General features: G+C 38.7%; 11 protein-coding genes across 28 annotated transcripts; 6 read left to right on the forward strand and 5 right to left on the reverse strand.

Annotated features, from left to right (window-relative positions):
- Positions 1-12,415: 12,415 nt before the first annotated feature.
- LOC129723998 (uncharacterized) lies at positions 12,416-13,522 on the forward strand. Of its 2 annotated transcripts, none has more exons than XM_055678563.1 (4): positions 12,416-12,580; positions 12,639-12,720; positions 12,821-12,874; positions 12,932-13,522. In XM_055678563.1, exons 1-4 carry the CDS (start codon positions 12,502-12,504, stop codon positions 13,263-13,265), a joined length of 549 nt encoding a protein of 182 aa, XP_055534538.1. In that variant the 5' UTR covers positions 12,416-12,501; the 3' UTR covers positions 13,266-13,522. The 2 variants fall into 2 exon arrangements, with proteins under 2 accessions (XP_055534538.1, XP_055534539.1); XM_055678564.1 differs by having other exon boundaries at positions 12,422-12,580; positions 12,642-12,720.
- Positions 13,523-13,809: 287 nt separating this feature from the next.
- LOC129724088 (uncharacterized) lies at positions 13,810-26,325 on the forward strand. 2 transcript variants are annotated; one of them, XM_055678709.1, is made up of 3 exons: positions 13,810-14,209; positions 14,277-14,451; positions 25,917-26,325. In XM_055678709.1, the coding sequence occupies exons 1-3, from the start codon at positions 14,004-14,006 to the stop codon at positions 25,953-25,955; spliced, it is 420 nt and encodes a 139-aa protein (XP_055534684.1). In that variant the 5' UTR covers positions 13,810-14,003; the 3' UTR covers positions 25,956-26,325. The 2 variants fall into 2 exon arrangements, with proteins under 2 accessions (XP_055534684.1, XP_055534683.1); XM_055678708.1 differs by having other exon boundaries at positions 13,812-14,209; positions 14,274-14,451.
- Positions 26,326-26,947: 622 nt separating this feature from the next.
- Positions 26,948-34,457, reverse strand: LOC129724087 (autotransporter adhesin BpaC-like). Its single transcript, XM_055678707.1, has 7 exons — positions 33,617-34,457; positions 33,464-33,556; positions 32,736-32,843; positions 32,547-32,672; positions 27,714-27,833; positions 27,480-27,659; positions 26,948-27,420 (listed from the first exon to the last, which is right to left on the reverse strand). Exons 1-7 carry the CDS (start codon positions 33,790-33,792, stop codon positions 27,084-27,086), a joined length of 1,140 nt encoding a protein of 379 aa, XP_055534682.1. The 5' UTR covers positions 33,793-34,457; the 3' UTR covers positions 26,948-27,083.
- A 10,157-nt stretch (positions 34,458-44,614) lies between these two features.
- On the reverse strand, positions 44,615-47,988 carry LOC129724270 (ADP-ribosylation factor GTPase-activating protein 2). 2 transcript variants are annotated; one of them, XM_055679003.1, is made up of 7 exons: positions 47,643-47,988; positions 47,394-47,585; positions 47,193-47,324; positions 46,813-46,965; positions 45,789-46,521; positions 45,474-45,728; positions 44,615-45,408 (listed from the first exon to the last, which is right to left on the reverse strand). In XM_055679003.1, exons 1-7 carry the CDS (start codon positions 47,712-47,714, stop codon positions 45,263-45,265), a joined length of 1,683 nt encoding a protein of 560 aa, XP_055534978.1. In that variant the 5' UTR covers positions 47,715-47,988; the 3' UTR covers positions 44,615-45,262. The 2 variants fall into 2 exon arrangements, with proteins under 2 accessions (XP_055534978.1, XP_055534977.1); XM_055679002.1 differs by having other exon boundaries at positions 46,813-46,968.
- A 5,806-nt stretch (positions 47,989-53,794) lies between these two features.
- On the forward strand, positions 53,795-54,979 carry LOC129724271 (CDAN1-interacting nuclease 1). Its single transcript, XM_055679004.1, has 2 exons — positions 53,795-54,664; positions 54,721-54,979. Exons 1-2 carry the CDS (start codon positions 53,964-53,966, stop codon positions 54,896-54,898), a joined length of 879 nt encoding a protein of 292 aa, XP_055534979.1. The 5' UTR covers positions 53,795-53,963; the 3' UTR covers positions 54,899-54,979.
- A 193-nt stretch (positions 54,980-55,172) lies between these two features.
- Positions 55,173-64,242, reverse strand: LOC129724448 (mediator of RNA polymerase II transcription subunit 20). 5 transcript variants are annotated; one of them, XM_055679376.1, is made up of 3 exons: positions 64,092-64,242; positions 63,826-63,988; positions 55,173-55,959 (listed from the first exon to the last, which is right to left on the reverse strand). In XM_055679376.1, exon 3 carries the CDS (start codon positions 55,890-55,892, stop codon positions 55,245-55,247), a length of 648 nt encoding a protein of 215 aa, XP_055535351.1. In that variant the 5' UTR covers positions 55,893-55,959; positions 63,826-63,988; positions 64,092-64,242; the 3' UTR covers positions 55,173-55,244. The 5 variants fall into 5 exon arrangements, 4 of the variants coding, with proteins under 4 accessions (XP_055535351.1, XP_055535350.1, XP_055535348.1 ...); XM_055679375.1 differs by lacking the exon at positions 64,092-64,242 and having other exon boundaries at positions 63,826-64,068; XM_055679373.1 differs by lacking the exons at positions 63,826-63,988; positions 64,092-64,242 and adding an exon at positions 63,565-63,816.
- Positions 61,268-62,854, forward strand: LOC129724447 (uncharacterized). Of its 7 annotated transcripts, none has more exons than XM_055679371.1 (3): positions 61,290-61,541; positions 61,619-61,887; positions 62,651-62,854. In XM_055679371.1, exons 2-3 carry the CDS (start codon positions 61,621-61,623, stop codon positions 62,801-62,803), a joined length of 420 nt encoding a protein of 139 aa, XP_055535346.1. In that variant the 5' UTR covers positions 61,290-61,541; positions 61,619-61,620; the 3' UTR covers positions 62,804-62,854. The 7 variants fall into 7 exon arrangements, 5 of the variants coding, with proteins under 5 accessions (XP_055535346.1, XP_055535345.1, XP_055535343.1 ...); XR_008727921.1 differs by having other exon boundaries at positions 61,306-61,541; positions 61,619-62,545; XM_055679370.1 differs by having other exon boundaries at positions 61,308-61,541; positions 61,593-62,221.
- Positions 64,243-65,678: 1,436 nt separating the features above from the next.
- LOC129720765 (serine-rich adhesin for platelets) lies at positions 65,679-107,345 on the forward strand. Of its 5 annotated transcripts, none has more exons than XM_055672473.1 (8): positions 65,679-65,858; positions 79,264-79,487; positions 84,411-84,628; positions 102,165-102,271; positions 102,338-104,806; positions 105,342-105,500; positions 105,673-105,801; positions 105,894-107,345. In XM_055672473.1, exons 2-8 carry the CDS (start codon positions 79,438-79,440, stop codon positions 106,218-106,220), a joined length of 3,459 nt encoding a protein of 1,152 aa, XP_055528448.1. In that variant the 5' UTR covers positions 65,679-65,858; positions 79,264-79,437; the 3' UTR covers positions 106,221-107,345. The 5 variants fall into 5 exon arrangements, with proteins under 5 accessions (XP_055528448.1, XP_055528451.1, XP_055528450.1 ...); XM_055672475.1 differs by having other exon boundaries at positions 65,720-65,740; XM_055672474.1 differs by lacking the exon at positions 65,679-65,858 and adding an exon at positions 65,867-65,986.
- Positions 107,346-109,543: 2,198 nt separating this feature from the next.
- On the reverse strand, positions 109,544-113,903 carry LOC129720766 (nucleobindin-2-like). Its single transcript, XM_055672478.1, has 6 exons — positions 113,763-113,903; positions 113,497-113,684; positions 111,519-111,623; positions 110,616-111,452; positions 110,505-110,552; positions 109,544-110,437 (listed from the first exon to the last, which is right to left on the reverse strand). Exons 2-6 carry the CDS (start codon positions 113,650-113,652, stop codon positions 109,925-109,927), a joined length of 1,659 nt encoding a protein of 552 aa, XP_055528453.1. The 5' UTR covers positions 113,653-113,684; positions 113,763-113,903; the 3' UTR covers positions 109,544-109,924.
- Positions 113,904-118,621: 4,718 nt separating this feature from the next.
- LOC129721716 (zinc finger protein 706-like) lies at positions 118,622-119,374 on the forward strand. The gene is made up of 2 exons (XM_055674613.1): positions 118,622-118,745; positions 118,841-119,374. The coding sequence occupies exon 2, from the start codon at positions 118,845-118,847 to the stop codon at positions 119,076-119,078; it is 234 nt and encodes a 77-aa protein (XP_055530588.1). The 5' UTR covers positions 118,622-118,745; positions 118,841-118,844; the 3' UTR covers positions 119,079-119,374.
- A 379-nt stretch (positions 119,375-119,753) lies between these two features.
- Positions 119,754-121,042, reverse strand: LOC129721715 (zinc finger protein 706-like). Its single transcript, XM_055674612.1, has 3 exons — positions 120,775-121,042; positions 120,469-120,616; positions 119,754-120,280 (listed from the first exon to the last, which is right to left on the reverse strand). Exons 2-3 carry the CDS (start codon positions 120,610-120,612, stop codon positions 120,191-120,193), a joined length of 234 nt encoding a protein of 77 aa, XP_055530587.1. The 5' UTR covers positions 120,613-120,616; positions 120,775-121,042; the 3' UTR covers positions 119,754-120,190.
- Between the last annotated feature and the right edge of the window lie 7,495 nt (positions 121,043-128,537).

A 128,537-nucleotide genomic window follows, 5' to 3' on the forward strand; every position in this document is an offset into this window, starting at 1 on the left:
GCACATGCATTTTACGCATGGCGATTTGGCAACTTTTCGCATTAGCTACATGGGTCTTCCCCAGGGCTCATGTTTAAGCCCCCTTCTTTACAACTTTTATGTAAATGACATCGACGAATGTCTGGCAAATTCATGCACGATAAGACAACTTGCAGACGACAGTGTAATCTCTGTTACAGGAGCCAAAGCTGCCGATTTGCAAGGACCATTGCAAGATACCTTGGACAATTTGTCTGCTTGGGCTTTACAGCTAGGTATCGAATTCTCTCCGGAGAAGACTGAGATAGTAGTTTTTTCTAGGAAGCATGAACCTGCTCAGCTTCAAACACAATTAATGGGTAAAACGATTTCTCAGGTTTTGGTACACAAATATCTTGGTGTCTGGTTCGACTCTAAAGGCACCTGGGGTTGTCACGTGAGGTATCTGATGAAAAAATGTCAACAAAGAGTGAATTTTCTTCGTACAATAACCGGACAATGGTGGGGAGCCCATCCAGGAGACCTTATAAGGCTTTACCAAACAACGATATTGTCTGTTATTGAATACGGGTGTTTCTGCTTCCGCTCCGCAGCAAACACACATTTGATCAAACTGGAGCGAATACAATATCGTTGTTTGCGTATCGCCTTAGGTTGCATGCAGTCGACCCATACGATGAGTTTGGAGGTTTTAGCTGGAGTACTACCATTGAAAAACCGCTTCTGGAGCCTGTCTTCTCGTATTCTAATCAAATGTGAGGTCTTGAACCGTCCCGTGATTGAAAATTTTGAAAGGTTAATCGAACTTAATTCTCAAACCCGTTTTATGACATTGTATTTCAATCACATGTCCCAAAATATTAACCCTTCTTCGAATATTCCAAATCGTGTCGACTTATCAAATACTTCTGATTCTACTGTGTTTTTCGATACATCCATGATAGAAGAAACTCGTGGAATCCCGGATCATTTACGCGTGCAGCAGATCCCTAAAATTTTTTCCAATAAATATCGAAACATCAACTGCGACAATATGTACTACACTGACGGATCACTTCTTGATGGGTCCACTGGCTTCGGTATCTTCAATAACAATTTAACCGTCTCCCATAAGCTCGATAATCCTGCTTCTGTTTACGTCGCAGAATTAGCTGCAATTCAGTACACCCTAGGGATTATCGAAAAAATGCCCACGGACCATTATTTCATCTTTACGGACAGTCTCAGTTCCATTGAGGCTCTCCGATCGATGAAAGATGTTAAGCACTCTCCGTATTTCCTGGGGAAAATACGGGAACATCTGAGTGCTTTATCCGAAAAATCTACTCAGATTACCTTAGCGTGGGTCCCTTCTCACTGCTCGATACCGGGTAATGAGAAAGCGGACTCTTTGGCTAAGGTGGGCGCAACAAACGGTGATATTTATGAAAGACCAATTGCCTTTAATGAATTTTTCGCACTTGTACGTCAGAATACGATCATCAGTTGGCAAAATGCTTGGACCAGAGGGGAATTGGGAAGGTGGTTACATTCCATAATCCCCAAAGTATCGACGAACCCGTGGTTCAAGGGGTTGGATGTAGGTCGGGATTTCATTTGCGTGATGTCCCGGCTTATGTCCAATCACTATAGATTTGACGCGCTCCTCCGTCGTGTTGGGCTCGGGGAAAGTGGTATCTGTGCCTGTGGTGAAGGTTATCACGACATAGAGCATGTGGTTTGGTCATGCCCTGTACACCGTGACGCCAGGTCTAAATTAATAGCTTCCCTGCAGGCCGAGGGTAGACAGCCGGCTGTTCCTGTTCGTGATGTCTTGGCGAGCCGTGACCTATCCTACATGTCCCTTATATACGTTTTCCTGAAATCCATCCACGCCCCAGTCTAGTCCCGTTCCCCTCCGTCTACACCCAACAAAACGACAAGAACACGTTTGAACCTTAAGCACAAAACCAGCAACCAGACCCCGCACAATAGAACCAGGACCCAAGGACTACGAGCCTCTGTCCCAACTCACGACATCGTGGCTCAGCAGAACGAATCCATACATGCCATTCGACGATTATCAGACGACCATTGAACAACAAAACACTAATTGGAAATCCCATGCTAGTTTTAAGTTAGACTTAATTTCAGCTCGTAGTCGGCAGCGAGGATAAAAAATTTGCTTTAGTTTTTAAGTCATCAGATATAATTGGCGCCGTTAAACATTAAATTGTATATGTGCCGTGTCAAATAAATGTTATGTGAAGAAAAAAAAAAAAAAAAAAAAAAAAAAAAACCGCTGCCGTTGAACGAACATTTTTGAAGACTACCAATAATCTCGATTATACTTGCTCAGGATTTTATAATTTTTTGAAGGCCCAACCGAATTTACTGAAAACTACATCTTAAGAAAAGTATAAATTCCGGTAAGAAGACGAAAAACCTATTGCAGGTTAGAAACAGGTTTTAATTTTTATTTGTATTTTTTGATCTCATCAGAATTTGAAGAAAGCATTTATCATTTGACATGAGTCTGGGTTTTATGAACTGACTATTCAACAGAGCTTTAAAAAAATGTTTAAACAGAGCAACAGAGTTTAAATAAAAATGTGTCGATTTTATTCATTTGGGAGTTGGTATGCTCAGAAATTAGCCGAGCAATTCTATCAAAGTTAGGGGAGCGTGGCCTTATGATGTCATCCGTAAATAACGAACTCAGATCAACATTCAATAAGAGCTTAGGCTTGCCGTTCGTGAAAACTATTATCAGATGTGCAGAAGTGGCGAGAATTGCTTTTGTTTGGGTCCTAGAAGTAGGCAGCTTTGATAATCCGGAGATGGAGAGAATCGGACATCAGTGGCAATTTCTGTTGGAATCTATAGGGAATCTTGAAAATAACCTATTAGAAAGTTGTACACATAATATGTAGTGTTTGACATCGGACCGGGTAGGGTCCGGTCCTAAGTCCGATCGGACCTGAACCTTCAAACTCCGAGAACGGACCTATCCGGACCAGGTAATGCTTCTAGACTCCGAAAAAATTCAGTTGAATAATATTAAAAAAAAATACATGATTCAAGTCACTTGCAGGCTGCTGCAAATGATCGATCCACATTGATTTTCAAAGTGGACTGCCTCAGGTGGATTTACTTGATATAAACACTAGTGCTGGGACTTTTACCCGGATATATTCGTGATCCGGTTATCCGAAGCTCGAATCACGGATGTGTAAACGAATACTATTCGGATGTCCGAATATCCGGATCAGTGCTGATAAAAGTCATTTTCCCCAGCGAAATTCTTCGAAAATTACAGTCAATCATTTTCAATTTTCACTTCCAATGATCGCAGCACTCTTTCAGATTCACTAGATTTTCGTCCTAGTAACGTGCTGTTATACTCAGATGAAATAGATCGCGCGCATCGTTCACGGTTACGGAATAAAATTTTACGACAAATCCAACCAAATGATCTTCACTTCAAAGCGAAAAAGAAAAACAAACAGTCCACTCAACCAAAATAAACCTCACCGAAACACTTTTTCACTGGCACTGACCGATGCCTTGACAATCTTCGTTAACTGATAAACTGATTTTGTTGTCTTGCTTTCATCGCATGAAATATAATGAGGTGTTTTAACAGTGCACTTCCATGCAAAAAGCGGGAAGGGAGAACTCTTGAAAGATTGTAAAAAAATAACGTTTATGGATGCTTTATTTCATTTTCACTCAAGAGTGTCAACAAATATCAACCCTGATCCGGATACGGATAATCGAATAGTCCGATATCCGGATATCCGGATTATTTTTTCTATCTTTTAAGCCCGTTTGAATGAAATGTAACGCGAAAAATGGCTTTATCCACAATCCCCCATCCCCTCGTAAGTAATTATTTACATAATTTCTCATTAAACTATGTTCGGATACAATATCCGGATATCCGGATATCCGACCATCCGAAAATCCGGATATCCTGTCGGATAATATCCGGATATCCGGTTGACCCGGATTTTGGATAAGTTCCAAGACAAATCGCCTAATTTCTGCGCTTAGTGGACGCCTGAAATCGTTTACTCACAAATGCGAAGGATAAAAATGATCCTGTCACTTTTCATCTTTGTGATCATTTTTATCCTTCAGTTCCGAAAACTGACCAGACCATGTTTCTCCTCCACAGGTTTTAAACGAGAACGATTCTGATCAGATCTATCATGAATGATTAAAATCAAATGCAATGCCTACGAGTACGAATAGTGAACAAAATATGGAAGTAGCACAAAAGAGCCATTCCATGTCAAATGACATACCGTCTAATATTGACCATTTTTATTATTGGCATTTAACTTTGCACACGCATTTGACTCAATTAACTGAGTAATTTCGAGAGTAAAAGAAATTTTTAGACTCGAGATCTTTTTAAAAAAAAATATTTTCAGCAAAAAAAAGCAACCAACCACTAGGGTTTGAATTCGGCTTACATTTTTCATGACAACTTCAAGTTATAATAAAACTTTCGGCGAAAAGTCCAGAATGATGAAATGTGAGACACATTTTTTCAAATTAAGTCTTAAAACATTTTCCTAATTCCCTGCGTTTTAAGAATAACTTTATTCCAATAATGCTAAAAAAATTTGCAATCAATTTAAGCTTAGAAAATTAGAAACTAAATAATCTATTTCCGTCCTTTGAGTTACTCAACTAATGCATGTTGCTAGAGTCCCGGTTGAGTAGTTTATACGAAAGGCGTACCTGCGCAGTCCTCATAATTTTGAACATTTTATGCACACTTGAGAATAATGCAGTGCAGAAAACATCTTTTTGACAGTTTCATAAGGGATTTGGTTAAGGATATTGTAATACCGAATTGACAAAAAAGAATAATCTTCACTACTTAACAAGTAGTTTTTAAAATATGCCACTAGTACTAACTCTCAGGTACTAACGGGTGTCCACTAAGAAATGAGAATGAAGAAAAATGGGTCAAAGAAGGAACAACAAAAGAGTTGTCTTCAAACTGATTTATTTCATATGAGAGCGTTTCCATGCCAAATGATCTGGAAATTCCCAAAAATTCTATCGACTATTTTTTATTTGAATGCAAATTTTCACGCGTATTTTGTTTAAAAAACTGCGTATTTCATAACTTATCATTTCAATGCAGAGATATTCTATGGAAAATGAAAAGAATAATACAGTTGAATCGCTTTATAGCGACATCGCAAGGGACCGTCGTTATAGAGAAATGTCGCAATAAAACGAATATTTTTTATTAATATAGAGCAGAAGGGATCATCGAAAACGTCGCTATAGAGAGATTTGTCTCTATGTAAATTGTCGTAATAGAGGGATTCTACTGTATTGTTTGTTCTTTTTCAATTAAGAAGTTTATGGTATACGTATCCAAAAATGTGACTGATGGATAAAAAATCCTATATCAGAAAAACGACTTGTATGATTGAAATGGTGTCTTCAGCAAAGTTGTAGATAGTAAAATTACGGTTCTAGAAAAAATATATGCAGTGCTAAACTTTTTTTCTGTGCCAAATTTGGTAATGTGTCACAAAACATTAAATATCTCAAAAAGTACCATTTTTAAAAATTTAATTTTTCACAGATTGAAGATGGCAATATTTATTACTGTCTGTCAAAATTTGGTAGTGGTAAAATGAAAAACAAAAAAGTTATGAACGTTTGAGTATTGTGACATTTTCACTTTGAACTTTTTTTGAGTGTTTTTTTTTTCTAGCTACACATTACAACGTTAAAAAATTATCTTTTAAAGCATGACACCAATCCAACGCGCTGTTTTTGTACTATAATCATTTTTTTTTATACTGGCCCTGTTCAAATTAGATATGCGTAACTCACTGGCGACCCCTATTGACTATCACAAAGTTGTTATTTTACAACCTTACCAACTCACGAGGTAATCAATTTAAACAGTACGTGTTTATTAGTGCTGGGACTATCCGGATTAAAATATCCGGATATCCGACCTCGGATATCCGACAAATATCCAAAATCCGGGTCAACCGGATATCCGGATAGTATCCGACAGGATATCCGGATTTTCGGATGGTCGGCAAGACTAATAAACACGTACTGTTTAAATTGGTTACCTCGTGAGTTGGTAAGGTTGTAAAATAACAACTTTGTGATAGTCAATAGGGGTCGCCAGTGAGTTACGCATATCTAATTTGAACAGGGCCAGTATGAAAACAATTGATTATAGTACAAAAACAGCGCGTTGGATTGGTATCATGCTTTAAAAGATAATTTTTTAACGTTGTAATGTGTAGCTAGGAAAAAAAACACTCAAAAAAAGTTCAAAGTGAAAATGTCACAATACTCAAACGTTCATAATTTTTTTGTTTTTCATTTGACCACTACCAAATTTTGACAGACAGTAATAAATATCGTCATCTTCAATCTGTGAAAAATTAAATTTTTAAAAAAAGTACTTTTTGAGATATTCAATGTTTTGTGACACTTTACCAAATTTGGCACAGAAAAAAAGTTTTGCACTGCATATATTTTTTTCTAGAACCGTAATTTTACTATCTACAACTTTGCTGAAGACACCATTTCAATCATACAAGTCGTTTTTCTGATATAGGATTTTTTATCCATCAGTCACATTTTTGGATACATATACCATAAACTTCTTAATTGAAAAAGAACAAAAAATACAGTAGAATTCCTCTATTACGACAATTTACATAGAGACAAATCTCTCTATAGCGACGTTCTCGATGATCCCTTCTGCTCTATATTAATAAAAAATATTCGTTTTATTGCGACGATTCTCTATAACGACGGTCCCTTGCGATGTCGCTATAAAGCGATTCAACTGTATTATTCTTTTCATTTTCCATAGAATATCTCTGCATTGAAATGATAAGTTATGAAATACGCAGTTTTTTAAACAAAATACGCGTGAAAATTTGCATTCAAATAAAAAATAGTCGATAGAATTTTTGGGAATTTCCAGATCATTTGGCATGGAAACGCTCTCATATGAAATAAATCAGTTTGAAGACAACTCTTTTGTTGTTCCTTCTTTGACCCATTTTTCTTCATTCTCATTTCTTAGTGGACACCCGTTAGTACCTGAGAGTTAGTACTAGTGGCATATTTCAAAAACTACTTGTTAAGTAGGGAAGATTATTCTTTTTTGTCAATTCGGTATTACAATATCCTTAACCAAACCCCTTACGAAACTGTCAAAAAGATGTTTTCTGCACTGCATTATTCTCAAGTGTGCATAAAATGTTCAAAATTATGAGGACTGCGCAGGTACGCCTTTCGTATAAACTACTCAACGTATAACTACTCAACCGGGACTCTAGCAACATGCATTAGTCATGGTCGCAACTACGGGGGGGCTAGGGGGGGCTTCAGCCCCTCTAGAGAGTGTTTAGCCCCCCCTAGAATTTCCCAGAGAATGATTGTATTCAATATTAATACATTCCATACTACTTATCAGAGCATCATAATCAACACAAATTGAGATGTCGTCATTCATTGGCTAAGAACTAGTTCTGCACCCAGGATCGTTTCTCAAACCTAGCTCTCTTACTCATCTTACCAGTCAGACAAGAGCTGTAGTAACTCAAGCTGTATCAAGAAGTTGTCGCCATTTTACTCGGTTTTGGGCTGTGTTTCACCAGTTCCTGCGCCCCTTACTTTCTGGTGCCGGTATGGTTTGCTGCTATTGCCATTCGCCAGGTGCACAATGGTGTTCTCTCCAAGCAGCGCTTGTAGCTAATGGTTCATGCGCTGTCGTCGTTATCCGTCGTCCGTTTGTACTCCACCGTAAATAGTTCAAAGCACCATCCGTTCGAAAACACCAAGAGGACTTCCGTAGAGGACTACCGGTTATACCAGGGTTTTGTAGTTTTTTGTATTGAAGTAGTCATGTCCGATCAGCACTGTAATTGGTGCGTACGTAGGTAATGTCTGAGAAGAACGGGCTGTCGGTGAGAACGTGGTCAATTGTTTTGCTGTACGTTGGTCGAGGAAAGAAGGGACTTTGGACTGCCAGCCCGTGGGAAGCTGCGAAGTTGGTGCATAGCTGGCCGTTGTCGTTCGTCACGGTGTACAGGCTGTGCGGGCCGATCACCGGCTTATATAAGTCTTTCCTTCCGTTAATGTCCCCAATGACGATCTTGATGTCTCTACGCGAGCAGCTATCGTAAAGTTTCTCCAGCTGTGCGTAGAACGTTCCTTTCTCTGCATCAGGTCTTCCTTCGTGAGGGCAGTGCACATTGGGAATAGTGTAGTTGTAGAACCAGCCTTTTATTCCCAACAAACTTAACCTGTCGCTGATTGCCTGCCACTTCATCACACGACTCTGCATCCTGCACAGCACTATAAAACCGCTACCAAGCTCATTGGTTGTGCCACCGCTTTGGTGGTACTGTGCCTTGCGGTCACAAATCCACCGTACCTTCTCTTCTTTCAGGCAAAGCTCCTGGAGCGCAACGATGTCGAAGTGGCGGGATTCTAGCTGATCCAGCAGAATCCAGTCGACATCCGGGGCGTTGAGCGATCTACTGTTACATGTACCGAGCTCCTAATCGTCGTCCTTATTTCGTCGGCTGGGTCATTGCCTATTGTTCCGGTTCGTTTTGAATTCTTGATTCTTCGTAGTATGTTTATTTTAGTATGCTGCCTTACTTGGGCTGCGATGCCTAGTCTCGCGACGGGGCTGCCGCCATAGGTGTAGCTGGCGAGACACCGCATTTCATAGTTCAGCCGTTCGATCCGGATCAGTCGCTGTTCGAGCCGCTCCTAGCCTGTGGCGTTCAGACAAGCTGCTCTCTAAGGAGAACAACTACCCCTTTACTGTCAGCATACGACCAAGTTCCCACCGGTTAACCGGTTTTCCCTTAGTTGCTCGTATCGCAGTCGGTACCACGTGGAGGTAGAAATAGGGCATTATGCCTTGAACCACACTGGGGTTTATTTTATTCCAGCTAGTACGGGTGTGCTGTTAAAAAGCACTGCCCAGCCATTTACCAAACCTGGCTCTCCTCAATATCAAATCAGTGTTGCTGGAAGAGGTTGGCGTTGGCGCTGTGTTCAAGATATTCAGTACATCTCTACATTCTATCCCGAAGTGATTTTTTCTGCTGTTACGACACTATTTTAAGCGTTATTAAATAAGCGTATTAAAACTCCTTTTCCTGTTTTTTAAAATGACATACATGAAAACTAGCTTCCCCTAAAAATTTTCCTTAGTTGCGCCCATGGCATTAGTTGAGTAACTCAAAGGACGGAAATAGATTATTTAATTTTCTAATTTTCTAAGCTTAAATTGATTGCAAATTTTTTTAGCATTATTGGAATAAAGTTATTCTTAAAACGCAGGGAATTAGGAAAATGTTCTAAGACTTAATTTGAAAAAATGTGTCTCACATTTCATCATTCTGGACTTTTCGCCGAAAGTTTTATTATAACTTGAAGTTGTCATGAAAAATGTAAGCCGAATTCAAACCCTAGTGGTTGGTTGCTTTTTTGAAGTAGAATACTTCTCTCAGGAAGTTCGGCTACATAGGGATGTGAAATGAAAATCTAAACCCGAAAAAAGTGAAAAATATGTCCAATTTCAAATGCTAATAAATCGGTTAGTATTCGATGGATTTCCTTCGTTCTTGCAGCAATAGATTGGAAAATCTTCTAAGATTCTTCCCAAAATAAGATAATTGTAATTTTATTATTCACACTATTGTACTATTGAAAATAGTCAAGCCTTGTCAAAACGAAAAATTCGACCTCTGATTGGTCGTTATATGCTTGCTTCCCAAGCACGATCGACAGGATCATATACCTTGCAATTGAAAACATGCTATTTGGCCTATATAAGAGCCTGTTTCAGCCGGAGCCGCTCATATTAGTTCTAGACAGCGACAACAGCAGTCGTCCTTCCTTAGCAGCAGCACTAGCCCTGTGGTTGGTCACCACGTCTCAGAAGCGCGGTTTTTCTCAGCGTGTGTCGCCAGACAGCCATTATTCCCCCCGTGTTGGGGCAGCATGAAGATTGCCATCAGGAAATCCAATTTTGGAAATCAAAATGCTTTTTTGAAGGCAAATAAACAAGTCATTGAAAGTTAATAATTTTTGTCAACGCAAGCAAGCATTCTGTGTTGCATCCTAGCAATTTAAATTTGTCGCACCCGTCTAATTTACTGAATGTGAAATAGCTTCCACAGTGCATGTTGTCCGTGTATCTTATTTCCCCCAATGTTAGGGCATCTCAATGGCTGTAATCAGCAACCGATTTTGAACCGCAAAATGCTTTTTTCAAGGCAAATAAAAAATAATTGAAAGTTAATAATTTTCTGGCATCAACCCAAGCAGACATTCTGTGCGGGATGCAATCAAATTCTGTTGTAGTTGTCTAATTTTCACTTTATTTAGTAAACCCCCCACTGTAGGGGTAGCGCAAAGGCTGCGATCAGCATAACCGACTTTGAATAATAAACTGCCCTGTTAGAACGCATTCACAAAAACAGTTAGTTCGACTATGCAGAGCTAATATGAAGTCGATTCAATCAATCAGCAGTAACAGAATTTCGTCGTCTCCCAGCTGCCAAGTTGCAACATGATGTAACACGCAACAGCGAGCAAACGAAATCGCTTGATGTCACAAACCGCAATAAGATACGGGTTAAAACCGTTGCGTGTGTGAGAGCACCATCGGTGTTTATTCGCTGGATACAAAAATCAAATGCGAATTGTGGAATATTTCGTCTAAAGAACATGGTAATCGGAAATGGTAAACCTGAACTGAAAGGCGTGGCTTATTACGTAGCACCCTTCGGCTATAAAAGAGTGTTTTTGGTAAAATCAGCTACATTAATTAGTCGGAAGGTAAGCTGGCTGGACCGTCCACAACGTCGACAGCAGTAGCAGCAGATATCAGCACTCAGCAGTAACAGACAATAGCAGCGGGTTGCGCCTGTGGCTGCCTTCAAATTAAACAAATCACTTGCCCTGTGGTTGGTCACCACGTCTCAGGCCTCTGCCAGGCTGAACGCCAACGCGAGCATTCGGGCGAGATTTTTGCCGTACATCAACCGGCACTTCCTCTAATGGAAAAGTTGGATCATTTTGTTCAGAAGAATATTACTGTCGGTAATATTACAGGGATGCGATTGCATTATATCCGATATGGAATTGAACAATTGTTCTTTTGAGGACAGATAAAACACTTAATTTGAAGAGGTATTAGCTTTGGGTACCAGTAGCAGTTTGGTAACAGCCTCAGCGGTAGGTGCAGCCGGTACTTCCCTAAGGTCGATGTTATAAGGAAGTAAATGGAAGCGGCACGGCGAAACAGTTCAGGTGTGCTTAGACGCGCGTCATTTTTCGTTGTTGATATTCCCCACATGAAACGACGTGCTTTCGGTAGATGCATTTGCCAACACTCACTCCAGTAAAGCTGTGTCTAATTTTCAATGTGAAAACACCATTCTATTGTGTTGGCCGTGCGCATTAGATCTCTGCCAGGCTAAACGCTAAAAGCGGCGCGAATCGATTCGCCCGACCGTAGGTTAATGTACAGCCGTAAGTAGAGCTGTGTAAAAGTATTCTACTTCAACCTTGCGGTCGTGGCTTTGCACACAACCCTCCTGTGATTTTTTTTGCTGAAAATATTTTTTTTTAAAAAGATCTCGAGTCTGTTTATGTGAAGAAAAAAAAAAATCTCGAGTCTGAAAATTTCTTTTACTCACGAAATTACTCAGTTAATTGAGTCAAATGCGTGTGCAAAGTTTAATGCCAATAATAAAAATGGTCAATATTAGACGTGTCATTTGACATGGAATGGCTCTTTTGTGCTACTTTCATATTTTGTTCACTATTCGTACTCGTAGGCATTGCATTTGATTTTAATCATTCATGATAGATCTGATCAGAATCGTTCTCGTTTAAAACCTGTGGAGGAGAAACATGGTCTGGTCAGTTTTCGGAACTGAAGGATAAAAATGATCCTGTCACTTTTCATCTTTGTGAAAAGTGACAGGATCATTTTTATCCTTCGCATTTGTGAGTAAACGATTTCAGGCGTCCACTAAGCGCAGAAATCAGGCGATTTGTCTTGGAACTTAGGAACCCAAATAGATTAAATATTTAATCCACTAAGTTGTCTTATAAGCTATTATGATAAAAGTAATTTTACTCTGGTATTTACCTACTTGCAACACAAGGAAATTACGTCTCTAGCAAATTTGGATTGTGCAGATCGTATGGGTTCACTGCACGTGATGAACGTCTATGAACATGAAACAGACGAAACAGACCTTTTTTTGTCGTTTATCAGACGACTCTCATTAATTTTTCAATAACAACCTTTAAAACCTGTTTTGTGGTTGCGTAGTTTCGGTGGTTTACTCAGGAAAGTTCGAAAACGAAGGTGAACAAACAAAATCCTTCCAGTTTACTGGTTCGTTTCGCAACCTAGCTTTAATTGAGCCGTGACAAGCTACAGAGTAGGACACATTTTTCGGTTACTAGTTGTTATTGCTTCAAGTGAAGATGCGGATTGACAACAAGTTGTTGATGATTTCTTTGATATTTTGTAGTTTCCTAGGTCTATTAACATGTGCAAGTATCGGTGAGGAAAAGAATCTACAATTATATTTGCAAAATGTATTGTACTTATTTATTTTCAGCAGGACAGGAGAACCTAAATCCACAATCAACATTGGTATCAAATCCGGAGTCCAAAATTACTCGACAAAGGAGACAATTCAAGTATGTAAATGCTGATTTTACAAATATATTTTTTTCAACTCGCAGCTTGAAATCAAAACTAGGCGTTAACTGTTGCAAATGTTATTTATTTTTCTTTCAGTTCGGGCGTGTCCGGGTCGAATGCTAATTCCAATGCCTTTTCTCAAAATATTGGGTAGGTAGAACATACGACGTCAAATCGTCTAGTAGATTACAATATTTCCATTTGCAGAGGTTCTGAATTCTCCAGTGCTAATGCCAATGCCAACGCGTTCAACGAAGGCTTTGGACAAAATGGTTTTGGTGGCAGCACCGCAAACGCTAATGCACAATCATTCGAAAGTGGGGGTCCACTTGGATCATTCGGAGCATCCTCGGCTAATTCTGCTTCAGAAGGTTTCAATATTGGGCCGAACGGATTTTCTGGTTCAGCATCATTCGCTGAGAGCCAAACGTATGAACTACCTGGAAATAGGGAGATTTCGGTATCTTTTTCGGAAGGATTTGGAGTAGGACCTGACGGACGCCCAACATTTTCCGAAGCAGAGGCGATTAGTGAGAGCTAGGGTCTTTTGGTTACTCAGACGCACCTTGAAGCTGACTGGATACTGTGTATATTATTGTCTATATTTTATGATATCACAAGATTTCTTTAGTAGTAATTTTCTAATCTGTTGAGAGAAATATACATTGCAAAGCTTTGATTCTTTTTTAAAGAAATAGTCACGTCAGATTTTTTGAAAAGCCCCTCACAGTCCGGTAGCCAATATTGTAAATAGTAACTTTCCCGAGAAATCTATAACCATATACGTATAAAAATAAACTGGCAAGATTTGCTTCTTTATATCTTTTATATCTAGAAAAAGTCGATTGCCCTACACAATGAAAGTTTAGCAATAATGAGCCCCAAAAAAAATCAATCAATTAAGTTTGTTTATAATTGTTTGTTTACATTTTAGATTAGGTTTATTCTCATTAGTTCTCCAGTCAATCGTTCACTCTCCGAATCATAGTTGTTAGAAAATGTGCTTGCAACCGCGCTTGCAACGCAGATTGCAATACATGGTCCCCTTCCTACTTTCTTTGTTAATCGAGCTCCGAGTAAGCTCTAGTAAACTCATACCATGGTATCAAGCCAGTGCTCTTCTTTACAGCACAGTCTCAAACAAAACTCAATTAATATACACAGCTATTTAATTTCACTCAGTCGAGCGTGAGCGATTAATCCAACCAGTTATCACCAGCACGCACTGTTTTATTTTATTGCGAAATACACGTGTATGTGTCCTAAATAGGCAGTGATAATGACGCGTTTACTAACCTGTGCAGCACTGATAATCATCGCCCTGGGGATCCTATCGGTGAACGGTCAGGAACAACAAAAACCCTATACAGCAGCTAACGAGACTAACGTGGAGGAAGTAGTCGTTGAAACGTCATTGTGGGTCCGGAATAAACCAGCCGCAGCCTCACGGCGTCAACAGTTGACGCGAGCGAAACGCGAGATCAGGTTTGAAACATATGCAAAAGCTCCACGGCCATGTGTTATGTAACTAACTTATGTTGTTTTCTAGCAGCCACTCAGCAAGCCACAGTGAGTCAAAATTGAAATCGAATGCTCTAAATCCTGTGGTGGGGCATCACAAGTCCTCCGTTGAACAGCCAAGTGGCTTCGTGCAGGCATTCTTCGCCAAAGACTTTCATAATGGAGGTGTCAAAGGCAATCAGCGCGCTTTTGATAAGCAGAAACTGGTATGTTTGATTAAAAACTGGTGCAACCTAAGGTAATAAGTAAAACAATAACAAAAAAGTAAATTTTAACATGATTGAAAAACAATCTTATGCTAATAATTTAACGGCTTTGAGTATGGTATATCAAGCCTTCTTCATTGAACTAAAAATCGCTTAGCGTCGGTTTCAGACAATTAATATTCAACTCGTTACAACATCCTATCAGACGTGAAACATCAGAGCCATGTTAATGCTTAGTTTCCTACTACGCAAGTTCCTACTTGGAAATTAGTAACGAACTAATTGCACACAACGATGCTTTGCAACAATAATGAGTTGTGAGTCAGTCAAATGATTCGTAGTAACGTCTTTAGATTGTTTGCACCACGAGCTCCTAGGTATTAGTTTCTGAGTTATACTTACGTGATAATGGAGCTTTGAGTGACCAGACTAAGCTAGATTGGTCAAATTAATTTGAAGTTTCGTAAATGACAAAAGTAAACAACAATTGAAACCAATTCAAATGCCACAACGAAATTTAATATGTTTTATTTGTAATAACTAGCTTTTCGCTTGGAACGTGTTGCAAAATCCGCAAAACGAATCTTTTTAACTCTGTTTTGAATCGATTCGAGCGAATTCGAAGCGTTTAAAATGTTATAGTTCGTGTTTTCAAGTAATAAAAATTCATAGAACCAATAAACATTTTCGAAAGGAAATAATCAACGTCTTGTGTTTAAAAAAGAATCAACAATTCAACAATTTCAAAGATTGATATCTTCTAAAAACTTGTCCCATTAATTTGTAATCCTTTCAATATCCACTCATGGAGGTTTGACTGTAAACTTTAATAATTGCAATGGTAGGATCATATGTACTGTTAAAACGCTTGGCAGCGTCGTTCACAACGAGTAATTTTCAACAGAAGTTTGATGCAGTATGCCAGCGGTTCTCAACCTGGGGTACGCGTACCCTTGGGGGTACTCGGAAGCCTTCAGGGGGTACGCGAAAGAAAAATCAGTAATGACGGATGAAGCAATTTATTTTATAATACTTCATTTGTTGTACAATCTTGCTCTTAGAACCTGACTGTAGCAATCAAACAAACGACGATAGTTGAATTTTAAATCAGAGCGTCTTGAGCTGCCCGACAGATCAGACGTATTTTCGGTTGCTTGTGGACTGGTCTTTGACTGCCTATAGCTTCGAAGTTTGTGTTTTGTCAGTGTGTCTTTTAAAGATTACCTGGAAGTTAACTTACATCAGTCTTTCTCAAGACTACCTATTTCTTTCTTTCTCAATACTTGCCATTTGATATTATTTTTGAACTTTTTTCGTATCACCTGAAATGGCAGGACGAAAAAAGAAACCACGCATCGCTACGGGGAGGAAAAGAGAGGCATCTCTTTCTGAAACTAGCTTATGCAGTGAAAATTTATATGATATTCTGCCTAAGCAAGAAGCCGGCGAAATTGAAATGTTCGTAAGTAAAACTATTCAAAGTGAAATTTCTGTAAAAAAGGAGAAAGTTCCACCTATTGTGGTAACTATTGCTTCCGAATTTAATATTTTTAAAAGAGAACTTTCTACGTTTCTCTCCGACGTCAAAGTTACTTATCAAATTGGCCGAAGAGGCGAATGCCGTTTATTGGCCCAAACATTGAAAGATTGGAATCGTCTTATTCAGTGTTTAACTGAAAAGATGTATAAATTTTTTACATATGATACGAAGAGCGCCAAGCCGTTCAAGGTCGTATTGAAAGGTCTCACCAACGATCAAACCGTTGATGAGATCAAAATTACTTTGACAGAATTACTTGGTATAGCCCCTACCCAAGTAATTCTGATGAAACAAAAATCACGAGGCGAAAACAGTTAGCGAACTGGAATTTCCCTTGTAAATTATTTAATTCATTTAAACCGCAGTGAGGTTAATAACTAAAAAATTTTTGAAAAAGCACATGCTTTATATAACGTGCGTGTAAAATGGGAATTATATCGAAAGTTTGGCGGAGGTGAAAAGCATATCACCCAATGCCGTGTTTGCCAACGTTATGGCCATGGTTCAAAGTTTTGTAACATGGACCAAAAATGCCTCATTTGTGGAGACTCTTCTCACAAAAAGGACACATGTCCTGTGAAAGAGAGTAAAAATTTTCGCTGTGCGAATTGTAACGGCAACCATATGTCGAATTTTTATCAATGCTCAGCCCGTTAGCAATTGTTAAGGCAAGGCAAGGTAAACAAAATTCAAAGCAAACGTCAAAACAAAGTTCTCCAAGCGTACCAGTGACGCATAGTTTACCTACTCCTTTGCATACCCGTTTAACTTATGCACAGGTTACAGGTAGTTCGAACATTATACCGCCTAGTGTTGGTAGTTCGAAAATGACCGTTAATATGGGTAAGCAAAACACGCTAGAAAATAATTGTACACATATTACTCCAGCTAATATTGCTGCCGAAAATATTTTTTCTAATGTCAACTGCCTGGGGCCTATTACGGCAGGTAAACTTTCTTTTTTGCAACAGGCAATGTTCGATCATATGAACGCCATGTTGCAGGCAAAATCAATGTTTGAAGCCATTCAAATAGGCACAAATTTTACTATTAAAATTGTTTCTAATTTAAAATTTAGCAATGATTTTAAATAAAACAATTATAATATTAAATTGGAATGCTCGCTCATTGAAGGCCAATGAGAATGAGCTTTTTAATTTTTTAACACTAAATAATGTGCATATTGCAATTATTACTGAAACATTTTTGAAACCTAACATAAAATTAAAATATGATCCCAATTACGTGGTTCATAGATATGATAGGATTCAGGGTTCCGGCGGTGGAGCTGCAATTGTTATTCATCGCCGAATCAAACATCGTGCTCTTCCCCATCTTGAGACGAAAGTTATTGAATCTTTGGGAATTGAAGTTCAAACTAAACTTGGGATTTAATTTAATGCCGCAGCATATTTACCATTTCAATGCACACGCGAGCACAAAAATTATTTTAAAGGTGATTTACAAAAACTCACCAGAAATCGTTCGAAATTTTTTATAATCGGCGATTTTAACGCTAAACATCGTTCATGGAATAATTCTCAAAGTAATTCCAATGGCAAAATTTTATTCAATGGTTGTTCTTCAGGGTACTATTCTATTTTGTCTCCGAATAGTCCTACATGCTTTTCTTCTGTAAGAAACCCTTCAACAATTGATTTGGTGCTTACAGATCAAAGTCATGTATGTAGTGATTTGATCACACATGCTGACTTTGATTCTGACCATCTTCCAATAACTTTTTCTTTATCACATGAATCAGTTTTAAACCCTATGACCTCTGTTTTTAATTATAACAAGGCTAATTGGGAAAGATACAAAACTCATATTGAGAGAAATTTCAATAATGAGCTTGATTTGCAAAACGAAGTGAATATTGATTCCGCTTTGGAAGCATTTAAATGTGCAATTGTTGATTCCAGGAACTATTCTGTTCCAAAGGCTCAAATGAAATTTGATTCACCAATAATTGACGAAAATCTTCAACTTCTAATTCGTTTGAAAAATGTCCGCAGACGTCGATATCAACGTTCTCGTGACCCTGTTTTTAAAACTATTTATAAAGATTTACAGAAAGAGATTAAACATAGATTTACTCTTCTGAGAAATCAAAATTTTGAAACTAAAGTTGAAAAATTGAAACCATATTCAAACCCCTTTTGGAAGCTGTCGAAGATTCTTAAGAAACCTTCAAAGCCTATTCCAGTTTTAAAAGATGGTGAACGTTTTCTTGTATCCAATGAACAAAAGGCTCAAAGACTTGCTCAGCAGTTTGAGAGTGTTCATAACTCAAATTTGAATTTTGTGAGTCCAATTGAAAATGAAGTCACACGTCAATTTGATTTAATTTCTTCCCAGAATTTTTTACCTGCAGAAATAATTGAAACTAACTTGAATGAGATTAAATCAATTATTAATAATTTCAAAAATATGAAAGCACCTGGTGACGATGGAATCTTTAATATACCAATCAAACATCTCCCTGAGAGCACAATGAAATTTTTAGTGAAAATTTTCAATTGCTGCTTCAAAATTGCATATTTTCCCAAATTATGGAAAAATGCAAAAATTACTCCAATTTCAAAACCGGATAAGAACCCAGCTGAAGTTTCAAGTTATCGACCAATCAGTTTGCTTTCTTCAATAAGTAAACTGTTTGAGAGAATTATTCTTAACAGAATGATGTCACACATTAACGAAAATTCAATTTTTGCAAATGAACAGTTGGGATTTCGCCATGGGCGCTCCACAACTCATCAATTGCTCAGAGTTACTAATATGATACGAGCTAACAAATCTGAAGGTTATTCCACTGGAGCTGCTCTTTTAGACATAGAAAAAGCATTCGACAGTGTTTGGCATAAAGGTTTGATTGCGAAATTGCAAACTTTAAATTTTCCAATTTTCCTAATCTAAATTTTAAAAAATTATCTTACTGATCGAACTCTGCAGGTTGTCTATCAGATCTCAAAATCTGATAGATTTCCTGTCAGAGCAGGTGTACCTCAAGGTTCAGTTTTGGGTCTAGTCCTGTACAACATATTCACATCAGATCTTCCTGATTTGCCTCCAGGATGCACAAAGTCATTGTTCTGCGATGACACAAGCATTTCCGTAAAAGGAAAAAGTCTTCGTGTCATATGCAGTCGATTGCAGAAAAGTTTAGATATTTTTTCTTCCTACTTGCAAAAGTGGAAAATCTCTCCCAATGCTTCTAAAACTCAAATGATAATTTTTCCGCATAAGCCTAAGGCTTCTTTCCTCAAGCCAAACAATAATCACGTTGTCAAGATGAATGGGGTTATTTTAAGTTGGTCCGACAAGGTTAAGTACTTGGGACTAGTTTATGATAAAAAGCTTATTTTCAAAGAGCACATTGAGAGTATACAAGCCAAGTGCATCAAATATATGAGATGTTTATATTCTCTCATTAACAGGAATTCTAAACATTGTTTAAAGAACAAACTTTTGAGCATGAGCATGAGCATGATTGACCGCCCGCGGTTGCTACTCCGTTATTGCCAGATCAGCTGTAATTACACAGAGAACCAATAGATGATGCTTGGGATTAACATTCATCCTCAATGTGTAAAAACTGGTGACCTTAAATTTTTATATTAGGCAATACCAGCGCCGGCCGCATCCGAATGCAGGTCAAAGAAGGAGTGTGTATAGGAATATGTTGACGTGATACTCGCTTTATTGGAAGCCGAGAACACCTCTGCACTTCCACGAGAAATCACTGGGATGTTGGAGAAAAGGGTAAGGTTTGCAGCAGATTTCGTTTTTGGTAAACGATGCGCTGAGTTCTAATACCGGGTTCATAATACCAAATATCGCGCGTACGAGTTCATTGTATCTTTTGCGGAAACCATAACGCGATCCGAACTCATTCCGGTTGATGATGTAACACCGCAAAAATAGAGCGCACGCAAGGATACCGGACCTATAACCTAATCAAGACAGACTCAAATATTCGACAATCTGTTCATGAAGTCATTATGCAACTACCGAAACGTATCTCTCATTGATTTATCTCAGCTGACTACACAATGTTACGAAGCAACCATATATGCATTAACCAAAACCAAGAAAAAAGTAAATATATAGGCCCTCAACACATACTGCAAGCGGTCAGCAAGAGAACTCCAAAAATGGCCTATTTGCTTGGCCATCGCCGTTTGAAACGAACGAAAAAAAAAGAAAAAGAAAAAAAAGGATGTGTGCGTTGACAGACGAGTCGCGTATGATCCTGATATTAATTGCGAATAATTGCGATATTTGGTGGCGATTAATTACGATGTTTTGTCGCGATTAATTATTTACGATATTTATCGAACGAACGGAACCTACTCCGAATCACTGCGTGCTGGAATAGAACCTACGGGTGGACAGTCTGCGAATGAATGGTTTGGTACACCTCGGAAGTCACAACACACCGAAAATCCATATTCGAGGAAAGCTCACCTGGGCCGAAAACTCGTTTACCCCGGAAAGTTATGCGCGACCGCTCTATTCCCTCTTACCGTCGCATACGCGGAGACACGGTATTTCGCGTTGATTACCACTTACTTCTTGAATAATGAAGCGAAGATACCTACTGAGTATGAAAAACTGGCAAAGTTTCATGCATTCATAGCTAGAAAATTTTAAAAAATGCAAATGTGCATATCTAACAAGACCGAGTACTAATTAGATTCAACAAAATGCCAAAATAATCGCAATCAAAATTGATTTGCCATGCTAACCGACAAGATTTCTACTTAATTAAATTAAAAATTGTCTATGTGTTTCAGTATTTACTCAAAAGCTAGAAAAAATCATAAAACAAGGGCATAAAACTGCTCAAAATGAAAGCAGAGAAAAAAACAAAAAAAAAACATTGGTTCCCTTTTGCCATGCAAATCAAACAAAAAACACAGGCAAAACGTCACCAACACCAACCCGGTGGCATCGGTCTTGTTTCCTGAAGCTGCCGTGAAAGACAGTGGCGCTAGTCTCATCTATGTTCTTGAAGGTTTGTTCACACAGCAGTGTAAGCGTGACGAGCAAAGCATAATATATGTTGTAGAGAGATATGCGGCTTGAATCAATTTAAATATTAAAAAATAGCTTGGCTTAGCTTTGTAAATTTGAAACACACAGGCATTGATACGCTTTCTCTTTTACACATACATTGAGATGGTATTCTTTAAGTCATCGCACTTTTGCCAGCTACCTGCAAGAAACACCGCCATTCGCAATCGGCAAGAGCAAACGTTGTGTACATTCTATAACAATGCAACGCATTCATTTTTTGTTTTATCAAGTAAACCTCTCGACGTTATGTGTAATAAACATATCATCCGAAAACAACACGTAAGTACACTGCCGCTGAACACCGACACTGTGTGCACGTATTTCTTCTTTCGATGAATCAGCTGTCAAATTGCATGTAAAATTGATCCAGTGATCCAGCTAATGCTGGCTTCACTTATGTTGTACGTAAACGTCAGTGATGCCACCGGGTTGACCAACACTAATACTTATCCTTTAATTCCCGCGTCCTCTCTGAACTATCATGCTAGTGCGAGAAAGTGCCGCACGCAAGAGCAACGGTCATCCTGCACTCGCACTTCTCTCGCTTTTCCTTGTTCACCTTGCACTTACTCACACACACACTTATGACAAGGCAAGGGCTAGCGGGAAACGTGCTCCGCCACCGAAAAAGAAATGCAGCTCTCACGAATTAGCCACAAAATTGTACGAATCTTTCACGGATTTCAGCATTGACGTCACTCTCACCGATAATACGAAACCGCCACATTTCGTATTACCTTTTACTCCACCCTTTGCACTTAAAATATAACGATTACGCGACGGGAAGGCTAAATAAAATACGTCAACATTATTGCACTATCCCCAACCGTACTCGACAATCCTCGGAACACTTCATCGCGATTCAAATCAAACACTCGGAATTCACACCGAAACAACAGCGGCCTTCATTCAATAAACGTAGACACATCACTTTTCCAGATAGAAAATATATAACTTATAAAAACTTGAAAAAACGATGAAGAATTCCGACGAGAAACATTTTCACGTCCGTTCTTGATCACAGCTTGCTTCGATCTTAAAGAACAAACTTTTGATTTACAAACAAATTTTTAGACCAGCAATGCTTTATGCTGTAAGGATTCAGAATAAAATTCTGAAAATGATTTTGAAGCGTCCTCCTTGGTATGGTACACTCGAATTACATAGACTAACTGGTGTTGAACCATTAGAAGCTATGTCAAATAAAATTATTAACAATTTTCGACAAAAATCGTTGCAATCCTCAATTGCTACGATAAGCTCTCTTTATAGCCAATAAGTTAGCAATTAAGTTAGTTGTAAGTTTACTTCCCCTTTTCTGACAAGTAGGTTTAAATCCCTACGAATGATAAGTTCTAATTGCGAAAGCAAACAAATCCTAACAATTAAAATTACAAATTTCTAACAGTGTTGAGAAGTCACCATTTGTGATTGGACACACATACTCATTATTTACCAATATTTATCATAAATACTTAAGCTACTAACAAATCCCCCCCTTTTCTTAAAAAAAAATCTGAATTTTAAATAAAAACTAGTCTACCACAACATGATCTACCACTACTCTCTCCCATTTTGCGAGAACATTCCAAGCCAGGGGGTACAACCGATATGAAAAAAATCGCCGAGGGGTACGCGGACAAAAAAGGTTGAGAACCGCTGCAGTATGATATTCATTATTTTTTCTACTCGGTAGTATCACGGTAGAAAAATCCTGAAAAGTTCAAAACTAGAAAAGAAAGCATTAATTGTCCAAAGATCTATCGCATACAATCGCCTGATCAGTTTTTGTTCGATTTCAAGCAGGATATTTGGGTCTAAAAGGTCAATCCAACTTATTCTGAGCTTAAACACCACAAATGATTTTTCATTTTTTTCAATTAGGTACAGCGTCTGAGACGACTTTATCAATTTCAGTATATGCGAAAGAATCACGTAAAAAAATCATGTCTTGATTGGGTCATTGAATAGCATTCATACATTCGAAATACACCCGAATTTGAAGTTGGATTACAAAAATTGAAACATGTCGAGCGAAAATATTCACAGGCAATCAACGTTTTTGCCTTTCTCCTAGAAAAGTATAGCATTCATTGGCAAAACCAAAGGTATAAAAGTGCTCCAAAGGGCCGAATGGTATATATCACTCGACTCAGCTAGACGAGCTGAGCATTTTCTGTGTGTGTATGTGTGTGTGTGTGTGTGTGTGCGTGTGTGTGTATGTATGTGCAACTTTTCAATCCCACTCGGATTTCTCATAGATGGCTGGACCGATTTTCATAAAATTAATCTCAAATGAAAGGTCTAGTAGCCCCATAAGACCCTATTGAATTTTACTGCAACCGGATTTTTAATTTGTATGTTATTTATCAAAATGTGAAAATCACGAGAGATCATTATCTCAGAAACTACACAACCGATTTTAACAAAATTGATTTTAAATGAACGGGCTACCTATAAACTTTTGACCTTTGGATTTTATAGAGATTGGACATGTGGTTCAAAAGTTATGAAAAAAAAACGTGTTCTGGAGACTATTCAATCTCACTCATGTTTCTCAAAAATAGCTTTTCATAAATCAGTATCATATGGAAGGTCTAGTTGCCCAATTGATTTTTTTTGCCATCGTACTATTACTTTGCCTGTTATGTTTAAAACTGTGACATCCGCCTGTGAAAAGAAACATATTCCGAAGACTACTTAAACTCACTCGCTTTTCTAAGAGATGGCTGAACCGATTTCCACAACATTAGTGCCAAATGAAAGGTCTAGCTACCTCACAACACCCTATTGAATTTTACTGTAATCGGACTGTAACTTCGTCTGTAATGTATCAAAATGTGAAAATCTCGAAACTTTATCGACTACCCTAAGACATTGCGACATCGCCTGATCAACCAGAGAAACTGTAGGAGTACCGAGCAACATAGTTCCAACCAATCACTGAGTGAACACCTGGAATACACTTACCGGTCAATAGCATACATTCCGTATCTCACCGATAAGATCAGTAAGTTCCTAAAAACGATTACAAAACAGTTAAGTTAGCCACACGAAAGACAAACATGGCCAAACAATATTATATACAAACAAAAGATAAAATAGCAAAAGACGACCACACCAATGTTATTTATAGTATTTCATGCAACGACTGCAGTTCACAATATATTGGCATGACTACAAATAAGTTAAAAACACGAATTAGCGGACACAGATCGAACATGAATGCACTGCAGAAACTTGTTGACACAGGCACCGACATAGAAGATCCACAATTCGCAACACTAAGTGAAAAGACAGCACTCTTGCACCACTGTATTAGAACCCAACACACATTTGATCTTAACAATGTTAAAAATACTCGACCAACACAGAAACACAACAGCACTACCGATTCTGGAAATATGCCACATAGCAACGAACAACAATACAGTTAACAAGAAAAGTGGTACAGACGGGTTAAGTTATATTTATGCAGGTGTGTTTAACACAGTAAAAAACAATAATAAACAACATAAAATTCATAGACGTCATGAAACTGACAATCATGCGCACTCAGACAATCTGATATAGATAAAATTTCGACAACACACTAGTAGAAGATTAACAATTGTGACCATAAATAAGGTTTTTCCGAGTACAAGGTTTTCTAGATTATTCAATGACAAAAATTATTTAAAATAGTTCCATTTTATGTGATAAACGCAAACAGACCACAGTTAATTATGTATTATATAAGTTACAAATGAAAACAAAACGAAAAGCTTTAGTAAGTACCAGACATTCGGAAAAGGTTTTAAAATAAGGAAAACACATCTCTGCTTTGTTTTTTGTAGACTTCTTGATAAAGACAAAATATATTGTCGAAACGTTGGATGAAAAGAGGCAGTACTTCGTTTAGTTCAGCTTAAAGACTGATGAGCCGAAAATCCAAGCAATAATCGAAACTTTATCATCGCAGAAACCACACAACCGATTTGAACAATGTTGTTATCAGATGAACGGACTAGTTAAGGGTTAACTGATGAATTTTATAATGATTGAACACGTGGTTCAAAACTTGTGACAAGAAAGTCACTGTAGCTATTTCTACAAGCATCGTAGCGCCTTACGGTCTTCAGAAGAGTTTTTCCCAGGAAAATTTCCTACAAATATCATGTATTGGTAATTTTTAAGAGCCAACTTGACATCTCTAGGAAATAAGTATTGAGAAAGTAAATTTTCGCATATAAAATCGAATGGAAACTTTAAAAACCGGGCGTTTCACCGATCGATCTGAAAAGTTCCACAGTTGTTATGGGACCCATAAGGAACACGAAAAGTGCATGGGAGCTAACATTTATTTTTTGTCCCACCCTAATGAGCATATAAGTGAAAATCATACAACTTATACAGATAAGTTCAGTTTTATTCTGCAAAAAATGCTTCAAACACAAAAAACGGGAATAGATTCTCTTGAGATTCCTTCAATTTCGTGAAAAACTAATTTTAATTCGTTGTTGTAGTAAATTATTGAATCTATTTTCGGTGTATTTTTTCCTTAACAAATAACCAGTTATCAACAACTTTGTCTTTGACGTTATCGGATTTTGAGTTTTCAAGTTATGATATTATCGACAATAAATTAGATTTTTTTTTTATTTTCAGCAGATTTGCGCATTTTAGCAGATTTGCATTTCACACAACAACAATAAGAAATATCCTTCTAAAATCAGCCTGCCTTCAAGATAGAAGCCAAGAAGCTCAACACACAAAAAAAGGAATTTTTTTTCGACTTGCCATGGCTTACATTTATCTACTAAATAAAATATTCAGTGCATTAATAAATCATTCCATTCTTCCACAGGTTAAGTCGACGAAACAGAGCAGCAACCACCTTGCATAACGATGAAGCAACTCTATGCGAGGTCCGGATATGTCATGCCGACCGAAGCCTAAAAGCCAACCCGTCAGCTAAACTTATGGGAAATTGGCGGTGTCCTTTGAACAACATTAATTCTACTTACAAGTGAAGACATTTCGCGAAGCCATAAAATATGTTCCCATAGGGGGAACAGCCAGCAGAAATACGAACCCATGTGAACTGCAACAAACTTCCAACGCCAGCTTCAAGTAATCTACGGCTTTTTTCGTATAATTTGTTACCATTGGTACTCTAAGTAGCACTAACGATATGTAGGGCTTTTTTTTGTTCTTTTCTTTGAAATGTGATACAACAGCAATATGTGAGCAATAAAATGATCATGACAAATGTATGTACACAAAGTGTGATAGATGCTGATCCGGCTGATTATTATGCAGAACAGGTAGGCTGCTGAGCCGCGGTGGTACTGCAAATCCTCTTCTACTGCCGGACGGCACAGCCATGACTTGGTCAAGTTCAATGAATATCTGCTATTGGAACAGTTTTTTATAGTGTGACTGAAGGTTGTAAAAAAACTTTTCAAAAGGGCCACTTGTCCTTATCGCTGTAACCCCTAAAGAATTAACACAAACAAATTCTTATGAGGTACCAGGCCAGTAACTGTGAAGATATGATCCATTGTTCTGAAATTTGAGGGAAAATAATCATTTGAAAAAATCAATGATTTGTGAGAATCCCTATTGTCAAGTCGAAAACTGAGTATTAACGTGTGACCTGGATTTTCCCGATTCCTTTACATCGTCGATAACAATTGAACGCAATAAGATTGTAATGAAAGAGTGCAATTGTGTCAGTTCATTGTTCAAAATCATCATGATCAAGGCCTTAAAAAGCAATGCCACAATGATGCAGTCTTGTTGCATTTGTATAGTCTAAACTATTTATCACTACGCTTCCCAAGAATTTATTCTTATCTTCACTATCCCATTTTTTTTTTTAATAAACAACAGGAATTTGATAAACCAGAAAAATCTTTTCCGATTCCAATCGATACATTTGATAATAAAATGATTTATTATTTCCTTCATCAGCTGACTATAAAATTAATTACGAATAAATACCTAATCTGTTAGGGCACTCATACACAAATTAACTGAACGTAAATGTACTACCATTTGCGAACGACGGGTTTCGACCAGCACCCGAGGTCGAATACCCACTAGAGTAGGATAACGTAATATCCTTGTAGTAGGGCACACGATAAGTCTGACTACCCGAGATGGCCGTGGATCCGGAGATACCACCCGCACCGACGGAGAGCGTTTGCGAATGCGACGCAGAATTGGACGCACCAAATGAACCGAGTGGACTCGTGCTCTGGAAGGAATTTGATTGCGCATTGGCTGCGCTACTCCCAAAACCGTTTGAGTTGAATCCGTGCGTAAAACTATTAGCATTCGCGTTGGAACTGGATGCACCGAATCCTCTGTAATTAAACGGTACTCTAGTTGATTATTTTCATAATGTGACTTGAGAAGTTTATACCCTATTTGCTGATTGATACTGTTAGCATTTGCATTGGCAGCGGAAGCTCCAAACCCGTCTGAGTTTATACTTGTTGTTTGTGCGTTCGCCGCTGAAGAGCTGATTCCCGCAGTTCCGAGACCCGACCCGAAGCCGTGATTGACAGAGTTGGCACCCGCGTTCGAAACCGAGAGTCCGAATCTACCAAAAAAACATGGATAAATTACTTTCATACAGCCTACATATAGTTTCTACCCAGGATATCCGGAGTTGATATTAGTTGACTGAGCATTAGCTGCCGAGGCCGTTTGACCGGTTTGGTCACCAGCTGAGTTCACTGAATTGGCGCTTGCTCCTGACGCGGAGATACTAGACCTGTAAAACAATTTATTGTTAGACCGAGCCGGTTTTGAATCTTATTAGTAGAGAAGCTGTGGTAGAATATTTCTCTTATAACTCGAAATGCTCGTTATGAAAATGATATGTAGTAAACGTACTCTGTACTAGTGCTCTGCCAGCAATGCAGTTCGACCCGAATCTAGGGTAACTGGTAGAACGACATACAGAATTACTGATCCAAATTTCTGTAATCGCCCTACACGCTATAACGTGTTTTGGTTCAGAAAAAAAACATTAGGAAGATTAACATTCAAGAGCATCTGAAAAGCAGCTGTTGGAGTAAAAGTGGACGCGCCAGTCATTACCATAACCGAACTGATGAAAACCGTAGAAAAAGCCACAAATCTGAATGCGAATTGAGATAAAAATCAGAAGGAAATAATGAAAGTTCAGGGAATCGAATCAGTGAATATTCGAGAATTTGATTTTGAGAGTTTACTCAACATGCCGAACAAAAATTTGATTTGGAATAGAAAATGCACAAAAAATATCGCGTGAAAACCGAGTTTACTGGCAAATCTGCAACCAAAAACGCACATATTCTGTAATCTGCGTAAAAAATTAGAAGGGCTGTGTGCGAAGCCACGACCACAAGGTTAACATAGAACTACCATATACCATTGGGGCCATCCACATACCACGTGGACAGATTTTTAACGATTTTGAGCCCCCCCCCCCCCCCCTTCCGCCTCCGTGGACAACTGCCCATATAAATTCTAAAAAAATTGTATGGACCGTGGACATTAACCACAACAACAAGCTCCAGGTAATCCAGAATTATTTTTGGCACTTTTTCGATTCAGATAATAATTAAGTTTTAATAAAAACATTTTTAAAAGTACTCATTTCAAATACAATTAGAATCACCTTTGTTACTTCTTGTTTTTTCAAAATCAAGCATGAACGCCATTTTGAGAAGTTTAAGCTTTTAATTGTAAATAGCTCTCAAAAAAAATTATTTTCGTTTGTTTTTATGAGCAATAAATATAGCCATATGACAACCTACATTCTAATAAGTTAGCGATTAGCGATTAGGGAAAGTTCCGTTAATGTGGGTTTAGCTATTATCGAGCTAAATTTTACAGTTAGCGGCTGATAAATTTTCAGTTAGTGGTGCCCACCACTGACGACGCACTTGCTTGAAGAGAGGAGCGAATCTTGTGTATCTGAGGAGCAAGTGAAAAAATCCCGCGTTTTTACACTAGAGTCATTCACTACTCTTGTTTCGCTCAGCTGTGCTGTATGTAGCAAATGTGTTAGATTTTCTGCGAGCGACAGAAGCACAGCACAAAACAGATAAAAAAGATAGTGCAAAAAATTGCTACACGCAGTGCTCATGCAGGACAAGAAGAAAACGGTGAATATATACTCTGCTCTTCTCACATATTGAGCAGAATCCTGAATGTAAGCATATCAAGTGAAGCCTGAATGAAAAATTACTCCAACGTCTGTCAGAATTACTATACAGTCGGGTGACCTATGTAAAATTTCAGCTCAATCACACATGATTTAAGGCTTCAAAATTTTTATGTTTTGACCCTTGAAAATTGACATTTCTAATCAAAAAGCGAGTTTAAAATAATTTTCATGTGGTTTGGTGAATAATTTTAATGTTTATTTGGGTGATTCATTTTGAAAAGCCTAAACATAAATACTTGGAGCGATATAAGACACCACTAAATCTCGTCCGACAGAGCTGAATTTTTGTAAAGGTCTTTATTTGGGCAAACAAACAAAACGTACATGATAGGTTTTTGAAATACGACATGACCATTTTTGCGGTTACCCTATTACACAGTTATAAAACTGCAGAGAACAAGCACCAGCTAGTTTTTCATTATTAAAAGCATCACAATAAAATGTTCCCCAGTAATAATATCCTCTTACATGTTACTAGGTGTTGGGTCGAAATTTTGTGCAAAAACAAAAAATAAACAAAGTTGCCTTGGGATCAATTAATATGCCTCAGCATGACTTTTTAAAAAAAATGTTCAGTCACAATGATACTCTAGCTTCAAGCGATACTGTTAAGAAGTTATATACCTTTTTGGTCGAAAAAAATGAGGGAAGTTTGAAATCTTTTTTAAGTGCATAGCACCATTTTTATTGCATCGAAGTGGTATTTTTCTAAAAGTACAGTTTATCAACAACAACAAAATACGTTTGATTTTGAGATATGCCAATTATTACTGGAGTAATGGACGTTTCCCCGAACCGCTTTTTTTCGCAAAGGCTTGCGGTGATCCTGATAGAGACTCAGCGGATCAACTTAAATAAAAAAACTCACATTATTTCATTAGTTTAGAAATGTGCCATATCCTTGAACGATCGCTGTTATGAGTATTTTGTTTTCAGTGCAAACGGGAACGTTTTTCCCAAAAAATGCACGTTTTGAGCGCTAAAAATTGCATGACATTTTTTTGCGGTAAAATGTAACTGTATGTTTCAAAAAGCGATCGTTCAAGGACCGGCGAATTTAATAACGAAAATTTAAAAAAAAAGATGAAGGAAATCGGTTCAGTAGTTTTCCCGCAATCAGGATCACGGCAAAGTCATTTTTCGAAAAACACTATTCCGAGATAATCGCGTGTAAAGTTTCAAGTTTAGCTTATGCGGCCGTGGCGAGGCGCGCTGCAAATCGCTCTAACTTTCTCCCCATTGCTCAGATCTTTATGAAAATTTGTGAAAATGTTCAAAAGATGTTGTATTTGAAGATAATGCAATAAAATTTTTTTCGGTTTTTTGAAAACTAAAAAGGTATATAACCCCTTAAATAAGAATACATTGTAGTATCTGCCAAATGGGTACTAACATTTCACTCATAGTTTCCGACAGTAAACACCAGAACAAACACCGCTTTCAAACAATACATTGGATTTTTTTAGGAACTAGAAGATAACATCGTTTGTTGTACGAATGAGTTAAGGCCTAAACACAATGCATACGTTGCGGTTGCGTTTGCGGCAATTTGACAGCTAGCCCATACATTTTCTGTCAAATTAACGTCAACGCAACGCTAACGTATCCAATGTGTTTGAGCCTTTATACCATCGATCAGGCGTTTCTTGTCAAGAACGACGCACACTGTTTCCAAACCTGCAGAAACGTGATTGAAATTATTTTGACGTAAAAAAAATATTTGAATGCCGTGAAAAAAGCAAAGCCTTGGTGCTACATTCCGTGTCGGAACTCGACCTTTTGTTTATTATACACAGACTTCGCAGCCAACTGTTAAGTGTACAGGACAATGCGCTACGATCCTACTGACACTAACAGTCACTCCCGAGCCGAGACTCAAACCTACGACGACTGGCTTGTTAGGCCAGCATCGTACCTCGAGACCAGCTGGGAGCGTCTGGGAGCTGGGAGTTTTAATGCCGTAGTGCAGCGGTTCTCAACCTGGGTTACGCGTACCCCTGGGGGTACTCGAAAGCCTCCATGGGGTACGCGAAAGAAAAATCAGTAATGGCGGACAAAGTAATTTTTCTTTATAATACTTTATTTTCTGTTCAATCTTGTTCCTAAAACATGACTGTAGCAATTAAACAAACCATAGTTAATTTTGAAACCTGAGCTAGATTACCACAACATGATCTACCACTATCTCTCTCTCACTCTGCGAGAAAATTCCAAGCCAGGGGGTACAATCGATATGCAAAATATCGCCAAGGGGTACGCGGAAAAAGAAAGGTTGAGAACCGCTACCGTAGTGCCTTCAAAAAGTCTATTGATTATTTTCCATGTTATAGAAGTTTCAACTTCGTGATTAATTCACTTTACAGTGCATTTAAGTGAAAATCGTCAATAACCAAAGAAATATGAGAGATAAAAATAAACTTTATTTGATGTGTTTGTTTGTTTCGTTATGGCAAACAACTTTATTGGACATTGAAAATTTGTAGAAAATCACTAGTAAATGTCATATTGGAAAAATTGATTTTTAGTGGCAATGTATAGAAAACTCCACAAAAGTCCGTTTAAATAGGCGCATAGAAGTATGGTTTCTTCGACAAAGTTGTTTCTATACAAAAAATGAAAAAGCGAAATTCGCTCTTCTAAATTAGGTGGGTGATTAGCAAAATTGCAACTTCTATAAAATGGGAATGATTAATGCATTTACTTTGCTGAAGGCACTCCCAGATAGTCTCGAGGTAAGATGCTGGCCTAACAAGCCAATAGTCGTAGGTTCGAGTCTCGGCTCGGGAGAAACTGTTAGTGTCAGTAGAATCGTAGCGCTAGCCCCGCAATTGTCCTGTACACTTAACAGTCGGCTGCGAAGTCTGTGCATAAATAAACAGAAGGTCAAGTTTCGAATTGGAATGTAGCACCAATGCTGTGCTTTTTTGCTGAAGGCACTACGGCTCCAAAATTATTTTTTGGGGGCAAAATACTAATTTGTGAGCTTTACCATGTGCATAGCATAGCCTGCTATGATAGTACAGAAATTAGCTACGTTTAAGTAAAATTTACTGTCGGAAAACGGTTTTTTTAAGATGAGTGCGCGGAAAAATGTGCTGCGTGGAATTACCCGCAGTCACTGTAATTACGTTCACGTTTTTGCAGCTGAAAACAATGTGCGACGGTCAGAACTAAAAAAACACTCAGAATATACGAAGTCATGAATTTGTTTATAAATTGTAACTAAGAATGTCTTGAGCAATAAACAGCTTATTATTATATTATAATTACCCTCCATATCCTCCGGTGAAACTTTGCGTGTTAGCTGCCGCTCCGGATGCGCTACCCGTAAATCCATTTTGTCCTCCTGATGTAGTTATCGAGTTTGCCCCAGCACTAGCGGCAGAACTTCCGAACCTGTGATGATGTGCAAGAGCGGCTTTTGAATGAATCTACAACTGCTTTGTACCAAAAGCTTACCCATTATGACCACCATTCACGCTTGCAGATTGAGCATTGGCCGCAGACGCAGATAGACCATGTTGATTCAAGGTTTGCGTACCGGCTCCGGTAGATGTGGCTGACAGTCTGTAAGTTGAATCGGGAGAAACAATATTTATGTTGTTTTTCAATAAAAAAGATTTTCCTAAGATGTTCCGGAAACAGTTTGTAACCGACCATCACCGATTGCGATTGGATCAATAACATATATGCAGTAGAGTAGGGCAAAGTGATCGACTTTGGTTCCATTCGGGACCCCAAACAATTCTAAATTTACCTAGTTTTGTCTCCGCTTGTCCCAATGCATTTCAAATTTGTATGGAAAACCCTACTTTTTTCATGGCCCTTGCAAGAGAGCTCTGCAGTGTTTTATCAATGCATTACATTACGTCATAGTAAAGTATTTTAGACGCTGAACAAATTCGCGAAAGAGCTAGGATGTCCCAAAAAAGTTATAGCTGTTCAAAAATGAGTACGTCGAACTAAATGCAGAAAATATTTTTTTCTACTAACACTACCTGAGTACCGGTTTCAGTAGGATTTCCATCAAATTCAACTGTGTCCTGTGACAAAATCAATCGACTTCCGATAAATTGAGGATTGTTTGGAGCCCCAAATAGAACAAAAAATTTTGGTTCTGGCTTTGTGCTACCAAGTTACTTTTTGCCTGTTTCTTTCTTAAAGGTATGTGTGAATTTTTACATTACCCATTTACTCCGCTGTTACCAATTAAATGCGGATTCTCCGGATGCAGTGTTGTGTTAGGTTTGACCGTTGTCCTTCTCCTCGATGATCTTCCTCTAAAAAACATTCAGATTTCACTATTGTCAGTTGCATAACAATGATATAACACTACAAACCCAAACAAGAAACCTGTTATGTCGCGTCCTAGATTAACAGCACCTTTAATAATCGCTAAATCAGTGTCGTCACTTTCAACATCATCCCTGGTGAATGATACTCTTGCACCTTGCACATAAACTTGTAGTAGCATATTAAAAACTAACACATACGTTAGCACAGATCTTTCCACCATTTTGACAAAGTATTCGATCAATTATCGAGTAAAACTCCTTTCACCACCTCAAAAACTTTTTTAAGCCCGTGTCGTGTTTAAGTGTCGATATGATTTTTTTTCCCTGGTTCTGCTCACATCAACGGATAAACAATAACTGCTGAAACAATTGGCGTACGCGTAGAATGCCGTTAATATTCTGTTCAGTCTCCACTAGTGTGGAAGTCCGTAATCGTGCACGCGTGACAATTGATCAATTAATTAAAACATCAACGCGGACTTCAGTGTCCGTCCGCTGTATCCCATTACGATACACGGTGTCCTTAACCGATGGCAAGCGGTACTTAATGTCTACCCCTGCACTGATTTGTACGATGTTGATAGTCATATTCTATCTATCGACTCAATGCAAATTAAGTTTCAATCGCTGGGAATTTCCGAAAGTTTACTGCCACGTCAGTGTTATACTTTATTGTTGATTCTAGGAAAGTTATAATCAAATTACAGCAAACTTTGAATTGAAATATTTCTTAGGTCATCAAAGCAACGTAATCGTAATAAATAAAAGAGACTCAAACTTAGAACAAAGATTATCTTGAATGGCTTCACAACACTTTTTCACTTTTTATTCACTTTCACTATTTATTTCTATCACTTTTTATTTTTCACTTTTCACTTGCAAATACGTATTTCGGCACTGACATAGTGCCTTCGTCAGTGCTTATTTGGACTGTGGAGAAAATAGCGAAACCCCAAGAATTTTATACCTAATTAGGTAAACGAATGGGACAAATTTTAACTCAGAGAACGTGAACAACTTGAGTTAGGTAGAGAACTGTGCGGCCTGGTGATCTATGCCTTGTCGGGGAGTTTTCGGTAGAAATTTAAAGAGCCAAGAGAAATGATTACCCTGATCTCTGTTAAGGAGGGTAGCTGGGTTTTGTTTGAAAATTTCTAAACTTTCTGCGACATCTAATTTCCAAGGGGATGTTACTGATCGAACTAGACTAATGTTGTCGGTAGTAATAGCGTGATCTTCATGAAATATATGTTCGGCTATTTTGGATCTGAAATGGTGAGTTATTCCTTTTTCTGAGTCTTTCTTAGCCTTTACAAGTTCTGAAGTATGTTCCTTAAACCGGATGTCTAAATTTCTTTTTGTTTGGCCAATGTAAACTTTATCACAATGTGGTCATGCAACTTTATAAACACCCGCCCTATGTAATTTGTCAATAGTGTCTTAGTAGACCCCAACTTTGTTTTAATTTGATTATTTCTACTACTGTAGATAATATCGATACCAAATTTTCTAAATTTTCTACGAAGTTGACGAGTAAAACTGACGTCATATTCAACCACTATTCTTTTCCGATCTTCTGTTAGCGGAGTGAGTGTTGTGTGAGATTTCCTATGTTGGATTCGTTTCTTTTTATCATAAATGGCTTGTATGGTTCTTCTATTATATCCATTTTGCTCACCAATATCAAAAATATATTCCATTTCGTTTTTCTTACCATCATTACTGAAAGGCAAAGATTCCATACGGTGGATCATATGGTAGAAAGAAGCCATTTTATGCTGGGAGGAATGGTTAGAAGTGTTAGGTATTACCCGCTTAGTATGTGTGGGTTTCCTAGAGATTTCGAATTCAAAGTGGTTGGAGTTTTTAACAACGACTACATCTAAAAATGGAAGCCTGTTGTTTTGTTCAATTTCCAAAGTGAACTGGATATTTTTATGAAGACCATTCAAAATTCCCAAAAAAACTTTCCAAGTCCCCCTGTTGTAAAATACAAAAAATATCATCAACATACCTCCACCAACGATCTGGTAAGCAGTCTTTTTCATTAAGTTTATTTTCCAAATGTGCCATAAAAAGCTCACATAAGAAAGGTGAAAGGGGATTCCTCATTGGTGCTCCTTTTGTTTGTTTGTAAAATTTCCCACGAAATGAAAAATAATTGTCTTCCATGCAAAGTCGAGTTAACTTCAAGTAACTGCGTACTTTAGTTTTCCAAGGGTTGTCACATTGTTGGGAGAGAAGCCAATCTTCCAATAGCACAGACTTACAGACAATCAAAGAATTACATAATAAACCTGTCTTCTACTTAAAAGCGGACAAGGGAAATAAAACACGGACAGTTGGTTGCGAAGTCTGTGTATGAAACACAGAATGTCAAGCTCCGAATCGGAATGTAGTATGAAGCTATTCTAAATTAAAACGTACTGAGTGATAGTTTAGATTTTATTTATAACCAACGTAAATAGAATAAAAATCAACTTTATAGTTTATAAACGTGTTAACGGGAATATTAGGTTGTCGAGCAACACTCGACTGCCAAATATAGGGGACAAATTATTATTCCATCTGAATGCCCGAGTTAACAACCAAAATAGACACTTCCACGAATGATTCATTCTCCCGGCAGCCTTGGTGTTGCAATCGAATCGATCCGGATATCAAATTATTTATAAGTAATGATCTTTTGTTTCGATGGTTTTACGACGTCGTGATGGCACTTTGATTTGCGTTGAGTTTCGAAGTTTCCTACTGTTGTACGCAGCATGATGGCTATTTTTGATATTCTACCAACGCTAGTGTATAAAACGCATCAATATAAAATTAAGAATATTCAATGGGTATATTCTGATTAGACCACCAACCTGACTGCATCAATAGATAAATATTTTTTTTGACATTAAGTGATCAAACAAAAATATCAGCACCTATATGCTTCACGAGAAACATATTTTGTTTAATAAACGTTCATCCAGTGTTGTTATAGTTTGCTCCAGGCCAAAGTGTCCCTTGCTGTTCGGTCCATGTCGTCTGCGGAGGCCACGCTGGTCGTCTTCCGCTTTATCGATTCACTTTGCTCGCTGCGCGTCTTGTCGCCCCATTATCACTTATCAAGAACCATTTTCAGCTGATGCAAATCGTGGTTTGAGACGGTACACAGTAACTTTCGGTCGAAGACCTTAAAGGCGCGTTGGTCCATGTTTCGTGGCCGAAGGACGTCGACAAATTTCTCTGCTGGTGTCGTTGTCAGCAGCCTCCAGTGGGACCAGGAACGTTTACCATCTCGATTTCATCACCACTAATCTGAATTCGTGGTGGGAACAATTCCGGACTACTTCGTGATTAGGGCGAAACTAGATAAGAAAACAAGGCAACGATTCGCCCTTATCACGAAGTAGTCCGGAATTACTATGGGAAGTATCACGTAAGTTGACGAGTTTTGGTAATCGCAAAGGGCACCAAAATTCACAGGAATGGTTTTGAAAGTCTTAATCTCTCTAAGGAAGCTATTTCGAGCTTTAGGACAGTTTTTTTTGGGTTTTGTCGACCAGTGTAATCTATCATCTATCTATCAAAGAGACTCCATCGCCGGAAGAAACGACAGCATTGGGAGCGTGTTCTTGCGGAGGCGAAAGGTTGCTTCTCCAGGCACGATGCGAGGAGCTTCTACAAGAAGGTCAACGGGATCAGGAATATCGAAACGTGTCAGCCCCTGTCGTGTGCAACGATAGGGAGGGGAACCTGATAACCGATAAAACAGAGGTGGCCAGGCGTTGGAAAGAACACTTCAGTGTGCTGTTGAACGGTGAGGGAAACAGTGGAGTCGAAAGGAGCAGGATAACTATTGAGAATGATGGTCAAGCTGTGGATCCACCATCCATGGACGAGGTGAAGAAAGCAGTGAAAGAGCTGAGAAACTGCAAGGCAGCCGGAAAGGACGGCATTCCCGCCGAACTCTTCAAAGTCGGGAGCGAACAGCTGTATCGTGCCATCCATCGGATCATGCTGAGAGTGTGGTCTGATGAAAAATTGCCCTCGGACTGGTTGGAGGGTCTCATATGCCCGATCTACAAAAAAAGGCCATCGCCTGGACTGTAGCAATTATCGGGGCATGACTCTTCTCAATACCGTGTACAAAATTCTCTCCCGCATCCTGTTCCACAGACTGAGGCCGTTGCAGGAGACCTTTGTTGGCGAGTACCAATGCGGTTTTCGAGGGGGACGCTCCACGACGGACCAAATGTTTACCTTGCGACAAATCCTCGATAAATTTCGAGAATACAACTTGCAGACGCACCATCTGTTCATAGACTTCAGGGCAGCGTACGATTCAGTCAAGAGAAATGTGTTATGGCAGATTATGATTGAACATGGCTTCCCAACAAAGCTGATTAGGGTGATACGTGCCACCCTTGAAGGTTCTACATCAAGCGTCAGGATTGCCGATGAGATATCGGACTCGTTCGTGACGTTAGATGGTTTGAAGCAGGGTGACGGGCTGTCGCACTTATTGTTCAACATCGCATTGGAAGGTGCTATACGGAGGGCTGGTGTGCAGAGAAGCGGCACCATCATTACGAAGTCGCACATGCTTCTCGGTTTTGCGGACGATATCGACATCATTGGTATCAACCGTAGAGCTGTGAAAGAGGCCTTCGGACCTCTCAGGAGGGAAGCTGCGAGATTAGGGCTTGTCATAAACTCTGCCAAAACGAAATACATGGTGGCTGGCAGAGTGCGTGGTAGTCCGTCGGAGGTTGGTGCTGCGGTGGTGCTAGATGGGGAAACATTTGAAGTAGTCGACGAATTTATTTACCTGGGAACATTAGTGACATGTGACAACGAGGTTAGCCGTGAGATAAAGAGGCGGATAGCAGCCGCAAACAGGGCCTTTTACGGACTACGTAACCAGCTAAGGTCCCGCAGTCTGCAAATCCGTACTAAACTTGCACTCTATAAAACACTGATTCTTCCGGTGGCTCTCTACAGCCATGAATCATGGACGCTGAAAGAGCCTGATCGGCGAGCTCTTGGTGTTTTTGAGCTTAGGATTTTGCGTTCAATCCTTGGCGGCAAACTAGAAAATGGTGTTTGACGCAGACACATGAACCATGAAGTGTACCAGGCATACAAATCGGCGGATATAGTCAAGCGGATAAAACACGGCAGGCTTCAGTGGGCTGGGCATGTAGCGAGAATGCCGGATGAGCGTCAAGCGAAGGCTATATTTAGTAGGAATCCCGATAGAAGTCGTCGACTTCGAGGTAGACCCCGCACTCGTTGGATGTGTGCTGTCGACGAGGATGCACGCGAAATAGGTGTTAGGGGCGATTGGAGGATAGCAGCCCAAGACCGAGGGAAATGGCGATGTATTCTGGATTCGGCACTGGATCGATAATCGGTCTGTCGCCTTAAAAGTAAAGTAAAGTAAGTAATCTATCATAACCAGTTGTCATAATTTCAATAAAGGAACATGTCATACAGATATTTAAGTTAAAGAAAGGTTATAGAAGGATTGTATTTGTTTTGTGTAAATTTTGTAAAGTTTTTTTAAAGTGTCACGAAATTTTTGGTATCGTTAGTCATTGGAAGTGAACTATTGTGAGGGCCCTCAAAGTGCGGGGTACCGGGGCCATGACCCCTCTGCCTTTAAAGTCGAGGAAAATATGGTGTGGGCACGTTGTATTTACAGCATTTCTGATGGACCGACCGTAACGGGAGCATTTGATTCGCGGTGGAGTTGGCATACTGGAATCCCGCCTAATATTGCTTCCCAAGTACCTTGTAGGCGGCGTTCAGCAGCGTGATTACACTTTAGTTGCAGCAATCCAGCTTGCCATCGTTTTTGTATTTGGGGCACACGGTACCCTCCATCCACTCCGGCACTACCTCCTCCTCCCAAATCATGGCAATATCCCAAAAAGCCAGTACTCAGTGGGTTCATCACTTCAACGTCGTCTTTTGCAATATCACCGTTAAGGTGCTCGTCGTAGTACTGCTTCCACCTTTCGTCTTTTGCAATATCACCGTTAAGGTGCTCGTCGTAGTACTGCTTCGACCTTTCAATCACCTCACACTTGTTCGTGAAAGGGTTGCCGTCCAGATCCCTGCACCTACACACGTCGGCTTGTGACACGCTACAGGCATCTGTTCAGCTTTTCGTAGAACTTTCGTGTGCTATTTGCACGGTATAGTTTCTGCATCTCCTCGAAATCTCGAACTTCCCATTGGCGCTTCTTCTTCCGAACGACCGAGTTTTGCCTGTTGTTCCGTGCGAGTCGATAGCGGTCCATATTCGCTTTCATTCTGTGTTGCTACATTCTTGCTCATGCTGCATTCTTCTCTTTCACTAACTGTTTACATTAATCACTAACTGTATTTCTGACGACCATACCGCGAGAGACTGCAGGTGACTAGGCGTTGGTTTCCTCCGCCTTCGCAAAGTTAGGCGGCATCCATAAATTATGTAACGCTCATAGGGGAGAGAGGGAGTATCATTGAGCGTTTGTTACATAGGGGAGGGGGGAGGTAAGATCAGCGTTACGTAACACAAAAACTTTGGAGAGACTCTCCAAAAACGAGAATTTTTACAAGGAAAATTCTTCTACAGCGTTACGTAATTTTCAGGGGGGTAGGTGTTGGCGTTACGATGCGTTACATATGGGAGGTGAGGGTCCAAAAATTAGGTTTTTGCGTTACGTAATTTATGGGTGTCGCCTTACGTGTTATGATGCCAAAGTCATCCGGGAAACCCAGAAGCTGAACCGAGCTTGTGAAAATCGAGCCCCACGGGTCGAAGCTCGCTCTCAAGAGAGATCTTGAACAGCAAACAGGATAGTCCATCACCTTATCTTAACCCTCGCGCGATTTAAACATGCGTCATGGTGGCCTTGATCAACTGCGTCAGCTTATCCGGGCATCGGTTGTCGTTCATGGCCTGCTATAGCTGTTCTCGATCGACTGTGTCACTGGCCGGCGTGATGCCAATGAAGATGTCGTTGATGACATTGTATTCGCAACATTTCTGTAAGATCTTGCGAATTGAAATGATCTGGTCCGTGGTAGCATGTGCTTCCATAAGGCCCGCTTGATGTTGGCCAACACACTTTTTGGTTAAACATCACAGACGACGAAATAAGATCTTCAAGAGTATTTTATCGGCGGCATTGATTAGCGAGATACTGCGGTAGTTGCGACACTCCAGCTTGTGGACTCTTTTTGTAGACAAGTTCCTCCATCCTCTCGTCTGGCAGCTTTTTCCCCCAAGTCCTGAAAATGACCCAGTTCAGTAAGCTTCTCACTATCAAATTCAAGGAGCTCGCACGGCAGTCTTCACCAAGTGGCTTTGTTGTTCTTCAGCTCCTTGATTTCACAACGAACTTCATGAACATCGAGGGTTGGTACTCGGTTATCTGCTGCTGGTGCTCCTACATCTGTTCCGCTTCTGCTTGCTGTATCGCCATTTAGAAGTCCATCGAAATACTCCTTCCACCTACCGACCACCTCGCTGGCATCCGTGTGAACACATGACCTCTGCCAGACACGGTAATCTTCTCATAGAACTTCTTTCGTCTGAAAATCATGGCTATGTCGTTCCGTGCCCGTTTGTACTTGGTCTTGTTCTTCCTCCTTGACTAGCCCAGATATATCGTCCAGGTTCGGCGCTACCTCGCATTTTCCTTCATACCAATCGGGTCTACTGATAGCTGCCTCCACTCCTAGTGTCACCGTTGCGGTCTACATGACAGCTGCTCGAATCCTGCGTCAGACGTCCTCGAGATGCGATGTGCAAGCTCTTCGCCGGAGGTGTACCGCTTCAAGCTGTTGCGCGTATTCCTTCACAGCCTGGAAGTCCCGGAGCTGCTTGATGTTGAGCTGCAAGGCTCGGTTATGTCGCTAGAAACAATTAGAACATTTGAACAGATTCCCAGCGCAATCAAAATTGAGGAGTCGGTTTTCAGATTCATTCTAAAAGCTGTGACATCAACGTTCTTAGAACCAAAAGTTACTTCTTTGACGATTGGCCGAGGAAACTACGGACCTTATTCTCACGATTCTAACAATTGCCAATTGTAATTCTGAGTCTTCCTAGTGAACGCGAAGATAAGGAATTGATAGAATAATTGAAGAGCTGAAAAACGGTGAGGCATCTAGTTCTGGCTAATTTTAGGCAAACCCATTAGTTATGTTCCCGAAGATAGAGACGGCTTAGTTGAAAGGATCCATGTTCTAATAAGTTTCGGGAATTCAAACCGCAGACTCTGTTAGATGTTATTAGTGTTGTTTTTTAGTGTTGCAAAATTAACCTCCGGTGGGTGCCAAATTTTCGAATCTCTCATACCTGTTAGGATAAGACCATGGGCGCAACTACGGGGGGGCTAGGGGGGCTTCAGCTCCCCTTAGAAAGTGTTTAGCCCCCCCTAGAGTTTTCCAGAGAATGATTGTATTCAATATAAATACATTCCATACTACTTTTCAGAGCATCAAAATCAACACAAATTGAGATGTCGCCATTCATTGGCTAAGAACTAGTTCTGCACCCAGGATCGATTCTCAAACCTAGCTCTCTTACTCATCTTACCAGTCAGACAAGAGCTGTAGTAACTCGTGCTGTATCAAGAAGTTGTCGCCATTTTACTCGGTTTTGGGCTGTGTTTCACCAGTTCCCCAGACGTCTCATCACTCGCAAGTCTCTTTCGATCTGGTCGAGTCATCATGCACGCTGCGCTTCTTACTTTTTGGTGCCGGTAGGGATTTCACAGGGTTGTCGTCCGGCATCCTTACGAAATGACCGGTCCACCTCAACCTATTGTCTTTCTCCAGGTGTGCAATGGGGTACTCTCCAAGCAGCGCTTGTAGCTTATGGTTCATGCGCTGTCGTCGTTATCCGTCGTCCGTTTGTACTCCATCGTAGATGATCCACAGCACCTTCCGTTCGAAAACACCAAGAGGACTTCTGTAGAGGACTAGCGGTTATATCAGGGTTTTGTAGTTTTTTGTATCGAAGTGGTCATGTCCGATCAGCACTGTGATTGGTGCGTACGTATGTAATGTCTGAGAAGAACGGGCCGTCGATGAGAACGTGGTCAATTGTTTTGCTGTACGTTGGTCGAGGAAAGAAGGGACTTTGGACTGCCAGCCCGCGGGGAGCTGCGAAGTTGGTGCATAGCTGGCCGTAGTTGTTCGTCACGGTGTGCAGGCTGTGCGGGCCGATCACCGGCTTATATAAGTCTTTCCTTCCGTTCATGTCCCCAATGACGATCTTGATGTCTCTACGCGAGCAGCTATCGTAAAGTTTCTCCAGCTGTGCGTAGAACGTTTCTTTCTCTGCATCAGGTCTCTCTTCGTGAGGACAGTGCAGACTGAGAATAGTGTAGTTGTAGAACCAACCTTTTATTCTAAACAAACACAACCTGCCACTTCATCACATGACTCTGCATCCTGCCCAGCACTACAAAACCGCTACCAAGCTCATTGTTTGTGCCACCGCTTTGGTGGTACTGTGCCTTGCGGTCACAAATCCACCGTACCTTCTCTCCTTTCAGGCAAAGCTCCTGGAGCGCAACGATGTCGAAGTGGCGGGATTCTAGCTGATCCAGCAGAATCCAGTCGACATCCGGGGCGTTGAGCGATCTACTGTTACATGTCCCGAGCTTTTAATCGTCGTCCTTATTTCGTCGGTTGGGTCATTCCCTTTTGTTCCGGTTCGTTTTGAATTCTTGATTCTTCGTAGTATGTTTATTTTAGCTGCCTTACTAGGGCTGCGATGCCTAGTCTCGTGACGGGGCTGCCGCCTTAAGTGTAGCTGGCGAGACACCCCATTTCATAGTTCAGCCGTTCGGTTCAGATCAGTCGCTGTTTAAGCCGCCCCTAGCCTGTGGGGTTCAGACAAGCTGCTCTCTAAGGAGAACAACTACCCCTTTCCTGTCAGCATACAACCAAGTTCCCACCGGTCAGGCATGTCTAAACCTACCACACCACCCGCGTGTGTGTTTCAAGCGATGCCACGGAGGGTATTCAGATTGCCCTTCAGTGCGTATACAAAACGAAAAACCCGCAGTGTTCTAGATAAAACAGCCCTTCAAAAGATTCGGCAAACACAAACCCGAGTGTTCTCAACTTCGTGAGCCCTCGAGAGCTCGCATGCCTACACGTGTTTTCTCAAACGCTTCATTTTTTTTCAAAAGTACATGTGAAAAAAATATTACAGGTGGTTGTAAGCGATGGCTAACATCCAACTATCCATTATTGTTACATTGTCAATCTCTTCGTGGCGACTAATGCTTGTGTGTTCCCCGAAACTGCAAGCCCTCGATTGCCTCATGTGCCGAAGTTAAAAATCCTCGGTTGGCGTGTTTACGAATGGCTCTCCAGTGTTTTGTCTTGAGCTCGCGACGAAGGGTAATACGAAATGCCCTGCGTGGTGTGTTTATTAGCAGATGGGCCACATGCGCATTGGAGTGCTGTGGTTTCCCCATGCCTGCCACCGGTTCACCGGTTTTCCCTTGGTTGCTCGTATCCCAGTCGGTAACACGTGGTGGTAGGAATAGGGCAACCACACTGGGGTCTATTTCATTCCAGCTAGTACGGGTATGCTGTTGAAAAGCACTGCCCAGCCGTTTACCAAACCTGGCTCTCCTCAATATCAAATCAGTGTTGCTGAAAGAGGTTGGTGTTGACGCTGTGTACAAGATATTCAGTACATCTTCGGAGATTCTATCCCGAAGTGATTTTTTCTGCTGTTGCGACAATTTTTTAAACGTTATTCAATAAGCATATTAAAACTCCTTTTTCTGTTTTTTAAAATTACATACCTGAAAACTAGCCCCCCCTAGAAATTTTCCTTGGTTGCGCCCATGGATAAGACAATATCAGTTTTAATAATTGGGGATTGATGTAGTCTAATTCATGTAGTGTAAGATTTTTTCAACTTTTGTGCATTAACTTTATATTATAATGTATTCCGCAAGTTAAAGGCGAATAGCAGCTACGAAGAGTCTTCCATTAATTCCATAACCACCATATTGGGATGGATAAAAACAATTTATAGACAAGTAGCTTTTATTTAGTGACTGGATAATTGTTCCAGTATTCTAGCTTATATTGATTACAGAATGTATCGACCCAGTATTGAACTCTATATTTTCAACGCAGGTGTTTTTAACAGGTGTATTTCTATTTTATATAATACGTCCTTTGTACAATGTTGGACTTTACATATATTTTTTATTAAACTCGCTTAGATAGGGCTCGACACAAAAAAAAATAATTCGGTGCAAATTCGATTTACTCAGGCGCTTTTCGTTTGATTTTGTTGTGCCCACGGTAATTGAAATAATGGTAGAAATTCGATTTCTCTCATATTTCTCTTGCTTGGTTATGGTAGTAATACATGCAAGAATTTACGATCGTTGATACAGATTATAATTGTAAAAAATCAGCCAATTATAGTTAACAACTCCACGATTTAGTTTTATCAAAATCATAAAACATCTATGAATTATTCGCACAATGCGATGATGAATTCAATCATAATTCACTAAAAGAAATGAATCTAAAGCAATTACTGTACATGTATTTGAACTGATACGATTCCATTTTTAACAATCATATGATAAGATCTAAGCTTTTCTAATATAATAATGCATAGTTTAAAATAAGTAGTTCTTTAAAAATGTATAAATAAAACCCCTAATAACCGTATTTATCTTGAATTGTAGACATCACGTCATTAGCCAACGTGCTTAATCGACCCGCAACCTTGGTAACGCTTTGCCGAACACTCTCCCTAACATCGTCCAGGTCTGGACCGTTATACTGTAGATTCGGTGCCCGATCTGAAAACAATACCAAATCCAGTTTAAGCAATCCACAATGGGTGCGGTACTTTGCTATTGCTTACTTCGTCCCACACTGGCTCCCCCGGTAGCACTTCCGTGTCCAAAATAATCCGCCGAAGATATACTACTAGAACCCTGGAATTTAGCTAGGTTGGTCGATCGCTCGAAAGAAGTACTATCATCTCCGAAGAATTGATCCGACGAGATTCCCTTGGCTGACCCAAACTTTTTCTGTGCCGTGTCGGAAAGCTCGTAGTCGTTACCGGAGCTGTTTCCAGACTTCTTACTGGTGGTGTTTCGGCTATACGTGGGTTGGTCTGACAAAAAACAAACATAATTAAAATAAAATTTGAGTGGTTTATAGTTACGATTCATACCACTGATGCTTGTATTCTTTGCAGTTGAAGTGGGAGAAAACATGGTCTGTATGTTGTGCTTTGTTTCAAAAGGCTCGATCGTTTCGAACCCCATAAGTGTGGCAAAGTCTTTTGGCGGCGAAGATGTTTTACTACTTGAAGCAGCATTGTTACTACTGCTACTGCCATACATTGAAGTCGCGTAATCATCGAAAAAATCGTTATTAGTGTCGAAACCTTTTCCCAGAGACGATCCATTTTTCGAAGTTGACTCTTGGCTTAGAGTTTTCATATCAGTAATGGCAGAATGTGAAACTCCAGAGCGCGAACCGAAACCCATACCTAGACGTTCCATTTGTTTTGCTTTATTCGGATCTATCGCTTTCAGCTTTTCTTCTTCTTTATGTTGCTTGATGGACAGGTCCTGATAGGCTAAACGAACACTGGCTAATGCTTGGGCTTGCTCTTCTTCGCTCACAGGTTTTTCTACGACTGGAACTGCTGCAGACATCTTCAATTTATCAGCCAAATTAGCTTTTTCTTCTATTTCTGCAAAATTGGTCTTAACACGCGTCGCTCCTAGTCCACCTTTCTTACCGCCAAGAGCACCTTTCTTCGGTTGAATCTTCCGTACTCCAATAGTTGACTTCGGAGGATCTGGCAGGACGGTTGAATTCAAAAAATCGACACTAGGTCCTTGCAAATCACCAGTAGTTTTTGATGCATCATTGCTCAGAGAGGCAAGTTTCGGGATCTGGAAATTATGATTGGATGAGAATGATTGTAAATTTCTCAAAGCTGAAAAATTATAAAAATTGAGCACACAAAACCCGTTTAACATTTTTTAGCAAGGAACAAACATTTCGATTTTTTTTATATTTATCGTTTCTGAACACGTTTCGTTTGTGTACTGTTCAATCATGTGATTTCAAAATGAAATTAAGACAAGTGAGATGTGTTTTCAATTGCACCAAACAAAACGTAACAAATAGGCTGACTTCTTTGCTTTAGTAAAATATATTGCTTTTTATTAAAATGTACTTACGTCATCCGTTTGAAGGACCTCCTGTTTCAGGTTGTTATTGTGACCATCCGTGGCCACAGCAGGAACTTCAAAGCTGGTACAATCGGTGAAGAAATCTATTTCATCGCTTGTATTGCTCTCAGCGTTCTGATCATGCGTGTTATCAATGTGAAGCTGCTGTGTATTTTATATTGATTGATGCAAATCGGGAAAATAAGCACACAAAAAAATGTGTAGGTACGTGTAATGCGTGTTTGTTAAAAACTTCTTTGCTCTCAGAAAAAAATGATACCTAATTCATATAAGTTTCATTTCAAATACGCTAAACAATTAAATTCGCAAACTTAACAGATCAACAAATCGGCAGAGCGCAACAAACTAGTAACATAAAGTGAACTTACCGTAGTACCATGGAGCTGCAGCGATTGCTGAGCAAGATTAGCAAGCTTATCCTTATATAGCTGAGCTGCACGAGAATTGTATTTTTGCTGTGCATCAGTGGTGTTGCAGTTATGCTGACGGAAGAACTGAGCCTAAAACGATTACACGAGAAGCCCACGTCACCAACTTTAACGATGATAAATTTTAACTATCAAACATACCGCCTTAGCATTGCCTCCTAACTGCATTTGGCGAATCTGTAACCAAGTCCAGTTTGTGTCCAGATTTGTCGACCTCACAAAGGTTAAATGAACACCAAGGCTCCTATGGACTGCTGAACAGTCAATGCAAATGAAAACTCCGTACGTCACCGATGACCAGGTGGGATTTTTTGATCCACAATCGAAGCATGTCTGGATATGTAAATGTCATGAAAAAGGTAATATGGCATGGGCCCCAAAAACACTTACTTTATTGGTTGGAATTGAGCGAAGTCTATTAAAAATGGCATCGATATCATTTTTTACAGGTGCTACGGCCATGGTTCGATATAATTAAATTCTCTCTCTCTACAACTCGCTGGGAACGTAGGCAACGTTATCTTTGTACCAGTTTGAGCCAACTATCAAACCGAAAATGCACTTGATTTTGAGTACAAATATATTTGTCTATACTAAATGTAGATTTAAACGTAAAACATTCACTAAATATCATCAATTTTATTCGCAATACGAAAAATATTTTTCTTTGCTCAATTATTTTTGACAGCAATTCCGACTACAATCACGACAATCACTTGAACCTCTGACGTGACACTTTTACACATCGTCAGCGCATTCACACACTGTTCCAACTTTCCCGGAACTGAGTAAAATATAACTCACAATCCACTAGTATCAGTTTAATTGAAACATAGTTGACGCTGCAGCGAAGATGTGTGGCATCTGAACATTAGTGCTACCAGGTAGAAGAAAGACGCTTCCCGCTAGAGATAGTCCGTGGACATATTGGCGCGGCTTGCGTTGCAAAGGCGATTCGCTTTGTCCTGGGTTAATGTACAGCTCTACTTAGGGCTGTACCAGGGCTGCGTAAATTAAACATATGAAACTGATTGATGAAGCCTGTATTACACTCTTTGTCCAATGGTCAAATATTTGACCTTCTGACATAACGGTCAAATTTATTTGACATCATGGTTGTTGTTCGCTCGTGTTTGCCCCATGTAAAAATTGGAGAGTGACAAACAATTATCTTTGACCAAATTTTTATCTGTCAAAAAGTGACAAATATTTGACGCTTGGTCAAAGAGTGTATCAGAGCCTTAAGTAATGTCAGTGTAATAATTCTTTCACACACTGACTACCGCCCGTAATCAAAAGTATCCATGAATATATGATAACCATTTCATTGTCTTGCCTATTTTGTTTTGATTTGCATTTTCACCACTGTCAACACACCTGGATCTACTGAGTTCATTCTCAATTATCGCTTGACAGCCACTCTAAGTGAAATTGAAAAATTCATATCTCTTGGCAGTGACGTGACATTTTCAACATAGAAGTTTTTCCATTGTTTTTCTTAGTCAAAAGGTTTATAAAGAGTAAGTTTAAAACATGATACTAGAAACATTTATTTTATTGAAACTTCAATTCCAATCTATGGTCCAGAAAATATTTTGGCTTCGGATCTTTGACGAATCACTTTCGGAGGCAAACTACGGTGATGAATTTGATCGCATTTTGATTGGCATGTATGGTGGATCGGTTAACATGGAACACAAGGCAGATGAAACAAATTTCCTGCAACAGATTCAATCGTTATGCTTAGAGCCAAGACAAACCCACAGCTACAATATTTGGGATCATTGGTTGCGACTGGACTGGTTGTGATTGGAAGCCTCCCAGCCTGCACTGTATACGCAGTTGCAATGGTTGTGCCATCCAACGTGCCCGTGAAAACAGGTTTAAGTGCGCTTGGTTTGGTTCTCTCGAACCATCGAACTGGCCTCGAAGAGGACACTTTACTGCCCATAATTCAAAAATTGGCTAATATGCCATTTTTACCAACACACTTCAATTTTTTTGCCGGGTCTCGGTAATTTATTGCCGAGAACGGCACCATTGAGTGCTCGGTTGAGAAAAAAATGACAGCTGTCACATTTTTTCGTAAATCTCGGTTAAACCTAACTGAATACTCGGATTTCGAAAATTTTGTGCCGAAATTTCAGTTTGGTGAACCAGGATTTACGAAAAAATGTGACAGCTGTCATATTTTTTACAACCGAGCACTCAGTGGTGCCGTTCTCGGCAATATATTACCGAGACCCGGCAATAAATTTTAAGTGTGAATATCCAGAAAACAGTTTCTCGTGATGGAACACACCCTGAACAAGGTCCCTACGAAAGCCGATTGTCAAAAAATGCATTTGGGAAGGCAGCAAACGAGAAACAATTTTGGCTAATATCCAAAATAATTGAGAAGTTGACTAATATCCAATATGAACCTGTGACATGTTCACGAACCAGTGTATTATTACTGTACTGTGTTTCTTCTAACTTTCGAAAGTGTGTTGTAGCTTGGTGGTTACTGGCGACAAGTGAGCGATCGTAAGGCCCTTGCATCAAATTTGACTTTTTCACGAAGAATATTTGATGCTACAAGAATTTATTTGTTGTGCTGCGAAACCCAATGATCAAAACGTGTGACTGTTTCCATCTATCATAAATCTTTACATTTAAAAAAAATGATATATGTTATATTGTTATACTGCTGCACGTAACAATTGTCTCGATGTCCTTTTCATCCTCACTTGTGCTTTCGTGTTGTTTTATTAAATTTAAAACCATTTTCATCATCAACGAGTACGATATAATTCACATCGTATGGATATTAGCCAAATTGCACACCGTTTTGTCAACTTATCTTTAGTCTATAATTGAAAAAACGGCTACTGTGTTAAAAATACGTGGCGGATGGAATTTTTCTACAGATTTCTCTGTTTCAACTCAACGGCAAGGTTCCAGCATATATGAAAGGTGATATACTCAATAAAGAAGTTGTCATAAACAGTCAAAATATGTTGTACCGACAAAAAACCTTCAAATGTGTTTTTCTCGATTTGATGCCTATGGCATATTAGCCAATTTTTGAATTATGGGCAGTTTAGTTAACATCCTATTGATAAATTTAAATGAGGATTTGTTCCAGCAGGCCATATCAACGGCTTACAATTGGGTTGTTTACTGCCGCATAACAGTCCTATGTAAAAGTCCTATTTTTTTCTTGTTTTTTTTTTGCGGATATTGGTCCTTTTTGTCATGCTCTACAAGAGTAGCCATTAAAATCGAGGTTGTGGGAATCAAACCTAACTTTTTTAATGGCTATTCTTGAAAAACATGCCAAAATGGACCCATTTTCGCAGAATTTACACAGGACTGGCAACTTTCACATAGGACTATTATGCGAATAGCGGCAGTTTAGCTATATCAGTTTTTTATATCATCTGAAAGATCTGCATTCTCCAAGAAAAACGTGATTACTTTATAAATCACGATTTAAAACTGCTCGAAATCGCTACATTGACCCATAAAATCGTTTACAATCTTACAGTAAAAATACCGTGTTTTTATTGTAACCATAAAAACACGGTATTTTTACTGTAAGCTTGTAAACGATTGTTGTCATTACCATGTTTTAACAACGTTTTTTGTTGTTGAATCTACCAACGACAATAATTTTACCATGAAAAACATTGTCAGTGACTTCTAAAGTGACTTCTAAAATTACCATGGTATCATGGTAAAAATGGCAAAAACGATGTTTTTTATTTTTCTCGACATTGATATTTAATGTAAAATTGATGTATCTACAATGAAAAACATAGTTAAATTATGGTATAGCTATGTACAATTACAGCATTTTTTAAGGTTTTTTAAATGTTTTTTTAATGTTATTTTTTTCGGGCCAGCGTGCTAAAATGCGCGTTCGTAATCTCTCTGCTTACGTCAGCTTCGTGATTTCTGCAGTTTTGGCAACATTAATGTTGCCAGATTAATTGTTTTTCTCGCGAAACACATAAAGAGTCAAACTTTCTCCATCATGTATCAAGCACGTAATTTGAAAATTAACATTTAGCACAGTATCCAAAAAATCACTACAATCACTTGACTGAAAACGTATTGATTGTTAACTTGTTCCTTAATGTTGTAAAGACACAGGAATGAACTCGATATCGATAGTGACAGAGTCTCAGTGCAATATTTTACGAATGAGTGCGAAGAAAAATGAAAGAGAAACAAATGAAAGATTGATTACTGTGCTATATCAAGAAAAAAGACTCTGTTCATTTTCCATGCACTATAACTTGTTGATGGTTGAATCACAGACTAACAAACATAACACTTCGAACAAATTTTCAATGAAATCATCGTTTGGATGATACCAGTACTTTACGATAGTAACACTAGCACCATCTGCTGCCATGTCCGCGCTTCGTCTCGTATTTCGACATCAGCGCTAGCGTACGTGCATGTGTCGAATTGCGAACTACAAAATATGTATGAGATTGCATGGCAGCGCCCCAAACAGCGTTATCGCGCGATGACTGTTATTCGATGGAGCTAGGTTCCAGTGTTACGTCTGTTAGTCTGCGATTGAATGTCATGTTGTTACTGGTAACGCATATTCAGTTATATGATAGTGAACTTTCGCAACTCTGGGCTGTACACTAACCCACGGTTAGGAGAATCGCCTTCCCAACGCAAGCCGCGCCAGGATGTCCTCGGCCATACTCAGAGAGAGAGAGAGAGAGAGAGAGAGAGAGAGAGAGAGAGAGAGAGATAAACGATGAAAAAACTGCCAACTCGGTAACCGGATTTTGTGGGATATAATAAAAACATCAATAATAAAAAATAATAAAAACATCACTGAACCAAGTAATCACCTACTTGTTTTTGGAAACATCACATAACTTTACTTATTTTATAATCTAATTCATGGCAGCAGGCGGTGATAGTGTTACTTACGTAAACCTAGGTTATCATCCGAACGATGGATTGATTGATAATTTGTTCAAAGTGTCATGTCTGTTAGTCTGTAGTGTAATATTACCGAAATCAGAGATGCTAGATGTTTTTGAAGAATGTCTGCAACTGCTCCACAAACTGGAAAAATCAGCTTGAAATCTGAAAAATAATCTAACCGTGATTCGATAAAATTTCACTCGGGAAAAAGCGACGAGAGGTCGCACAGTCTTTTTGCTTTTCGGGTTTGTATGAGGGCAATTCTTCACCACGAGCAGGTATGAATGGAATAAGCACAGACTAACAGACATAACACTTTGAACAAATTATCAATCAATCCATCGTTCGGATGATAACAGTAGTTTACGCAAGCAACACAACACTAGCACCACCTGCTGCCGTGTTCGCGTTGCGTCCTGTATTCCGACAACAGCGCTAGCGTACGTGCATGTGTCGAATTGGGAACTACGAAAAATATATGAGAATGCATGACAGCGCCTCAGACGGCGTTGTCACGCGACGACTGTTATTTTAATGAAAATTTGAAATGATCGTTTTTTGTGGCGATGGAGCTTGGTTCCAGTGTTACGTTTGTTAGCCTGTGGTATAAGTGAAATAAAATTTTCAGTGTGAAATGCGTCCTCTTCACCGCTAGATGTCAATACTTAAAATAAAGAGATTTGGTCTCGTTTTTAGTTCTTTGATTGCATATCTGTTTTCTGGTTTTAGTTCACAGCACAAAAACCAATATTCTTACGGTCAGATATTAATACTATAACACGTCAAATGCCAAAACACGTCAAAATACCGTGGATTCCATTAAAAATCGATATGGGTCGACATCCCGCATAATCAATAACCATAAACGGATGATAATCCATAAACGGATGATAATCCATAAACGGATGATAATCCATATCGTCCCCTTAATGCTACTACTAGATTACTCGAAAATTGACGTTTCGAGAAAAATGAGTTTGAAAATTTGACCTATTCTGGTGATGACGATTCAAATGCAATTATTAAAGGGTCAGATTTTATGAAACGCATCCATATCGTTTCAATCCCGTTATAGCAACTGAAAAATCAACAAAAAACCGAGTTATTTAGTTTTATTACAAAATACGCTTGTTTTTCGTTAAGATATCTAGTTTTTTAATTGATGAATAACTTTTTTTCTTGTAATCGTTTTTCAACGAGTTTTAGATATGTTACAGAGATCGACGCGATAAATATGATGGCATACTTCACTCAAAATCTACAAATTTCGAGTTATCTAGTTCTAGCATTAAGGGGGCGATATGATTTAACGATACAGTCGGGAATCCCGAACTAGTTGTTAGGCACATTTCATGGTTATTGTTTATGCGGGATATTAAAATGATCGGGTTTGTTTATTGATATTCATGTGTAAAGAGCATTTGGTATGAGTGTGGGATTTTTTTCAGCGTAGTCTTTCTTTCCACATCAGTGCCAACTATGTGTCGAACGTGGCTTCATGTTGAGCTTTACCCATTTTGCTGTTGTTTTCTACGTGCGTGTACTTATCATCAGCGATGACTGATGACGGAAACAAAGAACGCACGTTTATTGACTCCGTACAGAGGTAAACAAAAGTAAAACGGCACTGTTGGGTGCAAGCAAATTAAATAATCATGTCCCACAAGTGTTTTAAGTGTTTCTATAGTTTGATTTACGGTTTATTAAACTGTAGTTTGTTGTTCGATTAAGTAATTTTATTATAACTTTTATTTTCAACTATTTTTCAAAATGGTCATATTGACTTACGAGCAGTACAATGAAATTCAACAATTCATTCAAAAATTTCGCGGCCTATCTATTGACTGCAACAGGGAGCTGGTGAACAATTTTCCTCAACATAATCCGGATACACTGGGAAGCATATTGGCACGCGAAGTCCGCCAACGATTGAAACAATCGCACGCCAAAATAAGTGCTCGTGCCGATGGCCTACTGGCAGATTATAACAAGAAAGTAAAAACTACAGGATCACTGGACGTGCTTTTGAAAATGGCAGTATCATTACGGATTCCCCCGCTTTCGCTGTGCCGAATTATTCTTTTGAAAAGATTTCCTGATACAACAAAATCGGAAGTTTCGGAAATGATACGTAATCCGGATTTGATAAAGGATTCGTTATTGGGTGCCAACGTAGGCTATTGCATGTACAACGAAAACATGGAAGGTCCAATTACAGATACGATTCGCCGATGTATTGGGGAGGAGTATGAAGTCAAACTGAAACACATGGCTCGAGATGTCGGATTGGTGTTTTACGACGAAGGAGATTTGAGGAGAACTGGTTATGATAAGACGCCGGATCTCAAATTAGCGATCCCATGTCTTTACAAAGGGCGAGTGGTTAATTGGATCGAAAGTAAGGCGTCGTTCGGAGATATGGAGACACATCTAGGATACCTGCGGGATCAACTGGTTAGCTATGGGAACAGGTAAACTGATGCTAAAGTTTAAACAAAACTGACTCTTACAACTATCACTGTTTTAGATTTGGCAGCGGGATTGTTATCTATTGGTTTGGATACTTGGATATGATTGCAGATTGTGGAGAGAACGGAGATTACATTACAATTGTCGATAATTTTCCAGCGCCCGAAGAGTTGGAATTTCTGCGTTTCAATATACCTGATGTATATAAAAAACGACTGGAGCAGGCGAAAAGTTAGCGTTTGTGAGCTAACTATAATTGTGAAAAGATTTAAAGTTTATTTAAAATTTACAATTAAAAGCGCTCAAATATCATGAGAGTGTTGAAATTCTCGAATTTCTGAAAGAAACTAACATAATAGAACCTCCATATTGTTATAAATGGTACCATCTCGAAATCTAAGAAAGCATATTTAAAATTTGCTGAATACGTATTGCACATGGTCTGTATGGAAGGTATATAATACTAGCCACCTTGCCTTTCGATTTCTTTCGAGAAAAAAAGCATTAAGCTTAGTTCGGTTGGCTAAGTGCCGCCAAATGTTACATACATTTTATTAGGAAAATTACCTTCACGAAGTATTTTCATGATCTCGGTGGGACCGCAGATGTCTGCTTTCGATAGTTTGTGAAATGCTCCAAATACTGATTGATAGTGTCGATCGGCTGATAGATATCGTTAGCCTTTGTGTGGTTTGTATTCATATTTATCCGCTGGGTAAAATAAGCCGGAATGGAACTGGACACATTTGAACCGAGAAATCCTTGCAGAAACTCACGCATTAATTCCCAGCAACTTGCGGCAATTAAACATGGTCGATATTCCACTTCAACCAGCACACCCTTGAAGTTCTGGCTCATAGTAACACTTCCTAGTTTAATCAAAAAATCACCAAACTCGAACCGGGGGCCTTTCGATTCTATTTTCGTTTGCTTCTTTGAAGTGTACACCGGTGATATCCTTGCCATCAGCAAATCGAATAATCCATCTGTTACTAACGGAATTTGCTTCGTCCCTGTATCAAGGATAGAAAATACGGACGCTGGTTGCTCGGAGTTGTGCAAGATGTGGACGGTTTTTGTCGGAGGTATAGATGTGTAAGTTTCACAATCTACCAGGAAGTGTCCCACTTGTACGGCACCTAATGCTAGGACACGTTTCACGAGAAACTCGATGGTTTGGGCCCCAGACTTGTTCTCCACCGGATATGGTTGAAGTATGGTTACACCCATTGTTGTTGAATAAAAAGGTTCTATGGACTTGGAGACTCGAAGTCGGACGATGGCAAACCTTGGCTAACTGAAAATGATTTGTTTATATTCTAGTAGCTTTTTCAGTAAAAGAGTATAGGTAGATTACAGAAATACTCAGAAGCAGGGATTGGCGAACGACTCAAGAACCGTTTATTTGAACCGGTTTATGGTAAAAACTACACTCAGAATATTTGTCGCGTTATTGTTACGTGAAAGTTCCTGTAATGGCTCATTTTCTGTCATTTTGCACGATTTGTGTGACAAACATAACATCCACGTGAAAATCACATGCATACTATGCTCCTTCAGTTTAACCCTAAACTGAGTAACATCTACTCTGTTTTATATTTCTATGCTAAACTTCAGAAACTAAGTAACACTGATTGTTTGAACTGAGCAATATTTACTCAGATTCTCTCCATAGCCGTAGACAGAAAAAAAATACCCAAATATTCGTATTTTTGACGCAAATCAGTCCTTCTGTGTGGGAAGGTACTTTTAGGTTAAAGTGATTTACCTACTTTTGAGCAGAGTCTATGTTTAAGAATCCCGCAAAGATGAAACCAAAGGAACCAAATCAGTGTCAAACGAGGGTACCAATCGAGCAATGTAAATAAACAAGGTGATAATGTTAGGAGTGGATGAAAAGTGTTGTAATCGAGCGTAATAAAGAATATGTGTTTTTCCGAAGTTTTACTTACACATTTTAATCCAACATTAAACCTGTACACTGGTTCACTTAAATTGAACAAAACATCACCGGTGTAATCTTTCAAAACTGTGTACCTTGTGAAGAATTTCAAAAAATGATATTCGCTTATGCATGGTGAAAAACAAAACTGTATAGTTCTTGGCAACAAACGGCACAAAAACTGTGTTGCCGAAACGATAGATTTTCTCTTCGCGTGACTCTATATACCATAGACTCTGCTTTTGAGTACCTGCACGGAAGTCATCATTTAGGTATAATCGGATACCTTGAATCAACAATATCAATATCAAAAACTCCATTCAAGTTTTTACCCAAAATTAGGTCGTCGCGTTTTATCTAGCTGTTGCGTTGTTTTCACAAATTTTTATGCGTATTATTTACCTAAACCAGTGAAAACATTCAGGTTTACGTAAATTAACGATGTTTTTACGTGTGCACTTGGTAATATTTTCTTTGTGTGTATTTACTCATTTTTGCGTAATTTGACCGAATGTCAAAAATTTTCAAGTAGCACGCTCATTATTTGTTACTCTCAAGTGAGTTAGATATGACCCATTTTAGAAAAAAGTGGAGGTACCCTAATTTGAGTACTTTTACGGTTACTCACTTCTGAGTAAGGGCGTCATACGTCAAAAACTGATTAGAATCTACTCTGTTTATGCAAACCAGGAATTAACGAAAATGAGTACAAGTTACCCAGTTTGCCTAAATTTGGAAATTTGATGATTTCTGGTTTTTGTAAATCTTACTCAATAAATAAAATAAATTTAGGACAATCAAAATCATAGATTTATTTTTCATCGAAACATTATAAAAGTTTTAAATCATTCACGTGTCTTTATATAATGCGGCAACCAACCGGTTCACAGTTGCCCGTGAACTGTGGCTCATGTTTTTGTACAGTATCATCATCCGTCACCAAACACTGCGAAGGATTTAAATTGTATCGATTGCATGTATTGGGCACTGTACATCGATACAAATGTTTCCGTTCATTATCACGAATAAAAGCCCGACTTAAAACGGCATCGCAGGACACACAACATGCGGTTGTTTATTTTGAAGAGATGTTTTTTATGTTTTCAAATCCTCTGCAATAATAATGTTGGGCTGAAATTGTTATGGAATAATGTTACATGTTGTTTGTAATGTAATTGATTAGGAAATTTTGATTTGATGAAAGATCAAATACTTACTGCTAGCAAACGAATAAAAAGCGACAACAGTTGTTCTTCGGAAACAGATAATATCGCTGTTGAAAACTTTTGACATATACATATACTCAGGGGTGAGTAAACATCATGGATAATAACTCAAAACTGAGTAAACATGGTAATTATGAAAATTTGGGTAAATGTTACTCAATTATCCAATACCCGATAACTCACTTTTTGACATTTTGCATAAGAATACCAAACTGAGTAGATCCTAATCAAATTAGAGTTAAAATAAAGCAGCGTGAGTAAAAGCAGTATATATTCTGATATTTGACGTTTTATCGGTTATTTCTGAAGTGTTACTCAAAGTTGTAAATTGGTTCGAGCCCGAACCACTAACGGCGTCGAAGATTTTATAATGTACCTGGCATCTCTCGAGAAAGAGCAACCTCACATTGCTTGTATTGGAAGGCCTTTCGAAACAAGTTGAATGTTCGTTGTCGTTACCAGGTAGATTTCTTTCAATGTACCAGATTCTAATCAATGTTGGGAATCAGAATTCCAACAGATTTGCACATGATTACGGACTTCATGTCAAGTACCTTATATAAAAGATTAAACAACAATTCTCGAGCAACTGTTAACCGTATCGCTGCTGTTTTAAGAGAAGCCGCCAAGGCAGAAGATGTTGAAGTTGTTTGAAGTATGTTCGTTGGACTCCTTTTTATCACTTATGAATAAATAATTGATGATTTGCGTTTAATTGATGGTTTTTCATTTCAAATGATATCTGAAATAATTCCATTAAAAATATTTAATTTACAAAACTGAGTTACTTTCACGTAGTTTCGTTGGTTTGTGATTAAAAGCAACAGAGTAAAATTTGCTCAGTTTCTGACAGATAAACATGTTACCCAAAAGTGAGTAATAGCACAAATACTCTATTTAGAGTACGTCCACTTTAAACGAAACAGAGTGATATTTAACTCAGTTTAGGTTTAAATTAAATGAGCGTTCGAACCACTAACGGCGTCCAAGATATAAAAATGTAGCTGGCATCTCTCGAGAAAGAGCAACCTCACCTTGCTTGTATTGGAAGGACTTCCTAAACAGGTCCAATGTTCGTTGTCGTTACCAGGTAGATTTCCGTCAATGTACAGTCGCCGTTCGATAACCGCAAGATTTTTAACTGCTACGCTTTTTAACTGCAAGACCGATAACTGCAACAATTTGCAGTTATCGGACCGCAATCCGTCAAATCTGATGTCAAAGTCAGATTTGACATTGAAAGTGACAGATCTAGCGGGGGGATTCTAAATGCATTCGAAAATGAAAATTGTTGAATCTCTAGAAACCTTTCCAAAGGGCTCTTTCATTTCCCTTGATTTTTTTTTTCGATTTCGTTTACTTGTTTCTTCATTCTAGGTGGGAGATTATAGATCTCCACTATTAATCAATGAGGCAAAATCACCATGTTATGTGGTTCACTTTCCGTAATTATTATAAAAGAAAAAAAATATCCCTTGTGCATTGTTTGGCTAGCTTTCACTACTCAGCGAGGCAGTGCATAGTAGATCACAAACAATATTTTGTGACCTAGCGTTAAATAGACCATTTTACGAACTTACAGGTGTCACGGATCCTGCTGACATTGATGTTGCTTTTACTTGCGTTGTGTCAGCGGTTCCGAGCTTTCTGTCAAAATTTCATTCATGAATTGAGTCAGGGGCGACTCGTCCATAGGTGCAACCTGTGCATTGCACACGGGGACGCCAGGCAAAAAATATATTTCAGACGCAAATTTATATCAACATTTTAATGTTTTTCAGTTTCACTTTCAAATAGTAACGACTAGAATGACTTGCATGATTACGCGGACATGATTGTGATTACATCCTCCAATTGCGATTTTCAGAATGTGTAGTTAAACAGGCAGATTCAAAAGCCGCGAGTCGCCCCTGAATTGAGTTCAGAAACGTCTCGTAATATTGTCTATTGTAGTGATGAACTTTATCTTCGCCTACATATTGGTTATGAAAAGTAGCAATACATTATGATGCGGAAAAATGAATATCAAATTGATTAATCGAAAAGCTTGTCTATTTTAGTTTTCTGCTATTTTTTGCAACTATTCCATTAAAAAAGTACATATCGACATCATTGAAAACAAAAATGGTAGTGACGGACCCCCCACTAAATTTTGGCATGTGTCAAGTGTTGCAGTTATCGAACGGCATTCGATAACTGCAATGTAAACATGTTGCAGTTATCGAACGACGACTGTACCAGATTCAAATCAATGTTCGGAATCAAAATTCCAACAGATTTGCACATGATTATGGACTTCATGGCAAGTACCTTATATAAAAGATTAAACAACAGTTCCCGAGCAACTGTTAACCGTATCGCTGCTGTTTTAAAAGAAGCCTGTAAGGTAGAAGATGTTGAAGTTGTTCAAACTATGTTCATTGGACTACTTTTTCTCATTTATGAATAAACAATTGATGATTTGCGTTTAATTGATGATTTTCATTTCAAATGATATCTAAAATAATTACTTTGAAAATATTTAAATTACAAAAGTGGGTAACTAACTAACACTTAGTTTCGTTGATTTGTGATTAAAAGCAACAGAGTAAAATTACAGACGGTGTTATGAACAGATACGCAAAGAGTGAGGTCGAAAACTCCAAGTGAACCGTCAAATCGAGGCTCCAAGTGTGCAAAGTAAACAAACTCATGCGTGTTACTTTTCGTACAGAATATGTGTTGCGATCAGTTTAAATTCTGTGAATCACGTGCAATTATGGTTCCAACGAAAAATGTGTTCGTCATGCTCATGTTATGAGTGATGCATTGGAAATTATTAAAATTGTATGAACAAGCACTGAAACTCAGTAATATATCCTTACAAAGTTTCGAAATTTCATTACACTTTCTAGTGCGTATGAAAAGTCATGCGAAAATAAATGTGGTTGCCAGAATTGTTTAAAATAAAACATTAGCAAAGGGTTGCCATATTTACTGCTTTTCTCTTTGCGTATCTCTTTATTACACAGTCTCTAAGTAAAATTTGCTCTGTTTCTGACAGATAGATATGTTACCTGAAAGTGAGTAATAGCACAAATCTCGCTGAACATGTGAAAAGGGCCCATGTGCCATATGTAAACAAGCCACAATTTCACGTTTTTCAATGAATACAAGCTTATTCTACTCGTACAAATCAGATTTTTTGATAAAGAGTGAATTCTTTTATCAATAAATCTTATTGGTAAGAGCAGATTTCGCTTGTATTGATCAAAAAACGAGAAAATTTGGCTTGTTTACATATGGCGCATGGGCCCTTTTCACATGTTTGGCGAGAAATACTCTATTTAGAGTACGTCCACTTTTAACGAAACAGGGTGATATTTAACTCAGTTTAGAGTTTAATTGTATGAGCGTGTTAACCAGTGAAAACATTCAGATTTACGTATTGTCCCATTCTCTGAAACTTGTTCGCCGCACCAAAAAAGACGACTTTGAAATCAAACACCGCATCAGAGAATAAATACTTTACATCAGAGTTGTCAGATTTTTTGTTCACCGATATTGCATTTTACAGAGCAACATTAAATATATTCATTTGGTACTGGCAACCCTTGCTTTGAAGCGACGAGACAAACATTTGTCAACAACGACATCGACAGCAAAAAATTGTTTTGATCTCGATCTCAGTAGAATTTACGTATTGTAAATTCACTGAAACTGCTGGTAAAGGTGAGTTTAATACTTAAAATTTAATATTAATGGTTTCTTGTAGATTATCAGATTGCCGTTGTGTTTGTATACTGTAGTAATGAATCTGCAAGATAATAATTGTAAGCAGCAAGAAGCTCTAGAAGAGACCCCTGAAGCACACATCGATGTAGAATATTTAATCGAAGAAGACCCACCGAATAATTGTGACCAAGAAGAGGATCCTTTTGCTGTAAATGAAATTCCCGAACAGGTTCCAGATTACCCGAAAGCGTCGAATCTGAGCAAATATATTGAGGGATTTATTACCGATGATTCTACATGGGATACAGCCGGTTTACCCGAAGAAAGCGATGAAGAAGCAGAGGTAAAACGGTTCTGTTTCCAGGCCAATTATTTTGTGAAAAAGTACACCAGGCACAAGAACGGCGTGTGCATAAACGAGAAAACAAACGTTCCAGAGCAGATATCTGGCAACAGTCTGGCGGAGGTGCTCGAATGTATATGGAATGTTGTCGAACCACATTTATGTCGGGAAATCGACGTAAATAAAGTTGATGGAATTAAGGTTTCGTGGGCTGCGAAAGAAAAACCGGATATTCGCGACATTCACAATTCCGTTCATCTACGGGATGCAAAACGAAAAACCATGATTCGATTGAACCAGTTGGGAGAGGGGAAAATTATGCTACATTGTGAAGGTGATGAATGTGTATGCCTTTGCCTATTCGCAATCCATTAGTTCTGTTGCTATCTGGGAGGAAGTCAACAAAAGACTTCTACAACCCAGTGAAACGGACTGGGCTGGAGCACCCTGCAACGTAAACCTTGATGAGCTGATTCAGGAATTAAAAGAGAAGAATCCCCATTTGAGAAGCCACGACTCGGGCTGGATTCAGTGGGCCAACTGGATTCATGCATCCCCAGCTCATCTTCAGGCTGGTTTAGTGACACAGTTGCTCCCAGCTGAACTTAGGGGAATGTTTTCTTTTTTTCCGTCCTCTGAAGAAAGCCGACCAGAATCTGTACGTGAAGGTTTAGTAGTTGCACAAAACATTGTGGACAATCTTGCTCCGAACATCAAAGTATTGTGTGATAAAACGGAAGAGCTGATGAGTTTTGCTTTTCAGGTAAAACTGCTTGCACAAGGCTTAAACGAAAAACTGAACATGTGTCGAGACATGTTGAAAGGCATGCAGACCTGTATGGCGCCACGAGAGTCATCAGTTAGTCAAAGAGTAGCAGCAGAAGTTGGTGACGTAATGGATGTTGATCACGCTTAATCGTGATAAAGTTTGACAGAACATATCTTTAATTATAAAATCTGTATTTTATTTATTAATTATTATTACATCCGAAAGCGTTCAGTGGCTGATCGAGGCCAATATTTGGGTCAAAATTATTCCCCGAAATATACCCACACTCATGGAAAAGATGGGTACAGGAATAGTTTCTAAAATTCATGAATTTTTCGGTAATCGTTATTGAAAGCGACTTCTTACTGTTCTCGATATAGTTTCGCTTTAGATGCTTCTTACAAAGTCCGAAGATCACCTCTATTGGATTAAACATTGGACAATACGCCGGTAAGAAGATAGGTAGGATACCCATCGATCGAAGGTATATTATGATGTTCTTATCGCAATGTATCCTGGCACCATCCATAATCCATATGGAATTCAGCCCTGGATACGTATTTACTTTTCCACTCTCAAGTGCGAATTTTTGAATATATTTAAAGAACTTTTGTCGGGTAAAAGTTCCTTCAGTCCTGTAAGACTCAAATAACCCTGTTTGCCCAAGAAAACATAAATATGATTCTCGTGGGCGTCTTCTAAATTCACCGCGATAGATGACCTTTTTGCCTTTAATGCCATATCCGTAGTTCCGCAGAATGTCCCGCGAGTCAACGGAAACTTCATCAATGAAAACAATTTGATGAAGCTCCCATTTAAAGGTATCCAACTCTTCAATAAATTTGACAAGGGAAAATTAAATAATCATTGTTACAAAATAGTTTAGCAAATATTTGTTAACTTTTTACCTGTGGATATTTGCCTTCCTTATCTGGATGGCCCTTCTCTCGATCTTCTTCCAGGTCAATCCAGCTGTTCTTAAAATTCGAATAACCGAAGCAGCGCTGATCGACAAGTTGAAGTGCTGTTGGAATTGCTCTCGGGCTTCGTCAATAAAAATGACAGGTTCCTTATGGTACAAATCCAACAGCCACTGCCTTTGTGTGATTCCAAAACGTCGACAAACCTGCTTCCGGGTCTTTCATGAAATGTATCCGTCACGCTCATACTTGCGAATCCATTGGCAAACAATGGATTTGGACTTGCCGAATGTTTTTGCCAACGACGCACGGCTTATCCCGAGAAAATAATACGCGTAGAGACAGTGGTAGATCGTCTTAACACTTGCATGATTCTTTTGCACACGTTGCAAAATATTCGAAAGGCATTTTTCTTAACAAATAAAAAAAACCAATTTAGAAAAAGTAGATTCAATTGAAAATAAGAATTCTCGTAAGTCGTAACATGCAACAAAAAAAAACTTTGTTTTGCTTACAATATTTTGACAGCTTCATTAGGTATCGAGGCATGTGCGGCCTATGGTTGAAGCGCGGCCGTTCGTTTTCTCTGGCATAGGCCGCGTGCAATTTTGGGGAAATACCTCAATAAATTTACGTTGTTTTTGCGTGTTCGCTTAGTAATATTTTCTTTGTGTGTATATTACTAGGTTCAACCCACCCCTTTGGCATCACGCCATGTTTCAAGGGCTAACATCTCAACATATGCAAAAACGAGATAGCATATCACCGCTTCTTTTCATACATCTTCATCTTACTGCTGACAGCGGGCCAAGTATGATGACAGTTCTACAAGGTATGCTACATTTTTGTCTATCCACGCACACAAACAATTCTCGTTATGAAAAATTTCGCGTTTTGTATGGAACTCGGAACATTTTTGGAAATTTCTCGTTTTATGTTGTTTTATATTTGATTTTTTTGGTTGGAGAGTGAATCTTCAGTTGAAACACACTAGAAATTGATATTAATTTAGATTTAGTGTGAAAAATTGCGACAATATGTCGAAATAAAATATATAAAATGCTATATTTCTAATAGTTGGAGCATAATCTTAGTCATTGTCATAGCTCATGACTTTTGTTACTGTATGAAACATAAGCGACTCTATTAAGAAGCGCTATTAGAGTACAAGAAAATAACGAGAAGTGCAAAAAGGTTACCGGCAAATTGATGAAAAACAGCATATTTTACCTAAGCCGCAGCATGTTTATGTATTCCCCACAAATAAAACATGTTTCAACATCATTTCTATAATTTTTCAGGAAAGTATGTTTTATAAGTTTAGTTTAAAATGCAAAATCATTTCAAATTTAATACAAAATTGGAAAAAGTTCATAACGATCACTAATACTAATGCATCGACGTGAATAGCATACCTTGTGGAACTGTCATCATACTTGGGACAGCGGGCACAAATTAATTTGAGCCCAGGACATGAGTTCATTGTCATTCACTGTTACTCTGTATAGGGATGCCAAAGGCTCGCTTCAACCAGAGTCTATGTTTATAATATGGAGTCGCGCAAAGATGAAACCAAAGGAACCGAATCAGTGTCAAACGAGGGTACCAATTGAGCAATGTAAATAAACAAGGTGATAATGTTGGGAGTGGATGCAAAGTGTTGTAGTTAAGCGTGATAAAGAATATGTGTTTTTCCGAAGTTTTAACTACACATTTTAATCCAACATCAAACCGGTACACTGGTTCAGTTAAATTCAACAAAGCATCACCGGTGTAATCTTTCAAAACTGTGTACCTTGTGAAGAATTTCAAAAAATGATATTCGCTTATGCATGGTGGATAACAGAACTGTAAACTGCAACAAACGGCACAAAAACTGTGTTGCCGAAATGATAAGTTTTCTCTGTTTGCGCGACTCCATATACATACACATAGACTCTGGCTTCAACTTGGTAACAATAAAATTTGCGTGTAAATGTAGTACTTGAAGCCTATGGAGCTGTCATTTTGACAAGTAAAACAATAAAATACTCAGAGCTTTCGATCAGGAGCTTTCATCCTTCGTTTTTGCAATCCCAACCCAACGTAAAATTGACGAATATTGTCATCATCATTCTTTCATGTTTCTTTGCAGCAGCGACTGTGCTGCTAATCGCGTGTGGAAGTTAGTAGATTTTTGTTTTTTATTAGCTCCGAAATCTCGGTCTGTACATTCTGCTGCAATTTGTAGTGCATCGATCGGCTCCATACTGATGTCGAAAGTTGTTTGTATTAGAGAAAAGGTGAATAACCAGTGTTCTGGCTAAAAAAATTTACAGTAATGGTATTTTTGCTGCGTTGCTGCTGTTGAAAATGGAAGACAGAATCACTAATGGATGTCGTGTTGTTTTCTCTCGTTTTGCTCGAAGAAGTGAGTGAAGAAAAGGTTAAAAACCGCACCCAATTTTAAGTTGCGTTGAAAATAGTGAAAAGAGTATGCTTAAAAGTGCAGAAAAGTAGTGAGTGAAGAAATACTCAGCCTATTTAGCTTTGTTCTGTTCATTATCGAAAACATAGGAGGGGGCAAGAAATGGATGGGTCAGCCAATTTGCATGTGTCAAAATAGACGAAAAAAGCATTACTCACCGCTTATTTCCCCGGTGGTGCAGCAGTGAGTTAAGCTGGTTAAGCTCTATGTTGTGTGTGAAGCAATCGAAGCATTTCGGTTCCGAAAGTGCGATAGAGTGAGACCAATCAAGAGGCGTACGGCGAAGAAAAGTATCCAGAGACCGTCCAAGGCAGACGTAGTTTTCTTCTTTTTGTGTTTGTTACTTTTTTAGTTCTCGCTGTCTTTATATTCATGCCACGAACCGACTGTAGACTAGGGACCACCGCGCCGTTTTAGCATAGGCTACTGCGAAAGTTGCCCAGTTTTGGAATTTTGACGTTTTTCTTAGAACCTTTTATGGCGCAGCTCAGTTCATCGAAAAACTTGGTGGATATACTCAGCTGACTAGTGTTTTTAAATGATTTTTTTTTGAAGGTTTTGGATTAAACAACCAATTATCAAACATATGATGTCTTACCAGACTGCACTGTAAACCCAAATCAGTTCAGTTGTTGGTAAGAAAATCGAACGAGCTTAAAATGGAACAACGATGCACTAGGTATGCATTAGAGATGGTCGGGTTTGATGTTTTTCAAACCCGTACCCGACCCGAACCCGATTTTTTTTTCGTTCGAAACCCGAGCCCGACCCGAACCCGAAACTTGTTTTTCGTTCAAACCCGACCCAAACCCGAAAATTTTATTTGAAACCCGAACCCGAAATTGTGAAACCCGAACCCGAGATTTCATAGATTTTATAGTCGGGTTTCGGGTTTTCATACCCAAACCCGACCTGAACCCGACATTTTCAAACCCGAACACGACCCGAACCCGAAAATATTTTTTTCACAAAACCCGAACCCGACCCGTACCCGACACTTTCAAAAATTTCCAAACCCGAACCCGTCGGGTACGGGTCGGGTTCAAGTTTCGGATTTGAAAACCCGAAACCCGATCATCTCTAGCATGCATCTTTCACGGAACTGAACGCTGTTTTTATTAGGGCGAAATAATAGCTCTTTGGTGAAGAAAATATAAATAAATCTATATATTTATATTTTCTTCACCAAAGAGCTATTATTTCGCCCTAATAAAAACAGCGTTCAGTTCCGTGAAAGATGCATGCTAGAGATGATCGGGTTTCGGGTTTTCAAATCCGAAACCCGAACCCGACCCGTACCCGACGGGTTCGGGTTTGGAAATTCTTTCTTCAAGATACTTTAGGTTGGTTCAAGACCAGACAACCGATAAGATCATATAAAACTAATTCAGAAATGACTGTAATGCGTTTATCACGCTTTGTAACCGCTAGCTTACAGAGCACGCTTGGACAATTTTATTATAATTCAATATCAAAGGACTCTAATTTTAACATGGGTTTATTCTCAAGCTCCTTCACCTGAAAATTTCTCTCCGGATTGAAAAACTCTTCTGAATCTTCGAAAATTTCACCTACCCATATACCCAACTTGCTTGAAGCGATGATAAGTTCGACAAAGAAAATAAGAGAATAGCAAGTCTGAGGCAATACAAGCACTGTTACAGTAATCAATAAGTAGGTAACATTTCAAAAAAGAAAAAAAGGGAACAAAGAGGGAAAAACCTAATACCACAAAAAAATTAATTTAATGTCGCAAATTTAATTTAATGTCGCAGTGGTCCTTACAAAAAATGGTTTTGAGATAATTTGAGGTTTAACAAAGTCCATCGTCATATGTTCGAAACTCGTCTGGGAGAGACCCGTAGAGTCTCAATAGAATGAGTAGCACTACAGCCCCAAGATCAAGTCCCGAAGGAATGTGAACCTTCTTTTTCTTCGTATCCAGACCTAGAGGTGGCTCGTGCTGTCATATTTTTTTAATTTGATACAGGCTTCCGTGCCGGGACTGGAAGAAAATACGACGACTGGCTTGTTAGACAAGCTTCGTACCTTGTGACCAGCTAAGAATGTAGAATGTAGCACCTAGGCTTCTTTTTCACAGCCTAGTGTAATAATCATCAAGCTTCCACTGCCTCGGGTTCGATTTCAACCAGTGGCTTGCTTATAGAAAAGGAAGTTTCATGTATACGTACGAAGGGTAATTCTGCGTCCTACTAGCTTAAAGAAAGTAAGTTGCAATTCGCAGATCATCAGCATTATCAGCTGCGAAGGAGGATAAAAATCAAGATTCTTCCTGTAATAAAAGAGTAAAAAAAAAAAGACACCTATTTTGAGCATGCACCAAGAAAAAAAAATTGTTTTGTAAACCACTGACCGACTGTTTACTTTAATAACAAGACTTTATCGTACACTTAGGTTTGGTTCGCTACGCGAGAGTCCAATTGACTTTCTTTTGCCTGTGAGCTAAATGCATGTTTTTATTTGGCTATGCAATTACTACCGTAGTTTGGTGTTATTAATGATCATCATTACATTTTTGTTGATAAATATGTGATAAACATTGCATTTAGGTAGAATAATTATCAAAATATGACTGATAAATGTTTGTTTAGATAACAAATCCAGTGCAGGAATATTATAAAACACGCCAATCACAACAAACAATCAGTAGAATGTTCATTTTCGCCCCCATTTACGATTGGTATCGTAATGACGGTCGATGACAAGCCTTTGCCTTAGTAGATGGAAACTAGCAATACTCAGAGGGAGAGATATGCGAAAAGAGTGTTGTGAGCCAAACGAACATGTCAAAATTCGAGCCAACAAACAAGAAAGGTGACACATTGAAAGGTATTGCAATAAGGTTAAAAAGAAAATATTTTTTAACACGTTTTTCATGTTTTATTGCTAAAACATGAATTGAGAATGCTCGAAAGTTGCTTCATCACAGTGATTTTAACTGCTGGTTCACAAACCCTTTGTATGGTCTACAGAATAATGATGAAAGTATATAGAATTAAACATAAACATAAAATTTAATACCTTCACGGTTTTTGTGATGCACTTTATTATTCCCCAGGACTTCCACCGTCACCATCAGTTATACGAGCCGAATAAAAAAGTTAGTGAACATTGCGCTTTGGGAAGAGATCTGGCATCTCTGATATGTGAAACCTAGTTGCCAAATCAGCGTTTTTTTTCATCGCTTATCTCTCCCTCTGAGGATCTCTAATGGAAACCGCTGCTTTAAAAATAGCCGCAAACCAATCCGCTTCTTCGGGGCGGATGGCAAGCCGATTATTTTTCAGTGTTTCTCCTCTGGATAGCAGAGGGCCTAGTTTTTAGCACTCCCGAGACGGATGAGCACACGATGCACGGCTAATGCTGTCGTACACGGCCCATATCTAGTGTTGGCAATTTCCGGCTAAAGCGTAAGGGCTTCACTAACGCCTCTCGTCTACCGTATATAGGTGACTTTCGAATGGATTATATTGCATTGGGTTTTCGGTGCATGAATCGAATGTAATAGCGATTAAATTGGCTAACCTTAAAGAAAGGGTGTAGAAAGGGAAATTATCGCGTGATTTTTATTATTTTGATTAGTTGAAGAGTGGTGTCGTATATATGTGAGAGGAAGAAAAAGAAACAGTCAGCTGAATTAATAAATGTCTCGGTTAAAGCATTCGGGATAGGAGGTTTATTATGGTTGAAACAGAATAGTAAATTATATTAAAATTGGTCACGTTATTGATATTTCCCCAATTGATGTCGAAAAAGATTCTATGTATATCTGTTCTTCAACTTCAGATAACATTGAATGAAATTTGATTCACAAGATTGTGTTGGTAGTATCAACAAACACTGTTCGATTGATCATGAGGGTGCATGAATGCTTTAAACAATCCTCAAATGTCTCGGCAATAGCCAACATTATGGTGAAACGGGATTGTGGCCTTTTCCTATACAATTTTGAGGTTAGAGTTCTTTTTACTTCTGTATTTTGATCGTGAAAAATTCGGCTTCCACTAAATAAACAGCACTCAAATTGCTACTTCAGGCATGCAACAGTTGTGAAAACAATTATTCAAAGTTTCATGTACGTAGTCTTCATAAATCAAGAGAAAATTAGATTGCAAAATTCGAGTTGATCGCGACCACGTCCCGTTTCACCTTATCTTGCTTCGAGAAGTACCTACATAGCTTTTGCAGTTCGTAGTATGTATGCCAGTTTGCCTTTTGAAGTTAGCAACTTAGCCATTCGTGTACAAAAAGCTCAATTTTTTCCTGAATTCCACGAAACTCGCAATAAACTTCAAAGTTTTCCTTTTTCAACAAACACCTGATCAATCCAATCGGGAGTTGTGTCAATTTGTCTTAGTGACGATTGAGCGTGATCTTACTCTTATTAAAGGCTCTCAGGTTTATACCTACCATCAAGTAGCGATAAATGAAGCGATTTGACATTTCAATATTGACACAAGATAGACAACGAAGCAGAAGGAGATTCAAAGTGAATCGGATTTACTTCAATTGACCATGAGAGTTTATTGTGTCGTCGTCGCGTAACGAACTGCGATTGAAGGTGAAGTTGGCTTCTCGTCAACTCTACGATAGCGTTTCTGTGTACAAATAGAAGCAACAATTTGTCTCACAACACGTTGGTTGGCTTAAAATTGGAACTTTATCGTGTGAGAAACTTCAGCTGATCGAAAGTTAAAACAAATCACAACGGTTGTGTTCAGAGCAACGACCGCAAGGTTGGCGTACAACTATTTACTAACATTCAAATCATTCGTTTGGTTGTTTGGTTGATAAGATCATTTTCAAGATCGAAGTTTTTGTCTCTAACCAACGTTTTTATGTCATTTGAGATAAATAGTAAGAACTCGTTAGGGGGTTTATTCAATGTGCAGATTCTCAATTTAATCCGGGTTGCTACAGGCTGCTGCTGAATTATGTTCAACGGTCGCACCATCCCATAGTAAAATTATTTACTTGAGAAGAAGCAGGTTCTCATATAACCCAAAGAGTGCTATTTCTGAGAGATGTTGTAAAAGGCCACACCCATTCTGTAACTGGCTCCTCCTTTTTGTTACATTTTGTCTTCTTCAAGTTTCACTAGACGCAAAGTGCAGTGAATCGCATTTCATGTTGGCAACAGGTGGAAAATGATCGGTTGAGTATTCACACACATAGCAATATGATCCGTATCGAGTTGCAGTTTGCAACGATGAGAGTTTTTTTCTTTTCCTGATGAGTGAAAGCAGATAGAAGATGCAGCGCACTCTCAGTTACGCAACCGTTTGTGTGTGTTGTTTGTTGCTTGAAGTGTAGAGAATATTTTTAAAATTTTGTGCAACTGAGAAGTTGAAGTGCTACCGAATTTTTATTCCGCACATAAAAATACAGCATCACTGGGAATGGAACAAACACTATGCAGCGTAAACATGTTTGAACAGTTAGAGTGCATGTAGATTAAAATAATATTTCACGCTCAATTTTAGCACAAAACCTCTGGAGAAAATATTGAATCTTCAATCTTTGATTTATTTTGTCCTGAAAAGGACAATTTGTTATTTAATTATTAATCGGATATGATGTTGGTCGCATATCTGCGCTACCCCGAAAAAGGGGAATGAAGCACTCTGACAACACAACGAAAAGCTGGTTTCAAACTGAAAATTAGTAAGGCCAAGAGTGCATTCCGTGGTATGTATTGTTAAAAAATGAAGTAAAAATACATTTTTACAACCTTCGATAAAAATCGTAGAGAAATATCTTCAAAGTTGCTCAAACATCAACAAAAATCCACATTAATTTCAGCAAATAGTTGAAGAGGTTGTGTATAAGACACGACCTCAACACAGTGTGGTACAAAAGAGCGAAAAGTGAAACTTCATTACTCATCGTCTTTTGCATTCTTCCTAGCTTAATCATGTCTTTGAAACAATTGTTTGTATAAATGACCCGCAGAATTTCAGAATACTAAAATTTTTTGAGGCTTTCTATGATACAAATCGACTCTTTAGCGCTGAAACGGATTTTTTAGCATTAGAGGCTGATGTGGGACCTTTACTGTTTGGTTTCATTTCACAGTTGCGTCCATTTACGTTGCACTTTTTTGTGCTTAGTGCTGAACGTTTGAGGAAAACATCGTTGTGGTGGTGAGTACTCGTTCAACATGTTTGTTCAAGAATGTATTTGAAATGTATGTCAGGCTTGCAACCGTCAGCATAAAAAAGACGATTATCGCAGTGAAAAGTTGTTCCGTGACTATTTACAGGCCTGGTTTAGAGATAACGGAGTAGTTTATTCAGAAAAAAATGAGAACATGTAAAAATATGAAGCTTTGCTGAATGAACAAAATTCCCATTCAATTGAGTTCTCAGTTATAGAGTATTTTATATGGAAGTTACTAAAAATGTAGTTTTTGGTACTTGACTTTTGTTAGTTGCGTGTTACAAGAAAACGTTCTAAAGAAACGTATGGTCACACAAACCATACGTTTTAGTCGAAGACCACACATCTCCAGCACTTTTCCTTACAACGTTATAGCATATCCCTATCCCTAAAGCTTAGCTCAAATACTACAAACTGTTTTGGTTTACATTTGTCTCAATTCTTCGTAATCGTTCTTCTACACAATTAAACTAAATAATAAAAAGTAAGTACGGTTACCTAAATTTTGAATCTTTTTTTTTTTATCAATCAACTTTTTTTTGACACGGCACAATACAAGTTAATGTTTTACGGAGCCAATTATATCTAGAGTTTTACTTCATAAAGTATCTTAAAAACTAAAGACAAATCTAAACACAAACAAACTAAAGACATCCTCGCTGCCGACTACGAGTTGAAATTAAATCTAAGATTAAAACTAAAATTAAACGCTTTTTAAAACTGGTGATTTGTTGTTGGGGCGTCATGATGTTCTTCAAACAGCCAAAAACAATGAGCAGCTTATTTGTTATGTTCTGCTAAACCAAGACACGAACTGGAAAATGGACTTTCTCGGGCCTCTAGTTGCTGGTATCGTGCGGGGTCTAGTTGCTGGTTCTGGATCGGGGGTCCAAACGTGTACTTGCGGTTAAGTTGGATGTAGACGGAAAGGAGTGGGGCTAGACTGGTGCATGGATGGATTTCAGGAAAATGTATATGGAGGACATGTAGGGAAGGTCAAGGCTCGCCAAGACATCACGAACAGGAACAGCCGGCTGTCTACCCTCGGCCTGCAGGGAAGCTATTAATTTAGACCTGGCGCCACGGTGTTCAAGGCAAGACCAAACCACATGCTCTATGTCGTGATAACCTTCACCACAGGCACAGATACCACTTTCGCCGAGCCCAATACGATGGAGATGCGCGTCAAATCCATAGTGATTGGACATGAGCCGAGACATCATGCAAATGAAGTCTCGACCTACATCCAATCCCTTGAACCACGGGTTCGTCGATACCTTGGGGATAATGGCATGTAACCACCTTCCCAGTTCCCCCTTGGTCCAAGAATTTTGCCAACTGATGATCGTATTCTAACGTACAATTGCGAAAAATTCATTAAAGGCAACTGGTCTTTCATAAATTTAACCGTTTGCTGCGCCCACCGGTATCGAGCAGTGAGAAGGGACCCACGCTAAGGTAATCTGAAACGATTTTTCGGATAAAGAACTCAGATGTTTCCGTATTTTCCCCAGGAAATACGGAGGGTGCTTAACATCTTTCATCGATCGGAGAACCTCAATGGAACTGAGACTGTCCGTAAAGATGAAATAATGGTCCGTGGGCATTTTTTCGATAATCCCTAGGGTGTACTGAATTGCAGCCAATTCTGCGACGTAAACAGAAGCAGGATTAACGAGCTTATGGGAGACGGTTAAATTGTTATTGAAGATACCGAAGCCAGTGGACCCATCGAGAAGTGATCCGTCAGTGTAGAACATATTGTCGCAGTTGATGTTTCGATATTTATTGGAAAAAGTTTTGGGGATCTGCTGCACTCGTAAATGATCCGGGATTCCACGAGTTTCTTCTATCATGGATGTATCGAAAAACACAGTAGAATCAGAAGTATTTGATAAGTCGACACGATTTGGAATATTCGTAGAAGGGTTAATATCTTGGGACATGTGATTGAAATACAATGTCATTAAACGGGTTTGAGAATTAAGTTCGATTAACCTTTCAAAATTTTCAATCACAGGACGGTTCAAGACCTCACATTTGATAAGAATACGAGAAGACAGACTCCAGAAGCGGTTTTTCAAAGGTAGAACACCAGCTAAGACCTCGAAACAAATTTTGAATCTTGTTCAATATATTAATATTTTTTTGGTTAATTCGAGGGAAACTCAGCGGAGGCGGAGCCTCGTAGACTAGGAAATGACAAAGAAAATACTTATCGCAAAATCGGTCACAAGTATTCAAAACGTTCGTATATTCAGGTTTTAAGTTGTGTTGGGGAAGAAAAGCAGTGATTGGTTGTTTGATTTAGACTAAGACTGTGAGTTTCGCCTGATATTTGGCCTTGTTTTCAGCTCTGATTGGTCAACATATGCGCTCAACAAGGCTCTACATTTTTCAATACTATCTTTTAATCAAACTTTTCTGCATTTTGGTGGACGCATATCTAATTTTGCAATAGATTGCTGCAAGATTGAAGAAAATCCGTTAAAAACTGATTGAGTTTTAAGCATTTAAAAATGGACTATTTTCGTGACGCTCTCGATGTAGGGTAAGGGACGACTTAAGCAGTGGCGCCTATTTTAATCAGTCCAAATAAAAGGGCCTCAATCTCCTAAATTTTAATCAATATCGACAATTTTAATGATGCGAACCAAAGCTTTGATTAACTAGCTGTGTTACATAAAATTCCGTTTAACTCAGAAAAATCTTTAAAAAAACATCAAACGAAAAAAGTTTTTAGGCGCTATTTGAGTGCTGAAGAAAATCCCCTGCAAAACAAATGCAAACTGCTTAGAAGGTTTGAGGTGATTGGAATAGTGTCTCTCGGTAGGGAACTTTAATTGATTATTGTTAAAGTTTGCTAAATCGGTTTTAGAATCTGAGAACAAGTGCTGACAGAGAAAAAGATAGAGAGCAAATTGATATACTTATGTTTGTATTTCACCTTACAGATTTCAAGTTTTTTTTTTTTAAAGGGGGGATTTGTTAGTAGCGTATGTATTTATGATAAATATTAGTTAATAATGAGTATGTGTGTCCAATCACAAATGGTGACTTCTCAACACTGTTAGAAATTTGTAATTTTAATTGTCAGGATTTGTTTGCTTTCGCAATTAGGACTTATCATTCGTAGGGATTTAAACCTACTTGTCAGAAAAGGGGAAGTAAACTTACAACTAACTTAATTGCTAACTTATTGGCTATAAAGAGAGCTTATCGTAGCAATTGAGGATTGCAACGATTTTTGTCGAAAATTGTTAATAATTTTATTTGACATAGCTTCTAATGGTTCAACACCAGTAAGTCTATGTAATTCGAGTGTACTAAACCAAGGAGGACGTTTCAAAATCATTTTCAGAATTTTATTCTGAATCCTTTGGAGCGTTTTCTTCCTTGTTGAACAGCAACTTGACCAGATCGGTACAGCATAAAGCATTGCTGGTCTAAAAATTTGTTTGTAAATCAAAAGTTTGTTCTTTAAACAAAGTTTAGAATTCCTGTTAATGAGAGGATATAAACATCTCGTATATTTGATGCATTTGGCTTGTATACTCTCAATGTGCTCTTTGAAAATAAGTTTTTTATCATAAATTAGTCCCAAGTACTTAACCTTGTCAGACCAACTTAAATTAACCCCATTCATCTTGACAACGTGATTATTGTTTGGCTTGAGGAAAGAAGCCCTACACACCAAAATTTCTCTTTATGGTTCAGCAAATACATTGCTGAAAGTGTATCAGCAAACCATTTGTTTACTGAATCACAGCATTTTTTTCAGAAGTTTGCTGTAATTCAGTTCTACAATTTACTGAATTTCGTTCAGTAATTTTATTTTTGCTGTAAACCAGTATTTCATTGATAAATTCACTGGAAATCAGTAATCGATTCAGTGATTCGCGAAAATACAGCAAAACTATTTGCTGAACAAAAAACAGTAAATGAATGTTTGCTGGAATCCAGCGAAAGAATAGATATGTCAAAATATTTTACGTCAAGCTGTCATTAGTAAAACGCGCCAAATCGCTGTGCAGCTGGTACGGGATCATCGCTAAGCTCCTGATAGCGGATATGAAACTATAGCTAAGTCACTGTTGGACTAGATAAACTTAAAAGTTGACATGATAATCATATATCTCTAGTTCAACAGTAATTTGGCTATGATCCGATGGGCGTATGGAAGCTGGTGGCTGAGGGAAACATGGTTCCCTTGAACTAACTGGTTAACCAGTAAATTGATTTATGCTTTGCTGAATGTACAGCAAATTGTCATAGCTGACAACCAGCAAGTTGTATTTTGTTTTACTGAACATACAGCAAACGATCTGTCACTTTTATGCAATTGGGAAAAATTTTATGCAAAAATTTTTTGCAATAATCAGCAAATTTCATTTTGCTGAACAGTTTGCTGGAAACACAGCACATCAAAAATCAGCAAAATTTTGCTGGTTTCCAGCAATGAAAATTTGGTGTGTAGGCTCATGCAGAAAATTATCATTTGAGTTTTAGAAGCATTGGGAGAGATTTTCCACTTTTGCAAGTAGGAAGAAAAAATATCTAAACGTTTTTGCAATCGACTGCATATGACACGAAGACTTTTTCCTTTTACGGAAATGCTTGTGTCATCGCAGAACAATGACTTTGTGCATCCTGGAGGCAAATCAGGAAGATCTGAAGTGAATATGTTGTACAGGACTGGACCCAAGACTGAACCTTGAGGTACACCTGCTCTGACAGGAAATCTATCAGATTTTGAATTCTGATAGACAACCTGCAGAGTTCGATCAGTAAGATAATTTTTTAAAATTTTGATTAGGAAAATTGGAAAATTAAAAGTTTGCAATTTCGCAATCAAACCTTTATGCCAAACACTGTCGAATGCTTTTTCTATGTCTAAAAGAGCAGCTCCAGTGGAATAACCTTCAGATTTGTTAGCTCGTATCATATTAGTAACTCTGAGCAATTGATGAGTAGTGGAATGCCCATGGCGAAATCCAAACTGTTCATCTGCAAAAATTGAATTTTCGTTGATGTGTGACATCATTCTGTTAAGAATAATTCTCTCAAATAGTTTACTCATTGAAGAAAGCAAACTGATTGGTCGATAACTTGGAACTTCAGCTGGGTTCTTATCCGGTTTTAAAATTGGAGTAATTTTTGCATTTTTCCATAATTTGGGAAAATATGCATTTGAAAATTTTCACTAAAAATTCCATTGTGCTCTCAGGAAGATGTTTGATTAATATATTAAAGATTCCATCGTCACCAAGTGCTTTCATATTTTTGAAATTTTTAATAATTGATTAATCTCATTCAAGTTAGTGTCAATTATTTCTGCAGGTAAAAATTCTGGGAAGAAATTAAATCAAATTGACGTGTGACTTCATTTTCAATTGGACTCACAAAATTCAAATTTGAGTTATGAACACTCTCAAACTGCTGAGCAAGTCTTTGAGCCTTTTGTTCATTGGATACAAGAAAACGTTCACCATCTTTTAAAACTGGAATAGGCTTTGAAGGTTTCTTAAGAATCTTCGACAGCTTCCAAAAAGGTTTTGAATATGGTTTCTACGTCTACGTCTACGTTCTACGTCAAGAATATGGCTTAGAGTGAAAAGTGTTCAGTATAGTGATCATGTTCTGTTTTCACTGTTCATTGGGTGATCTTCTCCGATGGAATCGGATTCGTTCAGAGTTTCGATACAATAAAAGCATAAAACTTCATTTTAACACGATATTGTTATGCGAAAATGATTGGTACATTTTCTCATTAACACGTGTCGAGGAGACACTTTTTGTTAATTGGTGCATTCCAGTGAACAGCTTTGCTTTTGCTTCCTGAAGCACCGCTGAATTGGGTAATAAACTTTCTCCGTTTCTATGACAGAGACTTCTACTGCCTCTTCCTTTTTGATTGATTTCTTTTCGTTAGCTTTTAGAATATGGATGAAGCAAAGATATTTGCCATGAATCTCATTTCGCGTCATTCTTCGATACTAATATCAATATGGTTTACTTAAAATTTCCTTTTGAACCCTGAGTTTAAAAAAAGTAGTTCGGATACCTCCGTCAATCTTCCTGAACAAGACCACAGTGTCTGAGCTGCGTCTCACGAGAAACCCTTACATAATATGGATAATTTCTAGAGCGTGTTTTTTACACATGATCGTCGCCTAGATAAATTGCACCATAAAAGCTGTTCGTGGGTCTCTACGCCATACGGCAGTCTCACGGGAAACGGTAGAAGCCGAGTGTTGTGACGTGAGCCACGTTTAACGGAATGTGCCTCGTTTCAAACGAGCATAAAACCGCTCGATAGTAAGTAACCATCATCGGGGAGGGAAGATTGTTGAAGATTTCTAGGAATAACGTAATCGGTTGTCTTCTGCCCATTGTCGTGCTTAATTACGAATTCAATTTGAATGAGATTCCCAAAAGAACAGACCTGTTGAATTAAGTGGATAAGTGATTGTGACAATATTATTTGGTTGCAAACTGTAACATTGTCTAGAGTCATATTGATTATACAGGGTACCATGTGGAACTTAATACTCTGCATTCTCTGGAAGGCTTTCCTACGAGTATAATTAACATAAACGTATACAGTACGATCAAATTACCTCCAGTACATTTAGCCCACGTTGAGTGCTAACTACATATATCAGAGTTCAGTAGGAATAATTGCTAACCTCTCTAGTTATTATGCGAAGCAACCAACTCAAGTGTGGAGTTAAAGTGAATAACTTTCCGGTGATAAACGGAGTGCCTGCCTGACGCAGTTAATAAGAAAATTGGCAAAAGGAAAACGCTATAATTAATTTCGGACCAAAAAGGCGAAATGTATTAAATATCAATGATTGTAATAGAAGTTTTAGCATTTAATTGATTACGTTCGATGCGCTACAGTGCGGTGGTATCAATTAGTAGCAGTGTCAGCAGCAGCACGCCAAACACCTGCGAGTAGAAAATAATAGCGGAAAGAAGTGTTGGGAAGAATTTTTTTATAGCTTGCTCATTGATGTTTATTTTTACTTCTGCAGCTGAGTGAAAAGTGGAAACAATTCAATTAATCGACTCTAATGTAGTGGTGATAATTTGCCTCCGATCTAACCATTTTGACAGTATTGTAACGTGTTGGTACAACAACCAAAAGTGCAGAGAGCGAGAGAACCTCCTCCTCCCACTGCCGCCAATCGGCGGATACACCGCGAGCTATGGATATCATCGACGTACACGAAGTACTCGAAGATGACTCATTCATCGGGTAAGTTCGATTATGTTTGTTTATTCGCTCTTTCTGAATGCATTTGTTCCTATCTTTACCCCGTAGAAAGGCACTCTTAATTGTTGTGCTGCCTGAATACTTGATTAATATTTTATATCTATTTAAGTGGCATGGTTCGCTTTGTTTTGCCTAATTTTGGCTCTTTTTAAGTCCTGTAATTTTAACCAATAATTTTCATCACTCATAGCAATTGAACGATGTGATACAGTGCTTCGGAAGAGATAAATTGAAAAATCATTAAAAAAAGAAAAATCATTGTGTTTGTTTAATTTCCGTTTATCCTAAATCAAAATACAGCCAAAAAAGTTTATTATAGAAGAAATAGTAGTGCATATATTAAATAAACTTCGAGAAGCTCATTTTGAAAAATGCAAGCTCGATTTCAATTTGGAACTGAGCGATTTCGAACGAATAATTTGTGTTGAAGTTCGGAATAGCTCAGACATTAAAACATGTTGTGAACAAAAATCAGCATGTGGGTGTTCTGTAACACATACGATATACGAAACAGACATAAATGATGCATTTGCCGTCAAAATTGTTTAGAGTAGATAATTACACGCAGAAACGTAAATCCAAATTGCTTCTACAGAAAACTTGCTCCGCGGTTTTAAACAACCCGAGAAATTATCTTCGCGGAGATAGAAAAAAATATAGCTATGCAGGTAATTTAACGAACAAACAAAATAAGGAATGTCGATAACACATATTAGCTTAGGTAGCTTTGGTATACGGCTGGTTGTTGCACTCGGTGATTTTGACAAACTTGTAAATTTGCAAAATGAACCAACTGAATTATGCATGACATTCTCATTGTGCAATTTTTATGTTGAATTCGTTTATGCAGCGGTTTCACACCGTTTCTGAAGCTGAACACTGATCGTACAAACGAAGCTTCTCTTAGCTGTGGTTTTTTGTGTGGCATATGATAGTTCTTCTTTTTGTTGTTGGTATTTTAAAATTATACTGTTTGATTCGCGTGCTACACTTTTTCAAACAGTGCAAAAGCGTAGCACGGGATGTTCTATAGCAGCGGTTCTCAACCTGGGGTACGCGTACCCCTGGGGGTACTCGAAAGCCTTCAGGGGGTACGCGAAAGAAAAATCAGTAATGGCGGACAAAGCAATTTTTCTCTATAATACATCATTTGTTGATTAATCTAGCCCCTAAAACATGACTGTAGCAATCAAACAAGCTACAGTTTGATTTGGAACCTTAACTAGACTACCACAATATGATCTACCATTACTCTCTCCCACTCGGCAAGAACATTCCAAGCCAGGGGGTACACTCGATATGAAAAGTATCGCCAAGGGGTACGCGGACAAAAAAAGGTTGAGAACCGCTGTTCTACAGCAATATCAACATTAATTACAAACAATATTAACATTAAGAATGTCCTACGACGTGATTCAACATCCCACTAAAATTCACTTTTTTGACGTGGGACACGACTTACTTTAGTAGGGTGTCATGCTGTGGAAAGTGTAACGAAAAAAGGGCTCTCTTGAAATGCATATCATGTTTTTACCCCTTTTTTCAAACGTCAATATCCTGATCAAAACATAAAGGATGTCCCATACTTATGGTATAATAATGAGCATATTTTTGCTATGGTGAATTAGTGAAAAGTTGAATTGAAAATCGTTATTGTCGGTATAGTTTTGCAGCTTTCAACCAATCACAAGCTACGTAACTGTCTCAATAACCCTCCCTCCCTCATATGTACAATAATTAACGCCAACTCACTCTCCGCCCTCTTCATGTGTTACGTAATTTGTTTACGACGCCTCATTCTGAACTCAGTTGGAACCACTTTGAAGCATTTATGAAAGCTATAAGTGCATGATTCCAAGTTTAACTAAAAACGTCTATGAGCGTCCAAAAGAACGGAACAAACAAAACGAACAGAATTTGGTAAATAGCTGAAAAATATTACCAATGGAAAAAATAAACCAAAGCAGAAATAGACTTAATCTAACAGGAGGTGATTTTGAAAACAGCATTAACAAAAACAAAGCGGTGGAAGGTGGGTTTAAAAGTAGACAAGAGTAAGTGGTAAATTGATGAAAATATTTCATAACACTTATGTAAACTAAAATAGAATCTACTAAATTCAACTAAAACGCTCCTGAAGGCTAGACAGGGTGTCGAAAACCTGGAAATACCTGAAAAATCAGGGAATGTCAGGGAATTCATTTTTCGATCAGGGAAATCAGGGAATATCAGGGAAAACTGAGAAATATTCAGGGAAAATTTTTTTTAAACCGAGACGCGATTTTTTTAAGCGGCTCTTCAGCGCACAAACTGATTTTTTCAGTACAAAAGTTGAATTCGGGACATCTACTGTTGGGGTTCATATCCGAATGAACACTTTATTCACTGTGATTTCAGATTTGCGTTGTACTTTTTTGTGCCGAATGCTGAAAAATATCAGGGAAATTGCTGTTAAATTTCAGGTAAAATCAGGAAATTTTATTTTGAAAACTTTTTCACCACCCTGCTAGAAAAACTAGAAGCAGAATTATCGAAATTGCACCATGACGGCATGACATAACACTGGAAGCACTACACAGCATAAGGAAACAAACCATAAATGAATATGGCTCGTAACGCGGATTAAAAATATGAGAATAAAATAACGTCTCCAACTTCTACAAGACAGAACGACCAGAAAATTGCATGGTCAAATCTTAGCCAAAATGCCCGAAAAACAGACAACAATGAAAAGGCCACAACAGAAATTGATTCGAAATTTAAATAAAAAACGTTCGAAGGAGCAGGAAACTACCTCTAAAACCAAAAAAAAAAAAAACAACTAAAAAAGTTATCTCAAATTAGTATTTAATAACTTGAAAAAGCAACCATATATCAGTAAAAAACTAAACTGGAGAAAAAATTAGATCAAACTTAATTTAAAATGCATGAAAACTGTTGTAAACATGCTTTGTAACATCTGAAAACACTTCGAAAAACTTGAAAGAATAAAAAGAATAAGTTTTCAAATTTAGCTAAAAATGCTAATGGTGTAAAACCGATCAACGTAAAACACTTTAAAAAAGTAACCTCTGATAACGTGAGAAAACAAAAAAATATATATTATTTCACCTGAAAATCATAAAAGTTTCTCAACATGTGTTCAACAACAATGTGGACGGCCCCTAATACCGAAGCAAGCTGTTCCTGCGTTTGGCATGGATCCTCATCGATTCATCCAATTCAGTGTCTTCTAAAGTTTTTGGCCTTTCTTCATGCGAACACTTAGTATCCAAATACAGCAACTGTTCGCTAACTGGGCGACGAGCACTTCCCAGTTATTGAAATCAGCTCGCTAACTGGTTGGTCATCTCAACGCCGAGGGGGAGTTCGATGGATAACGCTGCTTCGCGACAACTTCATAAAAGGCTTTCGTTCTCAAGTTGATCACCAAATAGGGAAGCCACAACTACAAACTTATCTCTCAAATAAAGCTTTTAAACTTTAGTTTTATATAGCGAGTATATTTATCAGCTATATTATTGTTTTTGTATTTTAAATATGCTCGATTAGAAAAACTTTAATTTTTCAGTTTTCGTTCCCAGTCCACATGCCCCCCGTTCGTTTAGATATTTGACGTTTGTTGTTTTTTTAACTGGGAATCCTCCCAGTTAAAGAGCGCCCAGTTAAAAAGAAGCCCAGTTAAAGCGTGCCCAGTTAGCGAACAGTTGCTGTATCCATCTTTTAAAGCGACGGATTTATTTACGGTACAATGTTTCACTAAGAGCAGCTTTTCCGTAAACTTTTTTAACTCTCGATGCGCTCATGATGATTATTCGGCACAAAACTCAACTAAACATATATGACGCCACAAAAAATCATTAATGTGTCGAAACGGTTTGTTTACCATATGTCCCAGCATGGTTTATCACGTTTTACGTATGTCAACGTGATGCATCCTATTGATGAACAGTAAAAACTTAGTTGCGCATTTCTTTTAGCAAGACTTTCAAGCTGCCTAGAAATTTGTCATAAAATAATTTTGGACTGGTGAAGGCACGTTTTCGCAAACACGTAAAGCCAACCGATAAAAAATTGTAATTGCAAAAAATGTTGGCGCAAGTATCTATGAGGATTCCACAGAAAATTCTAATAAATTAAATAATATTTAGAAATAATAGTATAAAGAATAAAACATAGGCCTATAGTATTAATCTTTGTTTTATTAAATAGTAGACTTAAGATTAATACTATAGGCTTATCGTTTACTCTTGATTCTATTATTTCTAGCTAATGGTTATGAAAACCAAAGAGGATTGTGCTTTGAATTATATTTACTAGCACGTGTTCTTTTTAGTATTGAGTGAAGTTCAGAATATTTTCGTATTCAGTTTGTTCATCATCGTTACAATTAACCGCGCATCGTGTGCATTAATTTAACAGCTAGCAATGACATCATGTTGCTTCAAACCTGAAGAAAACAACATTTGTCGATACCCAATCTAGGAGAAGTTCTTTCTGGTCGCTAGCCTGTTCGTTGCGGCTGCAAGTGATAATAAGTTTCGTAATCGCAATAATCGCGCATGCGAAACAGGTTGAATTTGGCCACAACGTTAGCATAGTGGTGCAACATTGACGTGAAACCTTTCTTTTCGTACTGCTCTGCTACACAGTCCGTTTTACCACTCTTCTTCTTTGGCATACCAATCGATTTTGCTCGGTCGGTGTTTTGCGTGTAATGTAAATACCTATACATCCCGTACTAAATCCATTTTGAGGGACTTTCATTCTAGGTGCCTATACTTTTTTCTCTTGCTTTAGTTGTTCAATTCAAACAGCGCAGGTTTCTACCTACGAGTATACTCTACTGCCAGTATTGTGTGAAATTTTTCAAACATATTTTTCTATTGCGTTTTATTTCTTCAGCGATATGGAACAGCTGGACGATGAAGTGGTGGAGATTTTCAAACAATGGAAATCATGCGGTATACTCCCGTCATGCAGTGGTGCCATTCCAGCAGCCTCCGGCAGCAATAGGTTCGGTTTTGGTAACGCCAGTCATCACTCCAGCACAAGCGGCACTAACAATAGCAGTAGCATCAGCATTAGCAGTCGTAACAGTACTTTCAACAGCGACAGCAAAGGTACGTTCCATTTTTTTGCAGTGAATGATGAAAAAAAACCATAGTGGTCTAGCTTCAGTGGAAGATGCATCCGCCTCTATGTATCGTGGTTTCGACAGCATTTGAGTTTTTGCCCCAGTTTTCGATTTTAGACTTTGATTCTGCTTATTTTAGTCTTTGAGTCGCCCTTCAAATTTCGTTTCCTATATCAACGAACGAAGTCTCGAACTATTTTCAATACCTGATGTTTAGCATCCGAAATATCAAAGCAATTGACTTCGAAATGTCAGTTCACTACCGTGTCGAGTAGGCATCCTTTTACGGTGACCATTTGATCAGAAAAGAGCAATGATCGATCTTGAGTCTGTTGAGGTGATGGAATGTACACTTTTCCGGTTAGCGGTCATTTTTCAAGATTCCAATAGCCGCGTCAGAGACAGGTATGCGTGTGTCAAACAGTTCCTCAATGGAGAGTAAGCAATAAAATTAAATAAAAAAAAGTCTCGTCTGTTTTTATTTTGTTTCATTGCACCTTTTATTCGCTGACGCCACCGCCAGAGTTTTGTTCATCTCGACCACTTTTAATCGCTCCGTGGAAAGGAAGGACAACAACTACTTGCCTCAATGAATGTGGTTTGCGAAAGTGTGGTGGCGGATTTCTGTTTTACGAACAGCATTTTATATTGTCATGGTTTTGCAAAGGCGCGATTCCACTTTTTTACACATTAAGCAGCGTTTGGAAACAAAAACCTACCACAGTCTGCGATTTGTGTGCTTATTTGTACAGTTACTTGGCAATTCATTAACTGGAGGCTGTGCGTGTGCTTCGTTCGGGTCTCAGGTACGACAAACGAGAACCGCAGTCAGCGGAATAATATAGAACACGAACGTTGCGGATGTGCAATCATGCGTTTGGTTGAACTTGACTAACCGATATGGTAAAGCAATTTGTTTAAGTGAGCACAGCTGGATCTGTTCTACCTGTGCGGTTTCGGTGAACTTCATTCACTGACTTCTGGAGTACCACAGGGGAAATCGTCACACATCGCAAATTACCAACCTCCGTTGTCCAGTGAATACATTTAAGCGAGTAGATTTAGGTAAACAAAACAATAAATACTCCTGAGCCCTTCCTTCGATAAACTGAATTTTTTGTCGAAAGTAAGTCATTGGGCTAATGTAGAATTCAGTGCGAAAGAATTGCTTTTTCATGGCGAGTCTGAAAATTAATCCATTCTTAAGTCACATCATGAGAAGCTTCGTTGCTGCAAAGTTACAGGATCCGCTTTGACATGCGGGTGATTATGGGTTCGAATCTAAGTTTAGAATCAAGGCCATTCGATGTCACAAAACACAAGCATGGGTTTATTGTCAGGCTCCCCCAGAATTCTTTTCTTCACTATTCTGCACTCGTCCTGATGTTATACAATGGAATTATCCATGAATTTGATTTTATCTATAATAATTGGGAATATTCAGAACAATTAGGGGATTTTCGCTGTCCAAAATGAATTTTGACTTTATGATCTGAAGCTGGTTTGTAGAGATTTGAAACCTGATTGGTATAGTAGAAGTAGCTTTTGGAATACTTTCTATTGAAATCGGTTAAAAAGCACTCTGCATGAAGAATCATACCAGTTCGAGAGCGCCACGGAAATTATCCACTTTCAAACGTTTAAAACTCAGTCAGTTTCCAACCGATTTCCTCAATTCTTACACCAATCGATTGGGAAAACACCTCTATGATCCCGCCAAAACGCAGAAAATTGTTATTTAATTAGTCGAACTATTGTACTATTAAAAATTGTCAAATTGAAGTAGTTTTTGAATCACTTGAAACAAACGTAAAACTGCAGTGCGTCTTGAACTGTCCTACAGATCAGACGTTTTTTCGGTTGCTTGTGGACTGGTCTTTGACTGCCTATAGCTTCAAAGTTTGTGTTTTGTCAGTGTGTCTTTTAAAGACTACCTGAAAGTTATTTCCCATCAGTCTTTCTCAAGACTACCTACTTTTGAATTTAACATTTGTTTTAACTTTTTTCGTATCACCTGAAATGGCTGGGCGGAAAAAGAAACCTCGCATCGCTGCGGGGAGGAAAAGAGAGGCATCTCTTTCTGACACATCGAGTGTCTGTAGTGACAATCCTTTTGATATTTTGCCTGAGCAAGAAGCTGGTGAAATGGAAGTTACCAATAATGAAACTATACAAAATATAAAATCTTTAAAAAAGGAGAAAGTTCCACCTATTGTGGTAACTATTTCTTCTGAATTTAATATATTCAAAAAGGAACTTTCAACGTTTGTTTCTGACGTTAAAGTTACCTATCAAATTGGCCGTAGAGGTGAATGCCGCTTATTAGCCGACTCAGTAAAGGGTCGTGATCGTCTTGTTCAGTATTTAACTGACAAGATGTACAAATTTTTTACATATGACACCAAGAACGCCAAGCCGTTCAAGGTTGTCTTGAAAGGTCTCACCAACGATCAAACCGTTGATGAGATCAAACTTACTTTAACAGAATTACTTGGCATAGCCCCTACCCAAGTAATTCTAATGAAACAAAAATCACGAGGCGAAAACAGTCAGAGAACTGGAATTTCCCTTGTTAATTATTTAATTCATTTTAACCGCAATGAGGTTAACAACTTAAAATTTTTTGAAAAAGCACATGCTTTGTATAATGTGCGTGTAAAGTGGGAAATTTATAGGAAGTATGGCGGAGGTGAAAAGCATATCACCCAATGCCGTACTTGCCAACGTTATGGCCATGGTTCCAAATTCTGTAACATGGACCAAAAATGTCTTAATTGTGGAGACTCTTCTCACAAAAAGGACACATGTCCTGTGAAAGAGAGTAAAAATTTTCGCTGTGCGAATTGTAACGGCAACCATATGTCAAATTTTTATCAATGCCCAGTCCGTTTAGCAATTGTTAAGGCAAGGCAAGGTAAACAAAATTCAATTTCTCAATTAAAACCAACTTCAAAACAAAATTCTCCAAGCGTACCAGTGACGCATAGTTTACCTACTTCTTTGCATACCCGTTTAACTTATGCACAGGTTACAGGTAGTTCGAACATTATACCGCCTAGTGTTGGTAGTTCGAAAATGACCGTTAATATGGGTAAGCAAAACACGCTAGAAAATAATTGTACACCTATTACTCCAGCTAATATTGCTGCCGAAAATATTTTTTCTAATGTCAACTGCCTGGGGCCTATTACGGCAGGTAAACTTTCTTTTTTGCAACAGGCAATGTTCGATCTTATGAACGCCATGTTGCAGGCAAAATCAATGTTTGAAGCCATTCAAATAGGCACAAATTTTACTATTAAAATTGTTTCTAATTTAAAATTTAGCAATGATTTTAAATAAAACAATTAAAATATTAAATTGGAATGCTCGCTCATTGAAGGCCAATGAGAATGAGCTTTTTAATTTTTTAACAGTAAATAATGTGCATATTGCAATTATTACTGAAACATTTTTGAAACCTAACATAAAATTAAAATATGATCCCAATTACGTGGTTCATAGATATGATAGGATTCAGGGTTCCGGCGGTGGAGTTGCAATTGTTATTCATCGCCGAATCAAACATCGTGCTCTTCCCCATCTTGAGACGAAAGTTATTGAAACTTTGGGAATTGAAGTTCAAACTGAACTTGGGATTTTATTTATTGCCGCAGCATATTTACCATTTCAATGCACACGCGAGCTCAAAAATTATTTTAAAGGTGATTTACAAAAACTCACCAGAAATCGTTCGAAATTTTTCATAATCGGCGATTTTAACGCTAAACATCGTTCATGGAATAATTCTCAAAGTAATTCCAATGGTAAAATTTTATTCAATGATTGTTCTTCAGGATACTATTCTATTTTGTCTCCGAATAGTCCTACATGCTTTTCTTCTGTAAGAAACCCTTCAACAATTGATTTGGTGCTGACAGATCAAAGTCATGTATGTAGTGATTTGATCACACATGCTGACTTTGATTCTGACCATCTTCCAATAACTTTTTCTTTATCACATGAATCAGTTTTAAACCCTATGAGCTCTGTTTTTAATTATAACAAAGCTAATTGGGAAAGATACAAAAATTATATTGAGAGAAATTTCAATAATGAGCTTGATTTGCAAAACGAAGTGAATATTGATTCCGCTTTGGAAGCATTAAAATGTGCAATTGTTGATGCCAGGAATTATTCTGTTCCAAAGGCTCAAGTGAAATTTGATTCACCAATAATTGACGAAAATCTTCAACTTCTAATTCGTTTGAAAAATGTCCGCAGACGTCAATATCAACGTTCTCGTGACCCTGTTTTTAAAACTATTTATAAAGATTTACAGAAAGAGATTAAACATAGATTTACTCTTCTGAGAAATCAAAATTTTGAGACTAAAGTTGCAAAATTGAAACCATATTCAAAACCATTTTGGAAGCTGTCGAAGATTCTTAAGAAACCTTCAAAGCCTATTCCAGTTTTAAAAGATGGTGAACGTTTTCTTGTATCCAATGAACAAAAAGCTCAAAGACTTGCTCAGCAGTTTGAGAGTGTTCATAACTCAAATTTGAATTTTGTGAGTCCAATTGAAAATGAAGTCACACGTCAATTTGATTTAATTTCTTCCCAGAATTTTTTACCTGCAGAAATAATTGAAACTAACTTGAATGAGATTAAATCAATTATTAAAAATTTCAAAAATATGAAAGCACCTGGTGACGATGGAATCTTTAATATACTAATCAAAAATCTCCCTGAGAGCACAATGGATTTTTTAGTGAAAATTTTCAATTGCTGCTTCAAAATTGCATATTTTCCCAAATTATGGAAAAATGCAAAAATTACTCCCATTTTAAAACCGGATAAGAACCCAGCTGAAGTTTCAAGTTATCGACCAATCAGTTTGCTTTCTTCAATAAGTAAACTGTTTGAGAGAGTTATTCTTAACAGAATGATGTCACACATCAACGAAAATTCAATTTTTGCAAATGAACAGTTTGGATTTCGCCATGGGCATTCCACAACTCATCAATTGCTCAGAGTTACTAATATGATACGAGCTAACAAATCTGGAGGTTATTCCACTGGAGCTGCTCTTTTAGACATAGAAAAAGCATTCGACAGTGTTTGGCATAAAGGTTTGATTGCGAAATTGCAAACTTTTAATTTTCCAATTTTCCTAATCAAAATTTTAAAAAATTATCTTACTGATCGAACTCTGCAGGTTGTCTATCAGAATTCAAAATCTGATAGATTTCCTGTCAGAGCAGGTGTGCCTCAAGGTTCAGTCTTGGGTCCAGTCCTGTACAACATATTCACTTCAGATCTTCCTGATTTGCCTCCAGGATGCACAAAGTCATTGTTCTGCGATGACACAAGCATTTCCGTAAAAGGAAAAAGTCTTCGTGTCATATGCAGTCGATTGCAGAAAAGTTTAGATATTTTTTCTTCCTACTTGCAAAAGTGGAAAATTTCTCCCAATGCTTCTAAAACTCAAATGATAATTTTTCCGCATAAGCCTAGGGCTTCTTTCCTCAAGCCAAACAATAATCACGTTGTCAAGATGAATGGGGTTATTTTAAGTTGGTCCGACAAGGTTAAGTACTTGGGACTAATTTATGATAAAAAAACTTATTTTCAAAGAGCACATTGAGAGTATACAAGCCAAGTGCATCAAATATACGAGATGTTTATATCCTCTCATTAACAGGAATTCTAAACTTTGTTTAAAGAACAAACTTTTGATTTACAAACAAATTTTTAGACCAGCAATGCTTTATGCTGTACCGATCTGGTCAAGTTGCTGTTCAACAAGGAAGAAAACGCTCCAAAGGATTCAGAATAAAATTCTGAAAATGATTTTGAAGCGTCCTCCTTGGTTTGGTACACTCGAATTACATAAACTTACTGGTGTTGAACCATTAGAAGCTATGTCAAATAAAATTATTAACAATTTTCGACAAAAATCGTTGCAATCCTCAATTGCTACGATAAGCTCTCTTTATAGCCAATAAGTTAGCAATTAAGTTAGTTGTAAGTTTACTTCCCCTTTTCTGACAAGTAGGTTTAAATCCCTACGAATGATAAGTCCTAATTGCGAAAGCAAACAAATCCTAACAATTAAAATTACAAATTTCTAACAGTGTTGAGAAGTCACCATTTGTGATTGGACACACATACTCATTATTTACTAATATTTATCATAAATACTTAAGCTACTAACAAATCCCCCCTTAAAAAAAAAAAAAAAAAAAAAAAACGTAAAACTGCACATTGCATAATTTGTTTCGTAAGAAAAAATCGGTATTGCTTCAAGAACGTGTTTGTGGCTTTAAGAAGGGTCGATTGTAATTTGTACTTGTTCTCAAGCCGGATTGGCAGCAGATAACAGACATCCAGCATTATCAGTCCTGCAACAGCCTTTACGCTATTGCGTCTTAAAAAATGACGATTATAGTTTTACATCACAGCAGAATTTCGACCCTCATATCCGGCACGAGAGCGGGAACATTGGCATCATGTCACGATACATGCTATATTGGTGCGTTTGTGAGAGCTCTATCGGTTCGGCTCGGCTGGATGCCTACAAGAAATCATTTTTTGTACATCCATACTGTGAAACTGGGACAAACTGTGGGAACTTGAAATAAAGGCGGAGCAATGCAGAAGATAGCTTTGAAACAGAATGAAATGAGATTGTTTTTCGTACATTAGTATTTCAACATACGAAATAAAGTTTTACGCGAGTAGGGAAATGAGAGAACATGAAACAATGGCGTGGCCTATTTTATTATGCCAGTGCGGATGTCGTACGCGATATAACCATAGCGCATTTTTTGCGATTATTGAATGAAATTTGCAATTTCAAAAATCGGCCTTTTAAAAGGCTACTACATGAATTTGGTAGAGCACAATGAATGTTTTTTTCTATTAAACCACAACTGTGATTGGAAGCCGCTTCTCAAACAAGCGTCACCAAAGTGAAGTAAATACTCTGTAAGTCGAAAGTAAAGTAAAATAGCAACTGAAATTCACACCAAAGAAAAACACAATAATGTAAATTTTTTTTTTTCTTCATCTATAATTTATTTGACACGGCACAAATACAGTTTAATGTTTAACGGCGCCAATTATATCTGGTAGCTTACTCTCTAAAGTATCTTAATAACTAAAAGCAAATTTTTTATCCTCGCTGCCGACTACAAGCTGAAACTAAATCTAACTTAAAGCTAGAATGTTTTGCATTAAAAACACTGATTTGTTGTTTGATGGTTTTCCATCGCCATAGGTAAGCAGCATTTTGAATATATTCCGCTGCTGGGCCAAGATATTACGGACTGGCATATTGGGTTGTCTCCCTCGGGACCTGAGAGTATCGTGCGGGTCTAGTTGATGTTTCCGGATCCGGGGTCTTAACGTGTTCTTGTCGTTTGGTTGGATGTAGGCGGAAGGGAATAGGATTAAACTGGGGCGTGGATGGATTTCAGTAAAACGTATATAAGGGACATGTAGGATAGGTCACGGCTCGCCAAGACATCACGAACAGGAACAGCCGGCTGCCTACTTTCGGCCTGCGGGAACCTATTAATTTAGACCTGGCGTCACGGTGTACAGGGCATGACCAAACCCCATGCTCTATGTCGTGATAACCCTCACCACAGGCACAGATACCACTTTTCCCGAGCCCAACACGACGGAGATGCGCGTCAAATCTATAGTGATTGGACATAAGCCGGGACATCACGCAAATGAAATCCCGACCTACATCCAACCCCTTGAACCACGGGTTCGTCGATACTTTGGGGATTATGGAATGTAACCACCTTCCCAATTCCCCTCTGGTCCAAGCATTTTGCCAACTGATGATCGTATTCTGACGTACAAGTGCGAAAAATTCATTAAAAGCAATTGGTCTTTCATAAATATCACCGTTTGTTGCGCCCACCTTAGCCAAATAGTCCGCTTTCTCATTGCCCGGTATCGAGCAGTGAGAAGGGAACCACGCTAAGGTAATCTGAAACGATTTTTCGGATAAAGCACTCAGATGTTCCCGTATTTTCCCCAGGAAATACGGAGAGTGCTTAACATCTTTCATCGATCGGAGAGCCTCAATGGAACTGAGACTGTCCGTAACGATGAAATAATGGTCCGTGGACATTTTTTCGATAATCCCTAGGGTGTACTTAATTGCAGCCAATTCTGCGACGTAAACAGAAGCAGGATTATCGAGCTTATGGGAGACGGTTAAATTGTTATTGAAGATACCGAAGCCAGTGGACCCATCAAGAAGTGATCCGTCAGTGTAGTACATATTGTTGCAGTTGATGTTTCGATATTTATTGGAAAAAATTTTGGGGATCTGCTGCACGCGTAAATGATCCGGGATTCCACGAGTTTCTTCTATCATGGATGTATCGAAAAACACAGTAGAATCAGAAGTATTTGATAAGTCGACACGATTTGGAATATTCGAAGAAGGGTTAATATTTTGGGACATGTGATTGAAATACAATGTCATAAAACGGGTTTGAGAATTAAGTTCGATTAACCTTTCAAAATTTTCAATCACAGGACGGTTCAAAACCTCACATTTGATAAGAATATGAGAAGACAGGCTCCAGAAGCGGTTTTTCAATGGTAGTACTCCAGCTAAGACCTCCAAACTCATCGTATGGGTCGACTGCACGAACCTAAGGCGATACGCAAACAACGATATTGTATTCGCTCTAGTTTGATCAGATGTGTGTTTGCTGCGGAGCGGAAGCAGAAACACCCGTATTCAATAACAGACAATATCGTTGTTTGGTAAAGCCTTATAAGGTCTCCTGGATGGGCTCCCCACCATTGTCCGGTTATTGTACGAAGAAAATTCACTCTTTGTTGACATTTTTTCATCAGATACCTCACGTGACAACCCCAGGTGCCTTTAGAGTCGAACCAGACACCAAGATATTTGTGTACCAAAACCTGAGAAATCGTTTTACCCATTAATTGTGTTTGAAGCTGAGCAGGTTCATGCTTCCTAGAAAAAACTACTATCTCAGTCTTCTCCGGAGAGAATTCGATACCTAGCTGTAAAGCCCAAGCAGACAAATTGTCCAAGGTATCTTGCAATGGTCCTTGCAAATCGGCAGCTTTGGCTCCTGTAACAGAGATTACACTGTCGTCTGCAAGTTGTCTTATCGTGCATGAATTTGCCAGACATTCGTCGATGTCATTTACATAAAAGTTGTAAAGAAGGGGGCTTAAACATGAGCCCTGGGGAAGACCCATGTAGCTAATGCGAAAAGTTGCCAAATCGCCGTGCGTAAAATGCATGTGCTTTTCGGACAGCAAATTGTGCAAAAAATTGTTTAAAACTGGAGAAAATCCTTGTCGGTGAAGTTTGCCCGAAAGAATGGCAATAGAAACGGAATCAAAAGCCCCCTTAATGTCCAAGAACGCAGACGCCATTTGTTCTTTGCGAACATACGCCAGCTGAAAATCTGTTGAAAGCAGCGCAAGACAATCATTCGTCCCTTTGGCACGGCGGAAGCCAAATTGAGTATCCGATAGTAGGCCATTTGATTCGACCCAATGGTCTAAACGACGGAGTATCATTTTTTCCATCAATTTCCGGATACAGGATAGCATTGCAATCGGCCTATAAGAGTTGTGATCAGAAGCTGGTTTCCCTGGTTTTTGGATGGCGATCACCTTCACTTGCCTCCAATCCTGCGGTACAATGTTTTGCTCCAGGAACTTATTGAACAAGTTCAACAAGCGCCTCTTGGCATTGCCGGGTAGTTTCTTCAACAAGTTGAATTTGATTCTATCTAACCCAGGCGCGTTATTGTTACAGGACAGGAGGGCAACTGAAAATTCTGCCATCGTAAAAGGTGATTCTATCGCGTCGTGGACCGGATACGCATCACGAACAATATTTTGCTCAGGAACAGAGTCCGGACATACTTTCCTGGCAAAATCAAATATCCACCTACTTGAAGACTCCTCGCTTTCGTTGACCGTTACGCGATTCTGCATTCTTCGGGCTGTGTTCCGAAGAGTGCTCATCGATGTCTCCCTCGACGTCTCGTTCACGAACCGACGCCAATATCCGCGTGTCTTTGCTTTAGCCAAGCTTTTAAGCTTGGTATCAAGCTCCGAATACCGTAAATAGTCGCCAGGTATACCTCCCTTCTGGTAGGCCAAAAACGCGTCGGATCTTTGCGTGTACACATCGGAGCACTCTTGGTCCCACCACGGAGTGGGAGGCCGTTCTTTGATCGTTACGCCGGGATATTTCTTTGTTTGGGCTTGCAACGCGGCGTCGAGAATCAAGCCCGCGAGGAGGTTGTATTCTTCAAGTGGTGGATGATGTTGAATCGAATCGACCGCTTTTGAAATCATTTTCCGTATAACTTCCAATCGACATTCCGTGTGAGGTCATACGGAATGTCAACTGGTCGCATGCGAGTTGATCCGTTATTAATTGAAATAAGAATAGGCAAATGGTCGCTACCGTGAGGATCGAGGATTACCTTCCATGTGCAATCCAACCGTAGAGACGTCGAACATAAGGATAGATCCAAAGCGCTTGGGCGCGCTGGAGGTTTCGGGATACGTGTCATTTCGCCGTTGTTTAAAATAGTCATGTCGAAGTCATCGCAAAGGTTATAGATTAAAGAGGAGCGGTTATCATTGTAAGGGGAACCCCAAGCCACGTCATGAGAGTTGAAGTCTCCCAAAATCAAACGTGGCGAGGGAAGAAGTTCTATTAAATCAAAGAGCAGCCGTTGCCCAACCTGTGCTCTGGGAGGAATATATATTGAGGCAATACAAAGCTCTTTACCTTGTATTGTCATTTGACATGCGACAACTTCGATGCCTGGAATCGAGGGGAGGTTAATACGAGAGAAAGAATAGCACTTTTTAATCCCTAAAAGTACTCCTCCATATGGGGTGTCTCAATCAAGGCGAATAATATTAAAATCATGGAAGTTGAGATCAATACTTGAAGTAAGCCAAGTTTCACAAAGGGAAAATGCATCGCATTTGTTTTTATTTATCAAAACTTTAAACGAATCAATTTTTGGTAAAATACTTCTACAATTCCACTGTAAGACAGAGATAGAATCCTTCATATACGCAGTTGAATTAGGCATCGAAGGATACAATCGCTGCAAGGAGGGGCCATTGGGCAGTCAACTGCTTCAAAAATGATCTAACTGTTGGGAGAAATGCTGTAAGAAAAATTTTAATTGGATCGGGTACATGGAAAGTTTCAAAAATCCAGTCCACAATGTCAGAAAATTTCACTAATCCAGAGTTTGTTTCATCAACTGGATGGGCAAAAGGAACAACTGGGGTTTTAGATGTTCCTGGCAGTGCTGGGAACTCCTTCTGGGACTTTAAATTTGCAAGCCCAGGAGGAGTTTGCTTCGGTTTTTCCGCAGCACTGTTTGGTTTGCTTGTAACTTTCATTTCACTTTGAGAAATCTTAGGACCTTTTCTGGGAAGTTTAGGAGAGGAAATATTTTTCCTCTTTCTAGACTCCCCAGGATTGGCGTAAGATGTTCCCGCTGGTGAATCGTCAGAATCGGTTTCATCAGAGGACAACAGATCATAAGGGTTTGATGTAACGGGAGAAGTGGTAACGGTCTTCTTCAGCATCACAGCGTAAGAACGCTTCGAACGCTCTTTGAGAGACCTCTTTATTTTATCCCTGCGCTGCATGTACACCGCACATGTCGAGAGCTCATGCTGACTCTCCCCACAGTGAATGCATTTTTCAGCATTTTTACTGCAGGAATCATCCGCATGATTCTCCCCACACTTGCCACAACGTGCCTTATTGCAGCAGTAGGCGGCGGTGTGGCCTAACTGCTTACAATTCAGGCAGTTCATGACGCGAAGCACATATAATCGCACAGGGAGACGAACCCGGTGGATCGAGACGTGGCTTGGTAGCGCTGACCCGGCGAACGTAACTCGAAACGAGTCTGACGGAGTGTATACTGTTTTGCCACCGATGATCGATGCTGACCGCAATTGCTTGCAGTCGAGCACCTTTACATCGGGACAGGTTTCGTTCTTAAAGCACCCTTTGGCACTTTTCAGTATACACTCGACGGACAGACTCGAATCGGTTATGACACCGTCGATCTCCACGTCTCGTGCGGGCATGTAAACGCGATACTCGCGTGTGAAGAGCTCAGAGCAAGCTATATCGTTGGCCTCTTTCAGGTTACTGACCACGACACGGAGCTTGTTAGGCCGGACCTTGGAAATTTCGGTCACGCCCTTGTACTCCTTCGTCAGGTCTTTAGAAATCTGCAAGAGGTTCAACTGTTTCGATTTCGGTCCCGCCTTTGGCCGAAAATAGACAGTATAGCTGCCCTGGGCTCCGTCTGGGTAGAGCCTGAGGCGAGGGGGGACTGAAGAATGAACAGGGGAGGGGGTAACAGAAGGGTCAGGGTCAGAGGGGTTCGGGGATGGTGGCGCGAAGGCGAGGGATCTACATTCATCCCGCTAAGTCTAGCGCACTAGCGCCGACAAGAGCACGTACCTATTTACTTCTCCCTTCCAGTAAGGTTGGTTGTCCGATCGTTCGAAGTTGCAGCCGTTACAGCCAGCAGCACCAAACAGCCACCAGCAGCGAGCCAGGTGTGAGATCACTCCACACAGCGATACAACTCACTGTCAACTGATGGCTTCTTCTTTTTCCTCTTTTGTGTTCCACTGCTGTAGCACAATTCAGCCAGCAGCCAAATCGGCTTACGCACCAGCTGGTAGTCACGATGCGAAACAGTTGCACAAAGGCGCGACCTTGAACCCGGATTTATTTCACTCGACCAGGCAAACAATGCCAACACTTGTTCACACGTCTTTTGTTTTATATTCTATCGGAGCGATCACCGATCACACGTCCGATACTGATGCGTGTTCGGCACAGAATCAATGTAAATTATTTGAATTTGTAAAAACATGTAAGATACCACATCTGTTCAACTGAAGAACCAAAAATGAGACAAAATCTCTTTATTTTAAGTATCGACATCTAGCGGTGGAGAGAACGCATTTTACACTCGAAATTTTATTACGCTTATATTCCATTCATTCAACAAAAGGACTGTATGAGCTCTCGCCGCTTTTTCGCCGAGAGAATCCTTTGTTCTCCCTTGTACTGGTATAGCGAGGGTGCGTTTTCATGATAATCGTACAGTACCACCCCCGCATACGTGCAACGGTTTTTATGTAGATATATTTTTAATGAATTTCATTGATGCCCAAGTTGAAAACTGAACTTGACTAACGACAATCATTTTTTTACATTGTACCTAATGTCATAAGCAGTGCTGTGTATAGCGCGTCTGATATGCATTACTTGCAATGTTTGATAAAAAAACGGTCTGAGAAAAAAATATTGTCGTTGGTCAAGAAATTTAGTTTCCAAGTCCAACAAAAATATTCAAGTAAATCAACTAACAGGTTAAAATAGTTTCAACAGTCGCGAGGTGTACGATCCAAGAAAATTTGTTAAACAATGTTTGAATGGTTGAAAGGTTTTTAGTTCAATTTGTTCTATTGACGTTGATTGTGAATTGTTACTGAATTTCCGCTTTAAAAATCTCTTGAATGCGGTCCTGTCTTAACTTGATTTTGATAGATTCAACTATTCAAGATCACCTTTTTGCCCGGTTATTGAAGCAAAAAAAAATAATTTTTTGGTGCATGTTCAAACTATTGGAGCGAACTGTTCGAACGATGCACTGTAAAATCAATGTAGGATGGAACAGCAAAAAATGAGTACGAAAGCTTGGGCACCGATTTGCTGCAGAGTTTTGTTCGAAGTTGCATATCTGTTCTGTGAAGATACCCAACAATTTCATAAAAATACAGATAAACTTTAACAACAACAATTCAACTTCATTTTTGTTCTGGATACAGCAGTGCAATTTCACAAAAAACGGGCGACCAATTTAGTAGACCATTTTTGATTTGGCTGAAACTTTGCATTGATGTTTCTATGGGTGAAAGATGCCACTGGTTTAAATTTTTGGAACACGACTCATTTTCGAGAAGCTATTTAAAAATGCTACTTTGGGAAGGTTGATTAAAAATATTTTTAGAGCCAAAACGGTTTGTTTGATCGGTGTAATGTCTTCGGCAAAATTGTAGATAATAATTTCGTTTCTCAAAAAAAATATGCAGGCAAAGTTGTAGATAATAATTTTGTCCTTCGAAAAAAAAAATTGAAAAAAAAGGAAAATGTTTTTCAAAAAATATAACTTTTTTTCCTGATTTCTCCATGATCAGAGAGTCCTCAATGTTTAGGTAAACGTTTGTGGTTTCTATAAAAAAAACAGATTTTTGAAAAATAAGCTCTTTTAGATAATAAATTTCTAATTTTTCTTTTGAGCAAAATCATCTCAAATGACCTGAAAATACGCAGACATTTAATCGACAATTTTTAATTTCCCACGCATTTGGCCTAGGGTTTGCAATATTCCCGGGAATAGATTTCCCGGGAAACGGGAATGAAAAATCTCATTTCCCGGGAATTCCCGGGAACCGGGAATGGAAATAACTTCTTAGCAAAAATGAGATTGCGAATAATGTTTATCAATAAAAGGTATCAAACAATCGTTTACAATTTCATTATCAATTCGCATGAAAAACGGATTAAAAAACAAAACTTATTCAATTCACTCCAGAAATTCATGATCGATTTTTGTAGCAAATATTAGCAGAAGAGTAGGTTTCAGGGTTTTTATGCCGTCGGACAATCGCCTCAGATCCGGTGACAATTTTTGTTAAGCCCAAATAACGTAATTCCCTTTTGTAAAACTTTGCTTAAGATCGCTGAATCACCGCTGGTGTCTGATTTCTAGAATACTTCTAAATCACCGATTCCAGCTCTTGCTACATTCCATTAGAAACTGCAGAGTCCAATACTTTTAGTTTGTTGAAGTTATCTGAGTGTTTAGCAGGCAGGATTTGAATTCCTACGTAAATAATGTGAAATCGCGGCCACGACCCAAGTTACACTGACTGAGTTTTATTAATTTATTTATTTCTGGTCGCATTGATTTACGGGCTACAATTTTTTCATCAATTTACAGGTTTCAAATTTTTTTGTCAATAAACAAAGAAAAAATCAAGCAACTATCCGCTTAGTAGTAAACTCATTAGCAAAAAAGACATTAGACGAAGAAAATATTTCTTAATTTTTCGTTTACTGAATAAGACAAAATATATTTTTGACAAATAATTTAAGCAAATAATTTGATATCACACGGTAAGCAAAAATTGATCGTCATTTCAAGCAAATATATGCTTCGTATAATACACATTTTGAAGCTGCTTCACACTTCTACGACGTAAGTTTCGTGTTTTGATACGATATTTAGTTTTATTGCAATATTGTATGGAAAATTTTTCGAGGGACTCGGGAATCCCGGGATCCCGGGAATCAATATTTCTATTCCCGGGATCCGGGAATCCCGGGAAAAGGTAATTCTCGGGATTGCAAACCCTAATTTGGCCTAGCAAACTACGCGTTTGCATTGTAGTTTAGAAATCGTTGGCTGTATAGAAAAACTGTCTGAGAATGAGTAGTTGGGAATTAACAATGACTGATAGAAAAATATACACCTTTAAATTTTTTTTTTCGACTAAAAAAATTGAAAATAAACACTAAATTTAAATTTGAAAAACAGAGCTGATTTGTTTGTTTTTTTTTTAAGCAACTTGAAGGTATTGGGCAACTTTAAAAAAACGTCCAGGATGGAGAAATTAAAATTAAATTTTCTATGGAAGATTTTTTTTTTTTAAATTCTAATTTCAACATTTTTCAAAAATTTTTCTGTTCTAATGATTTTAAAAGATTCAGACAGTCATTTAAAATCAAAAAGCTGCTGATAGTTAAGTTTGTATATAATCGTGGGTAATCATTTTTCCTGGTTTCACAAGTGTCTCTATATTACATCGATCTGATGAAATCAACTGTTCGAAAGATTCACACGACACTCTTCAAGTTTATTTTAAAAACTGTTGATAAAAATAAGAACCAGCCGCATTTTTTTTGTCAATTTTCCACATCTTTCAAACGGCGGAACCTTTTTTCAAATCCAAATATTGGGCCGAGAACCTACAGCTGCTCACTCGCGACCTTCAAAAATTCGTCAGGGATGCGGTCCTTTTCAGCTGTTTTATGGCTTTTTGATTCTTACGAGCTTTCTTGACCTCACCCAATCCTAACGGTCCACAGCTTGTCCCGCAATAGGATCTGCCACTCGGAACCCACGCGTTCCCGTCGGCGGCTGCACTTCCTGGATGGCTGCGACTTTTACCTGCAATATTCACAGTTCTCTGGCTACGATGTCTACGGGTACCAGTTCAGGTAAAGCTCTTAGGTTTCTAGTAAGCAAAGCAAAGCCTTGGTGCTACAATTCCGATTCGGAACTTCGGTAACTCAGAAGAAACCCACGTTGAAAATAATATTAAGATAGGATGAAAAATATTCGTATCAAAATTCATGAAATACATTCCTTTTCCGTTTGTTGGACACTACAAATCGCTTACGAATGCAAGAAATAAGTCATAAGTTTATGATACGAATGATTGTACTTACAATTTACACTGCAAAGCCGATGACTATCAATACCAGTTTTCTGGAAATTTGCACAACTGCGGTTACTTAATTTTCTCGAGCACCTCACTTGGAAATCAAAGTTAGGCTTCATACCGCAACTTGCACTTTGAATCGCTTGTACCTTGCTACTATCAGCTGTAATATCAAAACAACATCCTATATATCGCAATAGAAAATATGAAAAAGGTCAGGGCGCCAGTAGAATAATCTGGCTTCGAGAGAACAATTTTCAGATCCTGCAAAAAAAAAAAAACACTCAAAAGAAAAAGGAATCTTGAAAAAAATATGATACAAATTATAACTTATTGATACAGCTATCGAAGAAATTTACACATTACAGGTTATTGGCCTATATTTTTTGTCACACTTAATGGCGTTGTGATCAGATCGCAAATATTAATAAAACAAAGAACTAAATACAAAATGTATACTACGAAACTGCACGACAACGAAAGTGCAATTAAGATTCACAGTGTTACACACTAGAAATTGTCACGGCAAATGACCAAGCTGTTCCTACGTAAACTAAATGGTAAAGTTCGTCTCCTTGTGGATTTCCTATACGGAATCAATCAGGCGTTGAAGACAAATTACTATTCTATTCATACCCCAGGAGAGTGTTCTGCCACGCACCTACACTTCTATTTTAAGCATAATCGACTCTGTCTTGTGAATTCTAGCGACTCGAGGATGCTAGTTGCTCAGCAAAATTAGTAGCAATTTGCACTCATTCTGATTTGTTCTATCTCAAACGTCTGTTTCTAGCGGAAGAATTATTACATAATGCCCTTTTACGGTTAGTAGAAAAAAATTTACCCCAGATCCACAATTATGTTCTCGGCAATGGAGCGCAATTTTCTAGAAACAATAAGCAGCAAGAATTAATTTTTTTTTCTATCTCTGATTATAGGTTCAAAGTACGTTGACACCCGGACATTTACCAGACCGAAGAAAAAATTAGATACAACGTTCGATTCGTCCAACACTCCTGAGGAGAGTCCTTCCGAAGTGCAACAGGTTTGTATTTCAAACACATTGAAAAGTTTTTCGTTATGGAGTTTATATTCTGTTTTTTTTTTACAGCTCAAAGTGTCCTCTCCCCTTTTAAATGTTCACATTGGTGGACCGGTCACGCCATCCAGCAACAATGGGCTAACGCACTCGAGTCACTTGATGCAGAAAAGTTGGCTCAATGATGTTTCCCCACCCGGTTCCATCATGTCATCAATGGATTTCTCCGGAAATGAAAAAATGGGCGGTAGTTTGATAACTAGTGGGGATTTCACTAACGTAAGCTGTTTATTGAATACCAACAGTACAAACAGTACAGCCGAAGGAATGCTCAACTCTCAGAGTAGCTTTGATGGGTACAAACTGTCCGATGTTATTAAGGATCGCAAGTTTCTGGAAAGTTTATCCTGCTTTGAAGATTCAACGCTAACGAAGGATAGTGCGATATCAAGGACTGATTTGAATGGAATTGAGGGAACTTTGTCCGAAGCAAGTACAATGCAGAACTCGTTGGAGAGCATTTCAAAAAGCGTAGAGGGTAGGCTGTCCGACGAAACTACTGAAAACAGTGAAAGAGTAGCTGAACTGGCGGCGACTTTGGAAGAACTTCCGAAAACACGAATGAGAACACAATTGAATAGCACCTTTGAGAGGCGACGAAATTTTGATACCTATCGGAAACCCAAATCGTGCCTAAATGGCACACACAACGCACTACCCAATGTAGATGATAGTGTGGAACAAAAGGCAGTTAACCGAACCTTTGATGCTGTACATGAAGGCCAACTATTGGATGCAACTTTCGGCGTGGAAAATAACTGCAACGGAACCTTCTCGCTCAATCGTACTGCTAAAGTAGATGGAGCGGAGAAACAACTCAATCGAACGTACGAGTATTGTGAAAAAACTTCTCCATCGGTTCCAGTATTGAATCAGACGTTTGAAAGGCCTACGAACCAAACGTTAACGGAACCTACTAGTCCCGAAGGCGCTGTTGACTTCAATAGCCACAATGAAACGCCAAATGGAACGTTCGAGTTACCAGCCGACAGGACAAAGCCTGTGGACACGACTACTATTGTTCAATCTACGCCTTTTGTGAATGTGTGTAGAGGGAATCGTACTAGCGATATTAGTAAATACGAGGTGAATGTATCTCCAATTGCTCCTCATACGGAACGCAGATCAGAAGTAGTCAGGCGAAGTCGAAACTTGAATGATGAAATGTCTGCAAGTCATTTGGAGACCGATGAATTTGATGTAGAATTTCGTAAACTTCCAATCACACCTAATTCTAACAAGACTGAAAGTAGCAATGGATCGCATCTTTTGGAAAGCGAAAAACGGATATCTCTGCAGCACTTTGAGGAGTTTGAAAAATCCATACTGGAGAGTGAACACAATGGCGTAGATTTTGACGAAATGTTAAACTCATTAACGGATGTTAAACGTTCAATGGATAGCGTCAAGCTACGACAATCGCTGGACAACATCAAAAAGCGCCATTCACGAATGAACTCTGAGAAGCAGTTAGAGGATTTGCGAAAACGAACAGAAATGATTGATTCTCTGTCTTCTCCGCTGGATAATAAGTTGGCAGACTCAATGGCGAAAAGTATGTCCTCTTCCAGCGGCAGTGAACGTTTATTAAATCGCAGAAGTAGATACAACGAGGACGTCCACCTAACGTTGTCGCCGCAGCAAAAAACTACTGACATTTCCGTACATGATCCAGAACAGCAGTCAACGAACGAAATGAAACCGGCAATTGATCCTCCCCTTACCGACAAAGAGGTAGGGGGTAGCGATAGCAAAAAGAATCGTGATCGTTTCAAAACGATACGCATTAACAAACGGCTTGCGGAGGGAATGGTAGTCGTACCGAGTCCCGAAGAAACAACTGAAGACTGCCAGTTTGAATCAGTGTCTCTTCCCTTGGAGGAAGAGTCACTTGAATCGCAGACAGCAACAGAACCGAGTGCCTTCAGCCGTGTAGACTTCAATTCTCCGAAAGAGATTCGGCATTCTACCACCATTGCGACGAATCCCTCCACCGTTAGTAGCAATATGGATCTACAACATAAGACTGAAGAAGCGTTGTTCAAGCGTCCACAAGGAATTGTAAAACCAGAAAGTAAAATCCGATCGCTATCCAAGCCTCGTCTTTACGGTGGCCCAGGAGGAGCTTTTGGAATTACCAGGAAAGACCTGTCACTTCCTTTGGCGACGAAATCAAGCTCTACAGATAATTTAGAGAACGACCGTCCCAATTATCAGCATGCACTGGGGTCCAATCAGCCGCGACTATCATTGGGTGGAAAGATGAGCCATGGAGTCGGCAGTGGTGGTGGTAAAAGTGGTATAGCAAGCTCGGTGCCGCAATCGAACCTCAAATCTCCCATGGGTACAAAATCGAAGTCATATCACAATCTGTACTACAACCAAAGTGGCCATGGAGGCTCGAATGGCAGTGTGAATCGAATCCCGACTCCACTAGGTTTGTCCGCACAAAAGACGTCGCACAATAATAGCAACACCGAGGTTAGTATCGTTTTTAAGTCTATCGCTTAAAGTTGGTTTACAGAAGCATGAAAGTCTGTCGTTGAGTTGTACAAGTTTATGAGATAACAATTTGGCATTCCATGCATGTGTGTGTTTTAGGTATTTTATTAAGATATACTTAGTCGTTTCATTCTACTATTATATGTATTACGAAATTTTTTTTATTTTCCCTAAGCAATTGGGGTAATGAAAATAATTTGTTTAACCACTGGAATTCTTGGAATTATATCTCCCCGATCCTCTTCGAATTGTGGTTTAGTTGGCTGTTGATCAAATCCACCAACCATTTAGATACTGGTGACAAATATTTCGATCACTGTAATTTTTCTCTCGATAATTTTCATGACAATGTGAACAACGAACGCTCATTCACGTATGCAGAATTCATTGCACTAGACCTAAACTTCATACCTCCGTCATTCTTGTCTGTTTGTCACCATCATGCCATTACGTTATATTACCTAATAAACTCATAATGTTTTTCAACTAACCGCCGTCAATGTTGTATTTGTAGCTGAAAAATAACCACTCTAGACTGCAATTGAACTTGCGAACTCCACGTGCCAGTTCCTTGGTACGACCCGTTACGACGGCCCTGCAAAAAGCTGCATCTGATACAGTCACCCGCAGCACCGAACTGAATTCCAGCAGTATTACAACAAACAACGCTACTGTACGTTACGATTATTTGTTAACATGTTTTGCCTTTTCCCATTTGTTCTAACTTTAGTTGCATTTAGTTTATTGCTTTTGTTTTTGGTGCTTGATATTTTATTAAATTTGCTTATCGAATTTTTTTTATCGTGGTCATCGTGATTCAATCTCTTCACATTTCATGTCCACAGCTATCAGGCGTGCAAATGCGGGCACCTAAGGGCAACGCCTCTCGATTAGGGCTGATTCGACCCTCTTCCGGTTATTTCAGCTACAGTTCCCAGAGAAAATATGTCGACTCGGACAGCGAGTCAATCAATGTAAGTATAAGTCCCATTTAGTCAAGTTCTAATGATTAAATGTGTCAAGTCTCTTTATATTGATGCCTTCCCCATTTATGTTTTTCCTGCAGAGTTTATCATCATCATCGGCTAGCTCTAGAGGGAGTTTGTATCGTGTAGATAGTCAAAGCATAGCCAATAATGTACAATCATATGCTACCAACAATAGCATTGAAGATATCAGCGGTAGCAACGGAATTCACAGCGGCAAGAGCCTCGGACCACCAAAGACTGGTAACCTAATCGAACCGAATCGAACGGGACCGCCGGTTAGTACGAGTAAACTGGCGTCAAACGGTACTACAACCAAGGCATCAGGCCTACGGCCACCGTCTAATCTGCGACCACCAACGGCACGCAGTGCTCTTCCGCGACCAACCAGTTATGTGAGGCGATAGACTTTGTCCGCATGGTTTTCTATCCTTCGATTTTCTTTTTACATCCGTGCTGCGTACCTATTTTAGAGTATCAACGTGCTCAGAAAGATTTGTTAACATGTCTATTGGCCAACTCCTTTAAAGAAGACGGAAGCAGGCTTACTAATCGCAAGGCTTTTTAGCTAATTATTCCTGTATTTCAATCGAAATGAAGGAAATATTTATGTGTGATATGTTGGCATCAGTTTTTGTTATATATTTTGTACATTCTGTAGTACGTGCTATCCCAAGCGACTTTCTCGCAACCGAATTACTTTGTATTATATAATCTTAACAGAGCTTACAAAAAAAATCTTACGAGAAAATTTTAACAAGAACTTCTGCACAAAACTATTTTAAATATTGTGTTTCCATTGTACATTATTAACTTTTGGTTGCAAAATACCTACGCCTTACTAGCTTTAAAATAACATTTCGAAGTTTGCCATTCGCTGTTCGTTCTGTTGCAGAACTTTATCGTTACAATGTTCTATTTGATGCGTACGTTGATATTTCTTTCATTGCATTTCGTGTTTTTCGTAATAAAATTTTAGTAATCTTAGTCCTTGTGGAAACAACAGTAATAGACGTCTCTTATACAAATGTCGCTCGTTAATGTCGATTCATTCTACTTATTAAGTTTGCTCGTAAGTCCCAGTTCTGAACGCATAAGTTTTGAAAATTTCATAATCATGAAATATTATCATCAAAACGATTGAAAGATTGATTAAAATAGAAAAGAAGCAATTCGAACTAGCTCATCGAAGAAATGCATAGTTGCGCAGTATCGAAATTAGAGCTCTCGAAGAAAACACGAATATACACATTTATGCTGCAACTTCTTTTTTTTTCTATGTTTACAGCGTAGTTGTAATAGTTTGAGCAATGTATCAAAAGCAGATTACGATTCAGTTTCGAATAAGTATACCTTTTTTAGTGCTATTACGTGAAGCTAATAATTTAATAAAACGATGGCCGACTTACTAACCACACAATATAGACAAACCCATCATAGCTATTTATCTACTCATCTGATTTTACTTTGATTTGTACATAAATATCTATCTGGAACGAGACAAATATATTTTATATTGTCAGTATAACAAATGGAAAAGGCTTTCACTCACTTCCAAGGGTATATGTGTGATAAACTCACATAGCAACAACATACTCATAGAATTATCAGGAACATGGCTGCGAAGTCGCTAACACTGCTGCAAAAGGTTGCATTCCTTAACACATTTGCTACTTCAAAGATTTGGTACATCTCATCTATCTTACCACCGACAAATATGCATGTTGCGAAACTGACCGCAGCGATGGGAAATTTTCTCTGGAGAGGCCTTCCCGCGCGTGTCCCAATAACACAGCTGTCACGTGACCATAAAGAAGGGGGGCTTAAACTACATCTGCCAGCGTTTAAATGTAAAGCGCTGCTGATTAATCGACACCTCCGCGAGCTTGAATACATGCCTTTTTATAAAGCGTTCATTGAAGGCACCCCGCGACTACAACTACCGGTGAACTGTCCGTGTCTGAAACAAATACGGCAACATATCGCTTTGCTTCCGCCGATAGTCCTGCAAAATTTGTCCACCGACGGTATACACCGACACTTTGTAGAGGGAACTGAAAAACCGAAAGTGGAACGGGAGGACTTAACAACAAACTGGCGCCTAATTTGGTCCAACATTTTGCAAAACCGTTGTTTAACATCGCAACAAAAAACTACACTATTTATGTTTGTAAACGGTAAAACAGAACACCGTCGCTTGATGCATATTATGCACCGTGTGGATAGTGAACAGTGTTTACACTGTCACACACCAATCGAAACGTTGGAGCATAAGCTAACGGAGTGCCCGCGGGTGATCAGCGCTTGGGCAACACTACAGCAGTTCATCGCAAGGTACTTACCTGGTCGACGGAGAGTAACGTATTCAGATATCGAAAAACCAACAATGACGAGAACATCAAAAATGGTGAAAACTAAAATCCTGAAGCTGGTATCCATTTATATAGACTATATTATAAGTGATAATAACGCAATAGATACAAATGATCTAAGGGCTACACTTGAAATGTATTTGTAAATAATAATTTAATAAACATGACTACATACCAAAAAAAAAAAAAAAGTTCCTGCATCGACTGATTGTTAAGATTTATGATACCGACATACATGATACCAACAACGGACCAGATCTTCACTTTGCGACAGATCCTCCAGAAGTGCCGGCAGTACAGAGGGCCTGCGCATCACCTATTCATCGATTTTAAAGCCGCTTCTGATACAATTGACCGGAAAGAGCTATGGAAGATCAGGAACGTGAGCGACTTTCCCTGCTACGATTGATGGAAACCAGTGCTATGTGAGGATTTCGTGTGGATATACCGGCTCATTTGAACCTCGCAGGGGACTTCAACAACGTGATGGCCTCTCTCGCCTGCGACGAGCGACGTTCAACATGCGCGGCACAATTTTCAACCGATCCAGCCAATTAATCTGCTCTGCCGATGACGCAAATATTGTCGGTTGATCATTTAAGGTGAGGACAGAGCAGAACACCAGACTAAAACAGGAGACAGAATAGGTTGGGCTGGCGGAACCGAGTACGACTGGACCCGCTTAGCCAGTACTGTAACAATTGACTCGAGGTAGTCAACGAGTTTGTCTACCTTAGCTTACTATTAATTCGGACAACGATACCTGTCGTGAGATCCGGAAACGTATTATCTACGGAAGTTCTGCCTACTATGGGCTTCAAAGCATTTACGGTCAAACAGACTTAGCCCTCGCACAAAACGTATCCTGCAGAAAACGCCTATGAGGCCAGTTGTTCTCGCGAGCAATGAGTGCTAATAACCATCTTTGGCGGCGTGCAGGAGACCGTTGTGTGGCGGTGGAGGATTAATCACGGGCTAGAGCAATTCGCTGGCGAGGTGGTCAAAGCTGGAGTATTCGTCCGTGCTGGGCAGGGCATGTTGCACGAATGCCGGACAACTACCCTGCAAATCTGGCGTCTGCTGGAAATCCGGTTCGTACACGACGAAGAGGATCGCAGCGAGCAAGTTGATTAGACCAACTTGCAAACTTAGGTAAGCATTAGCTGCCCGCGGGATTGTAGAAATGCGGCCAGGAACCGAGTTTCTTGGGGTTTTTCATTCATCAGGCTCTTAATGATGTTACGTCAAATGAAGTAAAGCAGTGAACTTCTAGTTCTAATAGTAACTCGGGTTACTTAGTAGAGAATCGAACAGAAATGACATTGCAGCAGGGGAATATCAGAAATAAGTAAACACAGTTTTGCAATTGAAATTTATTTAAAAAACAATAAACGCTAATCGTACACAAAAAAGTCAGATTTGTTCAATTTCAGATATTTTTTTCCAGTCTCAAAAGTCTTGTATATTCGTCTATTTTTACATGAATTGAAAAAGTCAAAGATGTCGGCATACATATTTTTTGTCGTTTCAAGATTAGTTACGAAATTTCAAATGCTAAGCATGTCAATCAAATGCAGTATTTAATAGATTTTTTTACAAAGTTATGTTTCGGTGCTATACATTTTATTCCCACACCACATTACACAGATTAGAAGTCTGCTGATAAATCTTTTATCACTGTTTGACAGTACTGCAAAAATTTTTTTGTTGCATCAATTTGTATACATCGAAAAACATATTTAGTGTTTGGCTGCCTGTACGGATGGCTGTTGCTGCTGCTGTTGTGGTACATTGGATTGAACAGTAGAACTGCCTGGGATATTATAATGTTGTTGCGGCGGCTGCTGCTGTTGACTTTGGGGAGCAGGTTGTTGCTGCTGTTTTTGCTGTTGGGGTGGTTGTTTTTGTGGAGGTTGATTGTTTACAACATTTTGCTGCACAGGTGGGTGCTGAACCTGCTGTTGTTGCTGGTATTGTGGTTGATGATTATACTGTTGTGCTGGAGGTTGTTGCTGTTGTTGATACTGTTGGGGAACATTTTGATAAACGTTCGACTGTTGTCCAGTTTGCTGATTTTGTGGGGGATAGTTTGGATCCTGGTGGTGTTGGTAAACTTGGTTAGGGTGAAGATTAACCTGTTGAGGATATCCTTGCTGTTGAGCTCCGTGGTATGCAGGAACCTGATTCGGATGGGCTTGTGGTGCATTATATTGTTGTTGAGGAATTGCGTTCGGATGAACTTGATATCCAGCCTACAAATTTGTATAAGATGAAAAGAAGTGATTAATAAACTCGAAGCATTGTAACTATTTCACTCACATTAGGTCCTGGATAATAACCGTTGGGCATATTTGGATGCGGCGGAAGCTAAATACGTAGAAGATAGTTAGACTTAATGTTTGCATGAATAATGTTAGTTAGAAAGTTTACCTTTCCTTCAGCAATCAGCCGCTGAATTTGTTCCTGGTTTCGTCGTTCATACTCCAAATACTCTTCGTGAGTAAATTGGGGCTGTTGGTCTACAGTATCCCATCCAGGATCTTTTTGGAACTCATCTCGTTTGGTTTGATCTAGAAACTCCTGATAACTAATTAAGCCATCCTTATTTACATCTGCTTCGCTGAACACGTGCTCACGCATGCGTTCCATTTCTTCGGCTCTCTCCTTCATGTCATCCTCGGGAGCTCCCGCTTGATACATCTTGTTCAGCTCATTGATGAACAGCACTTTTACCTCATTTTCGTCCCAATAACCATTACCGTCAAGATCATGAAGCATGAAAAATGCTTTTGGATCGAAGTCTTGCCCCTCCATATGATCTTGCTTTTCCCAAACTTCTTCCAGCTGTGCTTTGTTACCTGGATGATGAAGTTTCTCGTGACTGTTGTGCTTCTCTTGTTGCTTCTTCAAGTCTTCCTCGTATTTCTTACGATGTTCTTCATCCAGTTGCCTCATTGCTTCCTGTTTTTCAAATTCCTTCTGCAGTTCGTACTGTTTGAATTCTTCCCTGCGGCGGCGATCATTTTCCGATAAATCTTGGGATGTTTTTAGAATAAGTTTTTTCAAATCTTCAATCTCGAATGTGTGCTGGTTTTCGTGATCCAGATGTTCGGCAATTTTCATGTGTTCCCTATCGATCTCATTGGTCAGCTCAAATTGCTTCGTCGCCAGCTCTCGCAATCGCTGAAGCTCAACACGTTTCAGCTCGTCCAGTCGGGAACGAACGTTGTGATTAACGTACTCTAACTCCTGGGCAATTTTACCGGACTAAAAAGAGTTATTCAGTATAGGTATATCAGATAGTCCGTAGGATAGGATAAATGAAATTCTTACACGAATATCACTTTCAACCGCTTTGTCTAGCTTTTCTCTGAAGGCGGGATCACTTTCCAAAACCTTGACGACTTCTTGGAGGTATTTGTTGTATTCGATTACATTCTAAAAAATTGAAATAAATAATTTAATTTTAAAAACTAAAATAAATAAATCGCAACAGCGCCTTAAATGATTTAATCGAATATCACGATTCCATGAAACGTTGATTCTCCTTTAAAATTAAATACTGCCTAAGACCGCACTAACGAACATCTTAATGTAAAGGCAGAATTTAATATAAACTAAATAAACATATTTGTTTTTCACAGCACACGTTACAGAGCAACAGCATGCGTGTTACACTCTCGAGAGCAGTGGTTTCCAACCGGGGGCCGCGAAGCTCTTGGCAAATTTAACAGGTAGTTAATTTTTGAAGTAGAATACTTCTCTCAGGAAGTTCGGCTACATAGGGATGTGAAATGAAAATCTAAAACCGGAAAAAGTGAAAAATATGTCCAATTTCAAATGCTAATAAATCGGTTAGTATTCGATGGATTTCCTTCGTACTTGCAGCAATAGATTGGAAAATTTTCTAAGATTCTTCCCAAAAGAAGATAATTGTAATTTTATTTTTCACACTATTATACTATTGACAATAGTCAAGCCTTGTCAAAACGAAAAATTCGACCTCTGATTGGTCGTTATATGATTGCTTCCCAAGCACGGTCGACAGAATCATATATCTTGCAATATGAAACATGCTATTTGGCCTATAGAAGAGCCTGTTTCAGCCGAAGCCGCTCATAATAGTTCTAGACAACGACAACAGCAGTCGTCCTTCCTTAGCAGCAGCACTAGTAGTGCAGTGGATACCAGCGATGGCGGAAAGCGGCCACAGCTGTGGCGTAGCAATGGATAGCGCACTAGTTGCAGCGGATTCCAGCAACGATAGCAGCTGGGCCAGCTGATGCAGGGACAGTCGATACCAATGGCAGCATATAGCGGCCACAACTGTCGCATGGCTATGGATAGCGAACTACTTGCAGCGGATCTCAGCATCGATAGCGGGTGATGCAGTGAGGCACTTTAGTAAAATGCAGTCTCTGTGCGATAGTGGGCACTAGTAAATGCATTCAATGAAAAGTTGACTCATTTTGACAACACGTGAGCCGTCTAGTTTTGAGTGTTCAATCAGCTTTTCACTGTTTATTTTATCACAAGGAATACTTTGTTCGCACTGTCAGTGATAACGCAAAGATGTGATCGGCATCTTATCCGATACTAAAATGAACAACAAATTGTACTTTTCAGGATGAAATAAAAACTTGATTGAAGAGTTAATATTTTCTGAGTTAATTTACATTTTTAAATTTGTAAAAGTTATAAATTTTACTTCATCTTCGTGTCTCAAAACGTACTGAATTATCTTTTCCTTCAGTCATGAGCATGACATCCGAAAAAATTTCATCTCAAAATTTTAAAATTGTCAAGCCCCAACCATGACAAGCAACTTCTTATATTATTGAAAAAGGTCAATCCTTGTTGAAGCGCAAAATTCGATTGATCTGATTGGTAAACGTTTATTTACTAGAAAAAATGACTGACACGCAAGCAGCCGGGTTTTCTTTCTTGTATAAGTATTCTACTTCAACCTTGCGGACGTGGCTTTGCACACAACCCTCTTGTTATTTACCTTTTTTTCTAGATACCTCTTTGAAGGCGGATTTTCAACTCTTTTGCGTACTAGGACTAAAACGTGAAACAAACTGGACTTGCAGAACGATATGAGACTGAAAAACGCAGCCTCTTAAAGCAAAACTTCTGGGGGCCGCGAAGCTCTCTTAGCTTTGCATAGGGGGCCGCTAAGCTTTTGTGTTTAGCAAAAGGGGCCGCGGAGCCTAAAAGGTTGGGAACCACTGCTCTAGACTGAAGATAAATGTTCTTGTGGCTCTGTTTGTAAAAGCATAGCACGTCCAAAATAATTTTAGAAACCTACCTCCAGCTGTTCCACGTTGCTGTCCTTGTCTTGTTCATTATTCTTCTCGGTAGTTGCTTTCTGAGTCACCACCGGAAGAGCAAAAGTTCTGTCCAGTATAAAAATAATGAGCAGCAGCCATGGTCCGATGGAGCAGACCTTTCTACTCCTAGACATTTTGTGAATATACGTTCCTCACGCAGTAGATTCTGGTAGGAAACAAAAACAGATTTAATTGGAACATCTCAAGGTTGATTTAAGCATACATGCCACACTCTTATTATTACCTTTATAAAAAATTGAAACTTTCGTTGACATATATACTTTTTTAATTGGGTTTTAGATTGAATTTGTTCGCAAAGTGTGAAAAAACTATGCTTACAGGTGCTTTGTTTATGATATATGTCAAAATGCGACATTTCTTACGTGGTTTTTGAAAGCAAATCAGGGATGCCAGTAAACCAACATTGTTAGAGCCGTGGTATGTAGAGAATGGTGTTTCGCGTATTGGAAGTTTGCGCTGTTATCAAGTGGCCTGCAAAATTCGTTTTACCGCATGCTCATAATCTTTAGATCCATGACCGACATTAATTTTACCAGTCAGTGTCAGTGACTTCTAAATGTTTGGAAAAAATGCCCAAAAAATTGCTGTCAAGATACCTTTTTCATGGTGAAAATTGCCAAAACAATTTTATTGTTCTGTAAATTGTAAATATACAGTAGTCGTTCGATAACTGCAACATGTTTACATTTCAGTTATCGAATGCAGTTCGATAAATGCAACACTTGACACATGCCAAAATTTAGAGGGGGGACTGTCACTACCATTTTTGTTTTCAATGATGTCGAAATGAATTTTTTTAATGGAATAGTGGCAACAAATAGCAGAAAACTAAAATAGGAAAGCTTTTCGATTAATCAATTTGATATTCATATTTCCGCATCATAATTAATTGCGTTTTATTAACTACTTTACATAACCAATATGTACACACTTACATTTAATCACCGAATTCGTTTTTTTTTCACCGACTTTTCAACAGCTGAGCGCTCGGTAAAACGTTCGGTAATATAAACCCCTACCGACCGATCAGTAATCAAATTGTTGTTGCTTTCTGTCATTCTTACCGACCTGATATGTGAAAACGGCGAATGCAATTAGTTGCCAAAACCACCAATCAAATCTGTAAGTTGTGTAAGACAGTACCGAAAGATCTGTGATGTTTGTTTTTTGTTCACTTTTAATTATTTAAGAAAACCAGAAACATGACGTAAATTTATATTAATATTTTTATTCAGATGTTATTAAAAATTTTAACTATTGAACCCCAAAAAAATCAAAAATCGTCGTTCGCCGCACCGGATTTGCATGAGTAAAAATCAAACGTTTTATACTGCTGTGGACTTTGCATGAACTTCATGCCAGGTATGCTCATAGTTTCAAAGCCGAGAATCTTCCGGATGTGTCCATTTCCATTAACATGGCGGTGTAAACTATTTACGTAGAATGCAACAGATGCTCGGAAGTAGAAGCAAAAATTATGATGGTTTGATGCCTAAAATATTCACAAATTTAATCATCATATACTTTACGAAAAAATCTTCTTGCTAAAGTTGTTGGAAAACGTCCTCCTTTTTTTTCTTATGCAGGAACTTCAATGTTTAAACGAACCGAGAATGTGACTTGACAACCAGAAGGAGAACAACGAATAGAGAAAATTTGACAGCGCTATAGTTGGCCCGGTAGTTGTTTACCAATATTCGGTAAAAGTTTAATTTACCGAACAGTTCAGTAGAAAGTATAGCAGTATTCAGTAAAATTATTTGTTGAATACAGAAATTATGTACAGTTATATCAATTTTACAAACTACTCTGTATTTTCTCAACTTACCGATCGAAATTGTAATAATAATTACCGAGCTTTTATTATCTGATTGAGTGTGTAGGCGAGAATAAAATTCATCACTACAATAGACCATTTTACGATGCGTTTCTGAACTCAATTCATGAATGAAATTTTGACAGAAAGCTCGGAACCGCTGACATAACGCAAGTAAAAGCAACATCAATGTCACCAGGATTCGTGATACCTGTCAGTTCCTAAAATGGTCTATTTAACGCTAGGTCACAAAATATTGTTTGTGATCTACTATGCACTGCCTCGTTGAGTAGTGAAAGCTAGCCAAACAATGCACAAGGGATATTTTTTTCTTTTAATAATTACGAAAAGTGAACCACATAACATGGTGATTTTGCTTCATTGATTAATAGTAGAGATCTATAATCTCCTATCTAGAATGAAGAGAGAACAAGTAAACGAAATCGAGAAGAAAAAATCGAGAGAAATGAAAAAGTCCTTTTGAAATGTTTCTATAGATTCAACAATTTTCATTTTAGAATGCATTTTTTCAATGTCAAATATGACTTCGACATCAGATTTGACGGATTGCGGTCCGATACTGCAAAGTTGTTGCAGTTATCGGTCTTGCAGTTAAAGACTTGCAGTTATCGAACGGCGACTGTATTACAGTTTGGCAAAATCCAGCGAAATATTGCTTATTTCTAGCAAAAATAAATGAGAGTGTTTTTAGTAGGCCTTAGACGCGCCTATGTATGTGTTTTTTTTTGTGGCTCCATTTCAATTTCGAATCCACCGTGGTTCCAATATTGTGATTTCAGAGAAAAATTAGAATTTTGCGCTCCAACTGACAACCGTAACTAACAACCGAAAATGACAATCTCAGACAGCACCGATAAAAATGCGACTCAAGAACTCTCAATTTACTTCAATTGAAATTGAATAGCATTGACCTCAAGCCGCCTTGATTCCTTGCCCTCGACTATGCAGCAGAGCCGCATTGATATGGTTTTCAATCAGAATGTTCTACGAATAAACTAGTTATAATCCATTATTTGGTGTTGCTTAAACAGTATGCAATATAACATAGTTATTATTGACTGCCCAAAAAAAATTTACGATGTATTTTGCAGTGAGAACAGTAAATGCACAACGTTTTTGTTGTTGAATCTACCGCCGACAATAATTTTACCATGAAAAATATTGTGAGTGACTTCTAAATGTATGGGAAAAATGCGTGAAAAAATGCTGTTAAGATACATAACAACCCCCCCTTTTCATGGTAAATATGGCAAAAACAATGTTTTCTATTGTTTTGGACAATGATATTTAATGTAAAATTGATAAATTTACAATGAAAATCATAGTTAAATAATGGTAAATCTATGTACAATTACAGCAACATTCAAGGTTTTTATGATGTTATTTTTTTCGGGTGGTGAATGACCACCGGTTAAAACCTCAACAAAAAAAAAATGTGTCAATGAGATATACGGGAAAACAGACCTCTGAATTTTGTTCAGAGATTAAGAGGTACGGCTCAAAAGTTTCGTCTTCTGGAAAGAAGTCACTATTCCAAATTTCAGCACAATCGGACTTCGGGAAGTCGTGCGGGTAGAATTATACTTTTTTACCAATGAAAAAATGTTCGATAGCAAAAAAAATTTGTGATGCCAAATTTTTTAGAGATGCAATAAACGTTAAAATCTAGTGTTTTTTTTTTGTAAGATTTGGACCACTGCGACCATTATTTTGATCTTTTGTGTTAAAAAAAATTATATATTTTCCAGCTGGGAAACTCTATCAGCTTCAATTTATTTTTACCCGTGAGGACATTTTTCGAAAAACCGAAGCTTCTGAGCCCCCATGTTCATGTTCACTAACCGATCTAAAAATACGCGAAATGGTGTCCATCGCTGATGGCAATCAATCGTACATGCCTTTGATGATGAATACGATATTCTTTGCTCGATCAAGACCAACGAAAACATAAAAAAAAAACAAATAAAAAGACTCTAATTAACGAATGAGGTGTAGAGAATAAAACTTATTCGGATATTTTTGTATTTCAATCACTAACATTTTACTATCCACGTGTATCGAGTGCTATTCCTTACAGAATTTTTTTATCAGTATTTGAGATGTCTGTCAGTTGCGGGTGTTGCTTCTTCTTTTTCTTGAAAATACCCTGCATTCTAACTTTTTTGTGAGAGGACAATATTTTGCTTGACTCTTTAAGTTTCGAAACGAAAACGATCGCTATATCTATTAGTTGTTATCGTTTCATAAAGGTGCATAAAGAGTGGTTGATCGGGCTTTAATACCCATTCAGCATGACGAGGGGTTTAATTCGGAGGGTTTTTTTTGCGCACACAAACTTTTTTAGTTTACTTGTTAGTCTGTTCTCTGTGCTATCAATTAACGAAAATATCAAAAGTTCCAAAATAAACGCATCTTGCGCTTTCTATCCCGGACTATGCTGTCGCTGTCAAACCTCATCACACTTATAGCGAATTTCTTTATTCCACCAGCTCACCTCGTTTTGACCTGGAAGCGCACTAACTGCTGTCGAAATCCTTCTTTATTCGCTCGATTTTGACCCAGTTTTGACCTGCCGTGCTGCCCGAAGCGCACTGTAAAATTTGTCAGCTTCAACCCACCACCGCACGTGCTAAGTTCGTAAACAATTATTTGGCATCTCTTTCTTACTTGCGTCTTAAATGGCGACGACGTTTTATTATTCCTCGGCAGTTTTGCCCGCACACAGTGGAATAAAGAAATTCGCTATTAATTTATCTCGGTAAACTTCCCAACAGCTGACCAAGCTCGGCGAAGTTTTTAACAAATGTCAGCGAAACGTTTCGACGAACATTTAGCAAATATATCGAGCTACCGTAAACCAGCACGCATTGACATTTTGTTTGTCGAAGTTCTTGAAAATTCTACCGAAACTTGTAAATCAATTCGCTGAATTTATCAGCTATTGAGTTCTCGGCAAAAAAATCTAATTGTGATATATTTGCTGCGTACCCAACATCTCAAAGGTTCGCGGTTCTCCTGACAGCTAAGGAAAAAGTCCAGCAAAAATTCCATTTAACCTAAAGTGGTTGCAGGAACAACTCTTCATTCGCACATTAGGAAGAGATTGCATGTTGTCATCCCCTTGGTTTAGCATATAAGGCAGGACGAAGTATCGATAATTAATACGAAAAAGAATCTAAATAGTAATCGATATTGATTTTGATGGATGCGATGCGATCGATCTGCAAAAACGTTAATTTTTATTAAATCTGGCAGCTCTAGTCAATGGAATCATCAGCAAAGAAAAGCTAAGCTGTTCATGAAAGGTTTTTAATATTTCATACTGATTTTCGAATACTTAACATAGTCAAAATATATTTTGGTTTGCAAGTAAGTAACATTAGCTCCACAAGGTTTCAGAAAAAAACGATAGTTAAACCAGAAACGAGCGATAACCAACTAAAACTGATTTTTTTTATGCAAAGCATCATGGCTCGCGGACATCAAAAAATTCAATCGCAGCAGAAGGCTCAAGAGAAGGTCGCTAAAATGAAAAAGCAGCAGGGTCACGGGCTGAGCGACCAGATGAAAGCCGCACAAAAAGCTTTGGTGTTCTCCTGTGCTGTTTGTAAATCCCAAATGCCGGATCCAAAGACCTACAAACAGCATTTTGAGAATAAGCACCCGAAATCAGAACTTCCGGCTGAACTAAAGGAAATTTAACCGGGCCTCTTCGAAAAGCGTGGACCAGTCATGACGGCGGAGAGAGATACCAAGACCAACACATTGAAACAACAGTACCGAGACGATTCCACAGGATTTTTTCTGCTAGTTTTAGTTCCTTTAATGTTCAAGCCTCCTCCCTACTTCAATGTAGGTATTTGTATATAATTCCAGCCAAAGAAGAGCGGCAGCACAAGAACTCATTCGAATATAAATCGCTATCGTTTGGCCGGTTTCTTCCAGAGACATTCTGCATCGTGCGTATTAAATAAATTTTAGAGATTAATATCATTCCATTACTTATTTTGAAATAAGGTTCGAAATTTGACATGTAGGTAAATTCAGAGTATTCCCTAACAAGGGCCTATAATAGGGCTCTAGAACAGAAGATGAGTCGACTCGACTCGATCATATATTTCAAACAAGACTAGTTTTTTATCGAAGCTTCTGTAATACGACCATTACACCAGTATCTTTCTTTCGCAACAGTGAAATTCTTGCTCTGCGATGTATTTTTACTTAACTAATGGTTGAATTTCGAAAGCGCAGGTATTGCATAAAAACTAGGCTAAATTATAAGTGAGCAGGTAAATTTATATTATTTATATTTTTGCTGTCAATTTATTATACTGGAGTTTCCAAGTTAGGTAAAATTTTAAAATAAAAGACTGCACAAAAGCTTTTTCTTGATCTGTGTAGATTCTCTGGAAATTAACTTTGATTGTTTTATTGAACATAACACAGATGAGTAGGATGGTTGATTTTTCTATACATTATTAAAAACTTCAAACTGCGTTATTTTCTAGTTAGTTTTCTGATTTTATTGCCGAGAGCAAAACATTAGCACGAACATACTGTTTCACTGTATGGCATAATTACAGAACGGATGTTGTTGCGCGTAGTAGCTGCAGTATTATTTTCCCTTTAATATCATAAATTTTCACTGTTTGTAGCTCTTGAACGTACATTTTTCTCATTTATTGAGGACGCTTAAATTTAGCTCGGAGACTGGTAAATAGAATCTCCTGTTTGCATGTATTATTACAGGTTTGATATAAATAAAAAAGGGGATGCGTGCCTTTTTTATATCACCGCTCGTTTTTGAATTTCCGTTATACGTCTTTAAGATCAGCGGGAAGTTCCGATTTGGGATGCTTATTCTCGAAATGCTGTTTGTAAGTTTTTGGGTCAGGCATTTGGGACTGAAAAGAGAGATGCGATACTGTGAGTTTTTAGGATTTAGGTAACTATATACACCAATTTTTGAACAGTGATTAGAATATGTGGCCAAAGCATGATTTTTCATTGATCAAAACAGGTTGTAAAGCTTCTTCACTATAATCGCCATATCTCTCTGTAAAATTCAGTGGGTGAAAGTATGAAAAATTACCTTGCACACGGCGCATGAAAAAACGAGAGCCTTCTGTGCTGCCTTCATCTGATCGCTCAATCCGTGACCCTGTTGTTTTTTTAACTTCGCTGCCTTTTCTTGGGCTTTCTGTTGCGATTGTATTTTCTGGTGTCCGCGAGCCATTTGTCTGTAATTAAAATGTGTGCAGCCACAACACATGGATTGAAATCTTAGATTTTCTAGAAAAAGGTTACAGGAGTGTAAAACTTGCTAGCTTGCATTAAGCAAACATGAAAATATCCTGTTCCAGATATAAAGATAACATAAAATAATCATTTTTCTTACCGTAATGTAAAATATAGGTCTGTATGAAAAATAGTTAACTAAATTTGTTGTTAGAATTTGCCTCTGTTGTACCTGTACGAAATGTCTATTTACGAATGTGAGAAAATTTTTGACTTTCAAAATTGGCAGATCGATGCTTGTGGAAAATTCCGGCAGATGTCGCACATTCATAGATGCCAGATAATTTGTAAGCGATATATTTTTCAAACTTCCAAGTTGCTGCAGCTCAAAAACAGATTCAAATCGAGGACAGGCTTATTTTTACAAATACAGTCGTCGTTTGATAACTGCAACAAGTTTACATTAGAGATCCTCAGAGGGAGAGATGAGCGATGAAAAAAACCGCCAATTTGGCAACTAGGTTTCACATATCAGAGGTGCCAGATCTCTTCTCAAAGCGCAATTTCACTAACTTTTTTATTCGGCTCGTATAACTGATGGTGACGGTGGAAGTCCTGAGGAATAATAAAGTGCATCACAAAAACCGTGAAGGTGTTAAATTTTATGTTCATGTTTAATTTTAAATACTTTCATCATTATTCTGTAGACCATACAAAGGGTTTGTGAACCAGCAGTTGAAATCACTGTGATGAAGCAACTTTCGAGCATTCCAATTCATGTTTTAGCAATAAAACATGAAAAACGTGTTAAAAAATATTTTCTTTTTAACCTTATTGCAATACCTTTCAATGTGTAACCGTTCTTGCTCGTTTGGCTCGAACAAGGACATGTTCGTTTGGCTCACAACACTCTCTTCGCATATCTCTCCCTCTGAGTAATGCTAGTTTACATTGCAGTTATCGAACACTTGACACATGCCAAAATTTAGAGGGGGGTCCGTTACTACCATTTTTGTTTTCAAGGATTTCGATATGTATTTTGGCAAAAAATAGCAGAAAACTAAAATAGGCTAATAATCAATGAAGCAAAATCACCATGTTATGTGGTTCACTTTCCCTAATTATTATGAGAGAAAAAAATCCCTTGTGAATTATTTGGCTAGCTTTCACTCCTCAGCGAGGCAGTGCATAGTAGGTCACAAACAATATTTTGTGACCTAGCGTTAAATAGACCATTTTACGAACTGACAGGTGTCACGGATCCTGCTGACATTGATGTTGCTTTTACTTGCGTTATGTCAGCGGTTCCGAGCTTTCTGTCGAATTTTCATTCATGAATTGAGTTCAGAAACGTCTCGTAAAAGGTATATTGTAGTGATGAACTTTATCTTCGCCCACATATTGGTTATGTAAAATAGTTACTGTGGGAGATGAGACGATGTAACCGAATAACAAATAAAATCAACATACAAAAACGGTGTATATACATATATCATTGTTACCGAAAGAATTTCTAAGAGTGGAGCTAAATACTTGTAACATATGCACACACGGTTATTTATTACGTTGAATCCCTCCGCTTTCAATGTGATTTGCTCGCACTACATAAGCTACAGATACCGTGTGTATTGGTTTGTTTCTTTCCTAGTCCGCCAGCTGTGTGTGCGTGTGCTCAACGATCGATAATCTAAAGTTTTGATGCTAGAGAGAGAGAGAGAGGAAAATAGAGAATGTTCTCTTCCTTGGTTGCCAGAGTATGCGTGTGGAAATCAAAGATTCGTGAGACGTTAGAGATTCATTCGACGAGATTTACAGCGCGCGGACGTGATTGCTACGAACTCCAAGATGGACAGGAAAAAAAATCACCACAATGGCGCAGTCACTCCCCGGAGGTAAGTAAAACAATTTGAAAACATCAAGAAAAGTTTGCATCCGACGGAAGGGCGGATATGCACACTTGGCTTTCCGACGGAAGGGCGGATTTGCACACTTTGCTTTCCGACGGAAGGGCGGTAAGCAAAATTGAAATTAAAATAAATAAGAAAATGGCCGACGGAAGGGCGGCTGGTTAAAAAAAATGCATCCGACGGAAGGGCGGATTTGCATCATGCAATGATGATTGATTCAAGCGAAGAAAATGCAATTTCGGAAGAGCAAAGATTGAATTAGATAAAGCTGTCTAAAAATGAATTTGAAAACAAAAAAATGTTTTGTCTGTTTCAGTGACTCCCCGAACAAGAAAAAGAAGAAGAAGAACATGAACACGGGAGAGAAATCTCGTCAGAAAGCATTTACGCTTAAATCGTTAGCAAAGCAGCTGGAAGAAGAAAGAATCCAAACCACAACCTTGTTGGAAGAATTAGCGAAAGAACGAGCAGAAAAAGCGGAACTGCAGGCCAATGTTTCTGCATTGCAAACGGCCATTATTACTGCACAAAATGGCTGCCTTAGTATGAATGGAGCTACAACGAACTTTAGTGTGCGTCAAGCTGATCATACATCTAGCTCACAGTAATCTCAAACAGCCAACAACGCCGCAGAGAACGAAAGCTCGGATTTTGACGGAGGGCCAAAGCACTCTAGTACCCGCCGAGCGGATCCGGCTGTTATTTTGAAAGAATTCCAAGAGGCAAACAACGTTGTAGAAGACCGCAGCGTAGATTTCGTGGGAACGACAGAACACGCCAATACGCAACGGGTTGATCCGTCAGTGACCTTGCAGGAATCTCGATTCATTTCGTCCGTTAACCAGTTGTCCGTTTCGTCGCTAACGATTCCCGAATGCAAACCACTTGTGGATGAAGAAGAAATAACTCGACACTGTTACGAATTGTGGAAAGATCTCTTGTGTGACTCAATGAAGCTAGCTGGAATCCAGGATGAGGAAACAAAATTTGTCCTATTCCGGATCAAAGCTGGGTCACGCCTACTGGGGATTTATAACAACACAAAATCAACAGATGGGGCACCCGATCAGAAAACGCACCCTTTCTCGAATGCGTTGCACCGAATGAAATTATATTTTGCGTCAGGATCCGATATTATGTTGCAACGGCGAAAGCTTGCGTTGATGACGCAAAAATCGGAGGAATCAGACTTGACATTCGTGAATAGAGTGGCATCTACTGCTAGGCTTTGCGATTACACCGAAAATAAGGAGCTAGAGGAGATTATCGAATGCGTCGCCGGCCACGCAGCAAACCGCGAAGTACGTAAAGCCGCTTTACGTATTTTGAACCGCAGGGGAACCGTTATTGACTTGATGAATGCTGTAAAGGAAATAGAAACCATACAAATCAACGAAGACTACTTTAACCTGGTCGCTCCTATCAGAGCGGATTACCCAAAGAACCCGGTCATTCGGAATAGATTTCATCCATATAACGGTAGAGGAACAGCTTCTGCTTCTCGAAATCAACATCGTAATGCAGCAGGCAGTACACGATCCAATCTATCACACGAAGGAAAATGCTGGAGATGTAATAATCCGTACCACCTTCCCAATGATTGTCGAGCATTTGTTAACCAGGAGGTGTGCCGTAACTGCGGCCGAATCGGCCACTACAAACGGGCCTGTCGATTTCCAGATCAGTCAGCACCACCGAACAGTCGCAAGCAGGAGACAAAAGGAATGATAACAGAGAAGATAGCCACTGTCGTAGCAGACAAGGAAGAGCATGTTGCTGAACCATTCGAAATCGTAAGTGGTGCTCTAGAAATTTGATTTTGCTTAGGCAGCGAATGACATGGTTCTTGTTTTTTTTCTAATAAGTCGATGGTTCTTATAATTCTAATGTTATTTCATTATTTGTCTTTTGTATTCAGTCGATATATCGAAATTCTTTAGTCGCAAAACAAGTGATTTTACTGACGTAATGAAACGTGATTTGTTCGTCAAACTGTAAAAATTGCTGAAGATACCTAAATCATTATTTCCTTCATATGAAAAAAAAAAAATAAAAACAAAACAAAACGAAAAGTGCATGTTCTTAGCCAGAAAGTCGGTTTTCTCTCAATTATCTTCCTGTCGCACATATATCGAAATTTTTGTATCAGTAGCGCATATATTGATACCGAAAATTACGCCGTCTTTTCAAATAATACCACAAATGGTGATTCTAGTTTGATTGCCTTGGAGGGAACAAATCCTTGACTGACCACATATAACGGTATAACGGTAGAGGAACAGCTTCTGCTTCTCGAAATCAACATCGTAATGCAGCAGGCAGTACACGATCCAATCTATCACACGAAGGAAAATGCTGGAGATGTAATAATCCGTACCACCTTCCCAATGATTGTCGAGCATTTGTTAACCAGGAGGTGTGCCGTAACTGCGGCCGAATCGGCCACTACAAACGGGCCTGTCGATTTCCAGATCAGTCAGCACCACCGAACAGTCGCAAGCAGGAGACAAAAGGAATGATAACAGAGAAGATAGCCACTGTCGTAGCAGACAAGGAAGAGCATGTTGCTGAACCATTCGAAATCGTAAGTGGTGCTCTAGAAATTTGATTTTGCTTAGGCAGCGAATGACATGGTTCTTGTTTTTTTTCTAATAAGTCGATGGTTCTTATAATTCTAATGTTATTTCATTATTTGTCTTTTGTATTCAGTCGATATATCGAAATTCTTTAGTCGCAAAACAAGTGATTTTACTGACGTAATGAAACGAGATTTGTTCGTCAAACTGTAAAAATTGCTGAAGATACCTAAATCATTATTTCCTTCATATGAAAAAAAAAAATAAAAACAAAACAAAACGAAAAGTGCATGTTCTTAGCCAGAAAGTCGGTTTTCTCTCAATTATCTTCCTGTCGCACATATATCGAAATTTTTGTATCAGTAGCGCATATATTGATACCGAAAATTACGCCGTCTTTTCAAATAATACCACAAATGGTGATTCTAGTTTGATTGCCTTGGAGGGAACAAATCCTTGACTGACCACATGTGCATTTCTGAAACCAAAAAACAACAGGTTAAGTGACTAAATATAATCGCACCAAGTTAGGTCTGCGACAATTTTCACAGATGAAATCCGGAGCCTCCAAATCACGAGCAATTTCTGTGATCATTTTCACTCAAATACGCTTTTATTTAACGAAATAAACAAGCTTATTTCAAAAATACCGGAGCTTGATGACTACGAACGGTTATATTTTCTGCTGTTGACCGACAATGACAGCAAAACATAAAATAAAATGCTTTGACAGTTGAATCGATTAAATAGAAATAATCGAGTGAATCGATGAAAGGAAATCGCTTCAGATTGTCTGCCAACGAAACGTAACGGAGAGTTAAAGAATTTTGAATTCCTATTATTTATATTTGAGATGTATGGTAAATTTATGAAAAAAACCGATATGAATACTTATTTCGTTCAATTTTAAGCAAAACGTATGTTTAGGATTTCTGTCTTGAACTAGGGGCTAGACACCTTTATTTTTATGAAAAATATTTAGATAATATTACACGATATTGGTTGATATATTTTAATATATTATCGTTTATCTGTCAATTGACATCCTCCAACGATAATGTAACGCTTGATGTAACGGCAATGAGCTATGGTATAGATAGAGGGGTGCCCGAAAATGGAACGGTAAATAATTTTTAATATTCGAAACATTTCGCAATATATCGATAGTGTTTTACCCCTAGGTCTTTAACAATAAATTATTAATTTGTTCCGCGCTAACGCTAACATTTTTTGGTATTTAAGGTTTGGAATAAGTAAGTGTTTTACGATAAATAGGTACTTATATACTATTGAAATCAATCTGACGGAATAATCGGATAGCCTATATACTTAGAAATTTCTGTAGAATGGCGGTCCTATTTTGCCGAATTTTTTTTCAAATTAAACATTTAAAATCAACGGCATATTAAAAACCTACTCAGTTTAGGGAACATTATTCTCTATGGTATTTACTTGTGCCTTGCAAATTTCCTTAGCTTATGACATTCATATGAGAGTAACAAGAACCATTAAATTCGTGTACATTAGAATACGTAGTTATACTTTTGATAAACCAGTTTAAATTTTCGGTTTAATAGGTTGAACAGTTTCGTGCATTCGACGTAGTCGCAGAAAAATCCTCAAATGAACCGGCGGAAGAAAAGAAACGAGGTCAAAAAGTGGAACCAAGTAATGAATTAGAGGTCGCAGTAGTAGGATATTCACCAAATGAAGGCATTATTTCAGCGAAAGTAGCAGGATTACCGTGTGAGTTCTTAATTGACTCCGGTGCACAAGTCAACACCTTCACCGAAAAATCATTTCGGAGATTGTTGGCTAACGAGGATTATAAAAAGGGGTGTTCAATATACAGGATCGAGCCGACAGATCTCTCAAGGCTTACGCCGTCGGTGGAAATATACCGGTGGTAGCTACTTTTGATGCTTACCTCTTTATATCTGAAGACAGACCGACGCTTATAGAGAAGTTTTATGTTGTTAGAGAGATTCGTTCACTGTTAAGCAAGACAACGGCATCTAGGTATAGTGTATTGATGCTCGGGCTGAAAGTTCCGGTGACTATTGGACGCCTCACAGCGGACGCTAAACCAGTAGATATTGCGTTTATCGAGGGACCGTTCCCCAAATTTAACATTCCTCCGGTCAGAATAAGCTACGACAGGAATGCTCCTCCATGTAGGAACATCTTTACAAACGTTCCAATGGCCGTAAAGTCTTTAGTTCAACAACGTCTGGAACAGTTAGTGGCAGCAGATATAATTGAACCGGTTTCCAATGAAATGGATGCCTCTTTCTGTTCCTCTATGCTCGTCGTACCTAAGGGGAAAGACGATATCCGCTTAGTGGTCGATTTGAGGGGACCAAACCGATATATATGCAGGACCCCATTCACAATGCCAACACTAGAAAAGATTCTCGCAGAACTGGATGGGGCATGCTGGTTTTCAACCATTGACATGTCTCACGCTTTTTACCATATCGAGCTCGATCGTGACTCGCGTCACCTCACGAATTTTTTTACGGAGTTTGGAGTATTCCGGTGTGTCAGACTGCCTTTTGGCTTGTGCAATGCGCCTGACATCTTCCAGGAAGTACTGCAAACAATTATCTTGGGTGGATGTGAAGGCGTGAGAAACTACCTAGATGACATTCTAGTGTTTGGAAAGACAAAGGAAGAACATGACGCCAACCTAGCAGTAGTATTGTCCCGGCTTCGTAATCATAATGTCAGGATTAACGAATCTAAAAGTGTTTACGGTAGTGAAACTGTCAAGTTCCTTGGCTTTGTTCTAACCGCAAACGGGTGGCGAGTAGAAAGCGAAAAGATAAGCGCGATTCAGGACTTCAGGAGACCAACAACTTGTTCAGAGGTTAAAAGCTTCCTAGGCTCGGTAACTTTTACTGACAAATTCATAGTGAACCGCGCTGACAAGACAGAACACCTTAGAACATTAGCGAACTCGAACAGGTTCTATTGGACCAATGAGGAAGAAGTGGAGTTCAACTTTTTGCGGAATGATGCTCTAAAGACGATTAAGGAACTTGGATATTACAGCGCAACGGATCCAATTGAACTTTTTGTTGATGCTTCTCCCATCGGCCTAGGGGCGGTGGTAGTTCAACACAACAAGGCGGCCGTACCCAGAATAATAGCTTGTGCGTCGAAGGCCTTGACGATAACAGAACGTCGGTACCCTCATACTCAGAAAGAGGCACTCGCAGTTGTGTGGGCGGTAGAACGGTTCACGTATTATTTGCTTGGTCGATCATTTGTCATTTATACTGATGCTGAAGCGAACGAATTCATTTTCAACACAAATCACCGCCTTGGTAAAAGGGCGATTTCACGAGCCGAAACATGGGCGCTGAGATTGCAGCCCTATGATTTTGTCGTAAGGAGAGTTCCAGGCGATCGAAACGTGGCTGATGCCTTGTCACGAT

Source organism: Wyeomyia smithii, chromosome 2, assembly GCF_029784165.1.
Source record: "Wyeomyia smithii strain HCP4-BCI-WySm-NY-G18 chromosome 2, ASM2978416v1, whole genome shotgun sequence".
NCBI lineage: Eukaryota > Metazoa > Arthropoda > Insecta > Diptera > Culicidae > Wyeomyia > Wyeomyia smithii.

Bases quoted from the DNA above. Each gene is read 5' to 3' on its own strand.
- LOC129721716 (XM_055674613.1), top strand. From the start codon at position 118,845: ATGGCTCGCGGACATCAAAAAATTCAATCGCAGCAGAAGGCTCAAGAG.
- LOC129724448 (XM_055679376.1), bottom strand. From the start codon at position 55,892: ATGGGTGTAACCATACTTCAACCATATCCGGTGGAGAACAAGTCTGGG.
- LOC129724270 (XM_055679002.1), bottom strand. From the start codon at position 47,714: ATGGCCGTAGCACCTGTAAAAAATGATATCGATGCCATTTTTAATAGA. The intron at 47,325-47,393 runs GTATGTTTGATA...TAATCGTTTTAG, and splicing joins TAGGAGGCAATGCTAAGGCG to GCTCAGTTCTTCCGTCAGCA. The intron at 46,969-47,192 runs GTAAGTTCACTT...TAAAATACACAG, and splicing joins TGCAGCTCCATGGTACTACG to CAGCTTCACATTGATAACAC.
- LOC129724088 (XM_055678708.1), top strand. From the start codon at position 14,004: ATGACGCGTTTACTAACCTGTGCAGCACTGATAATCATCGCCCTGGGG. The intron at 14,210-14,273 runs GTTTGAAACATA...GTTGTTTTCTAG, and splicing joins CGAGCGAAACGCGAGATCAG to CAGCCACTCAGCAAGCCACA. The intron at 14,452-25,916 runs GTATGTTTGATT...ATTCTTCCACAG, and splicing joins CTTTTGATAAGCAGAAACTG to GTTAAGTCGACGAAACAGAG.
- LOC129721715 (XM_055674612.1), bottom strand. From the start codon at position 120,612: ATGGCTCGCGGACACCAGAAAATACAATCGCAACAGAAAGCCCAAGAA. The intron at 120,281-120,468 runs GTAATTTTTCAT...CTCTCTTTTCAG, and splicing joins TTTCATGCGCCGTGTGCAAG to TCCCAAATGCCTGACCCAAA.
- LOC129724271 (XM_055679004.1), top strand. From the start codon at position 53,964: ATGGTCATATTGACTTACGAGCAGTACAATGAAATTCAACAATTCATT. The intron at 54,665-54,720 runs GTAAACTGATGC...TCACTGTTTTAG, and splicing joins CTGGTTAGCTATGGGAACAG to ATTTGGCAGCGGGATTGTTA.
- LOC129724087 (XM_055678707.1), bottom strand. From the start codon at position 33,792: ATGGTGGAAAGATCTGTGCTAACGTATGTGTTAGTTTTTAATATGCTA. The intron at 27,834-32,546 runs GTAATTATAATA...ATTGTTTTACAG, and splicing joins TTCACCGGAGGATATGGAGG to GTCTAGTATCTCCGCGTCAG. The intron at 27,660-27,713 runs GTAGAAACTATA...TTTTTTTGGTAG, and splicing joins ATCAACTCCGGATATCCTGG to ATTCGGACTCTCGGTTTCGA.
- LOC129724447 (XM_055679370.1), top strand. From the start codon at position 61,621: ATGAATCTGCAAGATAATAATTGTAAGCAGCAAGAAGCTCTAGAAGAG. The intron at 62,222-62,650 runs GTGATGAATGTG...TTTGCTTTTCAG, and splicing joins AATTATGCTACATTGTGAAG to GTAAAACTGCTTGCACAAGG.
- LOC129720766 (XM_055672478.1), bottom strand. From the start codon at position 113,652: ATGTCTAGGAGTAGAAAGGTCTGCTCCATCGGACCATGGCTGCTGCTC. The intron at 111,453-111,518 runs GTAAGAATTTCA...AACTCTTTTTAG, and splicing joins CGGTTGAAAGTGATATTCGT to TCCGGTAAAATTGCCCAGGA. The intron at 110,438-110,504 runs GTGAGTGAAATA...ACAAATTTGTAG, and splicing joins GTTATTATCCAGGACCTAAT to GCTGGATATCAAGTTCATCC.
- LOC129720765 (XM_055672473.1), top strand. From the start codon at position 79,438: ATGGATATCATCGACGTACACGAAGTACTCGAAGATGACTCATTCATC. The intron at 84,629-102,164 runs GTACGTTCCATT...CTCTGATTATAG, and splicing joins TTTCAACAGCGACAGCAAAG to GTTCAAAGTACGTTGACACC. The intron at 105,501-105,672 runs GTACGTTACGAT...TCATGTCCACAG, and splicing joins TTACAACAAACAACGCTACT to CTATCAGGCGTGCAAATGCG.
- LOC129723998 (XM_055678563.1), top strand. From the start codon at position 12,502: ATGCGGATTGACAACAAGTTGTTGATGATTTCTTTGATATTTTGTAGT. The intron at 12,581-12,638 runs GTGAGGAAAAGA...ATTTATTTTCAG, and splicing joins ATTAACATGTGCAAGTATCG to CAGGACAGGAGAACCTAAAT. The intron at 12,721-12,820 runs GTATGTAAATGC...TTTTTCTTTCAG, and splicing joins CGACAAAGGAGACAATTCAA to TTCGGGCGTGTCCGGGTCGA.